A 144179-nucleotide genomic window follows, 5' to 3' on the forward strand; every position below is an offset into this window, starting at 1 on the left:
CCTAATGTAATATTTCTGCCCACCCTTCAGGTCCTGTTCAAGCTCTCTCTCTCTTAAGGTTTTACCTGAGTGTGCTGACTCAACATAACCTCCTCTTCTTTGAGCCAGTTAAATCATTTATTTAGTATGATTTACCTTACTCTAGATAATGCTTATGTATTTACACCTAAATGATTATCTAACTAATCCTTTCTACTTTGAATAAATGTTTTCTAAATACCTACCTTTTAGACTACTGATAAACAAATAGGATAGAATTTCTGCTTTTACATGGTTTACATTCTAATAATTTATACAATTTTGGAGTCAACATTTTGTTTTGATAGTCTAACTAAAATAATGGCCAGAAACAATGACTTCCCCCTACCAAAATATGTTTACCTAATATTTAGCATAAAAATTCAGAGAATACAACCATTAAGATCATGAAAGGGGAGTGAAAGAAAAGCTTTCCAGGTAAAACTTTTATTTCTGCTTTATAAAAGTAATAAGTTCTTTTCCTATTGAAGATTGTTAAGTTGTGATCTAGGGAGACATAACAGACAGCACAGTCAAAAGGGAAAAGTGTTAAAAAGACATTTAGGAAACATGAAGATTTCTTCATGAGCAGGCAAGGGGTATGAACTATCTGGGGGTAAGCTACAGAGGGTCATATTTACTTGCTTACATGTCTACCCTGTTTGGGGCTGGATATCTCATCTTCTAAGACAATTATTACTTTTATAGACCTTAAAGATTTTACCACGTTTTTCTTTCATATCTTTCTCTAACTCTAAGTGCCTACTGTAGTGCTTTGCAATCACTAAATATTTAACTGACAGTTGACTAAGAAAGAATGGGTGGGAAGGATGGGAGAAGATTGTAGAGTTAGCTGATCTGCAGAGTTTTGAAAAGGATAAGCAAGAAGATAATTGAATTATAAGTTATATTATACTAGGCCAATAGTGTGTAAGTGTAGATTATTTTAATAAGACAATGGAAAGAAAGATAATTTGTTTTATGTCATTTTATAAGTGTAAGTGAAGATACTTTTCTTATAACAGCAGTTTTGTTTCATTGATGCCACTGGGGATAAAATTAAATACAACTTTGGGGCTCCAAGTTAATCCTAGTTAAATAATACAACATTTTACACCAGTAAATCTTTGTTTCTGTGCATTGTCTAACATACAGTAGACAATTCCACAATATTTATTGAAATACTACTGAGATTCAACCTTCATTCTAGGTGGTGGGGGAATAGCAATAAGCAGAATATCTCCCTCTTCTCAAAAAAAATATATATTATAGAAGAGGAACATTACAATAAGCAAATAAATATGTAATATGTGTGATGATAAATGCTATAAAAATTAAAATGTATCACTTAGACATCATGACAAAAATGAATGCTATATTAACAGTCACTAAAATCTCATCAGTGTCCTATACAATAAACATTTATTTGGCTCAAGTGTCCAGAGTCCACTGGAGATCAGCAGAGGTTTGTGCTGGGTGGGTGCACAGGTTTCAGCTGGGCTATTCGTGGGTCTGCATACCGGAGGGTGGCTAAACTGCGCTGGACTCAGCTAAGATGGTTGGGCTGGGAAACCTCTGCTCTGCATTTCCCTCACCCTCCTCTTGGAATCAGCAGGCCATGGGTATGTGCTTCACATGGCAATGTTAGAAGTGCATGAGATAAAAGCCAGCCGTGCAGTGCATTGAAAATTCTACTTCCATCACGTTGGCCTAAACAAGTAAAAAGGCTGAGGAATGGGGAATACAGTTTACCCACTCACATGGAAAAATGAGATGCAATTTTGTTTGAAAAGTAATCTACACAATAGCATAAAGGGATAAAGAGTTCTAAAGGGGAGTATTAGATTAAATATTCGCTAGGAAGGTGACATTTGAGCAGAGAAATATAGCGAAAGAGTAAGACATGGAAATATCTGAAGGGAAAAAGGCTTGAAGCACAGAACAGTTATTTCCAAGGCTCTGAAGCAGGAGCATGTGTGCCTGGGTCAGGAATAGCAAGAATGCATAGCCCCATTTGAATGAGTATGAAGGAGAGGAGGGCAAGGGGGACCAGGAGGGAGACTGGCTAAACCATGTGCAGCTACATGAGATGTTGGGTTTTAATTCTGAGTGAGATAGAACACCATAAGACATTTTGATAAAGGATTGACATTATTTGATTTGTACTTTAAAAAGGTTCATATAGCAATGATTTTAGAATCACTTGTATTAACTATATTATTTTATTTTACTTTTCAAAAATCTAAGAAGTAAATGTGTGGGGAGGATGGACTATGTGTTGTGTATATTTGGAAACTTACTATCCTTACACCTTACATGTAGTTACTCTTTGTTTTTTGTTTTTGTTTTTTTCTGATCCTATTCTAGAGAAGATGTAGAGTAACTTAATCAAGAAAATAATCTAAGAGAAGTTTCATGACACTGTTAGAGATACTACACTCACTAGGGACATCACTGTTAGGTCAAATACTGAATCTGAATTAACCCCCTCAAAGGACATAGAAAAACTTTTCTTTCTACTTCATTTTTATTTTTTAATTTGATCTTTATTGTATTTTATTTACATTACATTTTAGTCCCCTTATACTTCCTCCCTGCTAGCAATCACAACACTGTAGTCCATGTCCATGAGTCCTTTTTCTTTTTTGCTCAATTCCTCCAATCCCTTCGTCACCCCTCTCCACTAGCTGTCATCCCGCTCTCTATCTATGAGTCTGTCCCCATTTTCCTTGTTAGTTCAGTTAGTTCAGATTCTACATATGGATGAAATCATATGGTATTTATTTTTCTCTGACTGGCTTATTTCATTTAGCATAATGTTCTCCAGGTCCATCCATACTGTCACAAAGGGTAACATTTTCTTATTTTTTACAGCTGAGAAGTATTCCATTGTGTAAATGTCCCATAGTTGTTTTATCCACTCATCTACTGATGGACACTTGGGTGCTTTCATATCTTGGTGGTTGTAAATAGTGCTGCAATGAACATAAGGATGCTTATGTGTTTTTGAATTGGTGTTTTGGGTTCTTTTAGATATAGTCCCAGAAGTGGGATCACTGGGTTAAAAGAAAGATCCATTTTTAATATTTTAGGTATCACCATACTGCTTTCCACAGTGAGTGTACCAATCTGCATTCCCACCAACAGTGCAGTGGGGTTCCCCTTTCTCCACGTCCTCACCAGCACTTGTTGTTTGTTGATTTATTGATGATAGCCATACTGACAGGTGTAAGATAGTATTTCATTGTGGTTTTAATTTGCATTTATCTGATGATTAGTGAAGTTGAGCATCTTTTCATGTGTTTATTGACCATCTGTATGTCCTCTTTGGAGAACTGTCTATTAAGGTCCTTTGCTCTTTTTTTAATTGGGTTGTTTCTTTTTTAGTGTTGAGTTTTGTAAATGCTTTGTAAATTTTGGATATTAACCCCTAATCAGATATGTCTGTGAATATATTTTCCCATTCAGTGGGTTGTCTTTTTATTTTGTTGATTATTTCCTTTGCTGTGCAAAAACTTTTTAGTTTGATGTAGTGACACTTGTTTATTTTTTTCTTTTGTCTCCCTTGCCTGGGAGATATATCTGATTTTTAAAAAATGTATGAGTAATGTCCAAGATTTTGCTACCTATGTTTTCTTCTATGATTTTTTATGGTTCCAGGTCTAACATTTAAGTTTTTAATCTATTTTAAATTCATTTTTGCTCATGGTGTAAGAAAGTGGTCTTGTTTCATTTTTCTGCATGTACTTATCCAATTTTCCTGACACCATTTATTGAATAAACTATCTTTATCCCATTGTATATGCTTGCTTCCTCTGTTGTATATTAATTGACTATAAAGGTGTGAGTTTACTTCTAGGCTTTCTATTCTGTTCCATTGATCTATGTGTCTGTTTTTATGTCGGGATCATGCTGTTTTGATTACTATGGCTTTATAGTACAGTTTGATATTAGGTAGCATGAATCCTCCAACTTTGTTCTTCTTTCTTAGGATCGCTGTTGCTATGTGGGACCTTTTGTGGTTCCATATAAATTTTTGAAATATTTATTTTAGTTCTGTGAAATATGTCATTGGAAACTTGATAGGATTTGCATTGAATCTATAGATTTCTTTCAGTAGTATGGACATTTCTGTGTTAATTCTTCCTATCCATGAACAAGGTATGCACTTCCACTTATTTATCTTCCTCAAATTCTTTCTTCCATGTCTTAGAATTTTCTAAGAATAGGTAGGTCTTTTACATCCTTTTTAGGTTTATTCCTAGGAAAACTATTCTCACGTTATTCTTTAGTCAACTTTGCACTATCCTGGGTTCCTTTTTTAAAAAATTATGAACCTTTTAAGTCTTTCAAAGCTATTTCTTGTACTTGTTTTTCTCCCCCACCCTTTTTTCCCTAGATCTGTAGATGGGAGATTTTAGCATAGAAACTACTTGAACCTTAGTTATAAGTGATTCAGCTGCACTTGAGCCAATTCTTCCTGTTTTGAGCTTTGATGGATTTGTAGCTGAAGGCTGAGGGGCAAAACACTTGTCCCCTAGATCCATCTACCTTTCCCTCTCATGATGACATCATCTGTCTATTCAAATACTTCTCTTTGTTTTTAAGGATCGTGGCATCTGTACTTAATTCCTGGACATAATATTGATTCAGAATGTTACTTATTTGAAGAAATGTCTTATTGATAAAATTTAGCCATTGTTATGTTTCTTCTCTGTTTCACTCTTTAACTGAGAGTGTTAAGAGATGTTGTGGCATTTTCTGCCACTAGTGACAGAAGTTTGCAATCACAGGTTTCAAGGGTCTACTTCTAAATGGAAAAAAGGCTAACAGTTAGGTTGAGTGACCTGAAGGTAAACCTTATACCTGAGTATCTAAGAGCTATGCTTCTTTTAGTGTATTTACTAACATAGATTATATCACACTTAATAAAATGAATAGTCTCAGAAAAATTGGTTTTATATAACATTTCAGGAGGTAAACAAAACTTCAGAGAATTTTTATCACAACTAATGCAAATGAATGTTGTCCACTGCTGGTGTGTAGTGTTGCAGACCAAATGATATCAAAGGAGCATGGAACTTGGAATCAGGTAGTATGGGGTTCAAATTCTGGCCTCACAACTTACTAGCTATATTACCTTAGTCAAGATGTCTAATATTAGATGAAAAATGCAAATAATCATGTCTACTTCCTAGGGGTATGTGAAAATAAACTATATTAATTATGCACAATGCCTATTCTCTAATCTGTTATAAAATAAATTTATGAAAGAAGATAAATTATTTTACTGCTGATTCTTTCATTATTGCAAATATTAACCATGCCTCTATGTTAAAAAAAATAAGGATAGCTTTAAGATTTGTATATGAAACCAAATTTTGTATGAAATGATTAAATTAATATTTCTATTATTAAAAAATATATAGTCTTTATAACTCTGGTATCTCTGCCAAATTAATTTATTAAAAATTACCTTTCTAACATAACTATTTTTTACTGAACTTTTGAGAAAGAATCAAGTATTATTAATTTTTATTTTAAAATTGTTGCCTCTTGCCACTCAAACGTATATACAGTCTTCAAAGCTCATAGCCTCAATTCTCTTCCTTTCTGGTGACTGTTTGCTTTAAATTTAATAGAACATCCCTGTTGCTGCTGGTTTTTATGTCCAACTACTGAAGAAACTCTTCAAAGACTGTCAGAACTTTTCCCTTGAATTCTTTCATCCTTTTCCATACTATTTGGCAGAAACATGAAGACAAAATGTACAAATATATGGGGCATCACAACTCAGCAATTTTAGTCTCACAACAAATGCCATTTATCCATTCAAAAGACTGTTCATCCTCTCCCTAAGTTTATTTCCCCAATCAAATAAGTAGTTGTTAGTTCTAAATGGACTAGCAATTTAGAGTAAACATCTCTTTAGCAATAACCATTAGAATGAGATACTAATTGTAAATATGAATTAAAAAGTGATGTTTTAATAAAAAGTGTATTTTTCTAAGTTCATACACTTTAGTTACAAACTTGTTTTACAAAAGAAATATAGTAATTTTAATATGGTGGTGTTTTCACAGCATGAACAATGTCCTCAGCTTGCATCACGATGACCTGGTTCTCACCTGCCATTGTTGTGCATCCGAGCAATCCTTTCATATCTTAAGACATTTTTTTTTTAAGTTCAGTATATAGCATTTTGCTTAAAAGTACCATGTGCAGAAGCAGTATAGCTTCTTTAATGCTATTCATGAAGCTGAATTTTAGTAGATGCTGGGAATTCTCTAATGTTACAAAATGGTTCATAAAATATTGCCATCTGCTATACTGAGTAGCAGTTCATTTTTACTGGTTTTAAAATGGATGTACTTTTATGTGTTTGGAGTTTTGTCTAACCTTCAAGTTCCCTCTGAAAGTTGCTTCTGACCTCTGCCTGAGGAAATGTGAAAATCTTTTTTTTTCCCTATCTTGCTTCATAAGCTTCAGTGAGAGAATGAAAATGAACTAAATACATTGTGTGAGACTTTTACCAGAAAAAAATTCTCACATACTGCCTGCATGGCTGGTTCTGTTTACAATATCTCTAGTTTATACTCTAGTATCTAATTGTAAAAAAAAAAAAAAAGCTTGATGTGCTAGTGCTGAAAACAAACATTTATAGAGTAATGTACAATCAGCAGAAGATAAAAACTTTTACTATAACTGAGGAAAAAGTTTGCACATATATAAAATGGACATTCCATACAGAAAATGGGGGGTTGAAAATAAGCTTTAGAGCTAGACATGATCTAACCCAAGTATCTGCTAAAGGGACAAAAGTAAGACCTAGAGAGGTCCTCAGTGACTTGTCCAGGGTTTTACTTTTAGGGACAAACAGTATCCAAATTTAGATAAAGTGTCTTTTTTTGTTTTGTTTTTGGTGGAAATCAGATTATAAAGGAATTTTTCATAAAATGAAATTGTGACTATATGTACAGTTATTTTTCATTGCTTGTGTTAGCTGAAACCATCAAATGGGCAAATCACATTGGTAGTTGGTGAATACATAGATATCAGGGGGCAGAGTCAAAATGATGAACAACAAAATAAGAAGCAAATTTTTTAAAAAATGAGTGAGGAGGAGGAGATGAAAAGTAATAAAAAGAAGTAGAAATAGAAGAAGTGGATGAGGAAGAGGAAACAGGGCAGCAGCAACAACAGCTCATAAGACCAGACTCGATCACAAATTCCTTTAGATCATGGCCACCATCATTCAACACAATTTTCATCTCGTTGGCCCTTTTACTGCTTAGCATTTTAAAAATAGATTACATACTTGCCTTCCTTCCTTGCTGTCATAGGCCAATGTTGTCTTTCTCGTGTTAGTTCTCGGACTGTGTCCTTTAGTACAAAAGGCTTTACATTGAAAATGCATTTGGAAGCTCAGTCCTGCTCACTGACACTGGATGAATGAGCCTTGGGGGCCCTCAGGTTCTGTCACCTTTCTGTTTCTCAGTTTCCTCAGGTATGCCTCTGATGGGAGCACTACAATCGAATTACCTGAACCATGGATTTCTTTTGCCATGTAAGGGATAAAATGCATTCACCTTGTAAAAACAGAAATATCCTATTGAAACATTACCAATAAGAACAGATGTTTAGGCAGATTTATTGGTTATCACAAGGGTTTTATAACTTTTCGATTTTTGGTTGAGGGAATGTGCAGACACACTATTTAAAACAGAAATTGTCTATGGTTTCTACAAAGTTATTAATATCTCAAGTAGTTCCAAACGAATTCATTTTTCCCAGTGCTCTTACCCTAGACGAATCATCTGCAGTGTTGATTAGATGTGTCCAAAGACAGAAGATATGAGGGACAAAACACATCTCAACTACCTGACAGGTTTCACTTCTTGTTGTTATGGTTTTTGAAATTGATGTTGGCTCACATCTTTTTCTAAAATGTGAATATTCAAACCAAGTATCAAACATTGGTATGTATTATTTGAAGTAGATTGTTTTCTTCATTGCCACATAAGTGAGATCACCTGCACTGAGTAAGTAGAAATTGTATAAAAGCAATGAAGAATTGGGTAAAAGATCTTGGTTGGCATGGTTCAGTAGGTTGAGACCTGGCTTGTGAACCAAAAGGTCACTGGTTCAATTCCCTGTTAGGGCACATGCCTGTGTTGTGGGCCAGGACCTCAGTTTTGGGTGTGCAAGAAGAAACAGACCAATGTTTCTCCCACACATTGATGTTTTTCTCCCTCTAGTTCTCCCTCCCTTTTCTTTTCTCTACTAAATAAATGAAATCTTTTTTAAATTGAGTAAAGGAACAACTTTGAGCAGCAGGAAGGCATGAGGCAATTTGAATGGGAGAAGACTGTAAGATCTACTGTTATCTAATATGACTTGCAGAGTGCCTGGTTATAGACATTCATTGTACATATATACATATTTTTATATAATTTAATGAGTGATATATGAATACAACAATAAGTTAGGACTGTATGAATGAATCAAAAGCTATTTCAGTTTAGCCATGGAAGAACAATGGCTCGCAAAGATTTCCTCAGCATCACCTGTGAGCCTGTTAGAAATGCAAATTCTTGGACCCCACCTCAATTCTTGAGCCAAGGACTCTGTAGATGGGGCCTAGCAATCTGTGCTACAGGAAGCTATGCAGATGATCCTGAGAGGGATTCAAGTCAGGACACTGAGATAGATGTCAAGAGCAAGGAAGGGACTGGCCTGAGGCTGCAGGAAAATAAGGGTAATACGATGACATCATTCAAACAGTCTGAAGGCCCCCACAAGGGTGGATCCTTCTCCATCCAGCAGAGTGCAGTTTCTATTCTCAGTAAATGCACCTTCACTGTCCCATCTGGGAGACTATCTGGGTGCATCCACTTGTCCAAACATGAGAGCGCCAAGTCCTTTCTACATATGAGGCAAACTTTCTTTGGAAATCTGACTCTTATTGAATTTAGAAAGGCCTACATAAGGTGCGCTCTCTAGTCTTTTAAACATATATATCAGAAAGCCAATCAGTTGAGTGTAGTTCTAACATGGCAGTCAATCAGATTTATATTTAAGGCCCACCAACTTTAGCTAAATTTAGTGACGAAAGAAAAAGTTTTAATGTACAGTTGTATTTGGATAGAAAGTGCTGAATTTAAGATAAAAGTTGCCCAGGAAACTCCTACTAAACTATAATACTTTCAAGTTTCCCTGAATGTGACCCCAATTAATAGCCATATAGAATCACTCTGTATAGGTATGCTTTTATTTCCTGGCATCTCTTCAAAGAAAAATAAATAAATGTTTTGCCTCATGAAAAAATCAAATACTTTCATTTTAGGAAAGCTGACAAAAATGATTGATGCTACCAGTTATTAGAATTTTGCAATGGCCCTGTAACACTTATTCTCCAATGTTGGAGTTTATTACGGACATTCAGAACAGTCATCATGAGTATGTGTTAGGTACATTATTTTATGCAAATAACTATACGTGCTTTTTTTCTAAATCCTCATTTCTTCAACAAAGCAGAGTTTCAATTTACTATTAGAAAATGTGTCCCCTACAACTTTACTATATATCATAATTGCTCATTTTAATCCAATTTTCTTTTACTGATCACAGTCATAGATTTTAGAAAAGGTTAGGTAACTAACTAATTTAATGCCAAGTATCTTATCTCTGGAGACTTAGGTTAAGAAATGTCACTTTGATTGTCTCCATGGCAAGTTATGTCACATATGAACAACTCTATCTCACTGTATAATTTGACCCAATTTTCCATATTGCTTAATAAGCACATTACAGTGAATCACTGATCTATTATTCAAGGAATTATGAAGCTTATGGGTTATCTTCCATTGCACTTGCTTTAATCAGTGTATTGCCTTGGGTATTATGGCCATTTTATCCTTTAATAAAAGAATTGTTAATATCTTCATCTGCAATTTCAAGCAATTTGCACAATTAGGTTAGCTGGATTTTATGTAGAATTTAGCAGAAACGCAGTTACTTAACATGATGTTTTCAGGAATAATTTACATATTCCAACATTCTCAACATATTTTTATTAAAGAAATTATCAGTATTTAAAATGGCAAATTTTATTTATGGAAATAAATGCAAGAGTGTTTTTGTTCTAAAGTTACTTTCATGTTATATCTGGTGCAACTTTATTGGCTATTAAAAAAATGTTTACAACAGTTAATACTAATATAAACTATCATGTTTACAGCCCTGTATAATTAAAGATATTTTAAAATTGTTTTCAGAAACAGTTTGCTAAAACATATGATGATATAATGTTATTGAGTTCTATAGAATAATTCTTTTTGAATATTGTGTTTCCTACCAGTAAACATATTAACTTTCGTTATTAATTAAAAATTATTATATTTTGTTTGTATAAGTTATCTGTATTGTCAATAAATAGACCAGATATGGAACTATCATATTCAGAATTCATATAATCTCTACCAGAAAGGCAAAGTTTACATCAGACATTTGAACTTATTCTCATTCGAAACATCTATTGAAGTAGCTTCTGTGTGTCATTAACTGGTAAGGATGTTACTGGTAGGAGCATTCAGCCCTTACTGTCAATGAGCTCACAGTCAAGTAAGGAGTTTGTACTGCAGTGTGGAAAGCTTGAGAGAGAAGCAATAATCAACAATTAAAAACCAAACATTCCTTTCTCTGCAGAAAAAGCTGAAATTGGTGAATTTTAGTTTTCTGATAGGTATAGGTTAAATTTTCTAAAACCTTGAACATAATTACATCCTAAAATTCTTGCCATGCTAGAAATCAGATAATTTGATTAGGCTATCTAATTTAGATTTATACCAATTTATCATACTCAATCTTCCCATGTCTCTAACTTATCATCTCAAATGTTAAATAGTTCTTTATTGGTATATACTTATAGGCTAGCAAGAACTATTTTTTTTCCTAACTTAGTGACAAAAAAAAGGATAAAAGAAAAATATTTCTATTCTAAGGAGAATTTTACTAAAATATTGATTATAAAACTCTGTGTCCTATTAACTAGGTACATTTCCCCCTATCCATGTCTTTTGACAGGGCCCTGGTTGGTCAGCTATTTGTTCTACTTGATATTCTTATCCCATTTTCTAACATTGTCTCATAAGGATACAATATACCAGTAACCCCTCCATGAACCCTGCAAAGATCTTTACCACTTATACTACTTTAACTGCTTCCAGGAGTCTTTTGAGTCTACTTTAAAAAATGGGTAACACCTATTTTTCTGATCAAAAGTTTACATATTTCTGTCTTTTTAAAAATACTTTTCAAAGTTAAGGGTTGATATCTGAATTGAAGTAGGACTGTCTAGAACTCAAGTTCCACAGAATTCCACTTTGGTGCTAGTTTACCATACACAATTCCATTTACTTTCACCAGGCTAAAACATAAAAAGAGGAAAGAATGTAAGATGGCACTCATAAGATTTGGTCTCATCCTTAGCTCTGTCACTCTCCAGCCCCTTAATTTGGGGCAAATTATTGTCTCTTTCATCCCCTGCCTGTAAATTATAAAGCTACAAAATAATCCCTCTGTATGTTATCACCAAATACTGAAGGGGAACGTCAAGTGACATAGTACATGTGAACCTGTTTTGTGAACTTCAGAATGTTATATAAATAGTTGTAGTTTTTACTGGAAAGCACTTAGCCACAGGGGAGTTATCAAATAAATAGATATGTTGGAAATGTTTCCAGTAATTTATTTCAATTAGAGAAAAAAGTACCCAGAGTCTAGATTTTATGTTATTCTATAGGATAAATTATTTTGGGATGGTGTTATGTCCCTTTCCAGGCTAATGATTTATGTGTATGTGGAGAGATGTTTTTCCTTATATAAAAAACTGAGGTAACCTGAATTATGATGATTTTGATTTGCATTGGTGGCTTAGGTGGAATACATCTTTAATGTAAGGGGAGTTAGGCCTTTGAGTATTTTTGCACAGATTTCCTAACAAAAAAATTTTTTTAAAGTTTACTCAGAAAAAAAATCTCTGGTTATGTGATAATGAAAACTCATATATCTTTGAAATGTCTTATGATGACATTTGGTAAGGATCAGTGAGAATCTTCTCAAATATTAGAAAAATCAAAATAAATATATGAAGGCAAATTCTAAAGGATGTTTTATTTTCCTGTTATTTATAAGTGTTCTGAATCTTAAATTATATTTACTATTTATTATTCTTAGAAACAAAATGTATAATATTATTACTTTTTCATGCTATTGTATTTTAATTTTGACAGCAATATATTTATCTAGTGAATAGCAAATATGGGATCTAGTTGGTGTATGATTCATGTCTTAAATTTTTTCATGTACAAATTATAAAGATTGTACAATACCAATTAAGTGTGTTCATTTTATTTCAAAATAAGGGGAAAACACAAAAATTATTAAGTTTAGCGCTTTAAAATTTTTCTATATTTTAATCATTAACTGAAAGGAATAAGTGTAAAATTATTGGCACAGAATTGTGCTATTATACAAAACTTCAGACACAAAGAACAATATAAAATTTATTTCAAGAAACTGACAAATTGCAAGCAGGGAAGCAAAATAATGATATTGAACATTTTAAGAAGATTATCATGTGCATAATTAAAACTTAGGAGGAGGAGAGACTAGAAGCAGAAGGAAATTAGGAGGATAGCAAGTGATTCTTGAAAAGAATGGAAAACTTTACATATGAAAGAGATTTATGTGCGGTTAAATTCACAGGACAATTGGATATTAGGATGATGAAAGAGAGGAGTCCAGATACTTTCAGGGTGCTAGGTTTCCTGGAAAGTAATTGGATATATAAGTCTGTGGCTTTCAAGAAAATGTACTGGTGAAACAATAGACTTGTAAGACATAGGAATATGTTGGAAATGGAATCTTGGGATTAGCTGAACCTATAAAATAAGTAAGTATATAGGATGAGAAGAGGTATCTACCAAGGAGAAAATTCTATCCAGAGGAAAGGAGTCCACAAAAAGGTGGAGAATTTCAGCCAGAGAAGATACAACAACCAGAGAGGAGAAAGAATAAATGTCAAATGTTGCTATTGGGTCAAAGAAAAAAGACTAAGAAATTTCTATTGAATAAAAAAATGGAGAGATTTTTGGTAAGCTTAGCAAGTGTATATAACTGGTGTGTTATGGGTAGGAATAAAATGGTGTATTGAGAAGTGAGTGATAGGTAATAAAATTTTTAAAAGGTAAGGAGAAAAGATGGAGGAGTGAGAGAGGGAGAGATTTGGAAGGAACAAGAAGAGATAGGGTTAGGGTAATTTCAGTTTGATTCTTTGTTGATATTTGGATTTGATTTGATTTTTCAATGATCCTTAGAGGGAGGAAGAGAGAGACAGAATTAGGGCTGTAGTGATTGATAGAGTGAATTGCTTCCAAGGCAGAAAGAGATGAGTTAAGAACACAGAGCTTAGTCTCAGGAGGATGAATATTGCTTCCATAAAAATAGAAAGGAAGAAATGCAATGTACAGATGATACATCATTGAAACATATGCTTGGAACTTGTATAATATTATGAACCAATTTCACCCTAATATATTTAATAATAAAAACAATTAAATGAGATTACTTGATATGATCACAGATCCTTTTAAAAAACCTAGGAAATCCCTTTTTCAATGTAAATGTATTTATCTGTTTGTAGGCATGAAAATTCATCTGCAGATAAAAGCAGACATCAAACTTGGTCAAACCTGAAAAAATTTTAAGTAAAATAGTATTTAAATGACATGCAATATTCCTTAATTAAGGCATCCACAGTGTCAAGGAAAATAACAGAACAGAAGAATATACCATTACCAGTGCAGGGTTATTGAAACAGTCATTTGGCATATACTATGAAAACAACTTTAAATTACATGAATCTATTCCTATTAATACTAGCAATAACTGAGATTATGCACATGAATGTACTCTGTAGACTGAAAAGACATTGAAAAATATTGGAGAGTTTTTGTCTCAGTAACGAAAAGTATTATGATGTATCTTTAGACATATGTATCCTTGACATTTCTGGTCTGTTTCCTCATTTAAAAAAAACAAACAGGATATGGGGACAAAGTTATTCTGTAATCACATATGGTCACATACGATTCTAAAAATTCTGAGTTTAGTCTATGATTTAAATTTAACTTGGTATTTTCTTATCAGCACTGGCAACTAAATGAGCATTTGGTTGTTTGTAAGGACTATTTCTTTAAAAACTATTAGGAGAGTAAGTACAATTTGAGAAAATTGTCTCTGGATGTAATACTCCATATAACAAATCTAAAATTCTTTAACTTTCATAGGGAACAACAAATTAAACAGAGGTTTCCCATTTTATAAAAAAAAAAAAAAAATGTGCATCAATGGACCTGTTCACCATTAACATTGTAAGAAATTACTGAAAAATTAAGGCATTATATTGGGTATGCTGTATGCACACTAGCTGATTTACACTTGAGGTTAATTTTTACTTTTCAAATTTTTTGAAATGAATGTAGAGTCTTAAAAACATTTCTGAACTTGGCAAGTATCATACCTTAAATGTAATTATGTAAAACCATAATTTATAGAGTACCTCCATTTAACAATCTACTCCACTCAATTTATCCTCATTTTACACTAAAATAGGTAATAAGATATTGGAGAGTATTAAAAATGCATTTCCTTCAATTATGAATAACTACTTCATTGAATTTAAAAAACCTATTGCTTTTTTATTTTAATGTATTTTTAATATATACATAGAAAAAAGTGTACAAGCCATATCTGTAACAGTTGGGTATATCTGTGAAAGCCTGCATCCAGGTTACAAACTAAACATGACCAGGACCAAAAAAAAAACCCTCCCCTTGTATCCATTTCAGTTACTATCATCCCCAAGGCAACAAGTATTCTTGCTTTATAAGCAATATAGATCAGCTTTGCCAATTTTTATACTTTATATAAATAGAATCATACAGTATAAACTATTTTGTGTTTATCTCATGTGCTCAGTATTATCCTTATAAAATTCATATATAGCAGTGTGCAGTTATATATATATATATATATATATATATATGTATATGTATATATATATATGTTTTCATTACTCTATAGTTTCCATTTTTAGAAATAAACAAAAATTCTTTGTGTGTTCTATATTTTGGGGGGATTTGGGTAGAAAAAATAGAACAGAAGAGTGATAGAAAGAAAGGAAAGCAAGGAGGAAGGCCCGGGAAAAGGGGCAGAAAGGAGGAAGATTTTGGTTACATAAGATTCTATGTTGGCTACAAAAACTTGAGGGAATTTTTGTGTGTGATAGCAGCAGAGAAGTATGCTTCCTGATAAAAGAAGTCTTAGGGAAAAAGTCTATAATTTCATAAAATAGAAAGCAAAATTGTAGGAACATTATTCCCAAGAAAGAATCTGGATTATAGAAATAAGTAGCTATTGGATGAATAGAAATGGAGAAGAAGGAATAGGAAGAGAAGGAAAAGGAGACTATAAATATATTTCTTACTTTCTGATTCTGTGATTATTAATACAACTTCAAACTTTTGTTTATACATTCATCAAATGCTTACTGAGTGCTGACTATATACCAGCTACATTTAAGGACAGAAAATACAGGGAATCAAACAAATTTCCTCTGAGACGTCTCCTCTTAGTAGAAAGTGCTAGAAGTAAAAGAACAATGAAATGAGGGCAAGAACTAGATAGAAATTATAGTGTGGTAAATTCAGGAAGGGTGTACCTGTTGATTGCTTTTGTTCAGGTGATCAGCCTTTACTGAGATCCAAATGGCAAGAAGGAATTGGCAAAGCAAAGGGAAGGGAACTACAGGCAATGATCTTAAGGCAAAAAAATAGTTTGACATGTATTCGGAAGAGAAAGGCTAGTGAAGAGGAAAAGAGCAGAACCAGATGAGGTCATAAATGTAGACAAGAGCCCCATGCCATCAGGTTTTGTAAGCCAAAGAAAAGAGTGCAGCTTTTATTTTGAATGATGGAATGCCATCAAACACGATAGGCAGGTGAGTGAAGTTTACTGATTGACATTCTTTTAAATTTTTTCAATGTTTTTAAATTACAGTTTATATTCAACATTTGTATTAGTTTTAGGTATATAACATAGTGGTTAGACAATTATATACTTTACAAAGTGTTCCCCCCAATGTTTATTTCCATTACCCACCTGGCACCATAGATAATCGTCGTCGTCGGCAGCCGTCCGTCTCGAGAAACGATGGTGTAGCTTCTTAAGAGTCTATCTGCACCGCCGAGAATGGTTGTGCAGTCCGACTCGGGAGTGACACGGTATCTGTCTCCTCCCGTGTTGAATCGACATCTTGCGATGACGCTGGAGTGTCCTCTCCAGTGAAGCTGAAGCTACAGAGCCTGGGCAGGGTGATATGGAGGGTCTGCTGTTGCCCATGCAGCAGACCCCCCCTCTCTTCGCAGCTGAAGGGTCCAAGGGAAAGACAGAGTCAATACAGCTTGGCTTCAAGTGCGCCGCAGGAGTTGCCGGTGTTGACTACAACGTCAAACCGCCTTAGGGACTCCGGCTCCGGATTTTCTGTCGGGGTTTACTCCCTTAGCCTTTCCCCTGAAGAGGTATGCCGCAAGGCAGCGGAGGTTTTTTGGAATCAGAGTTTTCCTTCTCTGATGTGCCCTGACTGGAAGATCGAACCAGCGACACTTAGCTCGCAGGCCGACGCTCAATCCACTGAGCCAAACCAGCCAGGGTAACACCATAGATAATAGATAGTCAATATTATTGACACTGTTTCCTATGCTGTCCTTTACATCCCCAGGACTATTTTGTTACTACCAATTTGTACTTTCTAACCCCTTCACCTTTTCACACAATGTAAGCAAACAAACAAAAGAGAAACACATCCATAGATAAAGAGGACATACTGATGATTGCCAGAAAGGCAGGATTTGGGGAAATGGGTGGGAAAGGTGATTGATATTCTTTAAAGATCATTGAAGTTGCTGTTAGAAAACTAGAATTTTAGAGGTCAAGGGAGAAAGAATAGACCATTGGGTTGAATGGAGTGATGATGCTATAAGCTAGGGTGGTAGGGATCTAAAGAAGTGGACATAGTTGGGATATGTTTAATGATAGATTCGATGGGATTTGCTGATGGATTGACAGTGAAAAATCAGAGTTAACATTTTTGTTTTTGGCTTGATGTCATGGCCATTTACTGAGACAGAAAGTTACAGAATAGGAAGGGAATCTCAAATTCTGTTCAATTATACTTTGAAATATTCATTAGACATTTACGGGGATAGATTAAGTAGAAGTTGGATTGATGGGACTGAAATTCCAGTGGATGGTTCATCTCTATCGCTGTCTCCCCACTCTGCTTTTCATTTCTCAGTGGCAATTACTGCAACTTAAGATACTATGTATTTACATTTTTTTTTTATTTATTAACTGCCTTGCATGCACACACACTGGAATTGAAGCTTCATGAAAGCAAAGAATTAGTTTTAACTGCTATGTTCTCAACTACTACTACCATAGTTGACACTGATAGATTCTCATTATTTATTTTGAAAAAGACTTTGATATGTCCTACCTTTCACTTGGGTTGTTTATATGTGTTGAGGTCCTTTTATAATTCCCACATGAAGAAATGGGTTAGGTGTCCATGGAATTCATGATGAAGATGTTCTGTCATTCTTTTCCCCTAATTGTTCAAGACTTAAACTCTCTAAGCTACTTTCATGCAGTAGTAAGAGACAAAAAAACGTTTTTTGCTAGTTCCAAAGCATGTGAAAACATATTAATGCCTTCAGAGGTGCCACAAAACCACAAGCCAATACACATCATGTGCACATTAGATCTCTGGAGCCCTACTTCCTGCCTAGCAATAACCTAGTAAAGAGGACACGGGCCATTGTTTCCCTTGGCCTTTATTTGCCCTCTCTCTCTTAGGCTTGTAATGAATGGACCAGGGGATGAGATGCAACTGAGGAATGTGCACTTCCCTTTCTCTAAGGTTTCCCCTATGTCGTCATGATGTCTTTCCTACATAATTGTTATGTCTTAAATCCTCTATACATATTTCAAAAGAGTAAATCTTCTGGGACACCCCAGCCAGGCACTCGTATTTTTTTTTTTTTTCTATTTCATCACATTCTTTTGTATGGCAACGCTCTCAGTGAAATGATCTATGTCCTTGAAAAGGCAAATTGAAAATTACCAGAGAAACAAAGAGAACATCAGTTAAAATCTTTAAAAATATTATTATGATATGCATATGTAGATTTTTTAAATTTCAATAAGAGATGAATTTTACTACACTTTAGTAAGACTTTCAAGAGGGAACTTGAAGTTTTTAAAATAAGCCCAGTGGTCCAGGAAATAATTCACATGAAACACCAGCAGTTGTCATATCTCTGATTCATATCATCAGGGAAGAAGTTCAGGCACTGTGTACAGTATTCCCTCACTTATTGCGGGTATTACGTTCTAGACCCACCCTGTGATAGGTGAAAATCCACGAAGTAGGAATCTTATATTTATTTTAGTATTTATATATATTTTAAGGCCTTATAACCCTTCCCACATACTTATAAACCATTCCCAGTCCCTTATTAGCCTTCTCACTCCCTTATTAACCTTTTCCACGCTTTTATAAACACTACTTATATTCTTAAACATATTCTACACTCTTAAAACTACATAACTTTAACAACATACATGTACAGTACCACAAAATCTTATGATATAGCAAAAAATCCACAATAAATAATTAAATATAATATTTTTAAAATCCCACGATACAGTGAGGCGGTGATAAGTGAACTGCAAAATAGAGAGGAACTACTGTACTTCTGTTCTCCACTTAGGAAGTCAGAAGGCTGCAACCAGGTGCCAGCTGGGGCTATAGTCTCGTCATAGTCACAACTGGTGAAGCTCCCTGCAGTTGTTGGCAGAATTCATCTTTTTGCATGTGCAAAGCCAAAACCCTCATTTTTGTGTGGCTGTCTGCTTCTAGAATCTGCTGGCAATTTCTCAGGGCCTTCTCTATAGATCCTCTCACAACGTAGCAGCAAGGGAAAGTCTCTCTAAATTGACATTGCTAAGACAGAGTCTTATATAATGTATGGTAATCAGAGAGGTGACATGACATGACTATTACCATATTCTATTACTAGAACCAGGCCACACTTACATTCAATGGGAGAGAACTTCACAAAAGTATAAAGAATCAGGGATGGTTGAGGTCAGTTTAGGGTCTGTCTACCACAATAATGAAAAGGCCTGCATTACTTTTTTGGTTGCTGCATGAAAAATGACCCCAAATCAGCAGTTTAAAGCACACAGTTATTATATCACAGGTGCTGTCAGGAATTTGATATGGTGTTACTGGGTTCCCTGCTCAGAAGTTTACACGACACAAAGGTGCCCTTGAGGGCTGTTAGCTCATCTGAGGCTCATGTTACTCTTTTGAGCTCCTCAGTACATTGGTGAAATTTAATTTCCTGCATATGAAGGACTAAGGTCTCTCTCTCTCTGCCCTCCTTCCTTTCTTTCTTCCTTCTTTCCTTTCTTTCTCCTTCCTTCCTTCCTTTGACTTCTTTTTTCCTTAGATATAATTGACATATAACATATTAGTTCCAGGTGTAGAGAATAGATCTTAAAAGTTTTTATCACACACACACACACACACACACACACACACACACACACACACACAAATGTAGCTATGTATAATGATGGATGTTAACTAGACTTATTGAGGTCCCTAACTTCTTGATAGTCATTCTCAACTACTAGAAGAGTCACTTTGCCCTCTCCACATGTCATTTACTACTGCCAAACTAGGAGGAATATGTCTCAGTGACTTTAAATTATTGATTTCCTCTGTCACTACCTTCTAGACAAAGATTTCAAGATCAGGTCTGATTTACCCAAATTATTTCCCTTTAATTACATCTCCAGAATCCATTTTACAACATAATGTAACTCAACTCCTGGAGTTACCTTACCATATATATGGGATTTCACTCACCTTCAAAAGAAGAGAATTATATAAGGTGTATACACTAGGGAGGTGGACATTTTGGGGGTTATCTTATAATTTATTCTTCCGCAGAGTCAATGAGCAATAGTGCTTTATTAAAAGAGAATGATGAGTGTCAAGAATTTTCTTTAAAACATCTTAAAACTGATTTTATCCAAGTGAACCACCTTTAAAATTAGAAGATCAAATTCACTATAGAAATTGTATCTATTTTTTCTGTTATTTAGGGTATCTATTTTTGTGTAGTCCTCAATTATCTTCTTTTATTGATGAGTGTCAAATCTGTTGAGTCAAACACTACAATTAACTTTATATTTTATCTAAGAGAATCATTTGTCTCCTTAAGGTTAGTAACTCTAAAGAAGGAATGGTGGTAACTAATGGGTTTTATAAGGAATAAGAGCCTAGATTCTGTCCATCACTAAAATAAGAAATTACCTACCCTTAACTTAAAAATATCAGGATAGTGGAAGCCAGAATGGTGTACTAGAGAGACCTCTAGACTATAAAGAACATACCTGGAGTTTTTATTCTGATGGCCTGAGCAAGGTAAACTTTTTGCAGAATCTTAACCTAAATTTGGGTTTTCTCATGTATAAGATTATAAAGTCAAACCACATGGTTATGGATTCTCAATCAGTTATAAAAAATTTACAATTGTGTGATTTTACATAAAGTAAGTAGGTCCTCAAGGAAAAGTTTTCATGAAACTTATAATCAATTTGTGGATGGCAAAACAGCACCAGGTGTTAGACCAGTGGAGTCAGACCACACCTTGGTTCAGCAACCTCAGTACTTGCATTCTGGCTGAGAAAGAATTCAGTCAAGACTCAGACTATAAGAGAAAGTTTATATAGAAAGTCACAGAGGTAGGAAAAAATTAGCCAGTGAGGTGTGGGATCAGGAAACAAGTTACAGAAGCAAAAGATGAGCCCTTGGAGCTTAGGAGAAGGAGAGAAAGGTAAAGGTAATGCACCTGGGGAGAAGAGGGTGATGGGAGACGTGCGGGCGTGCTCCTGAGAGGGATGAGACGCTGAGTCCTCATTCCTAAGGGATTTTAAGGGTGTGGATTTTAGGGGATGTCCCAGAGAAGGATCTTAATAGACTATTGATCAGCTTCCCAGGTATGTCCTTTCAGGGCCATGGTTTCCACTGATTGGTCAGAGCCAGGGCAGGGGGTCATAGTCAATGCCGCTGGTCCTGATGTCAGTCATAGCATCACTTGTCTGGTTCTGCTGCTTTTCTGTGCTTGGAGATGAAATACAACGGAGGTCTGGATGTATTTGATGCAGGTCAGAACTTCATTTTCCTGAGAGCTTAATTCTTAAGAGCTATTCTCCTTCTCTGTGGGGACTTAACCCATGTGACTAGTGACATGCCAGGAGAGAAAAGGTCAGGGGAGAATACAAACTGCATGACAAGCCATATGAAAGGTCAGAGGATCTAAACCACATGCCCAGAGATATGCTAAGGAAGGGAAGGTCACCCTGGGGGCAAGGTCTCTGTTTTCCCAGTTTTTCCTGCCCTGGTGATCTTCTGTACCTGATTCATAATCCTTGCTGTGCTCATGTTTGTCTACCTACCACTAATAGTGTGATCCAATGCAGAGTTTTATGATAAATAAAATGATTATTTTATCTATTTAATTTTTTAAAGCGTTACTTTTATTTTTTTATTATTTATTTTTTAAATATTTATTTTATTTTATTTGTTTTTGGAGAGGAGGAAAGGAGAAAGAGAGGGAGAGAAACATCACTGTGTGGTTGTCTCTCACATGCCCCCAAACTGGGGACCTGGTGTGCAACCTAGGTATGTGCCCTGACTGGGAATTGAACCAGCGACACTTGGTTCACAGGCCAACGCTCAATCCACTGAGCCACAGCAGCCAGGGCTTAAACAATTATTTTATTTACAACTTCAACATTATCATTTAGTTCATAATTTTTTGACTTATTATCGCTTTTGACAAAAATAGTATTATATTAAATTATAATTTTTCTACATATGTAAGCTAAATGAATTAAATTCTAAGAACTGCCAAAAGTATATAAAGATGTTTTTTAAAATATGAAAGGTAAACTCCTGAATAAACTTTTATAAAGATTTTAATATTATAGTTAGTGATATATTTTTGCACTTAGTCAATTATAATATAATTATGCTATATAGAATAAAATTATAAAAGGTATGAAGCATATAACTCCAGAAACACTAATTTAAATAAACATGTTTTCCCAAAGAATCTCAAAATGCACACAGTAGGACGTACCTCAAAGTGGAACGAGCATTTTAAAATAAAGTGATCATATATTATTTGCCCTGATCATCCTGGGCTGCTGACTAAAGATTTTCTGTTTTTTTACTTGCTCTTCTAGATATGCATGCTTTTGCTTGAGTTTCCTTTTCTAGCATCAAATAATTTGTTTTTCTTAAAATGTCACATACTCTTTTACCTCCCACTTCCCCTTTTATCTGAAGAAAGAAAATATTTATCTCTTTTTCTCCAGGCTAAAAGATGAATCTCCATCACAAGAGTTAAAGGAAATCAGAATTGATTTGTCCTCACAGTCACAACCTAAAGCGTTTCTCACTGGAATTTTATGATGCTATTGAATCAGTTGCAGATCAGTGTCAAACACTTTCGGCAGAGTTAGCTACAGAATCAATAGTCCTCTTTCCTTGGCCCAAAGGGACCTCAGTAGCTCTGATTTTTAGAAGTCTGTGCTTGGCTTCCTGATTTAAATGTTTACTGTTACAAAAGTTTAAAAAACAAAACAAAATGTTTATAATTTTACACAAAGAAAAAAAAGTTTATCTTTTACCAAGAGAAAGCACTAAACTATGCTCAACAATTAGTTTGGAGTGCTTACAATTTGTTCAGGACTGTGAGAAATGGCAAAAGTACCCTCTTTCCAAACTACTATATCCCTCTGTTAAAGTTATTCTTGGAGGAAGGACACATATTTTTTGGTAATTTTTAATATACAAGAAGAAATCCCAAATTTGAAGGAGTTCCAGAATGAGAGTTACAGACAGGAATGGCAGATGGCATTCATGTGTGTGTCACTTGAGTATCATATGACTTATGCTCTGTCATCTATATATTTATTTTGGGGTACTGAAATTTTAAGAATCAATTGATTGAATGTAACAGAAAAGTAAAAGAAGATTGAATAGGACAAATATTCTAATTAAATTATTAAAAAATTATAAAATTTTAATGTATAAATAAATTACAAATAAATCTATAACTAATTCATTAATCATCACAGATTAATCAAAACCAAGTCATATGCACCATCAAAAAAAAGTCACATGAGATATGCATCAGCAATATTAACATGTGAATTTCTTATCTCATTTGATGCCCAGACTTGTACCCATCTTGTAAGTCTGCACTTGCATGCACACATACCCACACATTCCACATATGAATCCAAAGTGATTAACAATTAATATTAAGTTGGATGAGAGCAAACAGAGTCAGTTAATGAAACTTGGAAGCTACTAGAGAATTAGCTGCCTTGTGTTCTAAATATGAAATGATTAGATAGAAAATAATTATGAAATACACTCTTTTGTATGTGCTCTTCATTAATCAGAATGATATTCTACTTTTTTGTCCTTGTTTAGGCATTGTGGACATACTTATATTAAAAATTGTTCAAAAGTGTATATTCATTATAGTCAACCATTGCTTCTTCCTGAAATGAGAACCAGAGTTTCCAAATTGTGAGATTTCCATATTCTCTTTTCTCTCTCACCAGTACTTTGTCAGATGTGGGATTAAAGACTAGGATAAAACAAAACAAATAATACGATATTGTTAAGTGTTATTAGGACTTTTAACATATAAGCTCAATGATAAAAAAAGTTTTAATTTTTGACCATATTGTGTATTTTATCCATCTAGTTACAGTATTTAGTATTTTGAATAGATGAGAATTAACAGTACTGGTCAAAACAATCCTATCTGGCATATTAATGGCATATATATAAACTGGTTATGTGCTTACTTCTTCAGACCATGCATGTTCCTTCATAATTTTTTTTTATGTTTCTGAGTTTTGCGGCCATACAGTCAAACTTCTCAATGTTTCACTCTTTCTGAATGTTTATATCAACCTTCCTACATAATTTAGCCATAACCATTTACCATAGACAGCTTTCTCCTTAGAGTAAATGGCGGATCTCCATTGAAACAATTTGGATTTTCTGACCAATTGTTTGTCTTTTACCACTAAAATTAGCAAACACAAAGTAAAATACATAATTAAATGACTTTTTATATTTTATAGTTCTCCACATTTCTAGTATGTTGATAGTTAATATTTGTATGTTTATAGTTATAGCTTTATAAATATGTAACTATGTTTATAACTACACATTTAAAAGTATTTTGCTAAATTTTTTAATATTCTTTTGCAATTGTATATAATCATATAATTATAAATTTAATTTTAAAATTTCTATACTTTTGTTATACTTCATTTTAGAATTCTTAACTTAATTGTGAAATGTAATGGTTTAGATTTGAAGTGTTTTTATTCACTGGGAGAGATACACACATTCAAAATAGAAGAACACATGTTTGGAGCATGTTGTTGCATATACCATGGTACTGTGGCTCTCTCAGTATTTACACGTAGATAAAAATCTATTTGACTATTGTTGTCAACCATAGCACTTTACTCCCCTCTTCTGCCCCCTTGGATATTTTCAAGCTACTAAGCCCATCCATTAGTACAGTTCTTCCTAACACTTGGCACTTTTTGTCACTGTATCTCTAAAACAAACTTATGTAAATGTTAATATATCTTAGCACCTCAATCCTAAGCAGATAGACAAGATGAAGCTTAAAAGTAAGAACAATTCATCCAATGAAATCTTTATTGAAGACAAGATATGAAAATATAACAAGCAGATTTAGACTGTGCTTTTGGTCTCACTTCTCCATGTCCTAATCTTTTGGGAAAGTCCGTTCTCTTCCATGAAAGATACAATTGTTGTTTTAGATATGTTTTCTCGACTTTTTAAATTCCATATATATTTTTTAATTTTTACATCTTGTCTTTGTGAACTGTCTCATTCTATTTGTATCCATTTACTCTTAGTCTGTAACCCAAACCAGTGAAATTAGAGCACAAATGTCCATTGCTGCTCTCTCCTTACACCCCTGCAAAAGTAAATCACTGAGAGTGCATCACCTCTTTCTCCTCAGTTTTGAAGCTATCCTGGAAAGTCTGTGAACAGAAAATCTTTTAATTAATTTTTTTTAAATAAAAACTTTGAACTTGTCCCACAAATAAATAAATCTGAAATACTGAAATGCTTAACAGAAAATTAAAGGTAAATATTCAATTTCAAACAATTGAAAACAGATATAATGCTTATTACACAGATGTTCATAACAGTACTACTCACAATAGCCAAAATGTAGAAATAACCTAAGTGTCTATCAGTGAATGTGTCAAAAAAATTTCATATACATATACATGTAATGATTTTTTCATACATTAAAAAAGACAAAGTACTGATATGCTACAACATGGAAATACTGTACCTTGGTAACATTATCCTAAGAGAAATAAGCCAGGCACAAAAGGACAAATATCATGATTTCTTTTTTATGAAATATCTGAATAATTGAATGTACAGAGACAGAAAACAGGTCAGTAGTTGACAGGGACTAGGAGGAGCAGGGAGTGAGTGACTGCCTAAGGCATACAAGGTTTTCTTCTGGAGTGATAAAATATTTTGGTTGATATAGGTGGTGACTTCCCAAGATTGTGAGTATTCTAAATGCCACTGAATTGTATACTTTAAAATAGTTAACTCTATGCTATATGAATTCCACCTCAATTTTTAAAAGAGGGTAGAAATTACTCCCACAAATGTATTTGAGGTCAACATTTGTGAATAGTAAAGGCAAGCAAACAAAATAATCATCTATACAATCTTCTCTTTAGCAGTGCCCTTAATCTGTCTGTATTTAATATTATTTTAAATTATTCTTCATTTTTTCCCAAATGATTCCAAAGTTTAAGACACAGAAAGAACGTAATAGCTTTTAGTTGCTCTGGGTTATGTTTTATTGTTTAATTAATAGCCAATTTAAGTGATTGAAGCTACGTGAGTGTGCCTGCGTTGTGTATTAACGGAGTACTAAAACATGCCCTGTCATGCTTTAATGTCTCCCAACAGCCTCACGTTCAATAAGTGAAAAGTGATTAAAACGTAAATGTCTTAACACTAAAATACTAACTTAGCTATGACTAAATGATTAATCATGTATTCACTGACAATCATAAATGTCCTTTTTATTTTTTATTTTATATATTTAGATATTTTATATTTTTTCAAGATCACTTAGGCTGTAGACCATTTTTTACTTCCCTTAGATTGTATGTGCTCTGTTTCTTTTAAAATAACATTAGACATATGGAAAAAACATGTGGTCACCACTTGTGTTATAAAAGTCCTTGAATATTGGGTGAAAATGTTCAAATAATGGAATTATAGATCTGATCTCTTACATAGCCTTTAAAGAATACCAGTGCTTTTAGAATACTAAATGTGAAATCCATGTGTGAAATAACTCCAGTGCTTGTCTGGGTTTTACGTTGATATAAAGAATTTAGAAAAGCTATGGACATTGCTTACTCAATTATCCATGGTTTCATGTTTTTATGAAAGTAGAGTGTTTCATGAAATATATGTCTGTTACTATTTCACAAGTCAGTCAATAGCCATATTATAAAGTCCTTGTCAGCAGTTCCAAATTATCTTTGAAGTCAGCATTTATATTTCAGACAAAATCCTGTGTGACATTTAGCAAACTGCTTTTCTTGTAAAATGGGGATAATTTCTAAATTCAAGTTTGCTCTGTTATACAAAATCCTATATAAAAGTGTCTACCATTCTGCCCAGTTCAATACCTACTTCTCCATCCTCACCTGACAAATCGTACTGTTCATTCCTTAAGTTCCAACTTAAATATAATCACATTTTAGGGGAAAAATAACAAATGAATTTTAAAAACATAGAATGACCCTAATTAGTTTTAAAATTAATGTAGCATCAATAAAAATTCAATTTTTGCACCTTACTGATATTTGTAAACTCCATATAGAAGAAAAAGGTGATGGGTGATGTCTCAGATTCTTTTCTCACACCTATAATATTCTTTAACTAATTTCACTTCTTCAATGATTCCATCTGCTACAAAAGCTTTTTTACCTCTATATATCAGTGACTGCCAAATTTACCTCTGCTGACCCCAGGACTCTTCTTACATCTGCTGTCTAGTTGATTTCTTAATGTGGATATCTAATAGGCACCTTAAAGTTACCACATTCCAGGATGAAATCTTGACTCCCTAGACTTCTTTTCAGTGTCCCTCATCTTAGTAAATGGCAATACCATTGATCTCATTGTTAAGGCCCAAGATTTTATAATCATTGATTTCTTTATTTCTTTTACAACATTTACACAAAATATCAGCAAATCTGTTGCTGCTTTCCAAATATGTCCAGAATCCAACCACTTCCTACCTACCACTCTGCCACCATGACATCTCAATCCACCATTGTAATATTTCGATAGATGTCTAGCTTATCTTCCAGCTTCCACTTTTGCCCCTCAGTAGCCTATTCATCACATAACCCAAAATCAACTTCTTAATGGTTGAGTCAGATCATGCAGTTTATTGCTCAAAACTCTCCATGGCTTCCCATGGCATTTCACATAAACACTGAAGTTCTTAAAAGGCCAAATAGCCCCCTACAAACCCTTGACCTAATCTCATTTGCTGGCTCACTGCACTCCAGCCACAGTGGACAATGCTGCCTGCTACCCCTGCTTCAGAGCTTATGTGCATATTTTTTTCTTTGCTTGGAATATTCCTCCAGGTGTTCTGAAGTCTCACTTCTTAAATTTTTTCATGTCCCTTTTTAAATGTCCTAGTCTTTAAGAGAAGTATCCCTTGTCTCTTATTATGATTGTTAATTTTTTAAATTTTATTTTTATTTTATTTTTTTCATTACCATTTATCCTCCTATAACCCCTCCCCACCACAGTCATCACCCTATTGTCTGTGCCCACAAGTCCTTTTTTTCTTTTTGCTCAATCAGTTTATCTCCTAAACACCCCACCCCCAGAGCTGTCAGCCTGCTCTCTATGAGTCAGTTTCTATTTTACTTGTTAGTTCAGTTGGTTCATAAGATTTCACATATGAGTGAAATCATATGGTATTTGTCTTTCTCTGACTGGCTTATTTCACTTAGCATAATGTTCTCCAGGTCCATTCATGCTGTCATGAAGGGTAAAATTTTCTTTTTTTTATGGTTGAGTAATACTTTATCTTGTAAGCATCCCATAGTTGTTTTATCCACTCATCTCCGGATGGACACTTGGGCTGCTCCACAATGTACATAAACCTGCAATGAACATAGTCGTGCTTATGTTCTTTCAAATTAGTGTTTTGGGTTCCTTTGGATATATTCCCAGAAGTGAGATCACTGAATCAAAAGGCAAATCCAGTTTTAATTTTTTGAGGTATCTTCATACTGCTTTCCACAATGGGTTCACCAATCTGCATTCCCACCAACTATGCAAAAGGGTTCCCCTTTCTCCACATCCTCACCAGCAGTTGTTATTTGCTGATTTATTGATGATTGCCATTCTGACAGATGTGAGGTGATATCTCATTGTGCTTTTAATTTGCATTTCTCTGATGATTAGTGACATTGAGCACCTTTTCATATCTCTATTGGGCATATCTATCTCCTCTTTAGAGAAGTATCTATTCAGGTCCTTTGTCTTTTTTAAAATTGGATTGTTCATTTTGGGTGTTAAGCTTAATGAGTTCTGTATAAGTTTTGGGTATTAACCCCATATCAGATGTATCAGCAAATATGCTCTCATTCAGGAGGATGTCTTTAAGCCTTTGATCCATTTTGAATTTATTCTTGTCGGTGGTGTAGGAAGGTGGTCTAGTTTCACTTTTCTGCATGTATCTGTTCAATTATCCCAACACTATTTATTGAGTAGGCTATCTTTAGCCCACTGTATGTGCTTGTTTCCTCTGTTGAATATTAATTGACTATAAAGTGGTAGGTTTATTTGTGGACTTTCTATTTTGTTCCATTGATCTATGTGTCTGTTTTTATGCCAATACCATGCAGTTTTGGTTACTATGGCTTTATAGTATCGTTTGATATTTGTAGCATGATTCCTCCAATTTTGTTCTTCTTTCTCAAGATCACTGTAGCTATTCAGGGTATTTCATGATCCATATACATTGTTGAAATATTTCTTTAACACCCCATTGACTTCAGTGGATAGGTATTCCTCACAGAAAATCAACAAGGAGACAGTGGCCCTAAATAACACACTAGGTGAAATGGGTTTAATTGATATCTACAGAGCATTTAATCCCAAAGCAGCAGAATATATATTATTTTCAAGTACATCTGGAATGTTTTCTAGGATAGACCACATGTTATGACACAACATAAGTCTCAATAAATTTAAGAAGATTAAAATCATATCAAGCCCCTTTTCTGACCACAATGCTGTGAAACTAGAAATAAATCACAAGAAGGAAACTGAAAAAATTTACAAAGATGTGGAAGCTAAACAATATGTTATTAAATAATGAATGGGTCAATAATGAGATCAAGGAAGAAATCAAAAGATACCTTGAATGAATTAAAATGAAAACACCACAATGCAAAATCTGTGAGTTACAAGGAAAGCAGTCATAAGATAAAAACAAGAAATAAACAAAAAAAAGCTCAAATAAACAATACAACTTTACACTTCAAGGAACTTGAGAAAGAACAACAAACAAAGCCCAAACTGAGTAGAAGGAAGGAAATAAAGACCAGAGCAGAAATAAGTGAAATAAAGTCTAGAAATGATGCAAGGATCAGTGAATCCAAGATCTGGTTCTATGAAAAGATAAATAAGATTGACAAACCCTTAACCAGATTCATCAAAAAAAAAAAAAAAAAAGAGAGAGAGACAGGACCCAAATAAGTAAAATCAGAAATGAAAGAGGAGAAATAACAACTGACACCAAAGAAATACAAAGGGTTGTAACAAAATATTATGAACAACTATATGCCAACAAATTGGACAACCTGAATGAAATGGATAAATTCTTAGAAACATGCAATCTTCCAAAACTAAATCACGAAGAACCTGAGAAACTGAATAGACAGATTACAACTAGTGAAATTGAAGCAGTAGTCAAACTACCAACAAGCAGAAGCCTTGGACCAGATGGTTTCACAGGTGAATTCTACCAAACATACCAACGTTTTGTGATTGTTAATTTTATGTGTCAGCCTGGCTAGACTATACTGCTAAGTTGCTTGCTCAAAATTAAGTTTATATGTTCTTGTTTAGGTATGATTAAAATTTAAATCAGTAGAGTTTGAGTAAATCAGATTATTTTCTATGTGTGTGAGCTTCATCTAATCAGTTGAAAACCCTAAAAGAAAAGAATAAGGTACCTAAAGAAGATAAACTTTCCTCTGCCTTCAGACTCAAGATGTCATTTTCAACTCTTGCCACAATTTCCAGCTTGATGGCCTTCCTTGCAAACTTTGCACTTGCTAGTCTCATAATCATATGAACCAATTTCTTAAAATATATATCTCTACTAGATAGATAGATGCATTTATACATACATACATACATGTATGTTTTGTGGCATATTTACACATATATGTATATTATATATATATATATTATTATATACATATGCATACACACACACACACACACACTATTGGTTATGTTTCTCTGGAGAACCTAGATATCTTTATCTCCTTCAACTGTTTTATTTTTTCATTTTTAGTCACTTCCTCATATTCTATTATATTTCTTTGTTTACTCTTATTGTTTGTTCAAATTGAAGATAAGCTCAAAATGAAATACATTTTCATTGTTATGTTTACTATTGTAATTCTGAAATTTTGAAAATTTCTTAGCACATATTTTCTTAAAAATATATTTTAATCATATTTTTAGTGAATCAATGACTAAACACAAACATTTGAAAATATTATAAGTTGTGGTTATTTCAAACAACTGTTCTTTTTACCAAACATTAAAATGCTTTTGTCACAAATGGCAGAATTTCTTTTTTCTATTAGTAAATAATAGAATAATAAGTACACAAAAATAAATCACATTTTCTTTATTCTACCATTTGCAACAACATGGATAAAACTGTAGAACATTATGCTATGTGGAATAAGCCAGAGAGAGAATGGCAAATGATTTATGATCCCACTCACATGTGAAATTTTTTAAAAAATTGAACTCAAAGAAATAGTATAATAGCGGCTACAAGGAGCTGGGAAGAGGGAGAACTTGGGAGGTGTTTGGTCAAAGGGTAAAAACTTTCAGTTATAATATAAATAGTTCTAGAGATTCATGTACAGCATGATGGTTGCAGGTAATAATACTTTATTGTATACCTGAAATTTGCTGAGTCAATCGTAAGTGTTTTCACCACAGCTATGCAACACAAAAATGGTAGCTATATGAGGTGATGAATATGTTAATTAAGTTGATTGTGGTAATTATTTCACAATGTATATGTGATATCATCATCAACACTTTAAATATGTAAAATTTTAGTTGTCAATTATACTTCAAGAAATTTAAAAACCCTAGTAAATAAAATGCATTTGTAAGCAAGTACACATTTGCTTCCCCTTCCAGGTGCTACTATAATTTGGAAATATAGACTCACGTCTATGCATGGGTTTGTATACAACCCACTCACTTCTAGTTATCTAGCTTTTTCTGCCACTCATTGGTCTACTGCAGTTTGACTTTATTTCTGACCGTCACCTGGAACTCCAAAATTAACTACTTCCTTGACCTTAGTAGAGAGCTGAGGTTTAGAAAGCCATACAAACTTTTACTGCCCCTTCCATCAAATTCCCTCCAATATAAGGTTTTGTGTGGGTAATGTCCTTTACTCAAAAGTGGCAGGAAATATGGTATTGGAAGAAAAACACTAACGTCTACACTCTAATAATTATTGTTCTTTGAATTCAAAAGAAATGAGAGAAAATAAAAACAAGTCCTTCATAAGAGTCCCCTTAGTCTTAGTCCTAAGCTTTGCTCTCTATCCCAATGTACAGACCTCCACCTCTTCATCAGCTGGAGAATACATCCCACCTCTACTCTCAAGGATAGCGTCCCTGACTTTCCTCAGTCCATTCCTCAAGTACTAAATTATTCAATCTAGACAATCATTATGTAGAAGACATCAGCTGTAAATTTTAAACATTGCAGTTTGTCTCCTTTGAGATCTCTTCACTAGTTTCAAGTGAATATGCACCTTTTTATTCATCCCACAGCTGCCTTCTTTTGGGTAACTATTAGATAAAGCACTGAACAAAAGGAGACATAGATAGCAAATATTTCTGTGTGCATGCATATTCAACACTCATTTCAAAGAGTATATATTCAAACTATATTAAAGAAAAGAAACAATTTCCTAAAATCAACATGATCTATAATAATAACCCCTGAGATCCGCAATGAAGAATTTTACACTGCTTTGCACACTGAATTCTCCTTCATTTACTATGGCTTTCAGTCCAGCCCAGGTGTCTGCTGATACATCAATAAACAGGACTTATTACTGGACCTTATCAAAAACAGAGACACAATGTTCTTATAAAAAAACAAAAACAACCTTATCTACTCAAAGTCCTGGACAACAGTTTGGAAAGAGGGATTTTGTTGTTGGGCGGTATTTTTCCCCCACTTCAATTCAAGAATGAAAGTCAAACACCCCATACCTTGGGGAAAATTTACATATATTTAATTTTGGAGAAAAATAAAGAAGACATTATATGGCTATATAAGGACAGCTCTGAGGTAATTGGTAAGTATCTGATCAACCTAGAGCCAATGGGAGTGACCTCATAAAACAGAGTCTGCTCCAAGGCCCCTTGCTTTTCTGTAAAGTGTAAACTCTGTGGCAGCAGAGGGAGATGGGGAGAGCGTATTAGTTTTGTCCTTGACAAAGGCAGCCACATTAGTTTTGTGTGAGAGAGTGACAGCTCTGAAAGCTCTGTGCATGGTTCCAAAATCTATGAGATAAAAGGTAATTTTTATTTTATTAAAGTCAGTTCTGGAAGATAAAGTTAGGAGGTGGATATCTTCCACAATTCAAAATTACATGGTTCAAAATTTTCTGGGGCCCTTCTCCTTCATTTTGAACAAGGAACAAACAAAAACAGTATAATTTTTTAATAAAATAGTAGCTATCCAGGATAGCTTTCCTTAAAGGAAGTGCTATTGTGAAGGCTGAGTCATGACTGTAGCAGGCCTGGATAGACACTGTAGGAGGGCTGATATCACATTCTTCAGAAGACTGGTAACTTATCCTGCTAAATATCAGAAAGGCTAGGAATGAGGGTAAAAATAAAAGTTGTTATTGCACTTATTTGTAAATTGTTCACTCTGCTTCTATGTATCAGAACTGTTTAGAATTTATCAATATAAAATATAAGTTTAGTTGGAAAGAGATGTGACCCATGTCTCTTAAGTTCTTTAGAAGTTTGAGGAGACTATTTAGTTTGCATTTTAGGCAAATAAATCTACTATTAGTTTGTTCCATTTAAGGTGAACATTCAAAGACTCTGCTACATATAATAATTGAACCCAAATGCTCCACTGATAAATTTTAGTACATTATATTGTCCCATCTGAGACTGTGTAGGAGATACAAAGAATCAAATCAGAGAGGACTGTAGTCCAAAGTAGTTTACATTTGTCTATCAGTAGATGAGTGGATTTAAAAAAAAAAAACCTGTGGTACATTTACACAATTACTACTAGGCTGTATAAAAAAAAAAAGACATCATACCCTTTGTGACAGCATGGATGGAACCGGATAGCATGATGCTAAGTGAAATAAGACAGTCAGAGAATGACAAATACCATATTATTTCACTCATATGTAGAATCTAATGAACAAAATGAACTAACATGCAAAATAGTGACAGATTCATAGATAGAGAGCAGGCTGACAGCTGCTGGGGGTGAGGGGATGGAGGAATTGAGAAAAAACAGGGAAAAAAAACCTCATGGACATAGGCAATAGTGTGGTGCTTATGGGGGAGGGGAGAGAGGGAGGTTGAGGAGGGTTTAGTGGGGACAGAGGGTGATGTAAGGAGACTTGACTCAGGGTGTTGAACACACAATACAGATGATGTGTTATGGAATTGTGCACCTGAAAACTTTATAATTTTGTTAACCAGTGTCACCCCGATAAATTCAATATATAGGATAAATAAATAAATAGGTTTCCAAGGACTAATCATTCATTCATGCTTCTACTCAACAGGTAGTATTATGAGTCCAATGTGTGTTGGGCACTGTTCTTAGCACTTGGAATAGTTGTGGACAGAATAGCCCCAAAGCTCATATTTACAGTCTTTTCATTTTGAATCAAGTCAATCAGCTGATCAGTGACAGAGCCAGAATTTGAAGCCAGGTCTATCTAAAATTTATGGCATATATATATTTTTTCCTCTATCTTAAACTATATTTTCTTTTAATGAGTGGGAAAATGTTTAAAGGCTCACATCTTTGAACTAAATAGAGAAGTATAATTTTTCTAGTTTTTTTTGTTAACAGGACACAGAAGAGTAATGTAGAGATATGATTGCTCGAAGTGGTGAAAGTGACTTATGTCTATGACATTTATCCCCGATTTTTTGCATTATAATTTTATAAAAATATTTGTGGCTTCTGAATGATGTACACTGTTTGACTTGTTGTGGCTTTTTCCTTTCATGACTAGTTTTTGGGAAGAGACTAGAAACTTCAATTATTGTGGAATTAGTCTTCATAATGACTTATTTTGTCATTGAAAACACTTAAAGTGTACTCTCATGATCTTCAGTATTATTCAGAACAAATATTTGAACATTTATAATAAATACATATATTTAAAGCATATATTGTACAGTGATAATTTTAAATACTTATGACATCAGTTATGTTTTGTCACAGTGAAATATTTAATACATCAGGCTTTGTTAGGACAACACAGAGAGATAGCCCAGAGTCAAGAAGGTGGAAGTAAAGATAATTTCCTTTTGTCTTAAGAGCTTTAATTGTAGGATACAATAGAATACAGCTGTTTCTGTCCTCAAAGTTCCATTCCATTGTCTGTCTATAAGCTGTCATACCATGCCAGCTGCCTGTTATGTCACCCAGTCTTGTTCCACCTGAACAAATCTGTGCCAATATGTGCTGCGTGCTCCTTTTCTTTGCTTTAAGTATAAATTCCCTGGGGACTACTGAATTCAAAATACTTTAAGCTTATTGGTGTAAACTTGTTTACTGTGATTAAGGTAACTGTTGTCCTGCTGGTATAAATGAAATGAAAGCTAATGTTTAGAATGGACATTTTACCTAGGAAAAAAGTGGGGATATGCTCTATATATTTCAAAACTAGAAGTATTGAGATTTGAATAAGATAACAGATTCCATGTGCAGATAACTACAAAGAAAAGTAAAAATTTTCTTTGAAAAGTATATAAGCCTTCTAAAAAATGACAACAAACTGAATTAAACCAACCACCAAAAAATAATAAACTTCACCCATGAAGTATAGATGATTAATGGCAATATATTCTCCAACAGTCTTCTTAAAAATTTTAGTTCTCTAATAATTCACTTAACATGCCTAGCTTTTGTTTCTTTTTGTATCCAAATGTATCATGAAAATTATTAACATCAATAAATGAAGTTAATGTCAAATTTAGTGTTTGTGGTATAAAAAGAGTTATTATTATTTTCCATGATATATAAATAGAGTAGTCCTTTATTGTTCGTATCATTCTCTCTCTTCACCTGCTTATTTAGCAAAGGACATAATTTAAATGGTTAGAATAGTAGGTAATAAAATACATATAAAACAAATATCTTGTGCAATATTAAAATTTGATGTAAAACAATGTTTGAGAGTGTTTATACTGTTCACTATACAGTTGTGCACATATATGAGCACACTACTTCTGCAGCAGAAAAATAAACTTTGACCTGATAACAGACATAAATAAGAATTAGTTTAGAATATGAGAGACAGACTAGGATGCAGAACGTAATGGCCAGCATCTAATGACTGTGAAGAACTATGAGATGCATCAGATCAATCCACTATCATTTGAAAGTGACAGTTTTGATACATTGAAATTGGGTAGGTATAACTTATCATCACTCCTGATTACCTCTTTCACTAAATATCTATCAGTAAGTTTAGAAAATGCAATTTAAATTGTGAAACAGTATGCTACAGGCTAGCTTATATTATTGTCTCACATTTCTTCATTAACTTGGAAGATATAAAACCGCACATATTTTTATGTTTGCAGTTGACTTAACTTTGTGTGTGATAAATGGACAGGATAAATAATGATGCAGATAGGGAAAGAGGAAATTGGAGATAAGAATCAGATTTTTTAAAAAAATAGCATGATGAAAGAATTGAGGATTATTTTTGATAAATTTCACCAGTGACCCTTTCCTAAATTATCAATAACTGCCGTAAGCCACCTTATATTTAGAATAATTAATAAACAAGAGAACACATGATGACTTGATCTTTGGGCAAAATGCAGTATATGAGCTTGATTTTTTGGAAGAATCTGAAAAAAAAGTCATCTATTCTTTCCTCAGGGAGAAGTTATGGGGTCCATGGCCACACTAAACACCCACTTCATGAAGAAATGAGCTCCTTCTTATTCATGGGAGATGACAGCATGTTCACATAACGCCAGAAAGGATAATTTAGAGTAATAAGTGGAAAGTAGAACAAGAAGCATTTACCCTAATACAGGAGGCGACATTTTCTAATCATTGCTGCCGTCCAGCAATGGAGCACACTTTTTGTGAAGTTGTGAGTGCCCCAACACAAAAAATATTCTAGCAAAGCCCACATAACTATCTGTCAGGAACACCTGTGTTTGGATCTTATAATTCATTTTCAACATTTATTAATTCATACCTAATATTGCCTATTCTTGTTCTAAGAACTAGGGCCACAGCCACAAACCAAGCAAAATAATGTTATCATTAATGTTACAGTCTGGAGGGAGACCAAGAAAACCAATAAACACAGAAATACACAACCATTCCACTTAGAGATAATGCTACAAGGAAAATAAAGCCTGACAAAGGAGCTGAGAGTGATGAAAAGGATGATTAGGGAAGCTCTGGGCCAATTTGAGCATTAATCAGGTGTAGATCATGAGTTCTGGTAAGCCATCATTTATAAAAAACATTTTATTGAATTTATTAGGATCATGTTGGTTAATAAAATGATATAGGTTTCAGGTGTACAAGTCTATAATATATCATCTGTGGATTGTATTGTGTTCACTGCCCCAAGTCAGTCTCCTTCTATCACCTGTAGTATTTTTACACATTGGAATACTACTCAGCCATAAATTTGTAAGACATCTTACCTTTTGTGACGGTATGGATGGACCTGAGAACTCTGAATTTTAAACTAAGGGAAATTAAAAGCACATGGGCAGGGAGAGGCAGAGTCCATAGTTTTAACTTCTCTTGAACTCTGATTGCACAACTCTCCTGTTTCCCATCTTCATACTTTGCTCTCCTCAAAATGAAGTAATACACATTTACCTTGTTATAAATTATTAAAATGGTAAACTATAAAAATTAAAGATCAAATATCTAAATAACATTTTATATGCCATGGAGTGAATTGCTTCATTATTTAACTTCATCTTTGTAGTTTCACTGAATTTTCAATTTTTTTTAACTTGAGAAACTTTGAAATGAAAAGAAATAAGGAGATTAATGCAATGAAATCTATGTATCCATTACTTAGCTTGAACAACTATCAAACTGTACACATCTTATTTCTTCTGTAACACTACCCACTTTACGTCCAATGTCAGGGAATATTGAAACAATTTCCAGATATCGTACTATTCTAAGCTTAAAAATTTGAGAATATAAAACTTTAAAACATAATGATAATATTTTTAACATTCCTAAACTATTAACAATCATTTTTAATGTCATAAAATACTTAGTGTTCAAATTTCTTCAAGTGTCTCATAAACATTTCATTAAAATGGATTTATTTGAATTAGTATCTTAATTTTACTCATATTTTCTTGATGGGTTCCTATGTCCCTTTTAAATTTATTATTCCCCAGATGCAAGATTTTGATAATTTCATCCCCATGGTATCACTTAACATATTTCTGTTTTCTTTATTTTTTTTATAAACTGGGTTTACAATTAGAAATTTGACCAGATTTGGATTAAGAATCTCTCACAGTTTATCAGGCACTCAGTCATAGTTAAGATACTCCCCTGTACAGAATAGAGAGCGCAGAAATAAAACCACACCTGTATAGTTAATTAATATTTGATGAAGGAAACAAGAACATACAATGGAATAAAGAAAATCTATTCAATAAATGACATGAGAAAAATTGGACAGATACATATAAGAAAAATAATTAGACTACACCACCATCTGTCACCATATATAAGAAAAACCTCAAAATGTATTAAAGACTTCAAAGTAAGACTCAAAACTATATAATTCTTAGAAGAAAACATAGGCAGTTAAATCTCTAACATTTATTGTGACAAAAAAATTAACAAATGAATCTACATGAAACTAAAAAGGTTTTGCACAGCAAAGGAAACCATAAAAAAATAGAAAAGACAACTTACTAATGGGAGAAGATATTTACCAATGATACATCTGCAAAGGGGTTAATATCCAAAATTTATAAAGAACTTAGATAACCCAACACCAGAAAAAGAAACAGTCCAATTAAAAAGTGGAAAGAGGACCTGAATAGATACTACTTCAAAGAGAACATACAAATGGCCAGTAGACATGAAAATATGCTCAATGTCACTAATCATCAGAGAAATACAAATTAAAACCACACACCTGGCAGAATGGCTATCATCAATAAACCCACAAACAAGTATTGGCAAGGGTGTAGAGAAAAGAGAACTCTCATTTACTGTTGGTGGGAATGCAGATTGGTGCAGCCAATGTGGAAAACAATATGGAGGTTACTCAAAAAAATTAAGAATAGATTTACCGTATGATCCAGCAACCTATCTTCTAGGTATCTATCTGCAAAATTTGAAAACACTTATTCATAAAGATATATGCACCCCTATGTTCACTGAAACATTATTCACAGTGTCCAAAACATGAAATCAACCAAAGTGGCCTCTGATAGATGATTGGATAAAGAAGATGTGGTACATATATATATAATGGAACACCATATAGCCATAAGAAAAACTGAAATACTTCCATTTGTAACAATATGAGTGGATCTTGAGAATATTATGTTATGTGAAATAAGACAGAAAAAAGTCAAAAACAATATGATTTCACCCATATGTGGGATATAAAACTGAAAGCAAATAATGAACAAACAAATACTCATAGACATAGACAACAGTATGGTGGTTACCTGAGGGAATGGGGGGTAGTAAAGGGTAAAGGGGATCAGGTATGTGGTGACAGAAGATTTGACTTTGGGTGATGGGCGCACAATGCAATATATAGATGATGTGTCATAGAATTGTACACCTGAAACCTATGTCATTTTATTAAGTGTTGTCACCTTGATTTAATTTTAAAAATATTAAAAATGGAACTGCCTTATGACCCAGCAATTCCACTACTGGGTATATATCTGAAGAAATCCAAAACATTAATCCGAAAGAATATATGCACCCCTATGTTCATTGCAGTGTTATTTACAATAGCCAAGATAGGGAAGCAACCCAGGTCCTCAACAATAAATAAGTGGATAAAAAACCTGTGGAATATTGCTCAGTTATAATAAAAATGAAATCTTACCATTTGTGACAGTATGAATCGACCAAGAGGGTACGATGCTAAGTGAAATAAGTCAGTTATAGAAAGACAAATGACATATGATTTAAATTATATGTGGAATTTATAGAACAAAATAAGTGAACAAACAAAATTGAAACAGACTCAGATGCAGAGAAAGGACTGATGGTTGCCAGAGAGGAAGGGGTTTGGGGCGCTGGGTGAAAAGGGTGAAGGGAATGAGAAATATAAATTAGTAGTTACAAAATGGTCATGGGATGAAAAGTACAGCATAGGTAATATAATCAGTAATATTATAATAACTGTGTATGGGGCTTGTTTGGTACTGGAAATATCATTTGGAAACACTTTGAAAAGCATGATCATCTCATCACTGTACTCTACACCTGAAACTAATACAAATAATATTAAATGTAAACTGTAATTGAAAAATAATATTAAAAATACTCTTCCCTCTAGCCCACTCTGTGCTCAAAGCCTTTCTCTCACTCCTTCAACCTCAAGTTTTGCCAAACGTGCAATCCCATGCCTGAGAGAAAACTGAAAATATTCATAGAAACAGCTGAATATTGTCCTTTATTCAGCTGGGTCTGAAAAAAAGTCCATCACTGCGTTTTTTTAGTGTGTAAACATAGTCTTCATTATCCTAACCAACATCCATTTGAAAATATTATTTGTAAAAATGGTACAAATTAAGATATTAAATATATCATTGAAGAAATGTTACCATTGGCCTTTTACTCTCTATTATTAAGATTTCACTTATATGTGGAAATAATGAACAAAATAAGCTAACAAAGTGGATACAGAGTCATGGATCCAGAGAACAAACTGATGAAGTGGGTTGGGGGTTGGGTGACAAGGGTGACGGACTTAAGCAAAGAAAAAGAAAAGAAAACTCATGGACACAGGCCACAGACTGGTGATTACCAGAGGGAAGGGGGGGTGAGGGAGGTAGGAAAGGATAAAGAAGGAATATAAATAGTGATGGAAGGAGACTTGACTTGGGGTAGTGAACACATAATACAATATACAGATAATATTCCAGAATTGTACATATGAAACCTACATAATTATATTAACCAATGTTACCCCAATAAATTCTATAAAAATAAAATTTTTAAAATCATGGATGATTGTTGTTGGTGGCTTTGAAAGGTATGTTTATCATATTTAAGTCATTTCTTTTTTGTGACCTCACATATAGCTCTGTCAATTTTCCTTTTGCTTTCTTACCTTAACTCAGTTTCTCCAATGAGCAGAGCAGATTGACTTAAGGATTCTATTCTCCTTCATGAGGGGAACATTTTAAAATTTGTTTTCTTCTTATAACTAAGAAAACCGAAAGAATGGTTGACTGTAGGAATAGACTGTTAACCTTACATTTTTTCCCTCTTTTTCTCAGTGTTATTCAGTAGCAACTACCAACTAATGACAGTAGATCAGCCCTTAATTTAAGATACACCCAAGTAAGAGTGGTGGTATTACTTTTTTTCTTTTTCTTTTTCTTTTTCTTTTTTTGTCTAAGGTAATGGTAGGGAAAACAATCATCTAAATTTAAACCTAAATGCATCCTTTTCTCTCTCTTCTCATGACTTGTTCATTTCTAACTTATTTCAAAATTCTGCTTCCACTCTCCTTCTGTCCTACAATAATAAACACTTTTAAAATTTAACTGCAGTCTATGATATTGACCGTTTCTAATCTGGGGTGCTTAAATAGTATTTTTTGTTAATTTGTATCAAATTATAGTTCTTTCCTTAATCAAATTTAATTTTGTTTCTTTGTACCTTCTCACTTTACCCCTCTGTTAGTAAGCAATCTTTGTAAGTCAACAAAGTGTTTAGGTGAAAAAGAAAAAACAAAAACAAAAAAAGAAACAGTGGTTTACATTAATTTGATTTATTTCCATGTTCTTGGGGCTCCTTCAACTTTAAAACATTGGTGTGTTTATTATTTTGTTCCTAAATATATTTGCTTTGTTTCACCATTATCACTGAACAAAAACAAACAAACAAACAAGCAAACAAACAACCCTGGAATGCTTTTTTCAAAACCAAATTATGTATTGGGAGATTTAATCTTATCTAACCAAATTTATACATATTTTGAGGCTCTCTATTGTATAAATTTGCACATAAAATCCAAACTTATTTTTTGCTCCTTTACTTAACATTGGCTAAAAATGTTTATTACACATTCATTCTGTGTCAGACGCTCTGTTATGTGTTAGGAATGTAGTGCAAAAGAAACAGGTTTTGCCTTTACCAGTGTGGAACTCTACAGAGTTAACAACTGAATAGGTAACTGTATCTGTCAAACATCCTTCCACTTCCCTTTTGCAATGAACACAACTTATTCCAACTGTCACTAGTAGAAAAACGAAATTGTCTTCAAAGAAACATGTTCAGTTTCTTGATTTTTTAATTTACATTCAATTTCCTCTTAGTTTCAGTTACAGGTTTTATATTGGCCAAAGGTACTGGGAGCCCTGAAGCATTTAAGAAAGTAAAAAGTAAAAATTGCATAAAGCTGCTATGAAAAGGTCAGAAGTGAAAAGCTAGATTTAGACACCTAATAGATGAAATTTATTTGGAATTTTCCCCCATACCTGTGAGCTAGAATTTTATTCTGGGCAATTTACATCAAGTGAGGAATGTACATTTTACTATCTTGATTGGGGTTGATAATACATGCTTTGCAGTAGGAATCATAACTGGGACCCCACCAGCAATGGAGAGCTGTGAGAAGGGCCTGCCCCACTTTACCAGACACCTCAGTAGTGTTCTTTCCACCATGTACCTCCATGCCCACAGCCTTCATTGCGCTATCAAGGATGAATCTACACAGGTGCAGAGTAAGTAGCCTCCTTTTTTTGAAAGCTTTACAAAGCTTTAAGAAGCTTTCACAAAAATTGTATTACTAACTTGGAAGTCCAAATATGATCCAAAATACATTCTCATAGGCAACTGTAGATTTCCTTTCATTATTGGAGAGGCAGTAACAAAGTGATATAAAATTTTGTCACTGTGTCAGTGGACTGTGAACAGGGCTCTCATTCCAGTTTTAAGTGTACCAGTATTCTCTTCTGCATTCTTCTTTCTTTTTAATTTTTTTTCCTCTCTGCCAATCATTTTTATTAAAACAACTCTCCAGAGAATCATAAATACACAGAAAATTATAACAAGAAACCTGAGATATCATAGTTTCCACTTTCTTTATTTTAGATATGGAATTGAGACTCAATTTCTGATAATCTGACACATATTGTGACCTATAAAACAGTATTCATAAAATATATAAATGTTATTAGAAGGAGAGCTTCCCAGGCAGAATGATATTCTGAATTAGTCTGCAAGCCCCCACAGATAATTAGGCAGATGGTTCATTAATTACTACTACTCAAGTATAGGTTTACTCTCTTACCTTTAAAAGCTAATGTAACTCAGCCATAAGGAAAGATGAATTTACAACATCATGAAGAGATACTGAGAATAGCATGCTAAGCTAAATAAGTCAGACAAGAAAAGTCAAGAACCATATGATTTCACTCATATGTGGGATATAAAACTGAGAGCAACAAATGAACAAACAAGAAAAACAGACAAAACTCATAGACAAAGACAATAGTGTGGTGGTTACCAGAGGGGTTGAGGGGAGGCAATAAAGATTGAAGGACATCAAATATATGGTGATGGAGGATGAACTGACTTTGTGTGGTTGCCACACAATGCAATATACAGATGATGTATCATAAAAATGTACACTTGAAACCTATATAATTTTATTAACCAATGTCACCCCAATAAATTTTATTAACCAATGTCACCCCAATAAATTTAATTAAAAAATAAAGGGGAATGAAAAGGGATGGTGAGTTTTTTACACAGTTAAAATACATAGATGAAAAATATAGAATCACTTTTTGATAAGATTATGTGTTTAACTTTTACATAAGCATTATTAGATGAGACATAGTTTTACATGATGTTATAGATATATATATATATAATTATTACATAATTATTTTATCTGTAAAATTATATTCACACAGAGTGATTGGCAAATATAGTGTTTATTGATTATACATGTGAATGAATACATTTAAATGTTTTTTTTTCAGTATCAGATTTCACAAATGCATTTATTTATTTACAGAATTATATTTATCTTTTTAAATTAAAAATATAATTAATAATTTTATAGAAAGTTTGAACACTAGGTATCTATATTCTATCTATATGCCTATGTATATATCTAAATATATTTTTATCACCTTAACATAATAATGAAATCTGAAGTATTTACTCTTTTTTTTTTTTAAATATATTTTATTGATTATGCTGTTACAGTAGTTCCAATTTTTTCCCCTTTACTCCCCTCCACCCAGTATCTCCCTCCCCCAGCATCCCCCCCCCCAAGTCCATACCCATGGTTCGTACATTTAAATGTTTTTATTGGTGTACATAGCTTACATGTAAATTTATAAAAGTAACGCATTTGCCCATTAGGTGAATTCTATCTCATTCTAATGCTATGTTTGCCTGTTTAGAGGTTTGGATGGGGGAAACTATGATTAGCAATAACTACGAGTAAAAGAGAAAGTAAACGGATGACAAAATGTTAAGCACTTACCATGGGCCACGCACTTAATTAATCTTTACAATAACATTAATAGGTTGATGAAGAAATTAAGTTAAGGCTTCAGAGAAATTGAGTGCTTCTGTGTCACATAGATGGCAAGCGGTAGATTATGGATCCCTGCTAAAATCCAATAGTGTCAAAGAAAAAATAGCTGAAAGTAAAATAGTGATTACTGTTCCCAAGTATTTTACATATATTAATCCATTTTATCATCTCAGAACCCTTTGGGGTTGATACTGTTACTACTGTTTAATCGATAGGAAAACTGAAGCCGCCAGACAGTTCCATAACTTGCTCAAGTGCAGGCAGGTGGGGCGTGACGCATCCAGGATGAAACCCAGGTGGTCTGGCTTCACTCTGCACTTAAAATCGCTTATCTGCACTAGTCTCCAAAGTGGGGACCCTATTCCCCTTACCATGATCAACCTTCCAAAAAACACTTTGGGGCACAAAAACATGCAGAACCAAGAATCAATCAGGCTAATTCATAAATGGTTTTACAATAATATCTCCGTGTTATTTTGTTCTCCTCTCATGGCAATTACCCTAAATGTTTGCATGAAATGAGAATAGCTTTATAAGATAGAAAAGGACCGTATTCCTAGTTTATATTTGATTTTAAAGTAATCTTTAATATTATGTTTTATAAAAAAAAAGACTGACTCATTTTGGAAAGGCTGGATGTTTATCTTTCCTGATCTTTATTTTTCTATCATTTTTTTCTTAAGTCTTTTATCACTCAAAGGGTTTTTTTGTGTGTGTGTGTGTGTGTGTTTCTATATTGACAAAGATCCAATAATAGCATAAGGTATAGAATACAGTGAAATTACATAACATTAAAGGCTAAGGGAGTAAACCCCGACAGAAAATCCGGAGCCGGAGTCCCTAAGGCGGTTTGACGTTGTAGTCAACACCGGCAACTCCTGCGGCGCACCTGAAGCCAAGCTGTATTGACTCCGTCTTTCCCTTGGATCCTTCAGCTGCGAAGAGAGGGGGGGTCTGCTGCATGGGCAACAGCAGACCCTCCATATCACCCTGCCCAGGCTCTGTAGCTTCAACACGGGAGGAGACAGATACCGTGTCACTCCCGAGTCGGACTGCACAGCCATTCTCGGCGGTGCAGATAGACTCTTAGGAAGCTACACCATCGTCTCTCGAGACGGACGGCTGCCGACGACGACGACGAAATAGAATACATAGCACTGTATCAATTATTCATTATCAGATGGGCTTCTGCGATAGAAATCAGAAACAACAGTGGTATATACAGAAATTCTGGTGGAAAGGAATCCCCAAAAGGCACAGAAGTTCCAACATAAACCTAGGCATATTCTGTATTTTTGCTCCAAGATGTCCACCTGGAACTGAGACATGATTTCTGCATTTCAGGAAGAATGAAAGAGGAAGGCACGAAAGGCAAGAGGGGTGCTCCTTGCAGCTGGTCAGGTCTCTGTAAGAAGCCTTTCAGAAGTTCCACACAACTTTTCACTCATATTTTATTGCCTAGAAATTAGTCACATGGCAGAAACTAGCTGCAAAAGCAGCTATGAAACACAGTCTTTTTCTTAAGATCATATGATGATTTGACATCTTCAGATTTTCTATTCATTAAATAAGCAAATATATTCTATGGCTATGGCTCAGTCCACATCTTATCTAAATATTATGTTTTATATAAATAAACAAACATAGTATTTATGCTATGTTCCCTAAAATTCAAAACACAATCAAATCGTCCCATGAAGTAAAAAAAAAAAAAAAAAAACTCTTTCTAATACATATTGACTAAGGATTTACTGAACATTTAATTAAAAGCTAAAGTCAGTCCTTGTTCATAGGGATTAAAGATGAATAATGGTTTGTCTTTCTTTCAAAATCTTACAATTTGATGAAGAACAAAGACATAAGTGTGTCATATTACACCACGTTAAATATATGTAAGTAGTGGAAGCTCTACAGAGAAGGATTAACTAAGCTGTAACTTGAGGGTGGATGTGGGAAGGGGGTTTGAAAGGCTCCCTAGAGATGCACTCATTAAGTGGAGTAGGATATCACTGTAAATCGGGGAAAGAACTAGCCAGACAGAAGCAACAGGTTTCCAAAACCATATTGAATATCCATTTATGTTCAACACATAACAATAGTTTCATGCTTGAAAACATGATATGAATGTATGGCCAGAAATCCAAGGATCTAGATCAAGTTCATCAAACCACAGCCTATTGCTCAATCTGACCGGTGGCATGGTTTTGGTAAATAAATTGATATTGGAACATAGCCACAATAGTTGTTTACATGACATCTATGGCTATTTCCACGCTAAACAGCCTACTTAAGTAATTGAAGCAGCAACAGTATGACCAACAAAGATGACAACATTTCCTATTGGCTCTCTGTATAAAAATTTTGCTGGCCCTGATCTACATTAAAGACATTTATGCAGGTATAAAGTATAATTTGATTATTTTAGGAATGAATTAAAGTGTAAAATGCCATAACTTCTCAATTTCCCTGGCTGCAACTACAAAGCAAAATGAGACGGACAGTGAAAGATGTATAAACACACTAACTCAGGGGATACATGTCAGAGAGCAGCTTGCTATTTCAAAAGAAACAGCCACCATTGTAGCCTATATAAAAATGGCAAATGTCCCAGATTTTACCTTTTTTCAGTTTTATATACCAGGAGAGTTGCCTGTTACAATATTAGAAACTGCCAAAAGGGAAAATATGGATTTCATTGTCTTGTTAGAAGAACTATAGGATAGAAATAGAAATTGAGAGAGAAAAATAAAGGAAGCAAGTTGTATGTATGTGTTTCTGTTTAAGAGCCTTTTTTCCCCTTAAAGTTTGTCTTATGATTTAGTACTTTTGATCTAGATAAATTCTTCCCTTTTCCTAGTGTTCTGATACATTGTTACACACCACAGGATCAATACAATTTGAATGGAAGATGGAAAATCAAGACACTTACATCCCCAAAATGAGTAGGTCAGCCTAAAAGTATAAGAAGAGACTCAAAGGACAGATTCAAATAGGGATCCTTTATTCCTTATAATCACCTTATAAATATATCTTCAGCTCCGCTCCATGTCAGGTGACAACAGAGTAACTAAAAATGGTTGCTTCTCTTTCTATGTTACATGTTTTTTCTGATCAACTCTTGATGAACTGGACCATTGCTCAGCAGCATATCTGGAGGATATATGTTAATGTAATAAATAGGTTGGAGTAATACAAATGTTTTTGAATCGAGAAATAGGATGCTTATATTTACCGAGTTTAATTGGTGAAAAAAATTTTGAAAGCCATTGAGTTCAACATCTCATTTACTCTGGAGGAATCACAGGTCCAGATCGATGATGTGACCTAGATATTAGTCAAGGCCTAATCTGTGCTGGGACCTTGGTGACTCTAATTCTCCTCAAGGCCTGCTTTTTGAACTAAAACTAACATAAACCAAACAATCCTAAGAAAACCGTACATTACAGGATGCTAGCGGCCCACATCCTTTAAAAAATATAAATGAACTCTATTAAATTTCAGAAAGGGTCTTTTGATTTTTGGCTTCAAGTTTCACAATGTAACTTTCAGATTTGGATTGCTTTATCTCTGTGCATGGGTGAGTCCTCACTATACTAGAGAAAACATTGGATTCTCCCATTTTTTCCTTTTTTTTTTTTTTTTAAAGGAAACATGAATGGGGGAAACAAGGTTTTAAGACAGACACAACATAGTCCAAATAAGAAAGATTTTACTTACAACTCAGTATCTTTTTTAAAGATACATTTCTCAAATTCTACCAGTCTCAATTTTCTCATTGGGAAAATAGCAATAGTATACCTACACATTCGGAGATTATTCTGAGGATTTAATGAACAGCTTCTAGATAAGCAGCATGCTCAGTACATAATAAATGCTGGGAAGAAGGAAGCTTAATCTATGCTTTCTTTTTCCTTACTTTCTTTGTCTGCATTTCTTCTTTGACAATGACCTTTAAAAGCATCCAGTCTCTCTATGTTTGCATCACTTTGTAAAAAGGTTTTACAAATATGGCAGTCATTTTTTATCTTTTTTATTTGTAAACTAGGAAAAATGATCAATGTTTATAAGCACTTGGCACTGTAATTCATTCTTACTTTGACTATATCTGCATCTACATGAATGTTGTTTAATTCTTCATGTTAAAGAAATTGACCAATTTTGTCATAATTCAGACACAGCTCAAAGAATGATATTTTATGTTGTGGATTATATGTTAAAAATGTTTTAATGTTTTTCCCTCTGCATCCAGTATGTTTGTAGGTGCTTCCTCACCTCCAACAGTTGCTGTGTACCCAGAGTATGTAAAGTCATTTCAGTATTGGCCCAATTACAACAGAGAGTAATTAGATTAGTAAATCTATTTTCTCCAACCCATTGTGTGTATTCAAGAGACAAATGGAATTTTCCTTGTAATTACCCAGTGTTTTGGGATTATTCACACCACTGCTTATTTTCTAACTCCAGCTGTTGGCCCACAAGTTTATTGCTCTCTGTTTCTATGGAGTAAAATGTATCTGATCAGGAAGCAGAATCAAGACAATATTTTTAAAAATTAAATTAATTTGGAAAGTGAAATTTCAAGTTAACAATATATTCAGATAATCTCTTTTTCATAAAAGAATTGTATGAAAATGGAAAGTTATGTAGCATTTTCAGACACAGAAATAACAAGCAAAAAGACACCATGATATCAGTGACCCAATAGAAACTATGTGTTTAGACAAATGATTTACTTTTGTGGTATATTGGACTAAGATTCTAGTGAGTGCTCTATCTCCCCTTAGCTGTAACAATTCATTTACCTATACTATGCTTTCTATACTATTTATTTACATAGTAAAGTCAAGGAATTGCAAGAATTGGTTCTCCAGTGATGTCTTTTTCTTGCTATTAATCTCCATCTCTTCTGTTTATCCTGATACAAATGGAATCATTTCTAATGAAAACGAAGTCAGATCCCTATTATTTTCCTCTCTCAGACAATAGAAGTAACTCTAATGGGCCAAATCTTAGAGTTTTTGGTTTCATTTTGGATTCACTTATGCAATTATTTATTTTTCTACCTCATCTCTTCTCTTCTACCTCCTCCTCCACCCCTTCACCTACAGTTAGTATTACCAGTGCAAGAGTATGGTCTCCCTTTATATTACAGAGGACCAACTTTAAGCAAGCTAAATTTTTCTAGCCTCTACACAACTCTGAGAGTTAATGCACTAAATTCTACCATAATTGCATCCTGATTTGTGTGTGTGTGTGTGTGTGATATACCTCTTTAAAGGAGAAAACAAAGCAAAATTTTATTTCTATAGATAATTTTTTATGATTACCAATTTCTTAAAGTCCAGTGTTTAAATTATTTCCCCTGTTTTTCCTTCCATTTTATCTCTTTTTTCATGATTTTCTGATAATTGAACACCTTAAATTTTCTGCATTTTTACTTTGTTTCTTCTGGAAACATTCTTCAAGGGTACTGAACTCATTGTTTTAGACATGAAGAAACAGGACTAGAGAAATTCAGTGGCTTGCCCAAAGTCACACAGGGAGTTTGTATCATGCCAACTGCCCTCTCCACGGCCGCATTTCAAGCTTCTATGATCTAGCGTTGCCTCTGCTCTACAGAGCTCCATTGTCATTGCTTTCCACTCCCCAGCACATTATCCATTCCTGTGTGGTTTCCACATTCTCTCATCATCTTGCCCTTCTTTCTGTCCTTGGTGCTTTCTCTAAGTTGTTTATTTCTTAAATCTATTTTCTTGTGAAAGGAAGAATGTGTTTATAGAGTAACCATCTAATAGGGGGATAAATAACCCTAGTAAGAAACGATGGCAATGTTAAATAGAAAATGCTATAGTTATCAGGAAAGAGGTTGAAAATATAAGATGGATGATTACAAGGATGACATCTAGTATGGGGAAAAATAGGGAAATTGCAAAAGAAATATTGTCAGACACAGAGTTGTTTACCAGGAAGGAACATCTAAAAAACATTGTGTGCAAGCTTATGAACGAAACTGGGGAGAAAATTGTTAGTGAATATGCTGTGTGTATGAGTGTGTGTATGTGTTCATATGACAAAAGGAAATCTTGAGAAAATCTGAAGAGAGTGAAAAATAATGCCCCGGTTTAAAATCTTACCAATATAATTTAATTTTTAAAAGATAAAAAATACAAAGAAATTTCAGGAAATTATTATAAGGAATACCAATGGGGCCTTTGGATTTGTATATAAACCTTCTTTTTAGTTTGGCTTGGCAGCAGGAGAGAATGGGGACCTGTGTGTATTAGAAAAACAGTGTGCAAAGTGTCCTATATTTGAAAATAAACACTTAGGAACAGTGATACAATTATTTTTCAAAAGGAACACAGATCAAATGTGATGGAAACTACCCTAATGCTATATGACTGATGTTGCTGAAATAACAACCTCCCAAAGCAGGTATTTGACATATGCCTATGGGTCACTTGAAACTAGATATACTGACAAATTATAAAGTCTGTTATAGATAATAAATGATTTAAGGTGAGGATAACAATTTTTAAGCATCTAGATATTTGCCATAACTATATGGAATAACCTGCAAATACATATAATTTAGAGATTATAGAACAATTTTCAATGGAATTCAGTGCTTTCAATCAGTTAGGACTATTATTTATTTAAAATGAGTGAATTTTTCTTGTCCTCTTGCTGCTTTACTTAGTTTATGATAGGTCAAAATTATAGCCTGTCACCCAATTATTTTTATTATTTATGAGATATCATTTCCTCGGTTTTAGAAATGTAATGTTTTGCAATGTGCCAGGCTTTCTAGGAGAGGTTTTTCATGAAATCTTATGAGCTATTTATTTATAAAATATTATTAAAATTGGTTAAACCGATAACTTGATTTCTACTATAACAGTTAAGTTTTTCAATATATAGTGAAGAAAGCAATAGAATTTGAAGGGAGAGAATAATGAAGCTGGAAGAAAAGAAAGTAAAGCATTCATCCAGCAACAGATACTAAGGTGTAAACCTTAACTGTTATTTTGTTTTTTACAAGTCTGTCAGTGCTAGACTATAAACCCCTTAAAGGCAGGAAGATTACTTTACCCACTTTTCTTAAGTGCCCAATACTAGCACACAGAGGCATTTTTAAAAAATGAGCTAAAGAAAAAAAAAAAGAGAGTCGGAGATAAATATTTGGGAAAGAAACAAAAATATTTGACATGGATTTTTTTTTTTTTTAATATTTCATAGATTTTAAGGTTAAGGAGTGTCTTCATGGTTTTTATTTTTTAAGTTTGTTTCTTCTAAATAGTTCATAAAACAAGCTGAAAAGGACCCTTCTGGTATAAATTTGTTTAACAATTTAATGAACAACTTCTTTAAAAAGTGGTTACCTTAGGTTTAGAGACAAGAAAGTATGTATTGTTTCAAGTAAAGATGAATTTTCTGTGCAAGTAATTCATCATTTTCTCTTTTAAACTGGATAAAAAGTATCTTTTATTTCAGAATCCCACTCTTCTGAGTCACTTACAATGTTTGCTCAACCAATATGGGCAAATAGTGATGTTATATTAGGAATGCAGTGCAAAGGGGGTGCTTCGTGCCTCTTATCTCCTCCAGACAGACTGTGATCAGAATTAGCCAGGGTTTTCCTTAATTTTGCAGGAGTTCTCATGTACAGCCTTCATATCCTTTGTATAATTAACATTGTATCACTCCCATTAGTGTTTTTAAGCACTTAAATTGTGCCATAATGGTCACAGCTAAAGTTGCCATTAAAGGGCAATTGCTATTTATTATGCTCATAAAGTAGACACTTTACCACAGGAAAAAAAAAGTACATAATAAGGTTCCATTTAGAAAGCAGGAATAGACAGTCCATTAGTTATGGCACTCTTGGGTGAAAGGGCTGTCTCAAATTGATCCTATTCTTATTCCATTCAATAGGCAGTGGGGAAATCTAAAAACAGGTGACAGACAAATCATTGGTTTTTTAAACAACGTTTTGATTAGCTGAGTTTTCTTATAGACTCATAAAATGTTGGTGATAGGACAAACTTATAGAATGATGGAGTCCAGCCCTCTCATTTTACACATGAAAAACACACACACACACACACGCATGCACACACACACACACACACACACACACACACCCAAGACAGTACTTTGGGTGTCAGTCTCAAGTTTGCAGAAGCATTAATGGACTTAGGGTTAGAAGTCAGATCATAGGACTGGTAGTTCTCATGTCCATTTCACCAGTAATTAATTACTGAATTGATTTACAATTAGATATTTTTTTCTTGTTTCCCTGGCTAATGATTGACACCCTTTAATTAGGCTTAGCTTTGTTGGTGTAATGAGTTTCATTTTCAAAATATTTTAGCTGATTTCAGAGTCAATGATCTCATGTAGATATTAAAGAGGGTTTGTTTTTATGTTTGCTGATTAAACATGGTTTTGTTGCTTTATTTCATTTTGTTTTTCAAGATTTCTTTTATTAGAGCCCACAGAATTATTTTCTGTGCCATGGGGCTTTGTCATTAAGAAGAGACAAGCCTCTACAAAATGTTAGTTTTTCTACAAGTCACATTATGCATACAATTTGTTGTTTCATTTATAGGTTTATGTTCTTTCCCATTCCAGAATGAGTGGAAGATATATTTTATTCAAGTGAATTGTTGGGACTCAAACCATTTATAGGAGTAAACAATTATCATGGAAATGAGAACAATTTAGTGGTCTTGCATGATTAATGTCCTACATGAATTCTTTATGACACTGGATTGAAAGATGATGTTATGAATGTATAATGGGAAGTTAACAGAATGTGTCACCTTTTGATTAGTTTCTGAGTAGACAAGCCTCAAAATCCGTGACTTTGCAATGGTCAGAGACCTATAAAACAGCCATATGTGTTCCTTGTAAATTAAAATTTGGGAGCTGTTGTGCTGTATGTCCTTAGATCAGCTGGGGCAAAGTGCCTGGAAGAGAAGATTGCCTTGTTAGTTTTTTCCTGATAAATTTCAGCTGTATGTGTTTGTGGAGTTGTATTTTTCTCTTTCATATCATCATTAGTTGGGAAAGCTCACTAGCAAAATTTATAAATTTATCTTTCATATGTTTTTATATTGGGGGAAAATGGAAAAAATGCTATGTTTTTATATAGGGGAAACAAACTTCTTAAAAATACTACATTCCATATAATCCTGGCAAAATCCAGACTAATACAGATACATAAAGACTTAAATAATTATAAATATCTATTTTCTGAAATGCAACCACAGAATAAATTTTAGAATCTATCATAAAAATTTAAAAATAGCATGTGTGCAAAGGATCTTATAGAACATCTTACTCAACTTTTTCTTGTAGATGAACCTTTAAAATTATTATTTTTTTAATGAAGAAGTATTTTAAGATGATATACTTCATTAGTGGCATGTTAGGAGTAATATCTGAGTGTAGTTTTGTCCTATTTTTATCCCAACCCAGGCCTTTTTCATATCATTAAATGATTCACTTATTATAACACAACTTTTTCAATGCCTACTTCTATATCAGAACACCACTATTCCAGGCAGTAGGGGGAAAGGGATGAGTAAAAGAGATGAAAATACCCACTATCCTAATACTTATATTCCGTTGTGTATGTGTGACAAGGGTGACTTGTTAAAAAGTAAAATATATAGCATATTATATAATTACAAATATGTAGAATATAAAGCAGAAAAGAGGGATATGTACATATTATAATTTTAAATAAGATAGTCAGTGAAGGAGTCACAAAACCTTTAGCAAAGACAAGTAGTTGGGGAGTCAGTCGCACACTATCTTGTGGAAGAACATTTCAGGCAAAAGGAATGGACAGACTTTCAGCCCGAGGCAATAGTGTGCCTACTAAGTTAGGCGAATACTCTGTCTAGCCAGAAGGCAGGAGAAAGTGAGAGGTTAGAGATGAAATGGGGTGTGAGGAGCAGAATTTAAAGCCTCATTGCCAAACCAAAAGATCTTTAGCTTTTACTTCAAATGAGAAGGAACTTATTTATTTATTCTTAACTTATTCCACACATATTTAGTGACTTCTTACAGGTTCCAAGTGACTTACTGGTCAAGTCACTGGGAATACATTAGTAAATTAAAGACTTGGGCTTTTACTGTGAGATTAATAGGAAACCATTGGTGAGTTTGGAGCAAAGGAATAACCTAACATGACTTACCATTAACAGAAGCCATATAGGTTATAATCTTGATGGGGCATATATTGACTGGGTAGGGGTGTTGTGGGGGTGAGGACATGAATAGGAGGTCACAGTTAAGGATAATTGCAGTAACCCGGGAAGAGAGAATAGTGGCTTGGAACAGGCAGGTAAAACTGAAAGTGGTAAAAAGAGGTTCAGATACTGAATATTTTTAATGCAGAGATAATAGACTCTTCTGATGATTACCTGAAAGACACTATTATCTAGATTTCACCCATACTATATCTGAGACACATAACTAAAAACACCATTCCAAGGCTTTCTTGCTGCCTAAAAGTACTACACCCAAATAACTATCTTCAGTTGGTCATGATGACCACTGTCTGTGCTGTGTTCTGACTTCTTCCCCATTTTCCATCATAATTTACACTATAGTCAATGTCCATAGAATTTGGATGTCAGGAAACCTCATTTCCTCTCAAGAACTTAGCTCTTGCTCTTGAAATTGAGCCTTAGTTTGGGTATATAGAAAGCCCTATTTTAAAATGTGGAGCTCACTTTTTTTAATGCTCTATCCACCTTGCCTCCAATGAAATGCATACACAAGCTTCAAATGGTTGAGGACTTTGGGAAATGATAATTATTAAGAAATAAAATACGTAGTGGATACTATTTCAAAAAAATATTGACCCACTGCATGAGTAATGATAGTAATAGTGCTAGCCTACAATGTTATTGCAAAGAATCTTCATTCCCTTTAGACTCGCTGTCCTACCAGAAGAATCTCCAATTCCTTTGCTTACATTCCCCACATCTATGTGCTCTCTTTTTTCATTATAAGAGCTTATGATTTCAGTTATACTAAGATATAAATAATTATTAAAGCATAAGTTTTACTTCCTAATAGAATTTTGATTCTTGGCATAAAATAGAGTAATAAAACTGAGGAATTCTAATGAACCTGAGACATATTGTTTGTTTCTTTTTTGCTCTGCCTTGAGCCAAAATAATTAGGTATATGTCAAGAGAGTTCTTGAGCTTGAGATATGAAAATGATGAAATAACTTATTGAGACAAATGAAAGTTTATTCTAAACAGAGAACTGTATTTTTTACCATTCAATAATTGTACCAAATGCCTGTACAGCATAGAGTGGGTATTTTAGTGCAAACTTAAGATAACAGAATTTTTCACTTTCTCACATCAGGGAACTAGTGAGAAGAGAACTTGATCTGGTTTGAATTTATTTTCTTTGGGGCTCAGTGGATACCTTCTGGTATTCTCTGCTATTCTTATCCTTTGAGAAGCCATATTCTTTACAAAACAAAAATATTAAATATATTATGTTTTCCCAGTATCTTTTAATAGACAAATTTATAATATGAATTTATTTTAAAATGACGTAAAACTTACATCATGAAAGATAAAATAGCCTCTCCATAGCCTTTCATATCTTCTCTTTCTCTTTCTGTTTTTGCTTTGGTTTGTGTGTAAGGTTACTTTTTGGTATCCTAGGCACATGCTTATTCTGTTAATTGAGTAACTCAGCAATGCTCCTGGAAAGTTTTTACATATTGTTTCAGGGTTTTTAGTACTAGTTGTTGAAATAGTAAAAAAAAAAAAAAAAAAAAAAAAAAAACCTACTTTTTAAAACTTCTGAATATCCAGAAGTTCAAGCTTTATTTCAGTAATAGACATTAAAGCTACCATTCACTGAATGCACATTACACATTGGACTATGTAGAACATTTTACCCCCATTTTCATATTTAATTTTCCCAACTCCTAAGGCAGGTTGATCCTAATTTTCATTCTACAAATAAGGAAACTGAGAATCAAAGAAGTTATGTTCTTTGCCCAAGGTCGCACAGCTCGCATAGTAAGGGTCTCAGCAGGAGGTAAAAACCCATTTCTCTGTAACACCGGAGCCCGAGCTCGTAGCAAACAAGTAGTATTGTTTCTGCCTGACACACTGCCTCTCCTGACTCCACTTCAACTAGGCATGGCTTTGCCCAATGTGTTGCCTGGTCCCCACTACCTTCCTTCCCTCAAGTATTCCTTTATTCTGTTCTGTTCTTCTTAGCAACCAGTTGCTCTACCTCATAGCGGAATACTGAATTTCTGAATTAATTGAAAACAAATAATTTTCTCAGGATTATTTTTTAAAGACTAATGCAGAACTACAATTTTTAAAGGTTTTAATTTAATTTTATTGTTGTTTTATTACAGTTGTCCCATTTTCCCCCATTTCTGCCCCCCACCCAACCCACCCCTTCTCCCACAGTCATTCCCCACCCCACTGTCCATGTCGATGGCTCATTTATACACGTTCCTTTACTAGTCCCTTTTCCTATTTACCCCTTCTCTCTCCGCCTCTCATAACTGTTTTTCTGTTCCTTGTTCAATTCTGTTCATTTGTTTGTGTTGTTCATTCATCTCCTGTATTAGGTGATATCATAAGGTATTTTTCTTTCGTTGCCTGGCTTATTTCACTAAGCATAATTCTCTCTAGTTCCATCCATGTTGTCGCAAATGGCAGGAGCTCCTTCTTTCTTTCTGCTACACAGTATTCCATTGTGTAAATGTACCACAGTTTTTTGATCCACTCATCTGCAGATGGGCACTTAGGTTCTTACAATTTTCTTAAACAATCATACTGTTGAAGTTTACCTGTTTGCACAAAGATGGCTGAGAATCGGGCGGCATTCAGTAATGACTTGCTGGTCTCTGCTGCCTAAACTATCTGGCAGGTTATTTTTAATTGTATTTTTATCATGTATATTAATTAGTGAAATATTTGTTACTCTTATTGCACAGACATATTTGTGATCATAACTAGTTTTTTGTTTAGTTTTCTAATGAAACTAGTACCATCTGTGCCTTCACAGAAAATCTCCAATGCAGTTTTTGAGAACTAAACTAACTTGTCATGTTTAACCAGACAATCCATGGGGAGAGGGAGTTCCTTTCTGAAAACGAAATACTATTCAATTATTAACCAAGTTATTTACTTTTGATTTCAGAATCAGCTGTTTCTTATGAGTACTGAACAAATGTGTGGGATTTTCTGTGCCCGACTTTTGACTTTGTTTGCGAGCACTATAACATGGGGTGGGCGGTTAGAAACAATAATGCACTAGGGTTCCTGTTAAACCCGTTCAGAACTTAACTGTATCTCCTTTTATTACCTTTTTCCTGTGTTGTAGTGAACGTTTGACAGCATTCAGTATTGTGTTGGTCCAAATACAAGTTTATATGCTCGTTTTATATTATTTCTTGTTCCTCGCAGCACGCTCTACACACTCAATTTGTAGGGGTTTATTTTACAGACTGTGCAATTTCTGTTAGCAACATGATAGAAAATTAAACAAGTTCATACCATCATTTTGTAGTAAAAGAATATGTTTGTTTCCATATTTCATCCATGAGACTCCTGCAATATGGGCAAGTTGCAAGTCATACATTTAAAAAAAATTTAACCATTGAAAAAACAAACAAACAAAAAATATTCACGAAGCACAACACTGTGACCCAGTTTAGTCACGATGTGTCACCTCCCCAGCAGGTTTCGAAACCCTAAGTCCTTACTGCACCGGGCTTGCTTTTGTAGCCTTAATCAGCTCAGGCTGCTACAATATAATACTATAAAGTGGGTGGCTTAACAACATCTGACATTTATTTGCTCATAGTTCTGATGGCTGGAGGTCTGAGATAATGGTGCTGGCATGGCCTGGTTCAGGTGAAAGCCTTCTTCCAGGCTGCATTAGTAGGCTGACTTCTCCTTGCATCCTCACATGATGGAGAAGTAAGAAGCTATCTCTCTGGCCTCTTCCTAAAAGGGCACGAGTCCCTTTCATGAGGGTTCTATTTTCATGACCTAATTCTCAGTCAAATGCCCCACATACAAATACCACCACATTAGAAATTAGATTTCAACGTGTGAAATTGCGGGAAAGGCACAAACGTTCAGTCTATAACAGTAGCACTAGCAAGTTTACTATCATTGACTAAAAGTGGGAAACCAGCAGTTCTTTTAAAAATATATCATAGAATTTTACACTTGAAACTAACATTATTTTATCAACTGATATCACTCCAATAAATTTAATTTAAAAAGAATGAAAAACAATGTGGTTTTAATTGTCTATGCCTTTAACTCTCCCTTGGTATCATCACAATAGCAAGGATTTGTCATTAAAATTTTTTCAGTTATTTGTTAACTTTCTGCCATTGACAGACAATTTGCCTTATAAGTAAAACATGCAATCAAGAACTTACCACTTTATATTCTCTGTAAGTACTGACAGATGATTTACCTCTCCTCAAATTAGGCAACAATTCTAGCAACTCAAAGTGATTTCTGTGACATGATTGACATGTGGAAAGTGATATATCTCTTTCATTAAAAAGACATGTGTTAGGAGAGAGCAGGCCCCTGTGTTCTGATAAAACTAAAGGAGAAACTTCTCTATTGATAACTCTGAGGAGGAAAGCCAATAAAAATGACTCTCATTCCATCCCATTAACATTATTATAAATTGTGAGAAAAATAAGGTCATTTTTATATTAGGTCTTTAGAATAAAGACAGTTGAAGTAATTTGTAAAATGCAACATATATTTCAGAAATTAAGAAGCTATTGAAAATGTTAGATATGGGTTGAAAGAAAATAAATCATCCTATTCATCTGGAAAATATTCAGTTACTTTCATGTTGTTTTATATTAAATAATGTTTTCAAGAACTACTCAAAATCTGAAAGAGGATTCAGCAGAAGAAAGAGTATTAAATAAGGACTTTCCCATGTTTGTAATATACACACCTTTAAATAAAATAAAAGATGCTCTGTTTCCTCAAGAGAGATGCTCAGTTTCCTCAAGAGAGATTCTCATTGTGTTAGTATTTCATTTCATACTGAATACATAAAAAAATACTGAAACATATTATCCAGATGTAAGCAAAACTAAGCAAAAGCAGCTAAGAGGGGAAATTACACACATTATATTCTGACACATATGGATGAATATATATATGTAGAAAAATAAAAGATTCTGGCTCACCTGTGTACAAGCTCACAGAAGACAATTTCCCATACATTTTTTCTTTTTTCTTCTCTTTTACATGGAAGCAATTTCTAGAGGGTCAAATAAGTTTATAACATTTACAACAAAACTTTTTTCAATCCACACATTTTATTTCCTTTTCTAAATTAACAATACTAATCATCTATACCACTCACCTAGGACTTTCACTCAATGCAGATTTAAAGCAGGCATCCGCGATCATCACATACCACTGTCTAACCGTTGTTATGATTTATCTTCTGAGGTGAGACATGCATAAATCCTGCATCATCCATGTAACCATTAGCTGTTTGGTGTGAAAATCAATCTTTGATCTTTTCATATTTACAATAGACCTTGTAGGGTACCAGGGTGCCCTTAATTATAAAACTACATTGCATTTTATTCATGGAGACCACAAAATTCAAGACTAAATAAAACAAGTTGCATTTTCACAATCTTTTCTCCTGATACAAAAATGTTTGAGTTGTTACCCATCCTACTAAATACTAAAACATAAAATTTTAGATATTTAAACCTGTAAAAACCTAGAATTCTCTAGTTTTGTTCCTTATTCAAATAATGTGAGGTAAAAGAATTCTATTAAAAAGTCTGAAAAAAAAAAGTCAAAATATAGAGATAGATGAGCAGATCAGACAGCAACAGGGTTTGCCAGTTCTCATCCTTCTTTACAAGGTTTTTTTTTACTTTCATATGTCAGAAAGCTGATAACATTAAAATTTAAGCAATAAAATTTCCTGGCAGAACTTCAGTTATAAGGCCAGTGATCTCAAAGAGGACAAGAGCATGCTGGTTTCAGTGAGAAAAGAGGAGCATTTGGTGTGAGGTGTTTAAGCAAATGACTAACTATAATGAAAAGCATCAAGAAAAATTGAGTACACCCGAGAAGAGATCCATACCCAATTTTGGGATCCTGCTGGGAGCAGCTAACTTTGCATTTCAGCCAAGATTCTTAATATAGAGTATTTCCCTTTTAAGTGGCATTCTAAGAATGCAGTATAAGCTTTAATGGTATTATTCACCTGAAACAACATTGGATTACACAAACTGAAGTACACATAAGGAACCAAAAAATGTTTTGTTTTGTTGGGGGAAGGGTGGCAAATGGTATCTCAGAGACCTCAAAAGAGGGGAAGGATATAGGTTTAAAAAGGCCAGGAAAATTGGTTTTGGATGTGGTAATTACAGAAGCTGATCAGGGCTGGAGGTGGTAATTGGAGCAAAGTTGTGCCTTGTGAATGCATAAGAAACAGGCTTAGATAGTAAGGGTGGAACTAGACTGAAGTAGAGGAGTTTGAACTTAATGCAGTAGATAAAGGTTATCATTTATGTTTTTTATGAACCCAAACCTGGAATAATTAAACTGAACTTTCTTTATTCTAGCTCCTTTTTCATTTATCAACATTGAACTGCTTTTTTACTAGTACATACAGAAAAACAAATGGAGAAAATTAAGAAAGCCTATAAACTTACCACCCAGGGAGTGAGCCACTCTTAATTCTTAAGATATATCCTTCATACATGAAATTGCCCTTCAGGAAAAGATTATATTAAGTTGGAGGCTCTTAGAAGGTTCGTGAAGTGAACACTACGCTTCTCCTGTCATTTTCCTCATTTTCTGTTATTTCTGAAATGCAAAGAAAGATCATGGAACTATTTAGTCTGAATTTAAAATGATATATTAAATATCAACCCTACTCCTGGAACTGATGTTTTTTTTAAGTCTTGGAATTCATTTCTTCAACTAACAATTACTGGATAACTATCTATTATGTGTTAGGCCAGATAAGTAAGACATCCTGTCTTCAAAAAACTCAAAGGCTAAAACTTTTCATTTAAATTTATTTCCACTTAAGATATTTGTCAACCATATATGGGAATTTATAATACAGCTGGGCTTTATTCTTCTCCAAATAAAATAATAAACATTTTCAAATCTTCTGATTCCCAGGTCAATTTTATTCTCAGTACCTATGCTGCTACTTCTTTGTTTTACAGAAAAATTGATTTTCTTTAATTTTGAGGAGTGTTTATTTATTTATTCAGTTATTTTCCGTCTATGTTGTGCTCTGCCCTGGGCCCGGGTGGGCTGTGGGAGAGACCAGCATTGCAAAGACAAGGCAGAGTCTGCTTCAGGGAAGCCCACAGCCTTCTGAAGAAAAGAAGGAGGATCGAACCCAGTGAATCTATGTTTCCGTTGGATCCCTTCTGTGGTACGGAGCACGTAGGAGAGGCACAGTCTTCGTAGTGGTTTCAAGCCTGGGTGCAAGTAGCATGAAAGAGATTGATGCATAATTGGATATTAGGGATACTCAAGATTTCTTTATATCAACATGGTTTGGGTTTTTATTTTGTTTGTCATTATTTTCCTACCTTGCTCTTTTTTACAACTTGGCCCCAAACAGTCCCCAGTGTCCTGAGTCACTTCATTTATTACACCCTAATACCATATCAGGGAATATTTTGCCCCCTCTTTCTTGAGAAATTAAAGTCTAGAAGACATAAAATTTCCCGACTACTTTTCTCTCCTTTCTCAGTATTTACCTGCACCAACTGCTCCACCCCTTTCCTCCTCTATTCACCTAAGTGGTAAATCTCGCCTCTGTTTATCTTTTCAAGGACTTCAGTAAAGATGATTCTTTCTCTCACCTATACTTCTATCACCTTTTTATCTACTGCATTTTTAAATCTATAAACATGATTAAGTAACTTCCATACTTTAAAAAAAGTGAAATAAAACAAATGTTTTGTCTGTATGCTAGAACACCGCCAGACCCACCGCTCTGGAATTTCTCGTAAGGCTCAATGGTGCAGGAATACGTAATGGTGACCAGCACTCACTTTGTATATAGAGAGGGTGGACCTTTCTGTGCTGGCTCTCCCCTCCATGCCCTGCCCCACCCACAGCTCCCCTCTCAGTCTGAACCTGTAAAAACAGTGAACATCTTGGCCCTAGGGTCCTCTTGCTTGGCATGTTCTTCATGCTAAGAATTGAGACCATCATGGGGAGAAGCATTTATTCACTGCATATTTTCATTATATATATTCTGTGCACTTCTGTTTACTGACTGAAGAGAAAGCCAAGGCTGAGTTTTAGCCTCATTCTCTTTCAATGTGATCTGGGACCAACTTTCATGGGCTAGATCAGCACATCACTCCATGTATCCATCAAGCTGTTTGCTGCCTCTCTCCTTCCTCTCACTCCCAAAGGTCTTGAAAGAATAGTCCACACTTACTGGGTCCACTTCCTTGATTCCTGTTTGCTACTCTTAAGGCTGTCTATCTTTTCCCCTAACAGATATGACATTTTCTGTTTTTATTTGCTTGACTTCTCTGTAGCATCTGGATTGCTTGAAAGTTCCACAAGACATTAAATTCACTGCTTCCCTAGCATCAGTTTATCTTAATTTTTCTACTATACTTTATTCTCCTGTGCTGTATTATCTTTTTATCCTTCTTTCTTAAATGCCATTACTCCTCAAGATTTTGAGTTTCTTCTGATTAATTTCTCACCCATATTTCTCTTGGGTGGTATCATTCATAATTTCTACTGCTGATAATTTACAACTCTAATTCTCTAGTTCCAACTTTTTTCTACCAATATTATATGTCAAACCCTGTACTAAACATACTAATCTAATAGTTCCACAGTAAGTATTACAGATTAAAATATGTTTCCCCAAAATTTATATGTTGAAGCTCTACTCTCCAATGTGAGTATTTTCTGTATTTGGAGATGGGGACCTTTAAAGAGGAAATTAAGATTAAATAAGGAGGTAAAGGTGGGGCTTCTTCCAACAGGACTGATATCCTTAGAAGAGGGGGAAGAGGCACCAGGGATGCCCACCATGTGAGGACACAGTAAGAAGTGATTGTACCTTACCATTTAGCCTACATAGAAATAAAAAGTCAAAAACTGAGAGTCAGTTCTTTTCCTTACTCCCGTATATAACAAAGTAGAGAAGCTGTAGCATTGTGGTAAGGAATACAGGCTCAAAAACTGTCTGCATTTAGATTGTAGCACATTCATTTGGTAGCTCTGTGATATGGCAAATTATATAACTTTCAAGTTTTGTGTGTTTAAATGATGTTGATAATAAAAATAACTATCTCATATGGTTGTTATCAGAAATAGAATTCCTAATCAAAAATAATTATTTATCAATGTTAAGTATCATCATCATCATCATCATTAGTTATCACTATATACGGTCAGTTATACGTCATAATATTTTTGAATCCAGAACATCATTTGTTGTCTCTGTTTCTGCTGTCATTTATCAAGCACCCAATATAACTCATCTTGGCTATTCTATCTTTCTATAAAAAGATCTTTCTATCTACTTTCAATTAGTCTATCCCCCTTAATGTTTCTTCAGAAAAGATGCTAGAGTTGCTTTGGAAGAAGGAGAAATATGGATATATTCCTTTATTTTCTTTTTCTTTAAAAAATATTTTACTTATTTATTTTTAGAGAGGGGATAAGGGAAGGAAAAATAGAGAGAGAGAAATATCAATGAGCAAAACATCAATTAGTTGCCTCTCACATGCCCTCAACCGGGGACCTGGCAGGCAACCCAGGCATGTGTCCGGACCAGGAATTGAACTAGTGACCTTTTGGTTTATGAGATCATACTCAATCTACTGAGCCACACCAGTCAGGACTCTCCTTATTTTCTTTTCATACTTTTTCTACTGCTTATGAGAGAAAGAAATTCAACTTTCTTAGCACTTCATACTAGATTTTTAAAAATCTCATTCCCACAATAGCCTCTCAACCACCTGTAGACACTGACACAAGACCATTTCACAGACCAGACTGTGCTCAGCTTTTTAGAACATGATTGTTTTTCTGTGCCCAGCTAGCATCAGTAGCTGTTTACCAACAGCCTTCCCACTTTTCTCCACCTAGAAAATGAAAACTCATCCTTCAAAATTCAGTTCAAGTGTCAGTTCTGAGTGAAAAAATAATCTGAGTGGTCAATATACAAAGTTATATGTAAATAGCATAGATATGAAAATATTTCTTTCTGCCATCAGAAATATAAATAGTAATTAGACATTAATTAGTGTTAGACACATTTAATTTACTATAATTCTACAAATGGAACTTATTTCAGTGGAAAATAATTGTATTGTTTCTTGTCATTGAATAAAACAAATGACTTGATGCATGCTTCACTGCTCAGACAATGATTTTTGGCAATTGCACCTGCCATAAGCAATGCTATGGCTGTTCCAAAATATTCATGTCCCAATGCTCAAACCTGTGAATAAATTAGGTTACAGGGCAAGTTTGTAGACAGGTTAAGTTTGCTAAGTATTTGACCTTAAATTAGGGAGATTCACCTGGATAATGCATGTGGGCCCAATATAATCAGAGAGGCTCTTAATAGGGGAAAAGGAGGCAGAAGAAAGCCAGGAATATACAGCATGAAAAGGACTGCTCCCATGTTGCTAGCTCAGAAGACAGAGGAATTAAATCTAGTGGTATTGATGGTGCCGAGGGGCTGGGAATACCCATAAAAGATTTCCCTGGAACCTCCAGAAGGAACGCAGTACTGCCGTCACCTTGATTTTAAACCGGTGACACTCATTTGGATTTCTTACCTTCAGACAGGTAAGATAATGCATTTTTGCTGTTTTAAGCTCCTAAAATTTGGTAATTTGTTATAACGGAAACAGGAAATAAATACACTACTCAGGCCTACATCACCACCATCTTTACTGTTTGTCAGTGAGTATTTTTATTTTTACCTCAAAAAATTCTAAACAACTTTATTTTACTCTGCACAAAAGTTCACATCTCTGCCTTGATGTCTGGTATATTGATCTGGGCCAAATCCAAATTACCAAAAAGTTGATGTTTCTAGCTCAAGTGCTAGTCCCTGGGGCCAAGCAGAACTTGGATTCACAATTTTTAAAATTAGCTACTCCATATCTAAGCAATCCAGTTCAGAAGGAAAAGATAATTACTTAATTACTCTAGGGAATTTTCAAAATTCAATGCATGGGACCAGTTACACTTATTTTCAGAAAATACTCTTCCATTCCAATTTAGTTGCTATAGTTCAGCTACATACAACTTGAATTCTTAATGTAGGTTTCTTAAAATATGTACGTGTAAAATGTATTTTAAAATAAATATATTATTTATTAGGCAATTCCATAATTTACTTGTACTAAAATTAAGTGGTCTTTCATGTAGGCATTTTTCAAAATTTGATAGCATATTTATTTTTAACTTACGTATAAACTTTCAAATAAACATTTTTGTTTTAGTTCAACAAATGCCCTCTGTGTCCCAAGCATGCAGGATGCATGTATAAATACTTTTAATTGAGACAAAAATGCTTTTTTGACTCGGCTGATCATGGCGATGTTTTTTCCAGTCTGTTTGGTTTTAGACCCTTAAGTTTATCACCACGATTCCCAATTCTGCATGTGAGGAAAGACGTGGAAAGTACAGCTTGTTTTTGATTCAGGTCTAGGGCTGTAGCAGCTTGTTTCCAAAAGACAACTGCAAACACACAGTCTTTTTGATATATTTCATCTTTTCCCCAGAGAGAAATTTAATGCTTTTCTGGATAATTTAATTAAATAAGACAATCTATCAAATTATCCTGATTGAGCTTGAATTATCAGGCCAATAAAGGATAACATTTCATGGTACCCTATACCTGAATCAAATAAATTCTTAATTATTACATTTAAAGCATTTTCTTAATTCACTGAACCCATGGTGAAAATATGTGGCTTTGTCCTAAAGGCTATGTATTTGCATGTGTGCAATACTGCATGTTTTACAAAACAGTTTTTTTTTTTAAGCCATAGATTTATGTCTTAGTGGGTAAAGTTTGTTTTTATGTTCTGCTGACTATAGAAAATACTCTTACTAAAAAAAAAAATGAGAACACTAAACTCATACTGAAATGTAAAGTTAAAAATTTTAAATTATCATTATCGTGTGTTTTTAAATAGTAAATTACTCAAAATACCTCTGCTTGAACTATACTGGGATACAAAAGGGCAATCATCAGTAAGGCAGCTCATTATCTGCGGTACCTCTAATTACCCCTGTGCTAGCACTGATGCTATGGTTTAACCAATGCATATTAAGAAAATTTGCTAACAGAATCTTGTTATCCTAATTTTTGCTGTGAAGTTTTATTAGAAAATCATGTTACTCATCTGAACTGCCACAACAGCATTATCCCTGGGGTCCTTTTTTTTTCATATCAAGGTTAATTTAAAGTGATTAGCATAAGTACTACAGATGTTGCTATGAGGATAAGAACTGTACATCTACCATGATGGACATCATATGATTGCTGTTACAGTCCTGGTAAGATTGGATTATTTGTTTTAATGTCATGCAAAGCAAGTCACATGATAGAGATCAGTATCTTTTTAATAGCTTTCTGTATTCCTAAATCAATCACCTTTTCACTTCTTCATAATGGTGTGTGTATAAATATCACTACTTTATTATAAGCCTTAGTAAATTTATTATGTTGTCTTTGGATGTTCAGAATATTTCTATTAATTAGTATTGATTCTTTCATCTCCCAGGAGGAGAGAAAAAGTAGTTAAAAGGAGAGTGTTTATTTACATTCAATTTATTCAACCAACATTCTCTAAGTTTATTGTGGGTCTGGCACTTTCTACACGCTGAGAAAAAAATAAATTTTGTACTCAATATTTAATGTGTGTGTGTGTGTGTGTGTGTGTGTGTGTGTGTATGTATGTTTTACTCGAACCTGGACATACATAGCTTCTAGCCCTGTAAATAAGGTGAAATGGGTGAGAGGGCTGAGAGGAAGAGATTAGGAGTTGGAATGCAGAGCAGACTGCACCATCTTGGAGAGTTGGTGGAAGAACTCCACTAAAACATAGAGATGGCAGCCTTGGCCAGCGGCTCAGTTGGCTAGAGCGGTATCCCATGCACCAAAAGCTCTGGGGTTTGATCGGATCAGAGCACATTCCTAGGTTATTGGTTCAATCCCTGGTTGGGGAATATACATACAGAGGCAACCAATCGATGTTTCTTTCTAACATTTATGTTTCTCTCACTCGCTCTCTCCCTTCTTCTCTCTAAAAAAGATCAATAACATATTTTCAGATAAGGAGTAAAAAAATTATAGAAATGACTAATAAGAATCTCAGACAAGAACAATAGCAGTGTTAAAGAGTAGACATTTCAAAAGAATAGACTGACAAATGTTGAGATATTAAGAACTAAATATAGAAAACAATTATATCATTTGTAATTTTTATTGCTGGGAATTGGAGGGAGGTTTCCTAAAAGTGAGTTAAAAAGTCAAGGAGAAATCACTAAGGTTCAAGAGTAAGATGGGATAAGTAAGTTATTTCCCACCTTAGCCAGGATTTCGGTTCCTGTATATACTGAGAAATCGGGGTTGAGGAGTTGGGGGTGGGAAAGACAATAACAAAAGCAAGATGAGAAAAGTGTTTTAACAAGAGCATTCAATTCCAAAATATATAATCAAGGAACTGCTGCCTGCTCTCTATGGATTAAAGTAAGAGTTGCCAACCTCCACCTTTGTCTGGTACCAGCCAAGGCCACACAGCAGGTGGCAAGCTTGATTGTAATGCACTTGACTCATCTTGAAACCATGCTCACCCCACCCACTCTGTGGAAAAATTTTCTTCCACAGAACTGGTCCCTGGTGCCAAAAAGTTTGGGGACTGTTGGATTAAAGTATAGATTGTAGGGATAAATCCAGGGTCTGTGTGATTCTCAAATACTTAATGCCTAAAAAGGCTACTATTAATATAAGATGGTATAACATTATCATGACAGTAGCAGAGCAACATGAGTGATTTAAAAACTGCTCTGAAAAATTTAACAGATCTTTATAACTTCATCGGTCACTACCATATCAAAATGTTACTTTGTAATTTTCATTTTTTTAAACATTGTATTTATTTTTAGAAAGAGGAGAAAGGAGGAAGAAAGAGAGGGAGAGAAACATCAATGTGCAAGAGAAACATTAATTGCTTGCCTCTAGCATGCCCCCAATTGGGACCTGGCATGCAATCCAGGCATGTACCCTGATTGGGAATCGAACAAGTGACCTTTAGGTTTGCAGGATGATGCCAAATCCACTGAACCTCACCAGTCAGGGCTTATAGTTTTCAATTTCACATTATTATTGGGATTTGTGGTGCAAGAAAAATGTTAAAAAATAAGAATTTGGTACTTAAAATGGGATATTAACAATGCCAAATTATTTATAAAATTACATTTTTCACTGTAAGTTTTAAAATTATGCACAAAATGCAAATATGCTGCAACTCTTAACTTTTATGAGTAAATGTACCAGGTTCTTGAATTCTTCGCTCCCAAAATCTTTCACCAGAATTTGCATAATTTTCTATAATCTTTGTCCCAAAGATAGATCACAGTAGCTGTGGTATAAACTTTTACTGTCGCTAGATATAATGATTAGAAATTGCATTGTAATTTCCTGGCCTTCATAGAGATATTCCCTGAGACAATGCCCAATGTAATAGCAGGAAGGAAGCCATCAACACTCCTCTGAGAAGGCTGTTTGCTTCCAGCATTTTTAAATTAAATAACTTAGTGATTTTAATCAAGTTGATATTTCAATGTAACAAGTAGAGCAGGAAATATCCTTACATCTCAGAATAGCCCATCAATATACACGTTGCTATAGCTTAGCCTATTTCTTTGCATCAGCCTTGATCAGTGGCCATCAATAATGTACTAAAGCATTTTTAGTGATAGTGGATTTCTCCAACAGCTGCCTATTTCACTTTCAAACATTCATTTAACAAAAAAAAATATTTCTTTGGTTCAATTGGCGTTTGCCTTCTTAAAACTTTCCTCCATTAGTCCTAGATGAGGTCAATTTATCTCTTTATCTGACAGTTATCAAGTATTTGAAAATACTCACCAAATCCCATCATCACTTCAAACTCCACATATGTAAAAGTAAATTCATTTCTTCTTATTCTAAAGATGATTCTTATTTCTTTTTATAGTTTTCTGCCATCAAAGAGCTGGCAATCTAACCGGGTTTTTGAATGTTACATATAAATAAGATAATTAGCCTATGACTGTAATTGTAAAGTTCTTGATGTAACCCCCCCTGAATTGTTTTATTGTTGCTTTTTATTGTGTTTTACTACTTTGTACCTCACAGTGCATCTTTATCATAGTAGTTGACAAATGCTTGCTGTCTTTCTTCTTTACAAAATGACCCTGCAGTGCTTCTTCAAATGCTCAAACCCTTGCATGCATCACATGTTTAATGCATAGAGTCCTTCAATAATTTATCCACAGCATACAGGGGAAAAAACAAATTATAAACAACAGTGTTTTCCTGAGAATATCCTCTAAATATCTCCAGTTATCACATGATAAAGTAATTGATAAAGAACATCTAGATTTGGAAGTATATAAGTATTAGCTAGAATTTATAAAAACATTTATTCTGATGCTTAAACTAGTCGTACTGTACATATAAAATGACAAATACAGGAAGTAACTAGTTTAGAGGAAGTGGCCAAGGACTGTCAGAAATGGGTCACTGAATGTCAGCTTCAACCTTTTTTTCTTTCATGTAATTAGTTTACAACTAATTATTGAACAACTCATTTGTGCTTCATGCTATGGTAGAGAAGCAAGATACCTCTGAGTAGAGATAAGAGACTTGGGATATTGAATTCTACTTTACTAATTGGCTGTTTGAGACTGGCCAGGTTTCTGAAAACTGTCTTATTACCCGAATGTGAAACATTGTTAAAAACCATCCATCCATCACTATACATCTTCACACATTTAAAATTATCACAATAAATCTGTAACCTTCATTAAGTCAGCCTGTAGATTTCTCTTCAGCGTAAATATGAGAGTATTTTTAATGTTTATAATGATAGCTTAGATGGTGGTGTTTGTATTAAGCTTGCTGCACTTTTTGAATATTTTAAAAGTTGTTTTTCCTATTCAACTAAGCAATGAAATGCTTTATAAGACTGGCATATATTACAATGTATGATGATAATCATTATCTTGGTGTGGGAAACAGGAACTGGAGTACGGTGAGGTGGTTAAGCCTTCTTAGTGCAAGAACTTGAGCATATTTAGCAAAGTCTGAAATATACATACCAGGATACATGGAAATTGTACTACAAAAATTTTAACTTATAGAAAAACATGTCCACACATTTTGTTTTAGGATAGTTTGTAAGCATACACACACACAAAATGAACTTAGCTGGACAATTACCGGTAGACTCATACAATGAAATGTTTAATAACTTGTTTTTAAAACTCGGCTAAATCTATGACATAATATGGAGAAATGTTTTAGAAAAGGGCAATTTTTTAACCATGAAGAACATGAGGAACTTTTTCCCACTTAAGGAAAAAAATTATATAGACACATGAGTTCTGTCCAGAAGGCATCCAGCCATGTAATATGGAAAATAGAGACAATTATTGAAAAAGATAAAAGATACAAGAAACATTGTACATAGGACAATGATACCCCAGACCCCTTCAAAGTAGGCACTTTGGGACCTCACACAGTTCTCCAGTAACCATCAGCTGTCTTGTCGTATTTTCCTGAATCTCATTGACGGCCTTAAAATCTCTTCCCTTTCACAGGTGATTTTAGTTTTGGGGAAAAAACAGAAGTCACAGGACACCAAATCTGGGATGTAGAGGGCTGAGTCACCTGGGTGATCTGATGTTTCACAAAAAAAACTCTTTATGCGATGTGATGCATGAGCAGGTGCGCTGTCATAATAAAGCTGCTAAACCCCAGTTGCCCACAGCTGTGGCCTTCTGAATCATCCAAATAGTTTCCATGCAGGAATGTTCAAGATTAATGCAAAATTTGATGCAGATTCATTATTCTCCACAGTCATTTTGATGTGATGTTCCTCACAGTACACATGCTCACTCAGTGATGTCTACCACCCCCACCGACTAGGACAGTGAAGTTGTCATTGTTCACGCATGTGCATTCCAGCCCACTCTCCTTGGCTGCCAGGGTACATCATGCCATGCAAACCATCCTCTTATTAACAATGGCTGGACTTTTTCTGGACAGACCTTGTATATCAGCAAATGTCAGGAAAGAAATCATTAACAGTAATTATTCCAGGAGTGGATACAAGGATGTAGTTTATAGTGGCAGCTTTGGATTATCTTTAGAAGGCTTTTTTCCTGCTGTTTGCACTTTGTTAAAAAAAATGAGTATGTATTATTTTTGCGATAACAAATATATCGAAACAAAAGCTATGCATTTCACAACATATGCTTTTATTTAAACATAATCATCTCTCACTCCCTCCTGCTCCTGTGTCCCAGTTTGCTGCCCTATATTGCATTTGTGTCTGAAGGCAAACAGCACTGTGTAAACCACTTAAACGCTACCTCCTTATCTTCATCTGCTTTATAGTGTGCCCCACTTTCCTTAAGCTCCATCATGCAGTGTTCCCTTAAATAAGATTGACAACTGTGTAAGGAAAATTTTTTATATAATGATAAGCTTTGAGCATTTAATTGATTTAATTTTATTTAAAAATGAGCAGGGCCTTGATCTTAAGCATGTCTTTATATCAAAGGCACATTTCTAAGTGTCTACTCTGAATAGTTTAGCTGCTTCCTTGAGCTACACTTTTATAGTAGGAATCAGGGTGAAATCACATTACTGGAAAAGGCATGTGTCTGGCAACATTCTCAAGGCATGATTTTTTATGGAATGATGAACTGTGAATTTGATGTTGATGCTTGCACACACATTCAGGTGGTTCAAATCTAATTTTGTCACCAGCAAATATGAACTATATTTAAAAGTAGAAAATGTTTTTATAGAAAATCTTTACCCAGAATGAACAATAAATAAATCAAGGGCAGTACTATGTAAAATGTCTATGAAATAGAGTAAACATAATAGAACTGATAGGAAATACCTAGTCTATTCCAGGAGTTATGCAAACAATTTGAAGGAAAGGAAAGGAAGATAGGATTACAAATGTCTGCAACTTTTCCAGAGCTCTTTTTAATAATGATATGTCAAGTGCTCATCTGAGTTTTCTAAAGTTAGGACATGAAAAAGATTTATGGAGAGGTACCCAAGAATGTGTTGCCAACACACATAAATAAAATAAATCTCTTTCATCTTCAGTTGTAAGTAGCCACAGATAAGAACATAGTGTACGAAGTGTGCTTGATGTCAATTGGAGTAAGACTGCAAGTGCTTTTTGGAGGGCAACTCACAAACGGGTTAACGTTCATTAAAATGCTTCTGTAAACTTTTCATTACTTAAATTAATAACTGAAGATTATATTGACTCTTTTTTTTTTGCATCTAACATTCTATTTTCTAAAAGTTAGTACTGTATCAGGTTGATTAGGCAGCTAGTAATTTGTTAATGTTTCTGAAAGTGAAGGGCAATTTAACACCGTAAGAGAAAACTCCATGGGTTGAGCCCTCTGGAGATGGTATGTCCTCTTAGGATTCTCACTACTGTAATAGTAGAGCATTCCCAAGGCCTACGCATTAAAGAAGACACTCATCTTCCATTTGTTTTTCTCTTTGAGCATAAAGAAATTGGAGGGCAGGTCAGTATGCAACTTTCTAACTCTTAACCCTCAGGAAGGAAAGAAGAATATATATTTTCATCCAGTCAGGGAAATGAAAAGGAAAAAAAAACAAAACTAGTAAGCTTCTCTGTATAAAGAGAGGGAGCATGTTTTTATTGTTAAATCTGTAGAAAGCTAAAAGTGATTCGGTATACTAGATTCAGTGAACATACCTGTATGGTGACAATCAATATACATCTATATTATAAGTTGTCAGCAATGAGAATGGGTGATGTTTGATTTGGGGTTTAGTTATTTAATTAAGTGTTTCTAATATACTGGACTTTTTGTGATTTTAGTTATTTCTGTTACTGATATAATTAAGTAACTATAAAAATATGTTCATTTTTTCAAAAACTCAGGTCAGCACAAAAGAAAAAAATGCAGAGTTGGATTTGGTATGTGTTGAATTCAATGTGTGTTATAGGTCTTTATTGTGTGATAATTTACAATATTTTATTAAAGTTATTGGGATGGCATTGGTTAATAAGATTATATAGGTTTCAAATGTATAATTCCATGATTCATCATCAGTATATGTATTGCATGGTATGCCCAACATCCAAAGTCAAATCATCTTTTGTCACCATTATATTTGACTCCCTTTACCCTTTAGTACCTCCAACATCCATATGTTGTCTGTGTCTATGAGTTTCAAGAAAATATCCCACATGTGCATGAAATCATATGGTTCTTAGTTTTTTCTCTGACTTATTTAGCTTAGCATGATATTCTCAAGGTCCATCCATGTTGTCACAAATGGCACTATTTTGTCTTTTCTGTGGCTGAGTAGTATTCTTTTGTGTGTGTATACACACACACACACACACACACACATCATACCTTTAATCATCGAAGGACACTTTGGTTATTATTATATATAGTTTTTATTTTCATGAGGTAAATCTTGAATAGATAAATAAATTGTACTGCCTGACCTAACCCCCCATCATCCCTCTGAGTAGGAAGCATTTTTTCACCTTTTCTATTTTTGTTCTTCTCATAGTTGTCTCCATAATTCTAAACAGTATGATATGTTTTTATTGCTCAATTTATTATCTTTAGATCATATTCCTTTTATTAAAACATTATTATTTAGCTTATTTACAATTTCCCCTTTTAATTGCTACCCAGATTTTTATATTTATGTCAATATCTTTAGTCCTTCCACTAATTATATAGCTTTAAACAAAGATCCTGCATTTTTGTCTTCTCAGTTTTTAATTGTGTATCTGAAACCACAGACTGTGTAGTATGACACTATTAGCATCCTGTCATTCCATCTATGTCACAAACTCTTCTCCTCTGTTTCCCAACTTTTGTAGTGTACTCTTATTTGTATATTGTCAAGGCTGATAACATCTCATAGTCTATAGTACCCATAATTAAGTTTAGATTTAAAGTTTAAATCTAAAATTTGGAATCTTATCAAAAAGCCTCTAGGGAGTTATAACCATGTAAATATTGCCTCTGCAGAACAGATTTGTATTGTAAGACTTTGCCTCATTCTTTATAGGCTCAATATTACGATTCCTGTACTACACAAAGGATCCTAATTCAAAGGTCAAATAAATTATTTTTCTAATATACCATCAGTTTCTTTAATCATATCTCAATCAGTTTAGTTCTTACCTGGTATAGGATTTTCCTGGAAGGCTTGTGATTTTTAAATTTGTAATTGGTACCATTTTGCTTACTTTAAGGAGAAATATATCTATCCCCACTTTTTTCTAATCTGATGATCTTCCAGTTGAAACTAATACATAGAGTCCCTTTGACTGTCTTCCTGGAGTTTGACTTTTTATTCTAATTTAACTGATAACATTCTAGACTCACTGCTAGTTCTCTCTGTGTCATCCTGAAGTTCCTTTTTAGATAATTCTTGGTTTATTTATATTACATTATATCATATGCCTTCTTTATTCTTGACTTTCAGGTTTATTTTGGGGGTTAGTTTTAAATCTACTAGTTTAGTATGGTTGAATATAACGATTGAGATTCAAAGCTTCAAAATAGTCAGTATACTCATAATGAGGTGGTAGACATTATTTGGCCTAGTTCCTGTCATATTTAATAACAATTGCCTTAAAAACACCAAAATGTAAAGGAACATGTCTTCTTTTGCTGTTTAAGTTAATGTACCAAAGATAAACCCAGCTAAGATCAACTCTCTCTGTTGTGATAGATGAATTTTTATGGAATTCACATTCCCATATGAGCTGTACATGATGAATTTTAATAGCTTCCCTAGGGTTTTTCATCTCTTATAACACATCTTAATAATTTTTATTGTATTTTAGGTGTAAATGAACACAATTTATTCCAATGAGCATGAAAAACTTCAAATACTATTCATGGAGTTTCAAAATCACTTAAGTTAAAAAGAAAAAAATGCATATTTTGCCTGGGTTGTGAGGAAGAAAATGTCATAATAAAGTTATAAGCTGCTTTAAGCTGTGGCAAGAGCAGTTGTGAAATATTTTATGTTACAATACCACACTGAACCATTAGGGTAATGATGTCTTTTCTTTAAAAACAATCTTAAAAGTAACATGAGCCTTTTTCCTTCTCAAATTATTATTTTATACAAGTCAACAAAGCTATATTAATAATTTTAAATTTGCACCTCAATTCTCCTAAAAAAATAACTACTTAAAATATGCGGTAAAGAATGAATTGCATCTCTTCCAATGATTTCAGGGCTGATGCAACCACATTTCTTCACTTGGACAAGCAATTCCAGAAAGATGACTGTAAGGCATATAAAAATAATTTTGAAATAGTAAATAATCATGAACATCACAAGGACATAGCTATATTATCATCACGTTCCCTCTGGTAACCACCATACTGTTGTTCGTGTTTATAAGTTTCTGTTTGGTTCTTCTTCTTCTCTCTCTCTCTTTTTTTTTTTTTGTTCATTCTTGATTTCAGTTTTATATCCTACATATGAATGTAGTCATATGGTTCTTAACTTTTTCTGTCTGCCTAATGTTGCTGAACATAATGTTTCATGTTTTCACAAATGGCAGTATTTCATCTTTTCTTATGGTTGAGTAGTATTTTATTGTATATATGTATACTACATCTTCATTATCCAATCAAGGTATACTCATATGCACCCTTATGTTCGCTGCAGCATTATTCACTGTCCAAGACAAGGAAACAACCAAAGTGTCCCTCAATACTTAATTTTTAAACACAGCAGAGAAAACATGATATTTACATGCAGGACACTCCCATGGACACATACAGTATTGAACCCTACCCCTTTCCCACCTACCAGTGCAAGCCACAGGGATTTAGAACCTCTCAAAATGTTTGTTTGATTTTGCAGCATGGTGTGTACATTTTTATATTTCAGTGAGTGATAGGCACATGGTGATTAAGGATAATGATGTATCTGTAAATCTTTCCCTTTTAAACAAATCATTTACAAACATTTTAAAATAAAATAAAATAAAATAAAAACATTTGGCTGTTATAGAATGTTTCATTCTTCACGTTCTTCTATCTCCAACTCTTGGCCAAAAGCTGCTGGATGCCGGTAAGATCAGGAAGAACAATGTAAGCAATCTAGTAATCCCTGCTACTCCAGGCCCACTGACACAGGGCACTGGTGTGTCTGTTGTTCTGAGATTTCCTCCTATGAATGTAAGCCAGTAGATGGGTGATTTAATATGGATAAGTAATTATTAATTTATTATCTCTACATTGGCATTGGCCTGACCTTGTTTATGTAGTATTTTAAAGTATATTTTATTGATTATTCTTATACGGTTGTCCCAATTTCCCCCTCTTTGTCCCCCTCCACCCAATATCCCTATTCCCTCCAGCATTCCCCCTCTTAGTCCATGTCCATGGATCAAGCATGTAAGTTCTTTGGCTTCTCCCTTTCCTACACTTTTCTTAACATCCCCTTGTCTATTTTGTTCCTACCAATTATGCTTCTTAATCCCTGCACCATTTCCCTATTCTCCCCTCCCCACTCCCAGCTGATAATCCTCTAAGTGATCTCCAATACCTATGATTCTGTTCCTGTTTTGTTTGTTTGCTTAGTGTGTTTTTGTGTTTTAATTCAGTTGTTGATAGTTGTGAGTCTGTTGCCATTTTAATGTTCATAATTTTGATTTTCTTTTTCTTAAGTAAGTCCCTTTAACATTTCATGTAATAATGACATGGTGATGATGAATTCCTTTAGCTTTCTTTGGGAAGCACTTTGTCTGCCCTTCCATTCTAAATGATAGCTTTGTTAGATAGAGTAATCTTGGTTGTAGGTTCCTGCTTTTCATCGCTTTGAATACTTCTTCCCAGTTCCTTCTTGCCTGCAACATTTCTTTTGAGACATCCACTGATATGGGGACTCCTTCATAGGCAACTCTCTGCTTTTCTCTCATTGCTTTTAAGATTCGCTCTTTACCTTTAATCTTTGGTATTTCAATTATGGTGTGTCTTGGTGTGGTCCTCTTAGGCTCCAACCTGTTGGGGATTCTCTGTGCTCCCTGGAAATATGTCTATTTCCTTCACCAATTAGGGAAGTTTTCTTTCATTAATTTTTTCAAATAAATTTTCAAATTCTTGCTCTTCCTTTTTTCCTGGCACCACAATGATTCAAATGTCAGTATCAGTACATTTAAAGTTGTCCCAGAGATTCCTAAGCTTCTGCTCTTTTGTTCTCTTCTTTTTTTTTTTTTTTTTTTTTTTTTTTTTTGAATTACTCTTTCTGCTCTGGTTGAATGTTTATTTCTTCCTTTTGTTCCAAATCATTGATTTGAATCCTGACTTTGTATTTAATTTAAATTTTATTGTGTCTTTATTTTATTGCCATGACACAAATTATTCCCCAAATTCTCCCCAGATTTTTACCCAAATTCATACTTGAGCTTCCATCTAATTGCTGTTTTTTTTCCATTTCTTTTCTCATTGTAATGCTATTGCTGGGCAGGGGATGCTCTCTTTGCAAGAGCATCTGGGAATAGATTATGTATAGTTATCCAAGATAATTCTATATTTAAATTCCTTAGAAGGGATTTAATACAGTTATTAGGTTAGATTGTTTTCCTCTCCTTTTGGCCTTTTCTCTTCTACAAAAGCTACGTACTCTCTCTTGAATCTACTAATTGGTTTCTCTTTTATTTATCTTCAGCTAAAACGAATGTCTTTCCCTCTTCTAATACTTCCAATTCTTTTCTGAATTTCCCATCTGAACAATACTGTCCACCCAATAGACAAATGTCAATTGATCACAATGCACAACTGACATGCAACACATGAGATGAATTACTACTTTAGACACAAGATCATTTATTTTCAGTACATAGCAGTTATAAGTATATTTCTTACATTGAACCCAAATCTATCTGCCCTTAATACTATGAATCACACCTAGTTCTGACATCTCAGATAATGCATACTTACATGATTAGCCTTCAACTATAATGGTTTAAAAAGCTATTGTGAATTCTCTTAGTTACACTTCTAAATGCCACAAAACCTGATTTTTAAGCACTTTCATCATTCTGCCACTTTTTTTGAAATACACCAATTCAAAAACATCCATAAGTTATAGTACTAAAGGGGATTCTGTAGATGCAGCTAATAGCAGCGCTTAAAGGACTAAAGACTCCTTGGTTGTGAATACTATAAGTTTATAGGTTTTTGAATCAGATGAATCCCGTTTTGTTGTAACTACCTATGTGATTATGGTTGACTACTCAAAGTCATCTCTCTTGACTTCAGTTTACCCTCTGGAGAAAAGGGCACTATTACCTACCTTCTATGGCATTGTAAGGATTCAGTGAGATGTAATAAGCCTGTCAGCACAGTGCCTGATGCAGAACAAATGCCCAGTAATGGTAGCTATTGTTATTATGGTCATTATTGTTGATCATTATTACCATACCCTCATTACTACTCTGGTTATATTTTTTTACCAAAAAAAAAAAAAAAATATATATATATATATATATATATATATATATATATATATGTAACCCACCATTTTTTCTCCCACATGTTACTGCTTCATTCTAAGACCTCTCTTTAAATGACTGTAAATGTGTCTACCATTTCAGTTAATATATTAGCTTATTACTTTAAAACTACATCAAACTATTAGCTGGCATGTCCACCAAATCAACTGACTCACCTGATTTCTAATTTGTTATTTGACATTACTGATCATTAAGTACCTTTCATGTGCAGAACTAGGGATATTACACAATATGAGATATAATCTCTGATTAGTCAGGGTCAACAGGCATTTACAGATAGAATAACTAAGTATATGTGTGCCCAGCAAGTAGTAGATACAGAATATACTTCAGCTCAGAAAATAAACACATTAGGATGTGGCTAAGTAAAGGCAAGCATGCAGAAAAGGAGAACATGATTTACATTAAAAATGCTCTGCCTACTAATTACTGCTCATTTTTATTACACTTTGATATAGTCTTACCTTATCCAAATGAAGCAAGTGTTCTTACACATCCTTCTCACAATAACTTGTCAAGCCTTCCTCCATGCTGTTCATCCCCCTGAAGTTCTACATCTGTTCATCCTTACTTCCTTCCACTTTGCTACACCTTCTCCTTAATTGAGGACAGTATACATCCCTTTCAGGAAACTTTTCTTATAGAGGTCTGCTGGCTGCTTCTTTCAAATATCTTGTGTGCTGGCAACATCTGTGCTAGTTGTTTACAACTATCAGAAATGTCAGTCTCTTGAGATTTAAGGACATGCCTTATTTATCTCTTGAGCCCAGCATCTAACTATCTGGGACATCAGGTCACAAAACAGAGGCTGACAAATACAGAAAAATGGGAGGCAGGCAGACCACATTTCCAATCCTAGATTCACCACTTTCTGGCTTTTGCTTGGATAAGAAATTCAGCTTCTCTGAGGTTTAGTTTCTGTATCTCTAAAGTAAGCATAATTCTATCTTCATTGTAAAATTCTTAGTCAAATTGAAATTAATTGGTGTAAAATTCTTCCAATTAATGTTAAGCTTGTAGTAGATATTCAATAATTGATAGAGATTAATATTATGATTAGAATAAATGAATGTACTTTCTTATGTTAGTCACAAATATTTTATGATTAATCCATGACCTTCAAACTTCCTGCTGATGTATCTTATAAGGCACATATGTCTTTTTTTACATGTTGCATTCTCCTCATTGTGTCTGTTACCAAGATCAGCACAGTGTGAACTCTATCTCTCTATCACATTCCTTTTTCATTCCCAACTGCCCCTTTCCATTCAGCTGTTCTTATTCTCACCTTATAAAACCACAGTTGGAAAATAAAAACAATCATCCTCCACTTATACAGTTCTGATTAAGCAGATCCCTTTTGTCCTGTGGACTATATCTTTCAGAATATCATACCTAAAATAACATTTATCATGGTTTTCTTTATGCCCTTAACTAAGAATAAGGTTTTTGACCAAAATGTCATCTTCGTTTTGGTATTTTTATTTTTTAATTAAATATTTTATTGTTCCTGACTTTACCCGTTACTCTCCTCCACCCTCCCCTCCCCTTCACTCCTGCAGTCAATTCCCTTCCTGTCTAATTCCACTTATATTTTCTGTGATGAAATAGGTATTTTCAATGAACATTTTCACATCAAAGAATGAATGACGTATTATTGGAGGGCCTTATTAACACTGAACAACATTCTTCTCTACTTTCTTTTTCTGTATTTTTTCATCCCCTGAAATATTTCTTTATTTTTCTCTTCAGACTTAAGTCAGTGGTTTTTTTGATAGGTAACTATAAAGGAAGGAGTAAGGAAAAACTTTGAAAGATCTTTATATTTTACCTACCCTTGCTCTATCTAAAGAAAATTTTTTACTAAGCTGTGCTAAATATTTTGAAAGATTTTAAGAAGTTTTAATTAATGAGTTAATAAAAAAATTGTCTTATTTCACTATTAAAAATCAAAATAGACATTTAAGCTTTGCTATCAGACACTCTGCCCATAACTTCTTTTATGAGATATTCCTCATTAATTTTTATTACTAGTACTGCTGAATATATTAATGAATTTTAAGGAGGCAGTAACTATAGTAATGTTGAGAGCACTAATCTGCCGTACGTAGTCCATGTTAAGTAACTCAGAACATCTATTTGCTGCTTGTTTAGACCTTCTAAAAATGCTTCCCTCAATTTTTTATAAGCACCAAATTGTGCTTTTAAAAATTGTTGTTATTTTTGCTCTTTACTTGAAAATGCTTATTAAATGCTGAATTTTATTATTGATGGGCTAATTTTGATCTGGGAAGTCAAGATAATTATTTCTCCATGTCTTTATTTGCTTCTTAGTTGTCAACTGTTTATTGAAGGTTGATGGCATAAGAAGTTTGTGATATGCCTAACATTAATTACCTTATGACTCAAACATGTTGACTGTAGATCATCTTAAACTTTTGAACACAGAGTATCTCTAAAACACAGTATCATCAATTTTTCTACATGACATAATGTGTGTTATTATAACAAAGTAAATTTTCAGTGTGTACACTATTAATTAATGTATCTTAGTAATATATTTTTAATTTAAGTATACTTCAATAATGGTGTACAAACATAGAGATTTTACATATAGGTTATAATATAACAGTTCTCTCTAAAGTTTTTTAAATGTAAATATTATCTAAAAGTGCTATTATCTGAATATTATGATAACCTTTTATTTCCAAGTTCCCACATTTTTACATTGAAAATATTTTATTTATTTTGCATTTAAAAATATACATTAAATGCTTAATTGAGCCAAAGAAAAATCATACACACCAGTAAATGAAGAACATCTTATTTGCAATGGAGAGTTTGGCTCCATTTACGCATACTTGATGACTGTAATCCACCACCCCTCTCTTAGCTTTCAATGACCCGGTGATGACATGGAATAATTTTAACCAAGAGGACAATCTCAAGTCCATCAAAAAAACTTTGCCCTCACATTTTTATTCAAATGGTATTTATGTGACCCACATGTCAGCCAGTTAGAGAGCAAGAAGTTAATGGCCCAGATTTTGAATGCATGTTAATCTTTTCAGGCTCTGTAATGCCATGACCTTTTTGAGTGTACCAAAATGGGACCTTCATGGCCTGGGACTATTAACTCATCTCTCAAGCGCACAAAGGTGGGAACATATTAGATTTAGGTTTCATAGTTCACATTTCTCTAGCAAGAATTGTCATTTTAACTATGTGCTCTAAGTAGACCAAATCAACAATAAATTATAGCTCAGTGAAAAATGCAGAAAATTGATAATCTCTTATTTTTCTTCACAACACAGATGTACCTATTTAACAGATATTTTGTTGTTTTTCTTTTTCAAATAATGCAATATTGGCAGTGTGGTGGTATTTTTTGTCTTTTACTCAGAGATTTAATATTTGCCTTACAGCTTTTTTTATTTATTTGGTAAAAAAAAAAAAAAAAGAGCAGGGGAGTCCACATATGTAATGTGACTCTTCAAATTGGAGGATTTTGAGACCAAAAGGGGAGAGGAGCTGCTAAAAATTAAGTCAGGGCTATGGTGTAAATCATGGCCATCTCAGGCAAGCTGGCATACCTCCTCGTCTTTGGCTTTTCACATTTAGCCATCTGAACCAAAATAGATGTGAAATTATCCAAATGGGTAAAGGTTAGCTCCACTCTATGCTACTTTATTCATCCTCTTTATTCTAACAAAATTTCAGTGCCTTAAGATGTCTGAGAGTAATGCACAGAAAATTTTCACATTGATTTCTGATATATTATTATGTATTCAACTCATGTGAGTGGATATATTTATGAAATCAATTGCTTTTCTCTTTTTGTAGAATCATAACCTTAATAGAAATACTGTATTAATTTGTTAAAAAACATTTAATTCTAACTCAAAGATAAGATATATGTATGTTTAAGCATTGACATACAATAGCCATAGAATCCTGAAAATTCTCATAAACATTTATCCACTGTGAAGATAGTAGCTCTAAAATTCTCATTCTTGGATTCCAGTTTCGCAAAATCAAGTTTAAGAAAGTGTCTATAGTACTTACCTGCAGTGTATTAGAGTATAAGATTTTTCATTTCTCCCCTTTTTTGGAGTTTATAAACAATAAGAATCTTGTGGATTTGCAAAAGTTTTCATGTATTGTAAGTAAAAAGTCCCCACCTACTAATACCATCATTTTGGGGGTTCAGATCTCAACATACGAATTTGGGGGAGATGCAAGCATTCAGTCCATAACACTCACTCTTAAGGAGACAAGAAAGTTATTATTTTTGTTGTTTTTTGTTTTCCTGGTTAATTAGTAAAAGATATATTTTGATTGACCACACACTGGTAACACATATTGAAGTATCCTGTATGCTCTAGCAAGTATAGTCAAATACAGTGGTGCAGAGAATGATCATCTTAGATCATCCAATAAAATTAATGACTGATCTATAGCAGACACATCATCCTTGTATCTTATCTATCACCTGTTCCTATGCTATTGCCAACTATCTGAGAACACTTGCCATCTACACTGTCAGTGTGAGCATGCACTTACAGAGAAATCAAAGCTTCTACTGAAAAACAGAAATAGCAGTCAATTGCTTCTATCAAAGGGTCCCGAAGCCTTTGCTTTGTCTTGTATGAGTGGATTCTGTATTAAGGCTGGACAAAGGGAACTCTGAAACTAGTAGACACAGTACAGAGTTGGATACCAAGGGACTTTCCAAAGGAATAAGGCAAAAAGTTCCATGATACAGTTTACTCAGGAATCTTCCTAATCGCGTGTGCAAGAAGTGTCAATTATTTGCTCAACACAGAAGTGTAGCAAACAGTGTTCCTAAAATGAGAAGCACTTGTGCTGCAGTGAGAGCACAGGCAGAGAAGTAGCATGAAGCGTGGGGTAGAGCCCTGATTGTTCCCTAACGTGTCACTCACCTGCTGCCTGGGCCCCGGGACCCCTCTGGCCACTTGCTCCTTAGGCCTGGGGGAGTGCCTAGAATCTCTGATCTCTGTTTATCTATTGCTCAAAACACTTTATTTTGAGAAATCTCCTAGTCAGCCTCATCAGAAGTAGATTTCACTAAAGACTGTGGATCAGTTTTAAAAACTCATATGATTTTTATTGAGTATAATTTTATTAAAAAAGAAAAGATTCTTGACAGAAAAAAGACAGGCATTAGTGGTTTTATTCCTGCCAAGTTCTTTTAGTCATTAATCTTTACAAAATACATCCTAACAGCATTCCAAATATTATTGCAATAGAGGGAAGGAAGGAGAGGAAGGAACACAAAGACAAGACAGAGAAGGAGAAAGGTAGGGAGAGTGGAGTGGAAAGAGGGAGAGAGGAAGAAGAAAAAGGGAAGAAAGCTCTGCATGACTAATATACTGATCAGATGAAACAACAGACCAATTCTTAAGGCCTCTTTCAAAATATTTCACTGTAACACACAGAGATTCCTCAGCAGGGACTAAGTCACAGAGGCACTAAAACTCAACTACCTTAAAATAATTATAATAAACAATGTATATGTTTATCCATAGGGAAGAAAAAGTCTCAATCAGCTACCTTTAAGAAAATATAATAAACTAATTTGTTTTAACACCAGCATAGCAGGGAAAACCAAAATAAATCTGTGACTAGCAAGAAAATGATCCCCACAGTGGGAAAAGAACAAAGTGAGATGAGGTAAAGACAAAAGCAGTCTATAATTTAAAAAATGAAAAAAAGACAGACAGAAAGAAAAGTAATGATAACCTTGGAAGTAACTCTGTTCTTATATTTCCTGAAAATTGCATGATTGTGCTTTTAGAAGGAAATATTTATTCATCATGCAGGTACTGACAAGCATTTTATTCTGTATTTGTGATTTTGAACTCATATTCATAAATTTCCTTTAACAAGCCATTCTTTTAATGCCATTTCATACCTTGCCATTGCTATACTTATCTTGTTTTGGAAATGTATGTATCTTGGTATAACATCTATTATCATTATGAAAGTATCTAGACATATCTTTTTCTTTACATAGCAATTGAAACTGAATTTGGGGTTGTCTTTAGAGCAAACATTGAAAATTTCTGTGAGGAGTAGGGTCTCCTATGAAACAAGAAGAAGACAAAAAAACGTGTGTGTGTGTGTGTGTGTGTGTGTGTGTGTGTGTAGCTACTAGGCTATATTAATGCTATATCAAAAATGGTCAGCATACCATATTTCAAAGACATGTGGCCTATAAGAGTACCTGCAGAATGATAAACTACTTGAAAAAAAAATTCCTAAAGTTTAAACTAGGCAGTTTCATCAACATCTGTGTTTTTATTTTCTCTAATTTTCTTATGTTTCATTTTCAGGAATATTGTAGAAAATGGTTCATATTCTTAAATACAGTTTTTATGCTCTGGTAATGCTTCTATCATCTTATCTATTAGTGCAGAACTAAGATCCTTTTTTAAAATCTATTAGATATGTTGTAAATTATTTCATTGTCATCCCTCTCTTTATAATTATTAAGAATTATTTTATCTTTGACTTGTTACCTGTTAGCTAATAGATTTTATGGTGTTTAGTGATACGTGGACCCTCAACATTCTGTGTTCTACTAAATGGTGTAAATATATGCAGAATTGATTGGAGAAAGCTACAACTAAATAAGTTGTCATCATCTCTTGAAAAAGTAGCCTCTATGGTTAGCAAGAATGCACAGTGGTTCCACAGAACACTGTTATAATGTTTAGATAGTTTAGATGTCAGTAATTAAATGGTTTGATGTGGACATAAATCCCTGCATGTGTGATAGTCTGTGTCTTAGTTCAGGCTGCCATAACATAATTCCATAGACCCAGTTGGTCATAAACAATAGAAATTTTTTTCTTACAGTTCTGGATCAGAGTGCCAGCATAATCAAGTTCAGGTGAGGGCCATCTTCTAAGTTCCAGACTGATGACTACTCTTGTATCTTCATATGGCAGAAAGCAGAGAGAGGAAGCAAGCTCTCTTTTGACTCTTATAAGGGCATTAATCCCATTCTTGAGATTTCGTCCTCATATCCTCATCTAATCCTAATTACTTCCCAAAGGCCCCACTTCCAAAGACCATCACATTCAATGTGTTGCAGGGGTTTGGGGTAAGATTTCAATTAGCAAATCTGAAGGGGACACAGTGACTCAGTTCATAACAGCCTACCTAACGATGTATTATTGGTTAGATCTTTTCTGCATGATAGGTACCCATATATAATTTCTAACTTCACAAATTAAACATGATCATTAACATATACTTAAAAGAGTATGGAGACAGGTTTAGGGCCATGGGGCTACCATCCCTTATCTAAAGCCCTTGTAACCAAAAGTTTTAGAGTTCAGAAATTTGCAGAGTCTATGGTAATAACAGGACATTTATATACTAGATGCAAGAAAACCCACATGACGTTCTGGATGAGCACCTGGTAATTAAACATGTTAACATTCAGCAAAATGATAGATTATACATAACTTCATATGAGTTGAGGTCATATATTGTTGCTGAATTGGTTTGGGTCAGGCTATGCTCTGCCACAAAGTGAATTATATGAAAAACAATATCAGTTTTCAAAGATTTTTAGATTTTGGAAATATGAATAATGCATCATGTATATTTACTAGTTCTGGTGTATATACATGGAATAGGAGGTTTTGTTGAATACTGGTGATTCAGTAATAGTTTAAGAAAGTTACCCTCATTATATCATATAATCCTCAAATCAAGCCTGAGATGTGTGAGTTATATCTGAATAAAGTATTTATCTTAGAAGTGGAAGTCCCCACACCCCTTTGAGAATCAAACTGATCCTAAATCCTTTCCATCTGCCATTATAGCTTTCCCATGTGGCTAAGAACACTTTTACTTGATTGTATTCCTTTTATACTTATTAGAGTACCAAGAATAGCATTAAGATTTCAATAAATACTCAGTAAATATCAACTGCTCATCAGCTACCTTACAGTCAGTCATGGGATAGTTCTTGGCTTTTATGATCCTGTGTTTACCCCAGTCCAGTTTTGTTTAGACCCACAGGGTTAGTGAGCTAAACTTTAGAACAATAAAATTATTGGGGACTTAATAGTATCAGTTTTCATAAGTATTTAATCTAACTAACATGCATAAATGAAGATTAATGTCATATAAAAGAATTTAGTGCATATATGTTTGAGTAAATCTATATATAAACTTAATTGGATGTAAATGCAATAACAAACATTTTTTTTATCTAGAACCTAAAACAAGACAATTATTAAAGATTTAAAAAATTGAGAAAAACTTATAAATCCTCTAAAGAATCTTAATGGGAATGTGTTCTTGAGAGTAAAATAAGGTTATTGATTTATGACTCAACCATTTTTAGTAATTTTTACTTGGAATCTTATATTAAATACAACTTATTACCTCAACTTTTCACTTATTTACTAAGCTTTTTTAGGGCTCCCTCTCCTGTTCAAATATGAAAATGCTCATTGAAATTTACTAAGGAAGGTAATCTGGTTTGAGGATATATTTATAATCTGAGCAATAATAATATCTTCAGTCAAAAAGTAAATTTCCCTCTGTACACTTTAAGTCATAGTTTTATTATAAAATCTTGTTTATCAAGTAATAAAAATATATTTTGTAGGGCAATTAATGGATCTATAAATAGCTCATTTCAAAATCTTATCTGTCTCCATTTTATCAGTAAATATCTTATTTTCTTAATACATGCATGACAAGCTACCTTATGAATAATAGAATAAGAAATATCCTAATGTTCACATAGTGGAAATTAAAGAAGGCTTTCAATATTATGTGCTTCATAACTCCAGAAAGTAAGCAATATATCATGTTTGCATAGTGATGTGAAATTATGTAAGGTCTTTTTGTCTTTAGAATGTTGAAGACTCGCAACTCCTGGGTGAGTTAAATAAATTTTAATTATTATCCAGGGTTGTGAAAAAGAAAGCCAGAAAATATAATACAGCATTAATTCACAAAAGAAAAACTTTCTCAGAAGCAAAGTTGTGTGCTCTTGATCAAGTTATATGTTATGAAACTAAGTTTTTCTTATCAGGATTAATATGAGTGGGAGTTTTTCTATTATTGGGGTAATGATTATATTTCATATTGCTCCTTACTTAAAACAAAATATAGAATTATCCCAACTGTGACTAAATCACAAGAATTAAAATATGAAAAAACATGAATATCTTTTCAGTGAAATACCAAGAGTAACTATGTAACTTAGAGATTTTTGTACCAAGATACAAGAAGCAAAATGGTAATTAAGTCTATAAGAGAATTAATCAAGGTGTAAAGCCACAATTAAGATAATGGTAGAGTTTATTAATTCAGGGAGATGAGTTCAATTGAAAAATAACAGTACAGTAAATGAACTTAGCAGTTAAGAATATGCATTAGTTATATATTTCTCTAATGAACTCATATTTTAAATTACATAATTAATTAGTAAGGAAATACCATAAAATTTTAAGTGAAGTTAAATCAGCTTGTGGAAGACAAACTTAATGTATAGCTGATATCTCCATTTTAGGAAGAGAAAAAAAAAATTTTCAGATTTTAAAGTGTTGATGTTTTGTTAAGTCATCAGTGAGTGTCATTTATAAATTCTGGACTTTTTAAAGCCTAGAAATGGACTTAGATCCACCGAAATATAATCATAGGAGTGTTAAGACATTAACAAGTGATAATGCAGGATCTGGGTATTTGATAGACATGCTTTCTAAATGTCTTAAGCAAAAGAAAAGCAAAAAAGTTGGGGGTTTGTGAACACATTTAGCCAATTGCTTTTATAGTACTTAGTATATATGCTAAACACTGCTTTAAACACTGTAAATACAGGTACGAACTTATTGAAACCTCATTGCAGGTAACTCCTATCATTATGCTTATTTTACAACTAAGAATATTGAAACAGAAAAGTTTAAAAATCTCACAACTAGGAGTTAAGAAAGTTGGTATTTAAACCTGGACATATCGCTTCAGAGTCTCTGCCTTTAGCCCCCCTACGGTGCTCACATCTTTCTAGTCCTGCCTGCAGAAGAGTGTTTTTGTTTGTTTGTTTGTGTTAATGAAACTGTGCCTCAAATTGGACCAGTCTTTGCTAGGGGGGTTGGTTTTGGTGCTAACTGGGGGAAGGTAAGAATAACATTATTTTTCATCTTCCATATTTTAGTCAAAACCCCATTTACTTAAATAGTGTGCTTAAACAAGTTAATCCCACGTCTAAGAAGCTGGTAAGAGTACTCATTGACCACCAGTTGGTGCCTTTGTATAGAAATCAATACTTAGTGTCTTCAAAAAATGTATGAGTCTCAAAGGGGAAGTGTAAACTTTTGTGTGTAAGTACAGATCTGCATATTTCAGAATAACTTCATAACTTTCCTCTGATTCAAAGATTGATGTATGATCCAAAAGTGGTTAAGACCCACAAAAAGCAAATTCTAGATCATTAAGACAAGGTTGCATGTAGCATCTCCATCCACACTTTTCTGGTACTATAGCTTTTGTCTTTCCTGTGTCAGGACACACAGAAATGTGTTGTTATTGGAACACACTGTACAGTCTGAGAATTCAGAGTCCCAGATACTTGCCCAGTTTTTTTGCCTCTGATATCATCACCCTCACTTAGTCCTCCTGCTCTTCTGGATCTCAGTCTCTTTATTTGTGCAGTGAGTATCCAACAACCTTATGACTTGGGGTGAGGGGTGTTTGTTTTTATTTTGTTTAAAGTATTGAATTGATGTTTAAGTATTGACTTAATGTAATAAGTTTAACACTTAGATGTTGCATGGGACAAAATAAGTAGTTCAAGGACTATGGCTTTGAAATTAAACAAACCTGGATTAGGCTCTCAGTTCTTTCATGTATTATCTATGTGATTTGGATAATTTGCATAGTATCTCTGACACTAAATTTTCCTCTACACAGTGGTGTGATAATAGCTACTACTTAAGTGGGTGGTATTGACAAATCAATTTAAAAATTATCTAGACATGCCCTTTGAAGAGCTGCCTGAGCATTGTCAAACAGTCAACTGAAGAATTAGCTAGTGTCCAAGGAAGTGTAACTGTTTGGTTTACTATTGATTAGAGCCAGACTGTAAAGTTAAATGTTAACTTTTAGGAGATTGATAAGTAACATATGATTTCTGTCCACTGAAAAAGATAACCTCAAAGGTTACAATTTTATTGCCCTGTAGGATGTTAACTAATTATGTATCTAATTTGCAACATTATTGCTGAGATCTCCCCCCACCACAGCCCCCCGACCCCCGCTCACGTTTATGTTAAGCAACCTGATTTTTTCTCCTTTGAACTAGGTTTATGATCTTGCTACTTCACTCATTTTTTTTTTAATCTGTGACAGGAGCTTACTATATATATTTTTGCAAGTCATATTTTTAATTTCATACATTTTAATGTAAGTAGTTACAAAAGTGCTTAAGAATTATTTGGTTACTTCATTCCCCAGGCACTTCTGAAATAATCCATAATAATCTACCACATGGAGATATACTCTTGCTCTCTTTACAAACAAAATGCTGTTTACAAGACTTTCTTCTTGTATTATCTTAGCCATCCTCCTTGTCCTACTTCTAAATGCTTTCTCCTTCAGAAAGTCTTAACTAATTTCACAAATCAGAAGTGACTGCTCTCTGTGTTCCAGTAGCATTTTCTTTGTCATGGAGATTAATAATGATAATTTGTGTATATGTCTTAACTCCCCTGCTGAACTGGAGTGGATTTGAGACCAGAGATTGCATCTTATTCATCATTTAATACACACCATTCCCCATGCTGTACTTTGCCCCAACAATGTAAAATAATAAATGTTTCTTTTTTAGAATTAAGCAATGGAATGACTAAATTAATTATTAAAATAACAAAATTATTCAGATTGGGGGATAATAAAATAAGATCAGGGAATTAATTGTAAATTATAGACAGTAAAAAAGAACAGAGGTTTTATGCAATCATATAGCTACACAAAGCATTAATTCCTGATAGTCAAAATAATTTTTAAAAAATACCATATAAACTAAACTTACTATGGACACTGTACTCTTTAGCATACAGCTTCTAATTTCTTAAAAACTCAAGGATGTTAGCAAGAGTCTGTTTTTATTGCCTAAACATTATTCCCTTTATAGTTTCAAGTTATATAATAATATGAAGAAGTCATTTTAATATTGATTTCCCATCAACAAATTGATCATGACTGACAGTATAATATGTGGTAAATCACATTCCTTATGCACACTATTTTTTTCTGTCTGTGAAATTAAAACATACCCTCTTCCTATAATAGAAAAACATTATGAATATGAGCTATGATAAATCTCCTTGTGCTTTGAGGATGACTGAAATATACACAGCTGTGTAATAGAATATACTTTCTCAAACTTTACTGTGTATACAGTTCTCCAAGGAATATGGTTAGTTTGTCTAGAGTGGCACCAAGAGATTCTGCATTTCTCTTAAGCTTCCAGGTGCTGCCAACACTGCTAGTGCAAGGACCATGCTTTGAGAACTACAGGATTAGATAATCAATTTAAAAACTGACCCACTTCTTGGACATTGCTGTGCTTCTAATGCACCTTTCAAAACTTGGTTTTATATTCTATAAACTTGATAAGAGGTAGAAAAATATCTTCCCATCTCTTTCTCAGTGAAATTGGAAGAAAATAAAAACTCATCTTAGAGATATTAGTCCTATTCCTGATATTAAAACATACCCTAAAAAAAAAAACATACCCTAAAAAATCCAACATTTCAAAATCTATCTACCTTGAAGTTTATATTTCAGCAGCCAAAACACTGTATGTAAGTTTAATAATAACATTAAAACAACTGACCATGTATTTTCAAGATATCCTATAAATATCATGGTAATTATCTAATTTAAAAAATGTTGAAATTGGACAGCAGAGAATTATAAAGTGACATTTTACTTGTCATAGATATTTGTCACTTTGAGGGTAAAAGTATAAAAGACAAGAATCTTGAGAGAGCTCTCTCCCTGCCCCTTGGGTCAACAGATATACTCATAACTTACTTCTTATAAAGGAACAAGTCACAATTTATTCTTCGTTTTAAAATGTTTAAAAAAATATTTCCTTTATGGTCATATCTATGACTCACTTGTTTAACCAAAAACTGTCGGTATGCTAGAGAGAGTTATTTTAAAATTCATATTCTAACCTGGTAAATGCCAATCATATAACAATCTCTATAATAATTCCCTCTTTTAAAAATCTGATAAAATTTAATTTAGCTGATTTTTAAAAATTGGTCTGTGTTTGTGTTTATGCATGGAAGGATTTTAAAGAATGCTTCTCATCTCACTTTACCTAGAATATGCCATATATATAGTGAGATGCTTTCAAATTTTTAGTACAATAAGAAAATATTTAGAATATGTTAAAATAAATGTATAAATTAGAGGAACTACAGCATAAAGTGGAGTTTACATAAGCATTTTTAGAGACATCTGACTATAATTATACCAGTTAAGAATATGCCAGATCTGTGGTAGATACTGACGTGAACTCTTAGAAGCTACAAGCTGCAGGACTATCAGCCTGGGTCACATCCCTCATGTCCTTGTTTACATGGAGGACTGATCTATGGATGATAAAATGCTCTCACTTCTGGAAATTTTTGAACACAAGACTCTTAAGGCTGTAGCTCCATATACTCATTACATTTAATCCATTTTTTCTGTTTTAATCTAATTTTCTAGCTATGCCAAGCATTCTGTTTTATCAGTGGACCAAATATCATTGGTGTGCAATTGGTATAGTAACAAATCAAGAAGGCTATATTCTACTGGGGTCTTAAAAACTTTGAAAAGCAGGTTGAGGATATGAGTTTACTTTTGAGTCTCATTTTTTAAAAATAAAAAGTATTTGTAGTCCTTCATCCTTTGCATATTGTTTCTTTCTTTCTTTTTTTTTTTTTTTTTACAGTTCACTAAATCACTTCCATTTACCCATTTATTAACTTAATGTTTATTGACTAGTTACTCTATACCATGTGCTTTGCTAGATACTAGTTGTATAATGAGGAGTAAGATAGACACCAGAACATCATCAGATGGGTCACAATCTAGGGGGGCCTACAGACAAGGAAAAGAGCAAATAAAGTAGTGTGCCATATACAGCAGGAGCTTAGAACTTATAGGTGCTGCTGGAACTCCCAGGGAAATTGGAGGGAGGTAGAGGTAAAGAGGATTTCAGAAAGGTTTTGAAGCAGTAAATTGAAAGGAATAATGGGGATTGGCTAGGGGAGGGCGTGGCAAATGGAGGCAGTGGTTATTCCAAGCAGCAGGTGCAGACACCAGAAGGAAGAGAGAGCGAGGTACGGTTGGGGAAGAAAAAGAGGATATAAGTCAGATGCTTAGGAAGTAAATTTATCCTAAGAGCGATTGGGAACCTTTAACAGGGGTTGTAAGCAGGGAAGAGATATGGTCACGTTTGAATTTTAGAAAGAACACTGGCCACAGGGTGGAGGATTACATGAAAGGAGGTCTGTGTTGGGAGTTGGGAGAGGTCCAGCGACCAGGCCAAAGCAATATTCCAGGGGTCAAAAGGGGACACAACTAACCCAGAGAAAAATTAAAATTTCCCAACTTCTTTATTTGGCTTACAGATCATTTCCTTTTCTCTGTAGATGTGTTTTTTTCCTCAGTGGGGCCTTCTGCCTTCATTTCATCTACTCAAATTTTTCTGAGCTCTCTCCCCTTTTACAGAACCCCACTATCTATCTCCCTGCTTTCATTTCTACCCTCCTCCCTCTCTTTTTCATATGCTGTGTGTGCACGTGTGCAAACACATATGCTCACACAATATTAAGGTGTGAAAAATTATTTACGTTTACCAAAGTTAACTTTATCTGTGTTAAACTATTGAGGCAATCCTGCATTTGGGTCTTAATGGTCATCTGTCAAATTATGGAATTAAATTCTTTTCAAATAGTTGTAGCATCAGCAGAAAGCTCACCTCAAGCCTAGGCGTTAGCCTGGGAGTGAGACATACCTCTTTTTTCCCACTGATTTTCATCTTAGTCTGCAGTGGCATCTAGAATAGTATGACATTAGTTGTATTTGACTTGGTCAGAGTTAATAATGTAGATAAAAAACATCTTGAAGTTAAAATATTTAAGAGGGATTAGGGATCAAAGCCCTAAATTAGATTTTGAAGTAGTTCCTATGATCTCCCACAAGACAATCTACCTTTCATCTATAAAAGGTGTTAGAAAGGAGAGTAGGCTTTATAGAGTAAAAAAGGAAACTCAAAGAGTCTGACTGGCAAGTATTCAATTAGGTAGAAAGTTTGGAAGCGGGTTGGGGGGTACTTTCTTGTTGATCTTCAGATGCATGTGACAGTCTTTGGTTAGCTGCAAAGGGGGCATTTCCAAAGAATTGTTAAATGTTCAATCTCCTAATTTCCTAGAACAAGTGGAGGGCTGCTCTCTGGTCAAATGGTACTTATTGCAGGAAAGGGTTGTCTGGGCAGAAAAATTCTCACAGAAATGTGATCAAGGAATTTTCTCCTAGTTTCTTAGAAAATCTATTTTTCTTTAAGCTTGATCTAATTCTCTATTATTTCTGATTTGTCGGTAATCATGTTGAATCTACCAAATATTCCTGCTTTCTTCAATTTTATTTCTTATGGTTGAATATTAATATTTTTTACAAATAGATACTTGAACATTTTCATTGACTATGATTGCAACATTTTCTATCTTACATTTATCTTCTGTATTACTAATTAACTAGTAACATCAAAGTATAATGATGGACAGAAAGATATCAAGAATTTCTGTATCTTTACCTTTGAAATTCAAGCAATAATAGGTTATGTTGCCATATTGCCATTTATTTTAATGCCCCAAGAGAAGTTATGGGAATTTAATTTTGAGTATAAATTCCCAATTAGGAAATTTTTAGATCAGGTTATTAAGAAAGCTAGAGTAATTTTTCTTTTCTCTTTAAAATTCTGTAACAATACTTTGATAATTATTCTTTGAGGATCAACTAAGACTAAATAAAGAATTGTCATCTTTCATATTTGGATCTATTACACCTTGTAAATCTGCAATAATTGTCCTTGAAAGAAAGGAGGAGGGAAGAAAAAGAGAAGAGAGTTATTAGGGAAGAAGAAAATCAAACATGATCTTTTTCTCTCTACCCCAGGAAGATGGAAAGCAGTCTATTGCTATTCTTTCTAACAAAAATCAGTATAATTTCCTGCTAAGTGGGTTATTTCTTAGGGACTGCATTCATAATCAGAGAAGAATATAATTAGTCAACATTCTTTAGGTCTATTATATCTTTATATATTATTATGTGGTACCTTTATTAACCTAAAATATTTCTCACTTTTTAGGAAAGATTTGATTCCTTCAAATTTGTTAAAATTTTATAAGTAAATAAAATTTCCTTTTTTCAATTTTCTTCATTTTTCATATCTTTTCCATAAATTAGGATATATAATCATTTCATAGACCTTCAAAAGAATTTTATTTCTGCAAGCCAGCAGATTACATGGCTTCACATTAGAAACCAACAAATTCTGCTGAGATGATGTCTCAAATTTCAGCTTTGTGTGTGTGTGTGTGTGTACATATAATTGTTTACACCATCCTAGCAGTTACTCTCCAAATCAAAGAGCCAAGCATATCATTGTCTTTAATTAACACTGTTGAGTGTTAGCATATCCAAAAGCACTTTGTACATGCTTCAACCACACCTAACTTGTAGCCAGCAATACTACATAATCACTTTTGTACTAATCAAATTAAGGGTACTAGGGAAGACATCTGAATTGAGGATTTCAGTCTCTCAAGTATACTACTTGGGTGTTAGAAGTTAAAACGACAAGCATGTACTGTAATCTGCATATTTTTTCTCCTAGGAAGGGATTGCCACTATTATTAATATCTGACAATTCATTGAGTCTCAGTTGATGAGATACAATAAATAAGTTCTGGTTCATTATGAACTTCAAACCCAGCATTTATTTTTGATTCTCTTTTCTCCTGCCTTCACGTGGACTTCATCAGTTGTTTTCTCTCTCTTCTAAACTTGCAACTTGTGTTCACTAGTTGAGAAACTAATATATTGTAGAATATTAAAAGCCCAAACTAGACTGAGACTTTTTAAATCCTGATTCTTCCACCAGCTTATGACCTTGGACAAGTTCAACTTTCTATGGCCCAGTTTCCATGTTTATAAATGTAAAAGAGTAGTCATTATTTCATAGGACTGTCAAAAGTATTAAGTAAGTCTATACTGTTTAACATCTAGAATAATTTCTGGCACATAAGACACACTTGGACATTAACTGTTGCTTCTTTTTACAATTACCAAACCCCACCCCTTGGTATTCAAAACACGCTGTAGGATGTATCCTTAAATTACAGCACAGTTTTATTCTTCTTCTGTGTCTACTCTTCTTCCCAATCAACCTGTAAAAGTTGTCTGCAGAGGCAGGCTTCACTTTTCACCTTTCATTTACAGTTCCCCACTCTCCCCTTAATCCCAATGCCATTCCACTGAAATTGCTCTTATTAATGCTATTTGTAACCTCTTTTGTTGTCACAGTTCATGTGGACAGTTCAAGCATCACTTTTGTGAGCTCTAAGCTGCATTTTACACAGTTGATGTCCTGTCTTTCTTGGCCTCCAGAGCACCTTGTACTTGCCCCCACCTGACTCTTCTCTCTCTCCCTTTCTGGTCCTTTCCTCCTTTCTCACACCACCTGCTTACCCTAGCAATCGCATGACTCATGCTTCTCAAAAAAAAAAAAAAAAAAAAAAAAAAAAAAAATTAGCCATATATGAGTGATTCCATATTTCCTCTTTTTTCCAGGCTTCAGGCAAATATATTCAACAACCTGTACTGCATCTGCAGTTTGACAGCTAAGAGACATTTCACACCTAATATTTAAGCCCAAATCACTGATCTTTTCCCCTAAACTTGCAGTCTAGCCAGCCTTATTCATTTTGGTAAATGGCACTTCCAAACACAAAGTTGCTGGAATCAAAATGGAGGTCACTGCCAGTGACCCTGACTCATGTAATATTTGTCACCATAACCGGACAAATTTTCCTACAAAATATCTCTTGAAACTCATCTAAATTTCTCTAGCATCATTCTTCCAACCTTAGTCCAATCCTGTCAGTTCTTCCTGAACCACTGCAATTGCTTCCTCTCCTCTCTTCCTAATTCTGCTGTCTAGTTATTACCTTTGCTCCTTCCTCCACAAACAGCCAGAGTAATCTTTGAAAAATAGAAATGGATTTATATCACTTTCCTGTGCAAAATCCTTTTATTGCTTCTTACCGTAACATAATAAATGAAAGATAACATCTTTATGAAAGAATTATTTTTGTCCTTGGTCAAAATAGTATTTTTCTAGTACACTATAAGCATATCCTACTCTTTTGTATCATAGTATTTTTTTCAAAATGTGTAGCTATGTTTACTTAAATGGTCCTAATTTTTTAATTAGTCTTTCTTCTTAATGTGTGAGTACTATTAAGTCAGAACATTTTTCTACAAAATCTATGTTGTTAGTAGTTCAATAAATAAATCTTGAAGGAATGCAGAAGTTATTGAAAGAAACTTTCACAACTATTCCCCAGTAAACACAAGCATGCCTATTAAAACCAGATGGAGGTCAGCTGGAGCCATATGTATGAACTTTGGAAATTGATAATATAGTACAAGTTTTATTCCTCCTTCCAAGAAATGGTATGATTTTGGTTAAGTTAAAAGACAAACACAAACTTATGAACACAAAAAAACAACTATGAATCTGCTTTCTGAAAGAAGAGAAACATCATACCATGTGCCTTAATCACGAGTATGAAGATGGAAGTATATGAGGCATAAACATGTGCATAGGCCCTCAGAAACAGACCTCGTTACCTCTGTCTGTCAGGCCCTCGGCTCAGGCATTAGGTACCTTGCAGCAGCCCTCATGCTTGGACTCCCTTTCTGGGGCCACCTGTAGAGGCCCTCAACACAGGGAAAGGGAGAAGTGCGTCCACTCATTTGCTCCTGCACCCTGCTCCTGAGTCAAGACATTCAAATGAGATTTCTCTTTGGGGCTGGTGTTGTATTATTTTTGTCATCTTGTTTTTAATTTCAAACCATTTATCAAAATCATGACTCAGATTATTATACTGTTAACTTTATAAATGGCTATGTTAGCCTGATTGCTGTTTCTTTTGTTGCTGTTCTTATTGTATCTTCAATTCTACATTTACCTTATGTTTCGCTTCTTATTCTTTCAGCTTACTCTCTGTCCCACTAAATTTATCTGCTAAGCTTTATTAGCTCAGGTAATTTTCTTTCAATCTTTTATCTTCTTTTGACGAGTTTACCGTTATAAAGATATGACATATAAAAGATCAGCAAAAAAAAAAAAAAAAAAAAAAAAAAAATTGGGGAGAACAATTAAATTCCTTATTTCCCTCCTATTGGCCTTATAGCCACCCTTTTAGCCTTCAACAGTAAGTATGTCATTATCAGAAAAATAGAAGCTCTTTATTTTAAAATAGTAGGTGCTTCTCAACTTGTTAAACTTAGACCCACCTTTAAAAAAAATGTCTCTTATACCAAAACTACCTTTGGTCCCTGAGGCTTTAAGTGTGTTCTCTTCTTTCTGTAGCTCCCATTGGAATCATTAAGGTAGCCAGAGTGTTAAACTCCTACTGAACATCTGAAATTTTGTTAGTTGATGACAGTATAACAAAAATAAGAAGTGACCCTTATTCACAGCAGTAGCCCCAAAGGCTGAGGAGTTCTAAAAGGTAAGACACGGGAGTCCTTGGCCTAGTTTTACCATTTCTTCAAGTTCCATAGTTAAAGTAACAGGAGTCTCTCCTTGAGATTAGTATAGTATTGACAGAAGAATTGTAATTCTTATTATCTAATGCAAAAACCAAGTACTCATCTGATTAGTGAGTGTAGTTGGTTAGACAAAGCTTTCAAATATATAGTTCATAAGTAACAAATGAGGTACCTGACCATGGCAATGTTTAAGGTCACTGCCTTTGAAGTACTCACAAAGTCCAGTAATTGAAAATATAATATATTGTATAAATACAGAAGAACAAGAAGACCAATGCAATTAAATATAGAATTGAGTGCTAATTTACATGGTATAGATTTGTATTTAAGCAAAGGATAAAACATGTGATAGGCTGAGATTAGACAAGAAGACATCACTTGGAATAGGTTTAATATTTTTTAAGTATAAGAAATGGTTTTGGGTGGAAATTAAAAGGGGAGAATGAGCATACATTGTTGATGTGCAAAATGGGAACTCAGAGATTGAGAGGGAAAGGTTTTGGAAAGTATAAGAATAATCTGACTGAAGTAGAGAATTAGCTTTGGGGAGTAATGGAAAAGAAAATATTGGGTGAGCAGGATAAAAGCAGCTAACACATTGTTTTCAATATTAGGCCAAGGAGTTTAACTTTAGTTCACACACAATGCAGAGTCATTAGGCCCTTAAGCTGATCAACTGGAGAAGACAAAGAAAAAAATCAGTTAAGAAAATATACTTACTGCACAGTTTTATAATATCTGCTATGATTTTTAAAGATGTACTATGAAATTTACTTCTTATTTTAATTCATGTTAAAATTTTTGTTGTAATTGAGACATAAGATGGGTATGACTTAAATTACACTGGTATAACAAAAATGAGCCACTGTGAAGAAAACAACATAAAACTTGATGATTGACAGGACATGAGAGAGATCAAGGGTGACTCCCAGGTTTCTGACCAAAGTGACCAGGAAAATGATAGTGCCATTCACCCTTCCTGAGGACAGAATTAGCCTGGCTTTTATCCTTAACCTTTAATTAGATTAGTTGGGGTTCCTAAAGAGAGAAATTATTGCTACCATAAATCCAAAATCACTCCTCTATTTTAAAAATAAGTCTTCTCCAGTCACTCTATAACACTGACCCTTTAAGTCAAGCACCAGATTTTGTGGCTTATTTATAGTAATGACATTTAAATGTCAGCTTTTTGGCCTGTTAAGTAATATTTATGAACAGATGTATATTCAAGGATAGAAAATTCTGCCAGGTTACACAGGTAAATCCAATTTCTAAGAAAACCTCTTTGTGAAATACTAAATTTTTATGCAATGTATTTTGTAATTTAAACATTTGGCCATAATTGTACATATGGTTTATGATAGCCCTTGTGAATTTTTCAAACGTCTCCCTCCACAAACAAACAAAACAAAAAAAGGAGGAACAAACAAACAAAAAATCCTACATCTGGCCAGAACAGTTGCTGGGATTCATCTGATTCACTTGAGTATTTGTAAGTAAATTCAAGAGGATGGTTTTCAATTCATGATGTGAAATATTTGAGTTCTTATATTTGTGGTTTTATATCTGAATTAATAATACTGGTTGAGATCATGATGATTGAAATCACAATTAAGAAAGCAGTAATGGTAGTGTATAGTTTAACTGAGAAATAGCATGTTCTGAATCTATTAGCCACTTTAAATAACAACACATAGGCTAGAAATGTTCCCTAACACTTGAACCTGTTTTGAGGTTTGATAGCGTTCAGATTCCTACTTTATAACTACTCTTTATATCCAGTTCTTCACTGCAGAAGGGAACAAGTAATTCCTAAAATGTCAACAGGAATCACAACAATTTATTATAACATTTTAGCTTGAGACAGATTTTCAAAACCACCTGACTTGCTTGCTGGAGCAAAGAGCTCAGCTTCAGGCAGAGAAAGCATGTTTTGTTTCCCAGAGTGCCAGGAAGCGACAAAGGAGAACCTTATACACCCCTCTGTTAATGTAAATATAATATCACATGAATTTTGAGAGCTCCCTGAGGATAGAGGATCTAATATTTTAACTGTGTATTTCCAGACTTTATCTCGGTCTCAGGCTCATGATAGATGCTTATTAAATATTTGGTAGAAAAATTGAATTAGCAAATGAGGTCGACAGCTCTGTGCTGCAGTAGAATAGGGATTAAAAATATTGAGATCAACTCTTCTTCAGAGCATTATGTAGCTCTAACATGTGATACACACACACACACACACACACACACACACGCAGATTCCTTCTAGAATATTCTACACTGTTGTCTTTAAAATTCAGATTATCAAATAGAGAGACCCCATTGCAGGCTTTAAAGTCCCTGATATTTCACAGCATTTGAACATCTTAACTCTCTACTTTCCTAGACTCTCCTTTTGGGTTTCCAGAATGCACTTCTCCGGTCAACCTTTTTCCTTCTCACCAATTTCTTTGGCTTTCAGTCTCCTCTATGGCTACTCCTTAGGTATTAATTTCTTCAGTGTTTCCTGCTAAACCGAATCCACCAACCCCACTTTCTCTAAGTTTCTACTGAGCGGGCTTATTGATTACCACAGTTTCTGTACCTCCCCTGTGCTAACTTGATGTTCCTAGCCTCAAGTCTCTAACCCACTAGTCTTTCTTTCTAACTTCACACTGACCCTGAATCCTATTCCATACCTAATTTCATATATACTTTAATTAATCATGCCTCTTCTCTATTATCTTCACCACCCATAATGAGCCCAACTAAAATCCTAGAGGTTATTCTTAAATGACATCTTGTTTGTTTTGTTTTGTTTTTCTTTTACATAAACAAGAACAATAAAAACACCTGAACAGATTTCTTCATCTGAGATAGCTCTTGACTTCATTTGGCTCTGAGTTCTTCAAACTCTCCTCCTCACTTGTATTTAAGCAGCCTTGAAGCAGCCTTTCTATGTGACTCAAGCTTTTGACTATACCATTTTCCTCTCATTTTAATCCTATTGCCCATGGCTCCAAAAACCCACTTTGTATCATTCCCCTCCTTAAAATCCTCTGGTAATGCAATGTCATCATCAGAAAAAGGTAAAAATGTGGCATTGTATGTAAGATGCTGTATAATCTCAATGCAATCGATTTTACCCCAAAATGATGAGCATTTCTATTACGAGTTGAATTGTGGCCCCATCCTGAATTCATGAGTTGAAGTCCTAACCCTCAGTACCTCAAAATAAAAATATTTGGAGACAGAGTCTTTAGAGAAGTAATAAAGTTCAAATGAGGTCATCAGGGTGGACCATAACCCACAATGACTAATGTATTTCTAAAAAAGGGTAAGTTTGGATGCAGAGACAAGAGTAGAGGAAAGATGATGCAAAAATATGTAGGAAGAAGACAGGCAGCTACAAGACATGGAGAGAAGCATGGACAGATGTTTTTTCTTATAGTTGTTGGAATGAACCAACCTTGCTGACATCTCAATTTTGGAATCTACTTCCCAGAGCTAGTATTTAAGCCACCTAATCAGTGGCACTTTATTGTGGTAGTCCTAGGAAACCATGCCAACTCCCATTTTACCACTGCCGCATGCACACATGTGCGCACTATTAGCCACTTTGCCTTGCTAATAACATGTTGTCTCTGTAGAAGCCACTTCTCTCTACTACCATTCAAATGGCACCTCAGGGGAAATTTTTAAACTATCCTCTTGTAGAATTTTAATTCTCAGAGCCCAGTGCTTAATCCATTGGTAAACACATTTCACATTGTTCATAGAAATAAAAATACTTCATAAGATTTTATTTCTTTAATGCAACAGCAGTTTGTTTTTCACCTTGTGAGTGCCCTTTAGGGATTTGCCATTAGCAAAGAAAACAATAACAACAAAAACAACAATGAAAATAATAATAGTAGCTAACAATTATATGATACTTAATATATACCAGGCACTGTTCCAAGCACAGATAGAATTGCTGGCCTTGCTGTCTTTCTATTCATGGCCTTAGACAATACCTCTTCTAAGCAAGGATGGAGAATTATAAAAGTAGAATTGAAAAAGATTTTCTTATTCTGTAGTGTGTTTATTTCCTTGGGAAAACCTTAGTACAATGATGTTTTCAGGCATACTATGAATTTTGTGCATTTCAATGCTACATAAAACTAATAAATATTAGTTTCATTTTAGCAGACTAAAATTTTCCTTAGACAATTTATTACTGAAGTTTTTCTCTAATCCAGTGGTTATCAACTTTATTTTTTTTTTAAAAGAATCATCTTGGAGGGTTTGCTAAAATAGATTTATGAGTCCCACCTAAATTTCTGAGTTACTATATCTGGGCAGAGTAGGGGATGCTGAGTTTGCATGTTTAGGAAGTTCTTAGATGATGCTGATACTGCTGATCCAGGGACCACATTTTGAGAACCATTGATTAAATCCATTATCATTAACTAAAAACTCTCATATCTGACAAACTTCTCCAAAAGTATGTTATTATTTCCAAATGGAAATAAATAAAAGAAAGAATGGACTGATTCTAAATGTTAATCAATTGCTGTGTTTAGAAAAACCATTAGGATCAGTTTGTTAGCTCTACATTTCACATATGGTTATTTTTATTTCAGGTACTTTGACAAAATTGGTCATTTGTTGAGAAAATATGCATGTTCTCTGTGTAGATGTTATTGTATACATCTCTGTGTGTGTATATATCACAAAATAATTATTAACATTTATTTATGCATAAATTCATGGATCTAATGGCTCATTATTTTTTTAATAAATTCTTTGAGGTTATAAACAATAAACAGCATAATTATTTTCAATTGTCCTCATGTTAACAGAGACATGATTTTCTTCAAACTTTATTATTCTCTGAGGCTCCCCCTAGTGTTCTTAACTGAATGTAAAAAAAAAAAAAAAAAATCCAGTTATACTTGGATATTTTGTATTCAACAATGATTTAGAGGCATCTCTAAAGAATAAAACTGTTGCTTTGAGATACTCCTTACCAGTATCAACATTTTTTAAGTGTGCAGGATAATTGGAGAATTAGGGTGGTCCTTAGAAAAGCATTAATCCTCAGAGGAAAAGTGTACAGCTCTAACATCTTAACTTTTTTTTGCAACACGTACATTCAAATGGTCATTGAGGAATTTTTATGCAGGTTGTAGTTAATGGATGACATGTCTTAGCCTTAGTTATAAATGTTAATTCGCAATACTGTCAACATAATAGTATCAGGTTTTTTTAATTATTAAGGAATAGCTCTAGTTGGAATTTATCTTTCTGGGTTCAGACCCATTCATTCGAGATTAGGCCTAGTTCTCAGTCTCTGAGTCCTGCCCTCTAGGCCAGTGCCATCCAGGAGAATTGTAAAGTGAGTCACATGTTAACTTTAAATATTTTTGTATTCATATTTTAAAGAGTGGAAATAAGTCAATTAAATAAGAGTTTATTTAACCCAACATTTTTAAAGTCTTAAATGTATAGTTTATATTTTACATTGGTAGCACTTCTCTGTTCAGACTAACCACAGTTCAAGTGGCCCGTCGCCACATATGCCAGGTAGCTACCGAATTGGATAACACGGTATTAGAACCTGTCTCCTCTTATGCATTTGCTCTAAATGAAACTTGTAAGTATTTGTTATAAACTATGAAGAGATGTTTTTCTTTTAGCTAAAAGTACACTTATTAAGGCAGGAGCACCATTTACAGATGCAAAGAAATAGCCCCAAATTGTAGGAGATTTGACACATTGACAGAGTCCCCAGAGAACAGCCAAGAAAATGAACAGAGAGGCTAATGCTCAGAATGTGGAGGACTGTGCATATTGACAAGACCCACCCTGTGGCTTCAGTAGTCTTTGTTTGAGTCAGCTTTATGTTTTTGTAGAGCTGGAAGTCTGCTTCTCTTTAAATTGCTGAGTACAAATGTGTGATAAAATTGCTTCTACATCTGCCACCAAGCAAGGAAAGATAGTGAATGTGCTTTTGTAAGCCTTTATCATTATTATGCTAATTACTCCTGTTTAAATTGGCTTTCTTGAGCCCTATACCCAGTTCATAGCAACTATTACCATATTTTTTTATTTCTTTACACATTTGTTTTTTCTCCCACTTAATGTCAGTCTCATGAGATTAGTGACTTTCCTTGATTTTCAATTTATAATAATCCCTCTCTATACCGCGGTTCACTTATTGCGGCCTCACTGTATCGCGGGATTTTTTAAAATATTATATTTAATTATTTAGCGCAGATTTTTCACTATATTCTGGGATTTTGCAGTACTGTATATGTATGTTGTTAAAGTTATGTAAATTTAAGATAGTAGATTATGTTTAAGAACATAAGTAGTGTTTATAAAAGTGTGGGAAATGTTAATAAGGGAGTGGGAAAGGTTAATAAGGGACTGAGAATGGTTTATAAGTGTGTGGGAAGGGTTTATAAAGCCTTAAAATATATATAAATACTAAAATAAATGTACGGTACAGATTTTTATCTATCGCGTGTGTGGGGGGGGGGGGGGGTCTAGAATGTAATACCCGCGATGAGTGAGAGAATATTGTACTGCTTTATTCCTAATACACTGACTATTTGTGGGTGCCCATGTGAGTAATTTTTTTCAACCTTAATCACTTCTTTCAATGTCTGAAAATATTTCTCCAACTTATCTTTTTAAAACATAGTCTTTATTTTACACAGGGTTTACACATTCTCCCTTTCCATATTTCTCCTGGCATTATGTGGTGGGCAGAGTATAGGGAACGTAGTGGAAATAGCCAGCCCTTCTTTACTCACTTGCTTTGGATAATTACACATAATTCCATGTCTGAGCCAATTTAGTTACTGAGTGGAAATGACTGACTTTATTTATTCATAGAGTTGTTGAGATGATTAATTATGGTATAATTTATAAACTTACAAATTTTCCAAAATACTAAATGCATGTGTGTGATCATGCATGGATATTAGATAGACAAGAGTCTTCCTTCTGTTTTTAAAGGTCAACCTTGTTACCAGGTACATTTTCTCTTTCTATTCTCATGAGCCTATATAGCTTTCTATCTGTATCACTCACTTGGAAACTTAACTGTATGCAAGCTTACAATAGTATGTGACTATGACATGTATAGGTATAATTACCACTTGGTAGAAAAACCCTGATGGGCATAATTCAGACCCATGACTAAGGGAATAATCTAACATATTCCCATTTAATGGATTTGTTTCTGCATTCCAAATCATTTTCTAACTTGTTCAATATGATACAGAATTGTTATGTTCTCATCGACATACTTAAAGTCTTGTAGAGCACATAGGCAATAATAATTTTCATAGCCAATTCTACAATTTTTGGTTAAAAATTTAAAATGAGTGTAAAACATTTTTGTTAGAAGCAAGCAAAAAGAATATTATATTTAACAAGAAAATATTTAATATTAATTTTTCTGGTCCAAAATACTTTGAAAAATGTTATATATCACATTATTTAAGATCAAAATACATAGTCATTTTCTGTGAAAAAATATATCTTTGAGTTGAAGATACATTTGGTTCTCTGTATCAATTAAATGAATTAAAATTAATAATAATCTAAGTCACTTAATTTGAAAATGAATTTTATTTTACCCAAGTGAATATATCATGTCCTTAGAATGTAAGAGATATTCTTCAGGATAAATGAGTAAAACTAACAGATATTTGCATTCCAAATGATCTGAAGTTAGTTCCTAACATTTAGTAAATACATCTTTTTTTAAATATTAAAATATTATCTCATGAACAGATAATCTAATACCTGTCCAGAAATGTTGCCCTAAGTACTTTGGAGCAGTGCAATGGATGATTAGAGATTTACACAATAGTTTATGTCCTCTACACAAACCACAAATCGGAGAAGAATATTAAAGTGAAAGAATTTATGATTTCCCTGTGTAGAGGAAAACTACAATACTATCTAAATTGTTTTTGTCTTTATTTTCTTCAACTGTTTAGTTATGAAAAATCTAGTGTCCTTTTTAATAATATTCTATTAATATGGTAACTCTTCATTGTTAAATCCAAATCACTATTAAATCCAAAAGCCAACCAACACAACCTATTTACCCAGGGGTGTAGCTCAAAAACTCAAACACATGATTCACTACTGATTACAATGATGTCCTACAACCAGAAGTTTCTTTAAAACTATAGTTATGATGTATTTTGGAAAAATTAATCTAGCTAAAGAATTCTCCCAATATTATAAAGAGATGGTTTTTAACTTCTATATATCATTAAACAATAAAAATAATCAAAATGTTAGAGTGTGCATTCTTACTCAAACTTTAAATAAGAATAAAAAACAAAAGTTGTCAAATGTATGCTAATTTTATTTTAACAAGTAATTGAATTTGAAATAAACCTCCCAACCACAGGATGCAAAATCCTGAATCCTTAATATTCTTTGTTGATACCAGATGCTGACATTTAGTATAGGTGCAGATTTTGACAAGACTAATAATACTATTTATACATGTAATTATTTAAATTACCCATACTGCCTTAGTTTAATTGTGTTCACTAAATTGGCATGCATAATTTATGACATCAATGCTGTCAACCATCAATCAACATTTCAGACAGCAACACATCAACTAAATGACAGGGTAAAATATTTGAGTTGACTCTAAAAAACACTTCAACTTTGGAGGACGGAAGTTTGTATCATATTTATCTACCAAAGAGAAATATATTTTTGGTGATTTTGTAGAAATCTTTCTAGGACTGCATCAAAACTATCTTAATTATAATAATTTAATGGTGTAAAATGCCACTGAATAAACAGTATTAATGTTTTAATTGCAATATGATGGGCCAATAGCATTATATTAGTTCCAAGTATACAATATAATTCAATATTTTTATTAAAATATTGCAAAACAGTCACCACAGTAATTCTAGTTAATATCTATTACCATGTATGATTACAATTTTTTTCTTACGATGAGAACTTTTAAAGTCTACCTCTGAGCAACTTTAAGATATACAGTACAGTATTATTAACCACAGTCACCATACTATACATTACATTCCCAGGACTTATTTATTTTATAACCAGGGGTGTGTACCTTCGGACATTCTATCCATTTCCATAGACCCCTTTCCCCACTTCTAGCAACTATCAATCTGTTCTCTGCATCTATGAATTCACAATTTTATTTTTGTTTTAAATTCCACATATAAGTGAGATCATATGGTATTTGTCTTTCACTGCCTGACTTATTTTACTTAGTATAATGTCCTCAAGTACCATCCATACTGTCACAGATGACAAGATTTTCTTTTTTATGGCTGAATAATATTTCATTGCCTATGTATATGTATCACGTTTTCTTTATCCATTCATCTGTTGATGACACTTAGGTTGCTTCTATGTCATGGCTATTATAAGTAATACTGCAATGAACATCGGGGGGGGGTGTCATACAGTGTATATCTTTTCGTGGTAGTGTTTTTGTTTCCTTTGGATAAATACCCAAGGAGTTTAATCTTTATTTGTTTGGGTCATCAACTACTTTAATAATCCTGTAGAGCTTATGACACCTTATCAAAATAATATTTTAAAATATGTATAATAAAATACCTTCAGGCACAAATTATATTAAAATATAGTTATTAAACTATTATGTAATTAACTATGTGGTGTCACAGACACAGAATTTGTTATCAGCACATTAAATGCTAAGATTTAGTGACAAGACAAATAACTAACAAAATTTCAAAATAATTATGATCACAAAAGATATGTTGAGAAATCTTCAAAATTATAAAATAATGATATCTGTGATATCTAAGCCATACATACCCCTAATATTTCTGTAGCTTGTTGTCCACTTTTAAAGAAGTTAATGAAAATAAATATAGTCTTTTCCCAGTCCAATATAACAAACCCCCTTCTTGTCTATCTGCAAACTCCTGTCTGTGGACTTGAGGTTAACAACTCTTGCCATAGAGTAAACTTTGTATTTCAATCAATCTATTTTATTTTTCTTTTGAGACTCAGGCTATTGATTTATTTCAGAAATAAGATAAATATTGTTCATTTTTCAACATATATCAAACAAAATAGTTGGGAATATTTTCCCTAACCAAATAATGTAGAAAAATGTATAAGAAGTGTATTTTAATATAATTTTCTGTAAAGTTTATTTTTATTGTTCTGGAAATGTACCCATGACTCTCTGAATGAATATGATCTGGAAATTAAAACTGTTCTGAAATTCAATATATTAATCAAAATGGCAGGCCATACACTATAAAGATTTCGTGATCAAATCATATTACATTACACAGAACCTGGTACTCTGGTATATTGGTGTTAGATGCACATGTATACATGAAAAATGCATTCAACAACTGATATCTTAGGATATACTATAAATATTTTCTACAAGAAGATGTCATTTTTAAGAACTATATTAAAAGGAAATGAGAGCATTTCTTTTTAAAGAATGACAAAAAACTGAAAGCAGGTATATATGGAAAATATTTTTCTTTCCCTTCTATATTAAGTTAAAACCTGCTTTGCAAGATGAAAGAGAAAATACATCACTCAAGTGTTGAATAAGGGATAAGAACACACCAGTTTAGGATTGTTTTTCTTGTATAGCTAATTTGCAGTTTTAAACCAGTTCCCCAATGAGATTCAAGAGAGTACATTTCTAGAAAGAATAACAAAAACATTTCATTCATATTTATTAACTGTTCTGTTCATACTGAAGATTTTTAAAACAATCATAACATGATTTTAGAGAGCAAATATAATTCTCAAACAATAGCTTTGAGATATAAACAAGATTAACATTACATCAAAAATTTTATCAAAATACAAAAAAAAATTGTCTTCAGCCATTTAAGCCTTCTGTATTAGCTTCCAATCACTGTAACAAATTATCAAAAAGTTAAGGGCTTAAAACAACACCAATGTATTATCTCACAGTTCAGTGTGTCAGAAGCCCAAGTGCAGATTCACAGGTTTTCTATTCAAGTTCTCATACTCAAAATGTTTGTCAGATAGAGGTTTATTCTGGAGACTCTGGAAGACTTCATTTCTAAAGTCATTCAGGTAGTTGTCAGAATTTAATTCCTTGTGGATTTAGGCTTGACATCTGCATTTTCTTCATGGTTCTCACCTAAGAGTGGGGGAAAAAGACATTGAAACTATTTATATACACTTAGCAACTCCATCCAACAAATAGTTATTGAATAACATCTTCTATAATTTATTATTTTTTAGCATTGTAAATGTACTTGCAATCACACAGTGATTGATTTGAATGAGTCTAGTTTGCAAATATATCAAATTCACTAATAATGATAAGCAGTAAACTCACCTAGTAAAACAGCTGACCATAGTTCAAAACAAATTTATTATACAACTACCATGTGCCTGCCATTCACTGCTGGATGCTGAAAATGGACATAAATAATATAGTTCCTCACTTTTTATAAAACAGATCCATGGCTATTTTACAAGAATTCATCATTATACTGAAGAATATCTTTTACTTTTTATGTGTGACATTAAGAATGTTCTTAATTCCAATTTTCTTCCCAAAGCCGGTGCCTTTAATCACTGATAAATGAAGATTGGTTAATGACCTAGAGGACGGGAGAATATTCCAAGCATGCCTAAAAAATGAGACGATCAGTTCAAATCCCAGGGCATTTCGGAAATAGCTGCATTTAAGGTGCCAGAATCTTGATGACTTCTCCAGGAAATTGGAACATGATTTGTTTCATAATAAATAATCTGATCAGATAATTGGATTTGCTGTTAATCACCTTGAAATGGATGAGCCGAACATGCAAATTATATATAGCAAGGGTTAGTGATTAGCACATAAGCTTACTAATGGTTTTCAGAAATTAACTAATTTCATAAAAATTTTTCAAAGCAAAACAATTACTTAGATACTATGATGAATTAACGTGCTTAATTGGTATTCCTTTGGAAACAATAATAAAAAAGTAAACATGGATTAGAAAACTTTAAAGTATAGGTGACTCATTCCCTTTATTCTTATATTTATGCAGCTCAATGATTACTTTTTATATTTTCTGAAGATATTTTACCACATATTTTAAATTATTTCTAAAAGCAAACATACGGATGCTGCTATTATAATTTTTTAAATGCATAAAATTAGAAGAATATAATTTGGAAATTGAACGGCCTCATTTGTTTTGTAAAAGAAACACCATGTTTTAGAAAGAAAAGTATGGGACAAGAAGGAATAATACAAATATTGTTAAGCAAGAAGCATATTTTCATCAAATAGAGAAATAAACATTTTTATCAGAACTCTTATAGCATAGCTTAGTTTCATCCTATTTAATCATATAAGGTTAGAGTAGGGAGACTACTTAAGAACATCCAGTGCAAAAATACTTAAGAACCTATAGCTCTCCTTTCTTAGAAAAAATAAGCTGAGATATTAAGAGACTTTTTTCTATGCATGCAGGATGAGTTCAGAGCAGGATCAAACCACAGTCTGGTTTCATTCTAGTCAGTGCCTTGCTCTCACTCTCAAACGTACAAATTTGAACCAAATCACAGGAGACTATTTAGGACTGATGAAATTATGTTATCAGTTGGATTTAAACTCTCATCATCATTCTGGGTTATCAGGAAGGAAAATGAAAGAGCAAAAGAAGATGGGGAAAAACTAATACTAATGGAGTGACAAATAAGTATTTGGCCCAGTTCCTAATTTTTTATATTCCCATATTTAATATAATTTCTGAAGGATAATATCCAAAACATTATCAACCACCATTCCCATGATCACTTTTTAATCCCCTTATTTTGTTTCTTTTTCATTTATTGGCTTTTTTGGGTTTTTTTTTTTTTTTCCCTATCCCCATACCCCTATTAGAAGATAAAGCAGAAGAAAGTAAAAACAGTGCTTTGTATACATTTGGAGTTTAATGAATGAATGCATGAAGAAATTTTAGTTACTTGTTGAGTGAACAAATTATATTTCCAATTTTGCTCTGATATAGACATTGCTCACTCACTTTTATAAATGAAAAACCCCAAGAGCCTGGGTTATTTATGTAGTATCACAGTTTAAAAATGGCTGAGCTGGTTTTCAATTTTTAAAAAAGTCACAAAATAATAAGTATACACTGTGTGAGGAAAATTTATAGATATATCTTTATATATAAATGGAAAAATTTCAGGGAGGATCTATACAAGTGGATAAGATTTAGAATGCTATTTGTGCATATAATATGGGAATTGTTTAGCATGTACATAATTTCATTTTCTTTGGTACAAGTATAAAATTTTAACAAAAAGTATACTCGATTCTTGTAATTTATAAAAATGATAGTATCCATTGCAAGATTCACATTCCTACCTAAATGATGCCAGCCTCTGCGAACTTTCTAGCAGTGAGGGAGCTAAGAATGGGAAAGAACAGATCATTAGATTAAAACATGTAATGAGAATATAAAATTATGTTTTTGTAACTAAAAGTGCCACAAAATATATTGAGAAATATTTACAGATTATATATGAATTGATAAGCATGTTAAGTTAAATAAAATTTATCTATTATACATAAAGGCCAAGATTATACATGTATCTTGGCAAACCATGTCCTCCAAGTTTGGACAATCCATTTGAAATTCAGCAATTCAGTACTAACCCTTCTGTCATACTTCTCTGAGCCACTCATTCCATTCATCTCTGAATGTTGAATACATAAATTTACAAAGGCACTAACCATGTCCTGTAATTATGAGGCTCTACCTCAGGTTGATAATCAGCATTAACACCCTGGCTGCTGTAACTTACGCAAAGCTTGCCTTCAGAGACAAAGCATAGGCTCTGGCAGAGAATGTGTATTTCTTGAAAATGTGTCAGGAATAAAGATGCATTGTTTTAAGACTAAAAGGACTGAACAGTAAAGCCCTGTGATAATGAATATTTATATAGAGAAGAAAACTACAAACATGAAAAGTGCAAAATCCTGCATTTGCTTTTAATTGTTTTCTTTTAGAATCATAGAGTTTTAATATCCTTATAGGGAGCTGCATTATCGATAATCTTAGGAAAAAAATAAATCAAAATGGTACAATGCTTAGAGTATTGTTGTGTAATTAAAGTCAATGGTACCAGTACCCCTATAAAGTAATAAGAAAGAAAATATCTTAAAGAATATAGTTAGACTAATGACAAAGAACATAATATCTAGAAATTACGAAAGACATTCAAAAAATAAAAATAACAATGAGAGGTTCTGAGCGGTGAAAAGATTGTAGAAATTTGGCAGCAGAGAGAACTGGCTCTGACATTTACTGATCAGACAAGTGTGGATGGCTCCTCCAAATTGTTGATCCTTGGCTTCATCATTTGTAAAGCAGGTAAAGATCACAAGCAGAGAAAACACCAATGGTCCTCAAAATGAAATTTGTTCTAATATTTGTTGGAACTTGACCTAAACTACTTGGCAATTAACAGCATTCTGTAACCCCACCCCCGACCACCCAGCACCCTCCCCTCACCCCTGCTGCCCCCGCTGCCCCGTCTGTATTAAATGCTCTACTTTCCTGAAAGGACGACACAGTCTACCTATTCACTGCAATGGCCCATTAATAAAAAGAATGCAGAGAATTCACCCATTTTAATAGCTGCCATCATCGTGTCAAATACTGTATAATAGAAAAGCTCTGTTTAATGGCTTGATTTACATGGCATATGAAAAGAATTGCTCTGAGTAAAAATATAGCAAAAGGTGCTTAAAGGTTCTTACCAATTTGGCAGTGACTTTATTTATACTATCAACTGGATAAATATTTTTACTAAAATTTGTATTGAAACATCTTAGCCATTCAACAAATTGTGCTGGAGTAATTGATCATCTATAGGGTGGGAGTGGATCTGACCTAAATCTCACACTTTATATAAACAATGAATCAAAATGGATCCAGGATTTATGTGAAAATGCTAAATTATTAAAGTTTTAGAAAAAAGAAAAATTTAAAGATCTAAGTTAAGCAAGAGTTCTTTAGAATTAAAACAAAAAATAATCCATAAAAGGAAAAAATTAATACAGTGAACCACATTTAAACTGAAATTTTTACTCTGTTGAAGACCACATGAAAAGAATGAAAAGAAAAGCTACAGCCACTTGCCCCAAAGTCTGTTCTTCAGTTGCTGGACACAGAGCTGGGAGAATACTCACCGGGTGGGGGGCTATGGTATTTCATTTCAGAAGCTGCTTATTGCTGACAAACTTCAGGAGTCAATTCCAGACCCTGAGCTGAATGATCTGTTCTACTGTGCCCGGAAGCTAAAACACGACGTGACTCTTGACTGCTGTGGCATTCAACCTGGGTCCATAGCACATGTTCTGCGCAAGTCCTGGCCTGAGCCTGATCAGAAAACAGAACCTGTGGACTAGGTGGCTGTCCTGCTGCAGTTCTGGGTGCTGCACACGGCCTTGCACAGCATCTCCTCCTACAGGGAGGAGCATCTATAAGATTCTCAGCAATAAGGAATCTCTGGATCAGATCATTGTGGCCACCCCTGGTCTCAGCAGTGACCCCGTTGCTCTCCGAGTTCTCCAGGACAAGGACCTTTTCTCTGTCTTTGCTGATCCCAAAATGCTGGCTATGTTGGTACCCGCTCACCCAGCCCTGGTCAATGGCATTGGCCTGGTTTTGCACTCTGTGGCAGGCAGCACACCGCTACTGCTACTGGGGACTGACTCCGCTTCTGGAGCATGCCCTCCAGTGCATAACAAGACATGTCAGGTGGCTTCCTGTTTGAAGGGCTCTCAGCTGATGGGGACGACTTTTACCCAAGGGCCAGGTCCACGCCCTCTAGCAGCACCCCCAGCTCCAGCCCAGCCTCCCAGGAGTGCAGTGGAGCTGCCGGACCCCGACCCATCACCCAAAGCATGCTGGCCACTGCCCTGGCCCTGGAAAGCACCCCAGAGAGCTGCTCTCACACATGACTCCTGGCACCCAGGGACATTCCTTCAGGACCTCACCAATGTTCTCTGGTGTCCAGTCAGGGACACCCATCACCAATGTCCTCTGCAGCCAAGCCCTACAGCATGCCCTGAGGCCTCTGGGCTGCCCAGCCTCAGAGCCAGTGGCAGCCTCAGCAGCAGCTGCTGTGCAACTTGGCCATTCAGCACGATGAGATGAGCCTGCGGGCCCTTCAAACCGCTGGTGGGGACATCCAAGCAGCTCCAGAGCTCATCTTTGCTGGAGGAGCCCTGTGAACTCCTTACTCCTCCTGAACTCCAACAAATTGCCAACTCCTGGAGGTGCCCCATCTCACCTTTTTCCCAAACATCTGATGGTTGACCTTCAAAAAAAGAAAAAAGAAAGCAAGAAAGAAAAGAAATCTCTACTTTGTATGTCCACTTTATTATAGAGAACATGAAATTAAGACAGTACTGTAGACTTAGAGCAATGGCCTGCTTACTGGAGTGGTGGACTGTAAACTTTTTGAGAGTCATAAAGCAAGAAGTTTAACCTTACACTGGCCCTGGTCAGGTAGCTCAGTTTGTTAGAGCATCATCTCCATACACCAAGGCTGTAGCTTCCATCCCCAGTCAGGGTACATACAAGAATCAACCAATGAATGCATAAATAAGTGGAACAACAAATCTGTGTTTCTCTCTTTCTCTCTGTCTCTTTCTCTCTCAATAAATAAAATTTTTCTAAAAAGCTCAACCTTACCCCTTAGAAAAAGTATAAATCATCAAATAGTTATACATATATATACATATATATGTATATATGTATGTGTGTATATGTATATATGTGTATATGTATGTGTATATATATATGTGTGCGTGTGTGTGTGTGTGTGTGTGTGTGTGTGTGTGTTATATATATACAAGCAAAAATTGAACAGGAAGAGCCAGCATAAGTTCAGGTAAAACAAGCTTTGTCAAATGGACAAGATTTCCAAGGCTGGCAAATTAGTGTAATTTTCTATATAAGTACGTTTCTACTCCCACAAGTCATTCTAGAAACCACATTGCAAGTTTGTAAATAATATTGAAATATATGGATTAATTAAAATATTTGAGTAAATTGAAAACTTATTAAATGGCCAAACTAAGTATTTTTAGTAACAGGGCTAATCTTTCAAAAATATTTATATAAATGCTGTTCAGGTACTCTATTTTTATCTTTCATATATTTATCAAAGTTTCAGATGAGGCAAATAAAGATGTAGATCAAATATATAGAATAAACCAAATCTTAGAGCATAGACCTTAAGTCAGAGTTAGGGTTCAAATCTAAGACTGCATAGTTCTGACTGCTTCTCTAATTATATTTTAAATAACCTTGTTAAGTGGAATCGAACCTCAAAACCAAGATAAAATTGAGCTGGAAACAATTTTATTTAACCGTTTTATGACAGTGTCAAAAATCAGAGATGAATCACAATGAAAAGCCATGGACTTCCTATGTGTATACAAATTGTACATGAACTAACTATAATTTGGATATCCTAACATGCAGAATTCTTCCACATGATAGTCTTATGGGCACAGTAAGGGTAAGACTTAAGTAATAGGTTGCCCAGAGAAGGAAACAAGGGATCATGGGAGGTTTCTAAATCACAGAAATAATGGAGACTATCGAAAGTATTTTAGCAAAGGGAATTTTTAAAAAAATGGGAGATTAGGTATCCTCAAATGTTTAAAGGATTATCATATTCATGTGGAAGTAGATTTTTCCCCCTTTTGTTTGGTAGGGAAGCTAGTAGAAAACAAAATTGGAAGATTAAGTTTTGTTCGCTACAAAGAACTTTATCTTAATTAGGCCTGTCCAGCAGTATGATCATTGTCTTTCAAGGATGCTGTGAACAGAATCTCATTATTTGGAGAAAAGATAGACTAGATATCTCTTAAGATTCTTCTAACACAATCATTTAAACACTTGAATGTAGTGTATATATGGCTATAAATTTTGTGCCTTGTGGCAGAATATAAGTTTTCTGGAAAAGAAGGAAGTCCATTCTACTAAAAAAAATAAAAGGATTTCTTGAATTCCATTAAAGTAAAAAGGGTAATCTTTTTTCATCTGATGCTGAGTTAGCATCATTGTGTTGTATAACCTAATTTTGCCCTATAGCTGTAGAACTTCCACATCTCTTGCACACTATGGATTAGTTTTAGAACCTTTCATTCAAACAGTAAACACAACATAATATCATCACAAGAACTATGATCAAAGCAGAACAAAATACTCCAAAGATTGATAGAGAAACATTTTTATGGTGTGTGTTCTCTTACAAGATACTTGCTATAAAACATCCAAGATTCCACTGAAGGTTTGTCAAGCTCTTTGAAATAGAAATACATTGATAGCATCTTCAGCCTCTTGATAAAAGAAGGGCAACCTAAATGTAATTATTTCAAAAGTCTCTAGGGACCAGAGAGATATGTCTCAAATGGCACATTATCTGAAAGTGTGACATACCTTGGGGAAAGCAATAGTGACTCTTACTATTTCAGTAATATCAATTTGTTCTTGTTTTTGTCTCTGCATCTGTGTTTTGATGTTTTTCCTCCTTTACTTGTTTGTTTCTTTTTAAACTAACTATAAAACTACAAAAATAAATGGAGACAGGGAAAGAGGAAAGGGAAGAGAGAGCAATCAGGAAATTAAGCAATGTTTAATCTCATATTTTATATTATAATATCTGATACATTGGGGGAGATCCCATTTTGTTGTACTAAACCCATTGATGTATTAAAGAAATTATATATACACACAAATTTTTAAATAACAATTATTGTGATATATATTTTATCTTTTTACCTTTAACAATATAAATATATTCACCATGATTTTCCATATGAAGTTAAATATGGCATAAATATAGCATCATTTAAGTATGATTCAAAACCAGTTAAATTATTGATAATTTAGAAATTCTGTGAATTTACATTTTTTTCACTTGTAAATATTTACTATGCTAAATATACTAAATATTTTCTTTGTCTTACAAAGTTGATAATTATATTTGATGCTAAAATAACTATTTTTCATTAGGTTTTATTCTATAATTGTACTTGTTAGGTTTGTGCCCAGAAGAAGGGAGGAGTCAGGTGGACCAATTCAAAGGCTTTATTGAAGGATATTCAAGCAGGTGGGCTGAGTTCCAGCAGACAACAGCAGCAAGGGAAGGGGTAGGGGGTTTTTAAGGGCTTGGAGCAGACCGCCAGGGGGGCTGAGTCACCATGGTGGTCAGATCCAGAGTCCAGGATGTAGGTGAAGTAACAATGTCCTCTGCTTAGGGATGGTTGTTGTGGGAACAGAAAGTCCAAGAGATTTATGGCCCTTGCTCGAGGAAAATGCTCAAGGGGAGAGAAACCAGGTCTCAGCAGGATGCCAGCAGCTATGCCTCAGTTGCCTCTGACAATAGGGAACTTTGTAATCAGGAACATGGCCAGTGATGCATATCCTCTTTGTTTTAGGACTGGTGTTAGCTCAGGTACCATGAGACTGCAGGCCATGGTTCCGAAGAACACAAGGATCACTGACCATAGCCTGTTTTGCAAGTCCGTTTCAGGGTGGGCAACATGGGGTCTCTGGCCCTAACAGTACTAAAATAGTAATTTTTGCAGTTGAAATGTATTTTCATAGATGTGCATTATTCCTTCAAGAAAGGCATGACTCATAAAATAGTTCTCTTTATGACTCACAATTTATTCCATGCAGTCGTCGTCGGCAGCCGTCCGTCTCAAGAGACGATGGTGTAGCTTCTTAAGAGTCTATCTGCACCGCCGAGAATGGCTGTGCAGTCCAACTCGGGAGTGACACGGTATCTGTCTCCTCCCGTGTTGAATCGACATCTTGCGATGACGCTGAAGCTACAGAGCCTGGGCAGGGTGATATGGAGGGTCTGCTGTTGCCCATGCAGCAGACCCCCCCTCTCTTCGCAGCTGAAGGGTCCAAGGGAAAGACGGAGTCAATACAGCTTGGCTTCAGGTGCGCCGCAGGAGTTGCCGGTGTTGACTACAACGTCAAACCGCCTTAGGGACTCCGGCTCCGGATTTTCTGTCGGGGTTTACTCCCTTAGCCTTTCCCCTGAAGAGGTATGCCGCAAGGCAGCGGAGGTTTTTTGGAGTCAGAGTTTTCCTTCTCTGATGTGCCCTGACTGGAAGATCGAACCAGCGACACTTAGCTCGCAGGCCGACGCTCAATCCACTGAGCCAAACCAACCAGGGCATTTTACCAATATAGCTCAGCACTTAATACAAGATTGCCATACAGCAAAAATACATTAAATATTTGCAAGCGAATGACCAGATGGTAACCCTATCCAGGTTCTCTTCCCTTCTCTGGCACCCCCTTTTATGTGGAGTGCTCTGCTCCTCTTTGGGCAATCACATCCTCCCACCTATGTGGATAAATTCCAATTCTGCTTTTCAGCTCCATACTTTCCATTCCAAAGTTGCAGGGATTGGTCAGAAAGAAATTCTGATTATTTCTTAAGGAGCCCAAGTAATCTAATAGGCCACACAAGGCCAGCAATCTGATAACCTGGAACAGTGTTTTCCAGTAGAATTTTCTGCAATGATTAGTGTCTAAACCTGCACTGTCTAATAACAAAGCCACCAGTGACAATCTGAAATGTAGCTAGCACAACAGGGGAACTGAGTACCTTAGATTTTTTTTTTTAACTTAAATAGCAAGTTAAATGTGGTTGATGGCTATCATAATGTCCAGCACAGCCCTGGAAACTTGCCCAGTCCTGATCAATCCCTAATCCCTCAGGCTTGAAGTTAAGACCCTCACATTCTAACCCCATAGAGGTTACTTACTCCTCCCCCTCCACTTCTTTTCATAGAACTAGTCCCATTTACCCATCCTCTCTCTCCCCGCTCCCCACGGACTAACATACACACATCCCTGCACACACATACATCCCTCAGGTACAAGGTACTCAATCATGTACACCAAATAAATAATTCTTAATATCTCCTGGTAGTGGTTTATACTCTTTCCTCACTCCTAGACACCTAAATCCTTCACAACTTTCACGTCCCACCTCCTCCCTGAGGCTTTCACTGAGCTGTCTTCTCTACATCTTGTTACTAGGTGTGGTCCATTTACCTTCACAATTCTCTAAAAATTAAACGTGGACGTAGTTCTACTCTCCAGATGAAAATAAAATTTCCTTGAACACAGACTGCATCAAGACCCATCCATTCAGGAAACTCAGAGAGGGAGGCTCTCTGGAAATCACTGCCCTGGGTTAGGCCTGGTCTTATATTTCTATATCCCCTGGTGTTCGGCATACCTTAACCAAGTGTATACTATGTGCCAGGCACTTCCTAAATGTCTTACTTATATAATCTGATTTAATTTTTACAACTCTCATTCTAAGGAAGAGAAAATTTAAGGCTTAGATTAGTAACATGTTCAAGTCACACAGCCTATGTGTGCCAGAGCTAGGATTGGAATTAATTCCAGAGAATAGGTTCTCAATCAGTGCATCATATACCATTTGTCTTCACTCATTTGATCACTATTGGATAATCTTACCTCAACTTCTGTCTACCATATTATAGGAAGTTTCTTGAGCTTTTAACATTCATAGAACTTATTTCTCAGAACTGGGGAATGACATCACTAATCACCAGGTAAGGTTGGAATTTTTCTTTACATCTCCCTCTTCCTCAACACATATAAAACATTTGTGATGAACAAATACTGATGCTAGCTATTAAAAATATTTTATTGCCCTGGCTGGTGTGGCTCAGTGGATTGAGTGCTGGCCTGTGAACCAGAGGGTCGCTGGTAGTGTTCCCAGTCAGGGCACATGCATGTGTTGCAGGCCAGGTCCACAGCTGGGGGTGGGCGAGAGGCAACCACACAGTGATGTTTTCCTTCTTCTCATTCTCCTTCTCTCCCTCTCTCTCTGAAAATAAGTAAATAAAATCTTTTAAAAAAGAAAAACAATTTTAAATTTTATTCTATCCACACATCAGTTCCAACACTAAATATTTCTCACTAAGATAATAAACCTGTTATTCTAACTGCTTTTCTTGATTCCAGCTTGTTCCTGTTCCATAAAATTCCTTACAAATCCATAGAGCTGTCAAAGGGATTCTCTTTACAGAGAAAATTCTTGTTTACAATTCTCCATAGAACTTCAGAGTTCTATAAACTTCTGAATAAACTTCAAACCTCTTAATATGGGATCAAAGGTCTTTCACAATCCAATTTTTGTATACTTCCTCCATCTATTATCACTCTGCCATACGGATCTTACTTGCTCAACATATAAAACTAGCATTAGTACCTTCCTCTCTCACCCCTCTTTGACTTGGACGATGATGCTTTGTCTTTCTGGAGTGTCATATCATTCTGTCAAACTTCCCATACCTTGAGTTAGGAAAGAATAAGAGGATTGTGAAGAATTAGGTCTTGTTAAAAAGGTTCAGTTTGAATGTGAAAGGACAGAATGGTTTTATAAGGTGCGGTGGAAGAGTCACCTTTGCTAATCTCTGCAACTGTTATTGAACAGCAATAGGGATCCTCCTGCACTTCACCACCCTCTAGGCAAAATTCCAGAGGCAAAGCATTGGTGATAAAGGAAAGGAGTCTATTCAAAAGCAATCACTTAAGCCAATCAAGTCACAGCTTTAATCACTTAAACCTATCAATTAAGGCTAAACTCTAACACCTGGTTCTCCTATCATTTCCCCTTGTTAGTTTTAATTATCTTGTTTCTATAGCTTTAGTTTATAAACTAAAACACAACATAAGACACAAAAGCTACACAATTTTGGAAGAATGACAAGCTTCTGCCTCAGAGTCCATCCCCTCTAGAACACTCAAAGGCGAGTAATCCTGCCACCCACTGCCAGGCCAGCCCACTCCTACGCTGTGCTCAGAGTTCTATCCTATCTGAAATACCATCCATTGGGAAAAGCAGGCAGCTGCAGCACAAATATCCAGGCATCCTTGAACAAGAGAGCCTGAGAGCCAGAGAGAGAGCCTTTTTTTTATTTCCATGTGCTCTGGAGGCATTCAGCTTCTCAGCCAGTCCTATCCTAGACTGCTTCCATTGCCTCGGGCAAACTCCTCCCTACTTCTCCCCAGTGATCTGATCAGATCTCTTGGTATCAGAACCTCATTTTATCCCACTCTCAAGCCCTTTACCTGTAGACCAGGCTGTCAGTTGGGGTGGTTTTGCCTTCCAGGGGAAAATTCAGAGTCATTTTTCATTTGTCACAACCTGTGTTTGAGGGCACCACAGGCATATATATAGCGAATAGAGATCAGGGATGCTGCTAAACGTCCTGTAATGCAGAGGACAGGACAATTCCAACACTCTCAACAAAGATTATCCAGCCCAAACTGTTAATAGTGCCAAGTTAGAGAGGCCTGCTACAGATACTAACCATCAAAAACAACTATTTTAATTCCTAGAACATGGCACACTTTCTCTTTGTTTCAGTCCTTTGCAAATACTTTCATGTGTGTCTAAAGCTCACTCTCTCCCTCTCTCTCTCTCTCATATCCAGCCCAAAGTGGTTTGCATGGCTACACATTACTTACTCTTATCTTGGATTAAATATTGCTCTCTTTAGGAAGCCTATTCTAATGCTTCCCTGTCTGTACTAAGTGCTTTTAGAAGGTGTACACATAGCAATTTCTTTATCCTGCAATTACACGTTATAAATATTCTTTTAATTGTACATACCTGTTTAAGTGTCTACTTCCATAATGCAAGAGCAACCTTCCTAAGAATAGAGACCAAGTGTGTAATATTCACTATTTCTTATTCCCCAAGCATTGCCTGTCTCCTAATAGGAGCGTGATATGCATTTGTAGCAAGGGAGGGAGAGGGGAAAACTTAGGTAAAGTGACTAATCATATCAGTTATTAATAAAAATTTACCTCTTTAACATTTGCTCTGCTTAAGAATTATGCTTTATAAAAGTTGTAATAAAAGTGAAAATATCTTAAATCTCCCATTCTGCAGTTACATTATACAATGGGAGGCATGATTCTATCCAAAATAATGTATTAACTGAAACTTCTGGAGAAAAGAAGTGAGGATATTATTGGTCCATTGCATTGTGTAGCGTACCCTTAAAAGTTCTCTCATGAAAAGTTCCACAGGAGGATGGTGTGAAGAGGGTAGATATAGGGATGTATTGTACTTACTAAGCATATAGAATAGTCTGTGAGAATTCTGGACACCTCTCTAACACTGTTTAGTTTATCTTGTATTAAGACCAGGGCAGATTGTTATAGTCTTAAAGTCACCTCAACAAATACTTCTCACTAGAATGCAGGATCAAGCTCAAATTTAGAGGCTTGAATAAGCTTATCAGCATGAGTTTTACAAGTTTACATATAACAAATACTTCCTTTACTTCATAAGTGTTCAAAATGTTGGATTTTGGTCCCTTCCTGCATAATGGATCTAAATCTCTATATCCCAGACCATTCCCCTTGTCCTAGGAAATACATACCTTAAAAATAATAACAAATTGAGCACTGGAAAGGTCTCCTCACATAATTAAAGATGCTAACAAATGTATTTTTAGATAAAGAAACAAAATAAGGAAACTTGTTATTATAACTAATAATACTCGTTACCATTGTTACTTGTGCCACCACCATATGCCTACCATTAAATAGAAGATGAAACCATTGTTCTTTGTGAGATATATGTATTTAATATCTAAATATGTATAATGTATATAAATATATATTTTTTAATTTTTATGAAATACAGTCATAGAAATCAAATTATCATGTTTGCCCACTCTTTCTGCACTGGAAGTCTGGCATATTTATTAGCTACAACACAGCATTTCAAGCTGGCATTTGGATCATTTCAATAACTAATGTTTGTTTTATCAACAATGGTTTAATTTGACATGCTGCATAATGCATGTGCAATAACAGTGCCATGTTTGATGGATAAATGCCTAGGAAAAAAATTCAAATTGGCTAATAAATAAAATTGAATTTCAAGATCCCATTTATTTTAAAGAAACTTGTCATGGGTTATTAACTGTACCAAATAATGGCTTGTTTATGTTTGTGCATAAATAATTTGAAACAAATCAGGTGACACAGTTAGAAACTATCATACTTCACTTAGTGCTAAATGTTAAAGAAAGCTGGTTTCCTCAGCTCCTTACTACCAGATCTGGTATTTTTCAAAAACAATTTCTATTTGTGAACATGATTATGACCATAATTCAACTGAATTTCTATATATTTAATGATGTAAGTCTATTTAATTATTTAAAATTTTAATCAATAGAGAAACTAAAATTTCGACTCTAGATTAATGGTTCTTTGATCTGTCAACATATTACAATCAACTAGGATATATATATATATATATATATATTTTTTTTTTTAATGCAGGTGCTCTTTTTCTCATTTCTAGAGATTCTGAGTCAAACAATGTAAAATGATTTTTTGCTTTTTTTTTTTAATAGTTGAGTTTTTTTTATTTGGTGGTGTTGTTTTGTTTTTGTTTTTTAATCCCTAGGCAATTATGAACAGAAAGCCAGGCTTGAGAATTTCTGCCCTAATATCAAAAATGCACATTTAGTTTATTGGTCTCACTTGGACAGTGATATCAAATTGTTTAATACTAGTAATTGCTCCATTTAATAAACAGTTTTCTGAGCATGCCTTTTGGACATGTAATTCTAGATGCTAAAGGGATTATCGAGTTAGACTTTCTTTTCAAGGAATTTATATATAGGACAAGTGACAATATTGAAAAACAAAGTAAGATAATTGTTACAAGAAAAGTGCCAACAAATGCTGTGCGAGATTATATATAGAGGTGAGAAAGGATCAAAATAGATTATCTGGAGTGAGTAGAATTTAATCAGCCCTGTCAATAAGTGTGGATACACACCTGAACTTTGTTAGTGCCTCCATACCTCATAATTTCACAATAGTCTACTTAAGTAAACAAACCAAATGTTTTCACTTTATTAATTAAAAACAATAATTCTGTATATTTTTGTTTTGCAATATGGAAACTGGTTTACATATATCATCAGTTTTGAAACTCATAGGGCATATGCTATTTAGTATCCCCACTTTTGGATGAGAAACAAGATACAACATAAATGATTTAACCAATTTATAAAACAAGTGGCAGAGTTGGGACTAAGATCAATATTCCTAGGTTCTAAATAGTTCAGATTATTTTATCACCCAGATTGGAAGCTAAGAAGTTGTTGAGCATGAGCTAGACTCCAGGTTTCTTAAAACCAAATTACTCTCTTAGTATATGCTATACCAACTAAATACTTAATATACCATATTTTCAATATATATAAATGTACATAACATATCTATATGTCTATATATAAAGTATAGCTGATGTCTCTTAAAAATTAACTTTTCAAAAAGGAATTAGAATGTGATACTCTGCTTTTTTTTTTTTTTTTTTTTGAAACACTATACTAATTCACTGCCTCATTACTTTTCCCCAAATAGAACTTTCTTCTTTCTCTGTATGCACTTTGCCATCACACTTAATACCTGGAACTTGGGAAATCTCCAAAGATGAGCAAGTTTAGAAGCTACAAAAACTCAGGGATTGAAGGAGTTGAGTGTCAACTCTTAATGTCTGCCTTCTGATAGTTCAGTTCGGTTGAACAGGTAGAAACATCTTGCTTCTTCAGGAGCTATTTGCCTATGCTCTGAAGCTCTTCATTCATGGTTTTCCATGATTTATTACCAGCATTTTCTTCTGGGTGCATTTTCTTCTTGTTTGACAATTTGGTAGAAGGACTCACAGCACTGGGAAAAACTATTATACTTAACAGTTAGTTTATTACAGTTAAATGATACAACTTAAAATCAGCAGAGACAGGAGGCTCATAGAGGGGAATCCGGAGGTTCCAGTTGTCTCACACTGGAGATTCAGAAACAGTGCTTAATTCTGTAAGCAAGAATAGGTTAAAGCAGTCATGACATACTGCCAACTAGGGAAGCTCCCCTGAGCGCCGAATCTAGTATGTTTATTGGAGGCGGTCATGTAGGCATGGATCACGTGTGTGACGAACCTTAGCTGCTACATCTCCAGCCCTATTCAAACCCTGAAGTCTAAACAGTACAGTATAACCTAAGGTATCAGGTGAAAACAACAACAACAAAAAGTAAACAAACACAAATATCCTAAAAAAAGGGCAGACAAGCCATCACTGTGTATTACATTGCTCGCATGATCTACCTGGCAGGGTCCCAAACCCCAGGTGTACAAAGACACTCTTATCAGCCAGAATGTTCCAAAAGCTTAGAGATTTTCTCCTAGAGCCTACCAAGGACCCATCCTTTCATGAAATTTGCAGGGTTTCAACACTTCAAGCCTACTAAATTAACCCTTTACTGCATAATATCTAAGGATTTTTACTTGCAATTTGTCACCAATGGGGAGATGCTCCATTAAATTTTATTTTCATTTAAAAACTTATTTTATTATTTTAGTTAAATTTTTAATCTAAACAAAGACCTCTGCCTGAACCTTTGTAAGGATTATATGTATTTAGGTTTTGTGTGTTTCTATGGATTAGTTTTATTGCTGTTATTGCTACAATGTTATTAAAACAGAGTTCATTATATCTCCTAAAATACCTTTATTCTTCCCTTATTTTTTATGCACTAATTACTAGATATTGCCAATGGAAGATAGACACTACATGGACCAGTAAAGGAACTAAGAGAGCTTCTTTTGTTTACTCAGCCCTTTTACTTTAAGATGTTGACTATGAACTTGGTGTATGAGTAAAGAGCAACAGATCTATAGACCACTTAACATCCAAGAAGTAGGGCAAAATGAGCCTCAAAGGCAACTTACAAAATTTACTGGAGGGATAATTTTACCTTGTCTCCATTCATAATTAGGAGTCACAACCCAGAGATAGGCAGGTTAAGTTATTTCATTTACTATTCATTTGAACTTGGATATGTTAATAACTTTTGAAATAAGAGCGAGAATATTACCTATATCACAGGATTTTTTTTAACGAATTTAATGAGAAAATAAATGTAAAAGAACTACTCTATTCTTGGCACATTTTAAATGCTCAATAGATAGCAGTTGCTATTATTTTTACTATGGCTAATTATTATAAAAAAAGCTTAAGTGTTTATAAGGATTTTCACTAACATTGTTTTATTAATTATTATGACACATTTACACACACAAAATTAAAACTGGAAAAGTCAGGGCATAAGGACCTGGATAGATTTATATAAAAATAATTACATCATCTCTCCTTTCTCTGTAAAATATATATGGCTGTTAGCATTTTTGACAATTTTTAGTATTTTTGTATCTGATTCTTCATACTTACCTGATGAAAGTCCTATAATATAATACTACAATGGGAATAAAAAAGACATTTTGCTTTCTCACTTGTATCTTCTTTTAAAATAAGATGCATTCTTCTTTACATATTTGGCCCTGGCACTCATGTTATATTGTATTTAAATTGAGTGACCTTAATAAAAAGAAAAGATGTGAAACAGTATAAATTTGTTTATACTTTTGCTATGCCACTCTATTAGTTAAATAGAATAATGGGAGAATCTACAAGAAATATGAAAGCATGTTCACCTCTAGGGGTAATTCAGCACGGTGACTTCCTTAACATCTGTCCCACTAAAGAGGAGTCATTTTCAAGGGCCGCTTGGAAACAAAGTATCTATGTTAAAATATGGTGAAAAAAAAATTGCCTCTAGTCCTTCAAACTACTATGTACTCTAATGAATTGCCATGGCATGATTTCTCTTCCTGTGTGGTGACTTAAAAAAGAGATACTGCTTTTATGTTTCTTCTCCATTTTATTCACTTTGTTTTCCTATTTGAGAAAGCTACTAGTTGAGGTCATTTATGAGTGCTGTAATAGTTGGAGTATATTCTTCTCAATAGAGTAGGGATATTAATGCTATTGTCTCACTTTAGCATATTATCAATATAAAGTAACGTACACCATTAGAGGGAAACTCAGTGAAGGACATTATCATTATGTATTAGCACACACCATTAGACAGGAGTTTCAACTGCAAAACCTACTGAGGAGGATAGATTCATAACATCACAGCCCTCTTGAGTAATATAACTCAAAATTTTAAAATCATTCAGCTAAGGTGAATTCAGATGTGATGATTGGCACCTAACATCACTTTGAACTCTCAATGTTTATTTACTCTGAGAGAAAACAATCCTTTTTCTTAATTCAGTTGGAAGTACAGTACTAATGAAGCTCCAAAGGAATTTTATCTTACTTCAACCAAGGCAAAACTCATAAAAATTAAATAATAATAAAAATAATTATCAGTGATGCTCAGTTGAAGACTTTTAAATACAAGACATTTTCAGTTAAGGAAATTAAACATTGAAATACTTTTGTGCATAAAATTATAATCAGTATGTAGGGGGGATTTTAAATGATGCTGAATGAACTTATGTAAATGAAACAACCCCATGTTTTATTTTAAAATCTTAGCAAAGGGTAATGTCAGAGTGATGTCTCTTTGTCTCAACAAATGTCAAGGCTATTTGTATATGATATGACTAAATGTCATTTCTACATAAGGATGCTTTTAACATGTTGTTTATTCTCATGAAATATTAACGTATGCTATGGATATTTGCCCATGAAAAGGAAGAGCAACACATTTTGCACTTCTCAAATAAAAATCAATCTCGAATGAGTTCAACTTGAATCATTTACATTTTCTATGGATAATGAAAACGCATTTGTAAATAAAGGCTTATTTTAAAGCGAAAAGTGTATGTTGAGGATGTAACTCATCTAAATCACAGTCTAGGGGTTTATAGTCACCGTGTTTACATGACTTTTCAGCTTCTAATTCAGTATAGACAGATAAAAGTGAGAGTAAAGATGAGAGTAGGAATGAGGATGACAAAATCACCTGTGCTTTCAGGTGGATTTGTTGTAACTTTTTGCTCCTGAACGGCTGCCAGTGAAAAAGGAAGACACGTGAAAGTACCTGTGTGCCAGGAGGAGTCAGAGGGTCGACTACCATCCTCCACCACCATAGACACACACACATATCCTCTTTGCTTTATCGTTTGTTAGGGAAAATCAATCAATCAATCAATCAATATATATGTGTGTGTGTGTATATATATATGTATATATATATATGAATATATATGTATATATGTGTGTATATATACATTTAGGCTGATCCTTCTTATTTTCTCATGTGTTTATATATGTTAGAGATTTTATAACATGCCATTTAATTGCATTACTTATACTGCATTGTACATTTACTGTATGTACATAAACACTGCTATGTGTATGTATGTACCTCTCTTCTCAGCAGATATAAGTTCCTTACACTCTGATGAGACCTCACAAAACTGAACGCTCAGTGTACAATTGCATTCCATTTTGTATAACATGCTGCAGATGGTTTTACCTGAATTCTTGCAAGCACCACATAATAAGAGGGTGGTATTACCCAGAACAATATCTAGTTCAGGTGGTTCCAGGTGACTGTGGACATTTTTTTGATCTCATTACATATTTTATTAAGCACAATATGATGGTTAAGAACTAATGGATAGAATCGCCTGAGCTGAAATTGTAACCTCACCACCTACTAAATATGAAACTTTGGACAATTATTAACTTCTCTGATGTCTTCACTGGAAAATGAAAATAATAATAGTAACCACTTCATATGGGTTGCTGTGAGGTTTAAATGAGTTAATATTTATAAAGCATTTAAAAGCATAGTGACTGACAAAAATAGGTGCTATATAATTATTTGTTACTCTTACTAGTTTTATTCAAAAGGGTTTTAAAGTAAGATTATTATAAATCTCCACTATGAAATTATTTTTTAATGTCAGAATGTATATAAAGAAATCACTCTGCAGTTTGGCAGTAATATGTATTAAAGTGACAAACAAAAATGTTTGTTATGCTGAAATGCCTGCCTGCCGATTACTCATACAAAAATGCCAGTTGACACCATCATCAACTGTGTATTCAACACATGCTTCCTTCTTTCTGGTTCAATTCCTCTCTCATTTCTTCTTTATTATTTCACTCATTCAGCTCCTCAGAAGGGGATAGCATCACCTTCCTTAAGAGCCTACACTAACCATTCTCTTTGTTCTCTGAACTTGCATCCTTCTACATACAGGAAAGAGAGATCCTTAAGATCTATCAACAGTCCTATCCCCCACCACCCATCACATTACCCACACATATGCAATAATTTAAGGAGCCAGATAGCTTGGCCAGGAAGATTATTATCTAGCTCAAATCTATCTTTTCAGTTTTATCCCCCACCTTATTTCCTTAATGTCATCTGGGCTCCAACCATTGACCACTACAATTCTCAAAATGAATCACTCATTCTCTTTCAAACCTCTCAGAACTTCACATACATTGTTCCTTTGCCTAGAATTTCTTTTTATCTTGTCCACCTGTCAAGCTTCTATGTATACTCCATGACCTAGCTTACAATATGGTTTCTATTCCCAAAATACAGTGCTGGGAGGCTACATGTATTCCAGGCACCTGTCAGTAAAGAAAATCCTACCAGCGAAGCCCAGTCAGGTCCTGAGTGAGCCCTGATACCCTCTGACAGGCTTCTGTGATGCTGAGAGACTGCCCTCTGTTCGTCCCCCCTGTGCGTTGCTGCCATGCTTCACAGATCCCTGAAATCTCACCGTCTCCCTCAGTCCTTCAGTGCTGTACACTCTTCACTGAAAAAGCAGTGAAGCATGAATCCATCTACTGTCTGAAATTTTTCAGGCATAAAATAGAGTTATAGCCTTTTTGCCATGATCCTCTACACTTGAAACAATAAGAAAAATTTGGGCTTAAATATTTTTCCAATATGCGCATTGATTAGAATATTTTTATATCCACATTTGAGTATATCAATGGATGCAAATTGCTAAAAATAAAATAAACTATAGAGGCATCTTACTTGAAAGTAACTAAGAACAGAAGAGCTAGCTCACCAATGTGCCCAATTTTCATTTTGTGTGCTGCAGCATTGGTGCACTAGATGGGTTTGGAGTTTTAATGAGTCTCTTTGGCTCTAATTAGAGTAACCTTGGTGGAAATAGATATTATTACTCTGCAAATCATGACTAAATTGCTGTTAAATAATTTGCATTTTGTTACATGGTTTATGTCCTAGTACATTTAGGTCCAAGTCCTTAAGTACTTGTTGATGTACACCAGTAAGTTTGGCATCACATAGGGATTCACAGCTGCTTGACACATTTTGTCCAATCTATACTGTAGAGTATCTTTGCAGGTAGTTATATATGCCATGCTTTGCAGCCTCACACAGACAAGATTATGTTTGTACCCCCAGAATATAGGTTATTTTGAAATCTGTATTATTGTAAGCACTAGTCACCACTTGACTTGAGAACTTATTAGGCGCCAATTGCTTTCAAATGTATTCTCAATTTAATTATCTCAGTCCTGAAAAATAGGCATCATTATCTCCATTTTATTAAAGGGTAGAGTGGAGCAAAGGGCAGTTAAGGAAACTTTCAAAGTTATGCAGTAGGGCTGGATGACTCTGAAATTCTTGCCCTTTTCATGTGTTAGCACCTCTCACTTCTTAATTTCTAATGAGTACACTTATAAAGTTTATTATAATACCCTTTATTAGTCAATTATCTACTGAGCACCTACACACTCAGAACTCTTAATGGGCTGTTGATTTTATAATAAATCATAAGATAGGGGCTTTCTCCATTAAAGAAAAGAGTGATTGTTTTCTAACCTGAGAAAGATTATGGATGTAATTATGCAAGAAAGAGTTGCAAATTTGTTCATTTCAACCATTATGTGAAACTAGAAGCTTTGATCCTGCATGATATAAACTATAATAATCAATTTAAGATATAGGTACTGCTACATTTAACATTCACTTATTAACTTAGTCTTGGGCTAAGAATAGACCCTGGCAGGTGGTGCTTGTTCCCTCAGCCTGCTCCCTCTAGGTCAGTCATACATTCTTGAATCTGGTTGGTGGCACTAAATCAAGTGACTGCCTTCAAGGTATCTTTGCAGTCAGGTTGTCTGCCTTCTATGTTGACTCATAAAGCTGGAAATTTCCAACCATTGAAAGGGCACTAAAAATTCTGACTACTGACAGAGCATCAGAAATGTCCACAAGATACTTTTGTAAAAAACTATAGGGTCTGGAAAATATATATTTTTAAAAATACCTGTTCTACAGTCCAACCACCAAGATAAATAAATAGTAAATAGTATAAAGTGGAATGTTTTTCAAGTTTGCCAATGCAATACTAAGTAATTTCCAATGCTATAGCTTCTAATCACAGATTTATATTTATCTTCTCCCATCATAATCTATTTAATGACGTTGCCTTAATCCATCTCCTTGCCTAATCTCTTTTCTAGTAAAATTATATAACTTCATCTATTAATTTTGGATGTTCTAATTTGTCCACATGATAGCAAAGCAACTGGTTGTAAAGCACTAATTTTAATTAAACCCCCATTATGTAATGGAATTATTTGATATTTATTTAAAGACACAATGAATGTGTTAAGTCAGTTTGTGTGTAGGAAACATTGCTTTTTTTATTATATACTTATTTTTATTCTACTTTCTTCCTTTTCTGAAATATGTATTGTGAAATGTAAATCTAAAATGTACAAAATTCACTCATCGGATAGCATGTTAAGGTATCATGTGAGGTTCTAATCTAAGCGTCAGAGTTACTGCTTTAAACACAATTAGAACCCCCTCTTCTCATGGAGCTTGCATTGAGTGTAGGAAACAAGAAATAAACAATCAAGGAAAATGCAATGAGTCAGATGGTATTAAGTGTAATGGAAAAAAAAATAAGTGTAAATAAAGTACATTAAAGGCAGTGAGACAGAGCAAATGTTTTCAATAGCGTGCTCTTGGAAGGCCTCGCTGATGTAGTGACAGTTGAGCAGAAGCTGAAGGGGTTAAGGGAGAGCGTTGAGTGGGGAAATATAGGAGGAGAAGTCATTCCTGGCAGAGAAAAGGCTCCGAGCCATGTATATGCTTGACATGTTTGAAAAGCAGCAAGTAATTCTTTTTTTTATTGGAAAAGAATAAACATAGGCAATATCAGCAGGAACTGTACTGTTGTAGAAAGGAAGGGGATCAGATAATGTAGGACTTTGTAAACCAGTGTAAAAACTTTGGTTCTTATTCAGAGTGAGATGGGAGGCCTTAGAGGGTTTTAAACACAGAAAAAATACGATTATTTGGAAGGATACGTTTGCCTTTAATATTTTGCAAAGACTGAAGGGGAAGGACAAAGGTCAAGGAAGGCGACTGATCCAGTAAAGTGATCCAGGGGAAAGTTAGATTATTGCAGTAATTCAGTGGAGACATAGTGGAGACAATGAGATGTACTTGGAATCAGCATGTATTTTCAGATACAGCCAACATAGCTTGATGCTAAATCAGGAGATAAAAGACTTTAAGAATGGGATAATTCTAAGGTTTCTGTTCTAAGCAACAAAAATGGAGGGCTTCCATTTATTGACTGCTATCATGGGTATTTTTTTAAAGACTTGACTTATTTTTAGAGAGAGGGAAAGAGAGGGAGAGAAACATCAATGTGTGGTTGCCTCTCATGTGCCCCCAACTGGGGACCTGGCCTGCAACCCAGGCATATGCTCTGACTAGGAATCGAACTGGCAACCCTTTGGTTCACAGGCTGGTGCTCAATCAGCTGAGCCATGCAAGCCAGGGTTATCATGAGTATTTTTATGAGAGAAGCCAGGCATTAGTATTTACATGTTTTAAATTGCATATAAGCAATAGATGTTCCAATGAAGATGCAAGCAGAAAGTTGAATATAAAAATTCCGAGTTCTGGGGGGAGATCTGAGCTAGAGATATGAGTGGTCTATCTCTAGTATAAAGAGAAAATCTAGAGTCTAAGTCTTGGTGAGGCCACGTAAAGAGTGAGGGTAGACAGCAAAGCGAAGTCTGGGAGATGAGCTTTGGGTTAGGAAAATGAGTAGGATGAACAAGAAGGAGCCAAAAATATACCAAGAAAGCCAGGAGAAAGAAGAAAGTGTTTTATGGAGGAAGTGATCAAACAAGTCTAGTGTTTTTTTCTAGATTAAATGGCAAAAATACATAGCACATATTGTTTAAATAATAACAAAAATAAAACCAACACATCTCTCCATGATGTAGCTTAAGGAATAGTTCATTCTCTTTACCTTCATTTCAACTCTTAAGGGGCAATATGTTTCTATTTCAAAAAGTGAAAGGTCTCAAATAACTTCTAGAGGTAGTTCATATATTTCCTGAAACTTAACCATTTTATCAGTGTGAAAAGTGTTCTCTTCTTTCAACTTGAAAAATTCATAAGTAAGCATAATTTGGTCATTGCTTTCTTCATTATTAGTTTACATTCTTCTTTTCAATTAACTGACTCATTTATAGGGTTCATATTGAGTCTCACTACCCTGTAACCTAACTGCATTTAAGTGTCAGTCACTGAAGTATGAAATCATCATTTGAGCTTTGTAGTTCACCTCAAAGAGCAAATTTAAGTGGATTGTGTCTAACAGTTCTGGAGAGAGCAAGAGTGTCCCACATATTCACGATGTAAGGGATAAAGATAACTGCTTAGCCATGTCCCCAGATAGGCATATTATTCATGTATAAAAGCTACTGGCTTCAGTATGCAGATGGGAGCTTCTAAGGAATTTCTCACATCAACTGTCATATCCCAGCAGTTCAAATTTATAAGAAGATGAAACAAGTCTTTAATCCCTTAAACTGCTAATACATAGCTAAGAATCCTTGAGCATAACTAATAAAATTTACATTTTCTAAGCTTCAATTTCCTCAAAGGATTATTTTATTTGATTTTTCAAAACCTGATAAGAAAAAAAAATTTAAGTTATAAACACTGAATGACTGTATTTGGAAAGGAAGTAAAGTGTAATAGGAGTTCAGTATATAAATGAAGCACATCTCAGGGGATGCTCACTTGTTTGCCTGTATTAATTATTTCTGCACTGGGATTGTAGCAAATGGTGTCTCTGAACATGAGATTAGTCTTTGTGTGGTTTAAGGGATATTTTTCTCTGTTTAATATTCTTTTCCGATGTGTGTGAATTTTGGCTATAATCCTAAAACTAAGTCTAGAAACATAAATAGACACCGTAAAATGGCAGGAATGATTGATGACTATAAATTAGTTACTTTGAATACATTATGACAGTGGTTGTTTTAAGTCCTTTGGGACACAAAATTTAAAAGTGTACCACACATTGTGTGAGTTAATGTAAGTTAGAAGAAACAAAGCTTTCGGTTTAGCACTCAACCTGAAATTATTTCCAAACCTTACATGAGTTCAAGTAGAATAAATGTACCACTCCTCCTTGATATTTAATCCCGTTACTCACTAGGGATATCTTTTGTGCTTTTTCAGCTCCCAGCTAGTCCGTGTCAACTATTAAGATGAAAACATTCATTTTTTTTCCAATTCAATTTTCAAAAAAAAAGCAGATTTTACCAACTATATTATTTCATGCCTCTTTGACAAGAAAACATTTTTTGCTTGATCTAAAAGTTCTTCTATTTTGTATAAGATTTTTAAAAATATTTAAACGTGAAATTCTAGTTAAAAGTGATTGTTTCTAGAAATATCTAATTGTTTTTTTGTTGTTTTCCTTTCAGTTTTCTAGTTTGTAATTTACTGGACTCCCTTTACAGATTAAAAAGGAAAGCAGTGCAACATCTTTTTTTAGGAGTTTTTGAAATACAGTTAATAACAAGTCAACATATGTTTCAGTAGAAGAAGCCTTTATTCTAGAACTTGTACAGATTTGCCACAATGTAGAGTGACTTTCACATTGCCTTGACTGTACATCTTTGATCTGAAAGCCCCTTGAAACCAACATTACACTCTTGAAAAAGATCTGGAACTATGAGAAATTAACTAGTCCCCAGTAAATAACATGTCTGGTTGTGACCCATAACATAGATGATTCCAAAAAGTCACCCGGATGGAATAAAGTGTGAGGAAAAGTCCACCCAAAATGCATATATTGTTCTTCTCCAAAGCAACAATTTTCTTTGTTATGCACAGCTGATTTTCTTTTCAGGCTTTAATAGACTGTGATTAGATATATTTTCTCAAAGTAAATATAATACCAACAGAGTTGAACAATAATCTAATCTAAATAAAAATAGAATGCTTGTAACTATGCAAATGTACTTTCAAGACAAAGTATCCGATGCTCTCATCCCAGCAGATTACTGGCTTTACCTGAAAATTCTGGAAGCTGGCACTGCCCTTATAGCATACTTAATGTGTCTCCCCATTTTTTTGTGTTTCCCCAACTCCCTCTAGCTTTTTTTGACAGAAGCATTGGCACCAATGCCCTGAGCACCTGAGCAGTTGTTTGCGCTGCTGCCTCTTCCTTTAGTTGACTTCTCTTTGTATCCTTCACTTCCTTTAGCACCATGGAGAAATTTTGACCCAAGCCTCCTCAGTGGTCAATGAAGAAATTGACAGAAATTGGAAAGTTTGAGGTGCTGGTTTAAAATGACTTCTTTAGGTGTAAGAAAAATATCTTTAAAATTTTTTTTTGTTTGTTTTACAAAACTAGATAATCTGAGTAAAATTAGAATTGTCTGTGGCTATATCTACCTCTCGTCGGCAGCCGTCCGTCTCGAGAGACGATGGTGTAGCTTCTTAAGAGTCTATCTGCACCACCGAGAATGGCTGTGCAGTCCGACTCGGGAGTGACATAGTATCTGTCTCCTCCCGTGTTGAATCGACATCTTGCGATGACGCTGAAGCTACAGAGCCTGGGCAGGGTAATATGGAGGGTCTGCTGTTGCCCATGCAGCAGACCCACCCTCTCTTCGCAGCTGAAGGGTCCAAGGGAAAGACGGAGTCGATACAGCTTGGGTTCAGGTGCGCCGCAGGAGTTGCCGGTGTTGACTACAACATCAAACCGCCTTAGGGACTCCGGCTCCGGATTTTCTGTCGGGGTTTACTCCCTTAGCCTTTCCTCTGAAGAGGTATGCCGCAAGGCAGCGGAGGTTTTTTGGAGTCAGAGTTTTCCTTCTCTGATGTGCCCTGACTGGAAGATCGAACCAGCGACACTTAGCTCGCAGGCCGACGCTCAATCCACTGAGCTAAACCAGCCAGGGCAATATCTACCTCTATTGCAGAATTATTGAACTATGTTTATCCTAAAACTTAATCCTAAAGTTAAATTTAGTGATCTCTTCCATCAAGTAATGGAAAGGGGGGATAAATAGGAAAATTATAAACCTAGAACACATTTCTCTTAAATAGATATCTAAATTTAATACTAAATTTAAACTAATAAACTAAATCCAGAAAGAGAGAGACAAAAAGACAGAGTATGATAAATAAATTAGCTAAATTCTTCAGAAAAGAGTTAGTGCTTATTTTCCTGATTTTAATGTCTAATTTTCTTTTTGTTTCCAGAATTATTGGAAAATAAGGTAAAATAATAAATATATGGTAATTAAGAAAAAATGTATACTATAATACATTTCATTATTCTTGGTGGAAATAACACATTTAATTACATCTAATTTCAACTCCATTATATCTGTGTCCCTCCAATATTCATATGTTGAAATCTAATGCCCAATGTGTTGGTATTAGGAGACGGGTCATTTGGGAGGTGCTTAGGTCACGTGGGTAGAGCCTCATGAAAGGGATTAGTTCTGCTAGAAAATAGACCCTACGGAGCCCCCTCAGCCCCTCTGCCTTGTGATGCTACAGGAAAAAGATGGCCATCCAGGAAGTGGGTCCTCACCAGACACTGAATCTACATATTCCAGGATCTACATACTCCAGCCTCCAAAACTGTGAGAAATAAAAATTTGTTGATTATATGCCACTTAATTTCTGGCACTTCTGATACAGCAGGCCAAAAGGACAAAGACAGTTTGAGAGTCATCCCACCTCCCTAGTCTACCCAGAGAGATCAAATGAGTAACTAATTACTAAGAGATAATGAGTTATATGTCCTTTCTACTTCTCTGTGTGTGAGTTTGTGTAACGTTGTGACAGTTGAGAAATCGTAACCATTTGCCAATCCACTAAATTCATGAAGAATTTTCACATTCTGGACGTCTAAGAGGGTTCAGAGTAAAATAACAATAGTTTGCTTAAACAAATACCAAGTTAAACAGTTATCTAGAGATGGTTTAGCAAACTACTTAATAAAAAAATCTCTTCATGTATTCATTCATTCATGTATTTGACACATTTAAATTGTGCAGTTTCTGTAAGATGTTAACATACTCTCTGCCCTATAAACTGGAGTCATTTGGCAAGATTAGCAAATAATTGCAAAGTGGCATTGTGAGCTATAAACATGAATTGTCTATAACTAACTTGCAGCCTAACATTGGAGTAGTCACTTAACCTCAGTAAAATTCTATGTCTTTGTCTGTAAATGAGACTATCCATAAGCCCTGGCCAGGCACCTGGCAAATAGATCTTGGGAAGGAAATGATAGATTCAATTCCTTTGTCACTGTTAAACTGTCACATATTGTGCTGGCTTTTGTACATTAGCCTGTTCAAATACATCTAGAAAGTGCCTCAGGCCTTACCTGTTAATTTAGTTCTCTGGCATTTGGGTTACCAGAGTTTACTGAGTGCTGCCTAAAGACATTTGCATCACTATGAGGTAAGTTAGAGCAGAATCCTTAACAAATGTCATAGACCCAAAGAAATAAAATTTGGAAAATTGTAGCCCATCTTCAAAATACATGAAAACTAGAAGCTGAAAGTAGTATACCAAGAAGAGTATCACTGTCACATGAAAAGCATTGCTATCTACAAGATTTAGATTATATAGAGAATATTTTAACATATAGTACACAAACTAGAAATACAATCACAAGAATAGATTTTTCATGTAATAAATCTCAAAAACATGCATGTGATATGTACTAAGAATGTATCCTATTGTCATATACATGTGGATGTTAAATTTCTTGTAGATAAAAAATAACACACTTTTGAATGACCCATCTTTTCATTTATTATGCTATCGTGATAACAATACCATGAAAAATGTTTTAATCAAATCTCTAGTTGAATAGGTTGTAGGAAATACACTTTTTATTCAGCTTGCTGAAAGGACAAAGGAAAATGCATTATAGCATTGTACCTTTCAGGTGAACATTACTTGCTTAGCCCACAGGGCACAATTTCAGAATGTGTCTACAGGATTATTGCAATCTAAATTAAACCCACACTTTCAAAGGTACAATTTGCAATGAAGATATAACTTGAAACTAATAAGAACAAAATATTTAAAATGTGTGATGCAAGTTACTGTTTTTAATAGTATTGTGTCAAAATGCAAAAGAAAAAAAAGTGATATATAGAACAGGCTATAAGATGCATAGCAATAAAAACAAGTATTTCCTTATTGTTTTTTTAAGTATATTTTATTGATTATGTTGTTAGAGTAGTTCCAAATTTTTTCCCTTTTTCTCCCCTCTGCCCAGTACCCGCCTTCCCTCCAGCAATCCCACCCCCCTTAGTTCATGTCCATGGGTCATGTATATAAGTTCTTTGGCTTCACCTTTTCCTATATTATTCTTAATATTCCCCTGTCTATTTTGTACTAACTGATTATGCTTCTTAGTCCCTGTACCATTTCCCCATTTCTCCCCCTTCCCCTTCCCAGTAATAACCCTCCAAATGATCCCCATACCCATGATTCTGTTCCTATTCTGATTTGCTTAGTTGGATTTTGTTTTTATTTTTTAGATTCAGTTGTTGATAGTTGTGAGTTTGTTGTCATTTTACTGTTCATAGTTTTGATCTTCTTTTTCTTAAGTAAGTCCCTTTGACATTTCATACAATATGGCTTGGTGATGATGAACTCCTTTAGCTTTACCTTGTCTGGGAAGCAGTTCATCTGCCCTTCCATTCCAAATGATATCTTTGCTGGATAGAGTAATCCTGGTTGCAGGTTGCCTTTCATCACATTGAATAATGCTTGCCAGTCCCTTCCTGCCTGCAAAGTGTGCTCTGAGAAATCAGCTGATAGTCCTATAGGCAGCCCCCTGTAGGCAACTCTCCACCTCTCTCTTGCTGCCCCCAGGACTCTGTCTTTATCTTTCACTGTTGGCATCTCAATCATAATATGTCCTGGTGTGGTCCCGTCTGGGTCCAGCTCACCTGGGACCCTTCGTGCTTCCAGGAACAGTATGTCCATCTCCTTCGCAAAATTTGGGAAGATTTCCCCATTTTTTTCAATTCTTGCTTCCTCATTCTGCACTGGTTGACTGTTTTCTTCTTCCTTATATTCCAAATCATTGATTTGAATCCCAGTTTCCTTCCCTTCACCATTGGTTTTGTGTGGATTTTTCTTCGTTTCACTCAGCATAGCCTTCACTTCTTCTCTTATGCGTTTGCTGTACTCAAGCGTATCTCTCAAGCCTGTGAGCATCTTTATCACCAGTGTTTTGAATTCTGTGTCTGTTAGGTTGTCTATCTCCTCATTTATTAGGTTGGCTATTTCCTCATTGCTTAGTTTTCCCACTGGAACCTTGACCCGTTCCCCTTTTGGGGCCATACTTCTCTGTCTCCTCATTCTGACAGGCTCCTGTGTTTGTTTGCCTCCCTATCCCAGGTAGACCTGTCATTCCTATTACATTGTAAGGGCAGAGCTTTAGGGATTCATCATTACAGGGCAACGTATTTCACCACGTTGTGGTGCTATATGTTGGGGAGGGGTCTGAGAGGGAACAATGCCGCCTGCCCTGCACTGGTCCCTTTTCCAGGCACCTCTCCCACTTCTGCACCAGACCGGCATCCCTCTAGCTGCTGCCCTGGCTGTCGTTCCCAGAGTGGGTAGGTCTGTGGAAGTTCTAGGACCATGGGGGCCCTTTAAAGAAGAGAATTCTGCCGAGACTGGCAGTTTCTGCCTCCAACCCAACCCCCACTGATCTGCACAGTCAGAAGCAATGAGGCTTGATTTTCCCTGGTGTTGGGACTGTGAGCTTCGAGGTCCAGTGAGGAGCTGGGAATGCTCCCCAGGTGTACCTCCTGACTTTTTAAAATGTGTGACTGCACTTTCTGCTGGCCTGCCTCTGCTGCAGCCACCGCACTGCATCCTCTCCACCCTGGCTCCACCCCTCCTACCTGTCTGGTTGAATATTTCTTCTTTATATCTTTGTTTGCTGTACTTCCATGCAGTTTGATTTTCTGGAAGTTCTGATTGTTTCTAGTTTTGAGGTAGTTGTATTCCTTCTTAGTTGTGGAGGGAGACCCAGCATGTCTGTCTACACCTCCATCTTGGCTGGAAGTCTGCTTTTTTATTTCCCTTCTTGGTTCATTTGTCACCCTGCCTCCATACATGACACTGGACACCCAGGTGCTTCAGAATCTTTATCTGCTCATTTCAGAAGGTCCACCGATGGTGATATTTTTATGAATAAATCCTGAGTTAGGGCCAAAAGAATCACTTTTGGTTTGGGATAAAACGTGGAGAGGAAATTAAATGACCATTTCCTCCTCGTTCACAAAAAGAAAAAGACAAACTCAAGTTTAAAGAAGAAAGAGAAATAGGATGAGGAAGGGTACAAGCTCTTAGAATTTTGAATGATCTCATGTAGGAATCACTAAGCAAACAAACTAACTGTGACATGGGAACATGGACTGATTGAATTGACTGCAACCCAGATACGCTTTTCAAGCACCTTCTCACTTGCCCCTGAATACACAAATGGTCTAGGCCAGCCGTGCTCTAGCTGCTTAACATGGATTAATCTGTACAACTCCATGAGTTAGATACAATTATTACCCCCAGTTTGCAAATGAAGAATGAGGCAGAAAATGGTTAAGCAATTTGGCCAAAGACAACAGCTAATAAGTGGCAGAACTGAGGTTTGTGATCCTTGTGTCCACAGCCTCCACCCCTATTCACTATGCTACATTGACCCCCAATAAGCATTGATAAGTGTCAACACTTTTCACTGGATGCCTACAAGTCAATGTACTTATGCAGAATATTGTCCTTACAAAACTATGTTAAAATGTGATTCATTACTTAAAGAGATGATGTTATGGAAGGAGCACTGTGTAATAAAATATTATAGATTAGCTCCAAACAACATAAAGTTGTTTTCTCACAGTTCTGGAAGCTAGAAGTCCAACATCTAACCTGTTGGCAGGTTTGAGTTCTGCTGAGGCCTCTCTCCTCGGCTTGCAGACAGCCTCCTTGTTGTGTTGTCACATGGACTGTTCCTCTGTGCACGCACATCCCTGGTGTCTCTTTGTGTCTAAAGCTCCTCCTTCTATCAGAACACTAGCTACATTGGATTTGAACCTACCTGACTGGCCACATTCAAATTCAATTAGTTCTTTTAAAATTCTATCTTCAAATGCTGTCACATTCTGATGTATGGGGCAGGGCAAGGAGGGTTAGAGTTTTGTTACGGGCAAAACTTGGTTCTTCTTGCCAACACAGTAAAGAATTACAGATCAGCAAGTCTATTAGTGCACAAGCAGAGTTTATTAGTGATACATTCTCATGAAAGAGAATGGGTCTTGCCAAGGTGGGAGGGAAAAGGCATAGGCTTGGGTGGCAAAAGGCAAGGGCAGCAAGAGCCTCAGGTGCCTTGTATTGAGGACTTATATAGTGAGGGAGTTACAGATTGATTGATGAGTAAAGGTGGTGCCAGCTTCCCCTGGGGTATGTGCCTACCCAAAAGTAAGCAAGAGTGGGAGTCTATTAGCCCAAATCTTTATCTTGCTCCAGACCACATTTGGTCATCTCATAAAACAGATACATGAGAGGAGGCAGTTAATTGAAGTGAGGCAGTTACCCAGAGTTATTTATGATCTCTTTCTGTAAGCACTAGGGACCCCCTCGTAAAATAGATAGTGACCAGAGGTAGGCAATTAACCAAAGTTGTTTTATGGGCTTTCTCTTTGGGCACTGTGGACGCCCTCCTCTTCCCTTTCCCAGACCTTGGGATGAATACACAGTTTCAAAGGCTTTCTTTCTCAAATAGTGAAAATGATATATAGAATTTCAAGGACTTCCCTCCTTCTGTCCTATCATGATGCTTCCTTTGATATTGGAATGCCGGGCAATCTTATAGGACCCAACTCAGGACTGCTGAGTTAGTGGGAGAGACACGTCTCCCTCCTCCCTGCCTTTGTTTGCTATCTATCCTACCTAAGAGTTTCAACAAATAAAACACAATTCAGTTCATATCAAATGCTAAAGTTAGGGTTGTCATGGGAGTTCTTATCCTGGTTTTGCCACTGTGTGATTTCGATCAAATTGTTTTCTCTCTGTCAGAGGGCACATGCTACCTAAATACTGGAGTTACCTGGTTCCTGACTTTCTGAGTTTGCATCTTTAGCTTCTCTAATTCTGTGAACCACCTTATCATTTTTGCATGAACATAACATTTTTTGGTTTGTTTTTCCTAAGTTGGCTAGAGTTTTTTGGTAATTACAAATCAAGACTTCCAAACAGAACATTAACTTTTATTCACTGCTTTACTGGACCTTTGATATGGCAGTGAGAATGCCTGGTCTATCTAGCTGTAAAATGGGGTGATGATGCCTA

General features: G+C 34.5%; 1 pseudogene; it reads left to right on the top strand.

Moving 5' to 3' along the window:
* The first annotated feature begins 8556 nt into the window (after positions 1–8556).
* On the top strand, positions 8557–115886 carry LOC150021254 (ubiquitin-like protein 7 pseudogene; annotated as a pseudogene).
* Positions 115887–144179: the final 28293 nt, after the last annotated feature.

The sequence above is a fragment of the Furipterus horrens genome, unplaced genomic scaffold (assembly GCF_987537825.1).
Source record: "Furipterus horrens unplaced genomic scaffold, mFurHor1.1.pri manual_scaffold_1, whole genome shotgun sequence".
NCBI classification, from domain to species: Eukaryota; Metazoa; Chordata; class Mammalia; order Chiroptera; family Furipteridae; genus Furipterus; species Furipterus horrens.